The sequence below is a fragment of the Palaemon carinicauda genome, chromosome 3 (assembly GCF_036898095.1).
Source record: "Palaemon carinicauda isolate YSFRI2023 chromosome 3, ASM3689809v2, whole genome shotgun sequence".
Lineage (NCBI taxonomy): Eukaryota > Metazoa > Arthropoda > Malacostraca > Decapoda > Palaemonidae > Palaemon > Palaemon carinicauda.
In genome coordinates, this window is record NC_090727.1 from 128619043 (window position 1) to 128763221 (window position 144179).

At 40.2% G+C, this 144179-nt stretch overlaps 3 protein-coding genes across 4 annotated transcripts in view; 1 reads left to right on the forward strand and 2 right to left on the reverse strand.

Annotated features, from left to right (window-relative positions):
* Positions 1 to 12508: 12508 nt before the first annotated feature.
* On the reverse strand, positions 12509 to 19765 carry LOC137638495 (peptidyl-prolyl cis-trans isomerase sig-7). The gene is made up of 4 exons (XM_068370590.1): positions 19563 to 19765; positions 17538 to 17654; positions 17068 to 17188; positions 12509 to 15363 (listed from the first exon to the last, which is right to left on the reverse strand). Exons 1-4 carry the CDS (start codon positions 19630 to 19632, stop codon positions 13599 to 13601), a joined length of 2073 nt encoding a protein of 690 aa, XP_068226691.1. The 5' UTR covers positions 19633 to 19765; the 3' UTR covers positions 12509 to 13598.
* A 5348-nt stretch (positions 19766 to 25113) lies between these two features.
* Positions 25114 to 119771, forward strand: Neurl4 (neuralized E3 ubiquitin protein ligase 4). The gene is made up of 26 exons (XM_068370591.1): positions 25114 to 25357; positions 51420 to 51521; positions 53132 to 53245; positions 53404 to 53542; positions 54929 to 55722; positions 65418 to 65618; positions 66133 to 66273; positions 69611 to 69707; positions 70772 to 70874; positions 71542 to 71718; positions 72489 to 72579; positions 73295 to 73512; positions 78568 to 78761; positions 79440 to 79688; positions 93362 to 93519; positions 104727 to 104864; positions 105889 to 106203; positions 107183 to 107761; positions 108077 to 108235; positions 108788 to 108976; positions 109874 to 110365; positions 110559 to 110652; positions 112647 to 112730; positions 113841 to 113999; positions 114821 to 114947; positions 117563 to 119771. The coding sequence occupies exons 1-26, from the start codon at positions 25202 to 25204 to the stop codon at positions 117804 to 117806; spliced, it is 5514 nt and encodes a 1837-aa protein (XP_068226692.1). The 5' UTR covers positions 25114 to 25201; the 3' UTR covers positions 117807 to 119771.
* A 14373-nt stretch (positions 119772 to 134144) lies between these two features.
* Positions 134145 to 144179, reverse strand: part of Pdi (protein disulfide isomerase) — a 12083-nt gene continuing 2048 nt past the window's right edge. Inside the window, exons 2-6 of one of the 2 annotated variants that reach the window (XM_068370593.1) lie at positions 138852 to 139630; positions 138306 to 138482; positions 136358 to 136603; positions 135512 to 135586; positions 134145 to 135104 (exon numbers count right to left, since the gene is read on the reverse strand). In XM_068370593.1, coding sequence (XP_068226694.1) covers positions 135051 to 135104; positions 135512 to 135586; positions 136358 to 136603; positions 138306 to 138482; positions 138852 to 139630 — 1331 coding nt within the window. In that variant the 3' untranslated portion in view covers positions 134145 to 135050. Of the gene's footprint in view, positions 135105 to 135511; positions 135587 to 135896; positions 135993 to 136357; positions 136604 to 138305; positions 138483 to 138851; positions 139631 to 144179 lie in introns of both variants that reach the window. The other variant, XM_068370592.1, reaches the window with a different exon arrangement.

Below are 144179 nucleotides of genomic sequence, written 5' to 3' on the forward strand. Positions count from 1 at the left end.
ACAAGATCATTCTAACCAATCAGCGATCAGGAAAATTTTCCGAGCTAAAAGGGGCACCGCTGGGAGTCGGTGCAAATCTGCCTCGATAAAAGAAATGGACTATAGTTGTTTTCTTTTTGTTTTAAATCGAGGATCACTCAAATGGGAAGACCCGTCATCAATTTGGAAGCCATGGACACATTTCAAATCATGTCACAGAGATAGAACATGATCAGAACTTTGGTCAAGTTTAATGCTTTTATAACATGTATATAATATATATATATACTGTATATATATATTGTTAGATAGATAACTATATAAAACATATTCTGTATATATCCTGAATTGCTCATAAGGTGATCGTAAGTCTCATATAGATAACAACCACCCGAGCATCGTCGATAGCGATGATGATGATGTTGCGTGTTACAAGATGAAACCGATGATGTTTATGTTGCCATGCTTTTTCTACTCGTGTTTACCGTCCAAACGTAACAACTCCCCAAAGTATTTTGTTCTTCAAGATTGTTCAACAAAGTATTTTGTTCAAGATTGTTCCCCAAAGTATTTTGTTCTTCAAGATTGTTCCCCAAAGTATTTTGTTCTTCAAGATTGTTCCCCAAAGTATTTTGTTCTTCAAGATTGTTCCCCAAAGTATTTTGTTCTTCAAGATTGTTCCCCAAAGTATTTTGTTCTTCAAGATTGTTCCCCAAAGTATTTTGTTTTTCAAGATTGTTCCCCAAAGTATTTTGTTCTTAAAGATTGTTCCCCAAAGTATTTTGTTTTTCAAGATTGTTCCCCAAAGTATTTTGTTCTTCAAGATTGTTCCCCAAAGTATTTTGTTCTTCAAGATTGTTCCCCAAAGTATTTTGTTTTTCAAGATTGTTCCCCAAAGTATTTTGTTTTTCAAGATTGTTCCCCAAAGTATTTTGTTTTTCAAGATTGTTCCCCAAAGTATTTTGTTCTTCAAGATTGTTCCCCAAAGTATTTTGTTCTTCAAGATTGTTCCCCAAAGTATTTTGTTCTTCAAGATTGTTCCATCAGCTGTAATTTTGATTTTTGTGTTAATTTTGCTGAAAGGATGCTATTGTGCATAACCTTTTAGTGTGTGGGCCCCCCCCCCTTTTTTTTTTTTTTATTAATCCCTTGGTGTTTTTACATCCACTGTAAATTTTTAGGGATTTCTTCAGTTCCCAAAGTATATGGTATTTTGAACATCAATTATAGTACCATAGATCCAAAGAGAAGCAAATCAGCTAATCTCATAAACGATTAATAAACAGTAGAGTATTCAAATAGAAAGATTTGTTGTTAGAGCCATCTAATTATTCTACATGAATAAGATGTTATTACCTTCTTGAGTATTCAGTAAATTTATTTGTTGCTAGCTTGATAAAGGCATCTCACCTTCTCTCGAGGTGTGATGTTTAAGAATTGATAGCACTCATACGACCTTCTGCCATCATTGAATGATTAAATCTTGGTTTTTTTTAATCTAGAAAAAGGTGCTTAGTTGTTACCGTATACTATTGATGATGACGTTTGCTTATTTGTAGATGAGGAAATAGAGGTAGCTTGCTCTCCATAGGCTTTTTATTGGGTACTAGTGGCGAGCTGTGCAAACAACGAACCAGAAAGCTCTTTTTTTTCCTTGCTTATAGATGAGCTTAAATCTATTAAATCTATTGACACTTAAGTACAACTATTTCTCGTTCAAACTTTTTCTGTAGGAGTACAGCACAGTATTTAGCCTTGGGCGGATGAATCCTTCATGCTCACGTTCAATGTAGGAAGTTTTTGAAGGAAGTGTAGTCGATAAAAATGGGATATAAATCTCAACTCTTGGTTTCTGTGACTTTGCGGAAACTTGTGCTACATGTTAAAAATATTGCTCAGCTTTTACATCAAAGCCTTTATTTTATTTTTAGCTTTGACATTTAATTACAGAGGATTTCAAGTTAATGGTACCAGAAATGAAAAATGCTGTGATTACTGCTACTAGGGAAGAGTTTCAAACTACTAGGCCCACGTCAAGCACGGTGTCTAATCTAGGGATTAGGCTTGCTTTAATAGGTTTTTACTTTTCATACTACCGTAGTTTATGGAAGAAACTTGCATCCGTAGCCAGAAACCTGCATCTGTAGTCAGTGGACTTGAGTGACACTTATTTATTCTATGTTCATCCTTTTGCCAACACATTCCATTACTTTAGGAATTTTCTGGCTAAAGAAGGCTACCTACCAATGCTATTAGTGGTGTGTAGTTGTTGTTTTAGGGAACACTTTTTGTTGTTGTTATTGTAGTTTCTATGAAGACATGTTGGGATCTGGATGTTTATATATTAAATTAGTGTTTCTTACTGCCTTTTACTCAATGTCAAGAAAGCCTAGGTACACAAAATCAGATGTTTGTAATGTGCATTATTACCATAGGCTCTTGTTCGGGGTCAGGCTTTGTCGGCTTGTAACATATACGAGGAATTGGGAATTTATTTCTCTGTACCAGGATTTAAAAGTAACATTGTATTTTGAAATTTTTCTATACAAATCTGGTCAACATTATCTGTTTTAATTAGTAAAAGATTGGATTGTTTACTTTGCGTTTATTGGAAAGTAGAGTTCAACCATGATATACCGGGTATTTGAAGGTTATTATTGAATCTAAGGTCAGTTTGTATTTGTACTTAAACTGCCCATGAAATATCTCATAGGTGTTGCTTTCAAGATGGATCCCTCTTGTCCCATACTGTAATTAATGCATGAAACAGAGGGAAAATAGACAGTATTACATTATTTTACATGGTGTTAATAAACAGAGATGCTTGTGAAGGTGTTGGAAGAACAAGCAACCAAGGAAATGTGATAATCGAGAGGCATAGAGTTTTTTTTTTTTTTTGGAAGGGTTAGTGGTGAGGTTTAAGTCTTGAGCCCTGTCCACACGATCGAGCATGCCCGACGGGCAAACAGTGATACCAGACCACAATAGGGAGTGAGAATGAGGGTTGATGACATCAGAATCGGGAAAACCACAGGCAGGGATCTGGCAACAAACAGTGCTGCCAGATCCCTGTCTGTGGTTGTTCCGCTTCTGACGTCATTAACCCTCATTCTCACTCCCTATTGTGGTCTGGTATCACTGTTTGCCTGTCAAGCATGCTTGATCGTGTGGACAGGGCTTTAGAACTGTTGATGAGAGCATTGTTCTGTCACTTGATCCCTCCAATAATTTTTATTTATTGTACTTATGATCTCAAGATTGACGACGAAGGTGCATATGTTAAGGTGGGATAAAGTTTATTGTTGTTGGTACTTTATTTATTCATTTACAATTACAATTAGTGCTGTTGGATGTTGATGGATGTAATATATTTTATAACTACTTTTGATCATTAGTATGTGTCATATGTAAATGTTTTTTGTCACTTTCCATTTTGAAATAAAACCCACAAAATACTATATCTTTGGTATATTAAAAGCAGAGTAACTCGGAGAATGTTGAATGGTATTGTTGAAGTATTTTATCAGCTTTCTAAAAAATTATTGTATAACTTACCCTTGTATTTGTAGAAATTACATTTTGAGGATATGTTTGCATTGGTCACATATGTTGTCTTTCTCTTATGTAAATAGGTATTAGTGCCAAAAGTTTTAGTTTATCTATTTTGCTTCATATGACCACCAAAAACTTACTGATGTTGATAATCACCAATGCCGATCAATGGCTCAGTGTCAGTCATCTTGAAAAGATTGAGTAGTTGTTTATGTGACATTAACCCTTTTACCCCCAGGCTATTTGGAAATTTCCAACCCTTAACCCCCAAGGGGTTATTTTTTTCCCGACACATTTTGGTGTATATTTTTTTTTAGATTGTTCTAACAGCCTTAATTTTTGTCAGAGAGGTCAGGTTGGTCTCATTCTCTTGGAAAATGCCTGAATTTTCTCAAAAAATTATCAAAAACATGAAAAATAAAATTTTTATAGCATTTTTTTGCAAGGACGTACTGGTACGTCCATGGGGGTAAAGGGATGGCTTTTGTGTAACGTACCAGTACGTCATTTTGGGGGTAAAAGGGTTAAGTTATAAGTAAGGCAGGTTTTACTTTCAAGATGTAAAAGGAAATATTAATCATCATGACAATTTTACTTTGTGATAGGCTGCTTACGAGTATACGGGAGTGGTGATTATCATGCACCAGATAGTTTTTTTTAAACGTCTTATCCTTTTTCTAATTCTGAAATTTTAAATAACTTCCCCTTTTTGACTACAGCTCAGTTTAGTTATCAGTATGGATTCCTCAGACCAGCCATGTGAAATGTTTACGGCTAAAAAGAAAACTTATTTGGTGACACTGAGGTGTGAAACAGTATGATTCACATGTATGACTTGTCTGAATTTGGTTGCACTTTATCAAATATATTTTTATGCCATGAAGTATTAAATTTAGCATGTACTTTAATGGGTTTTATGAAATGTTAAAAGTGATCTACAATGAAACAGGGTTTATTTTATAAAATTTGCATTGCTCTTTGGTTGGGGTAAATACATTACTAAAAATGTATATGACCACAGTAAGTCTGGTTTTGACTGGAGTGGATATCATCTATGCCTTAAAAATATAGTCTACGGGGATATTTAGTGAAACGTGAGGCAAGAGAGCTGCACATTTTTATAATTAGTAGTTTAAGCTTGAACACTTAAGCAGTGTTATATGCTTCAAGGAGTGAAATGATCACCAATCCTAGAATTATTTGATAAATTTACACCAAGACGTAAACACTTGCAGTTTTGTTGCGGAGAAATGTGGTGAGAATCCTTCTTTGTCTTTAGATTTATTATTTCTGAAGGTTTCCAGTTTCTCTTCCAAATAGATTTTGAAGCAAACCTTTGACATGAAATTCTCTTGAAAAATAGATTCTATACTCGAGTTAAATTTCTCGACTACATAAAGAAAGTCAAAACTTTTGATATGTAAATTTTTACAGAAGCTTAAGGGTGCGTCAACATGACCGGACAGTGCCCGCCAGTCAAACGTAATGAATGTAGATGATGTAAGAAGCAAAAAATTGATGGGCAAACTACCTTACTGTCGTGTTTGTAGTTTGGGCACGGAACAAAGTCACTAGCAGAAACACTATACTCAATATATTTTAACGAGGCGCATTTGCACCGTCTCACATTGGTGCCCTATTAGCTCAGAAAAGTTTCCTGATCGCTGATTGGTTAGAATTATCTTGTCCAACCATTCAGCGATCAAGAAACTTTTCTGAGCTAAAAGGGCACCCCTGCGAATCTGCAAATATGCCTCACTAAAAAAATTGACATATAGTGGTATACCTGTGTATTGACATAGGTTTTCAACCTTGTCCTCTGAAAACCTTCCTCGGAGAATGAGTAGAGAGACCATGAGGCCAAGCTAGGTCTGGTAGCACTATTACCAGATCCATGCCTTTAGTTTTTGCACTTCTGACATAATTGCCATTCATTGTAGTCTGGTAACTACAGTAAATGTTTGCCCAAGGGGGCATTGTCTGATCATGAGATGCAACCCAAAAAAAATTTTTTGAAAATTTTTTTTACTGTATATTGTAATTTACTAAATGTGACACTATTCTAAATAAAATTTAGTTTTAAAAAGACCCTTAAAACCATGACATTGAATTTAGAAATAAATCCCTTAATGTCAGTTATATGTAATAATTGAAGTAGATAACATTTTGTGTTTTGTGCATCCTTCATGTACGTGACAAATTAGACATTGAATTATTTTTTCACAGTTAATAATTACAGTATCAAGAAAATAATTATTCCAATTTGATGGTTTGCTTCATTATCTATGCTAATTAATTAAAAGTGACTGTTGATGGTATAGAAGCTGGGGAGAAATGAATAGTGGCAGATTTAGTTGGTGTTAATAGAGAAGGATTAGCATTCATCTCCTAAACAAAATGTTTCTGCACATGCTCAAAACCTGTTTATAACTATCTCTTCTCTTTATCGTAAATAGCAGGTTTTTTTTATGATAATGCCTTATTTGTTCATAAGTAAATGTGATATTATTGCATTTATTTATGGTATTAGTCAGCAGCATAAACGTGTGACTACTGAACCTCTGGAATCTAGTGAATTGAAGTCCAAAACTTTTTTGTGCACCATTGAAATGTTAACCTTGATTTTACCCTCTTAACTCTTTAATCCTTTCTCTAATTCTATTTGACATATTCCATCCACAAAATAAATGGTATGCATCCGAGGACGTGGTATGCTTAACCTTAATATGAAATTTAGCATATGCTATGTGTTATTATTATTATTATTATTATTATTACTATCCAAGCTACAACCCTAGTTGGAAAAGCAAGATGCTATAAGCCCAGGGACTCCAACAGGGAAAAATAGCCCAGTGAGGAAAGGAAATAAGTTAATAAATAAATGAAGAGAACCAATTAACAATAAATCATTCTAAAAAAAGTAACGTCAAAACAGACATGTCATAAATCCAGGTAATGAAAGGATCTCTGGTATACAGTGTTTGATATGGAAGGTAAAGGCAGCCCCTTTGCAACTCGTGTATAAAACTTTATGAATGCGTCCCCGCCACAACTATGTATGGGAAGCCTGTTTTCATTATAACATGGGTAATGAAAAGTTGGCTAAAAGCACTGTAATAAGGTTTGAAGATTTTTTTTTTCAATCTTCCTTGAATCTGGTTCCATGCCGTTCATCAGACACATCAGCTTCAAGTAGTTCATCAAAGCACACATGTTACAGTACTGTATAGCATGCTAAGATGTGGTGGTGTCTGCAATGTAAATATTTTCATAGTTGCTGTCAAAGTTATACCAGTTTTTCATAAGCAAGATCGAGCAACTAGGACATGAAGTTCAAAATACCTTTTTTTTTTCTAAAAGTAATTCTAAATAAAAAAGTTGAGAGCTTCCTCCAGAACAATCGTATACTACAAGCCACAATCTAGTGACAAACATTTCCAATTGCCATTTCTTAAAACATTTAACAAGGTGGTAGTAGCTGGCAGGTGGAGGGTACCCCACCAGACAGGCAACTAAGAACTCTGACCGTAAACCCAGGAAGTGTAACTTGAATTTACTGTAGGTTTGCCTACTTGGAAAATATCCAACTATTTAAATCCTCCCAACCTCATAAAATTCTAGGTCCTTACTAGGTGATTGGTAGATCGTCCAGGCAAAACCCATATCCGTGTTGTGGATATGGTTTAAATGTACTGTAAATCTATATTATTATTATTACTATCCAAGCTACAACCCTAGTTGGAAAAGCAAGATGCTATAAGCCCAGGGGCTCCAACAGGGAAAAATAGCCCAGTGAGGAAAGGAAATAAGGAAATAAATAAATGAAGAGAACAAATTAACAATAAATCATTCTAAAAACAGTAACAACGTCAAAACAGACATGTCATATATAAACTATTAACAGCATCAAAAACAAATATGTCATAAATAAACTATAAAAAGACTCATGTCCGCCTGGTCAACAAAAAAGCATTTGCTCCAACTTTGAACTTTTGAAGTTCTACTGATTCAACCACCCGATTAGGAAGATCATTCCACAACTTGGTAACAGCTGGAATAAAACTTCTAGAGTACTGCGTAGTATTGAGTCTCGTGATGGAGAAGGCCTGGCTATTAGAATTAACTGCCTGCCTAGTATTACGAACAGGATAGAATTGTCCAGGGAGATCTGAATGTAAAGGATGGTCAGAGTTATGAAAAATCTTATGCAACATGCATAATGAACTAATTGAACGACGGTGCCAGAGATTAATATCTAGATCAGGAATAAGAAATTTAATAGACCGTAAGTTTCTGTCCAACAAATTAAGATGAGAATCAGCAGCTGAAGACCAAACAGGAGAACAATACTCAAAACAAGGTAGAATGAAAGAATTAAAACACTTCTTCAGAATAGATTGATCACCGAAAATCTTGAAAGACTTTCTCAATAAGCCTATTTTTTGTGCAATTGAAGAAGACACAGACCTTATATGTTTCTCAAAAGTAAATTTACTGTCGAGAATCACACCTAAAATTTTGAAAGAGTCATACATATTTAAAGAAACATTATCAATACTGAGATCCGGATGTTGAGGAACCACCGTCCTTGACCTACTTACAATCATACTTTGAGTTTTGTTAGGATTCAACTTCATACCCCATAATTTGCACCATGCACTAATTCTAGCTAAATCTCTATTAAGGGATTCACCAACCCTAGATCTACATTCAGGGGATGGAATTGATGCAAAGAGAGTAGCATCATCTGCATATGCAACAAGCTTGTTTTCTAGGCCAAACCACATGTCATGTGTATATAGTATGAAAAGTAATGGGCCAAGAACACTACCCTGTGGAACACCGGATATCACATTCCTATAATCACTATGGTGCCCATCAACAACAACTCTTTGAGATCTATTACGTAAAAAATCAATAATAATGCTAAGAAACAACCCACCCACTCCCAACTGTTTCAGTTTGAAAACAAGGGCCTCATGATTAACACGGTCAAAGGCAGCACTAAAATCAAGGCCAATCATACGAACTTCCTGACCACAATCAAGGGATTTCTGTACAGCATTGGAGATTGTAAGAAGGGCATCACATGCTCCAAGGCCTTTACGAAAACCAAATTGCAAACTAGGGAATAGATGATTACCTTCAGCAAACCTATTAAGACGTTTTGCCAGAAGACGTTCAAAAACTTTAGATAATATGGGAGTTATGGAAATTGGGCGATAATCAGTGGGACTTGAGCTACCACAAACACATTTACATAGAGGAGTAACATTACCAATATATACAAGAAATGGGTTCGCATACTTGTGTCCATCTCGGCCCTCCTCATCTGGGAAGTTGGGGATATAATTCTAAGAAAAATCATAAAGAAAATTTGCTCTGTTGTGGAATTTACCTGCAACCAGCATCTGGTCCAGTACATGACAGCATTGAGTGTTGCACACAAAGGAAGAGGGAAATAGCCAGACATGCTTACCCCTCATTTGTTAGTACTGGGCACTGAAGGTTGTTTTGGCATTTCCAAGCTCCTGCCCTCAAGACTTGCACCACTGACCAAGTTTTTCCTGAATACTAGGATAAATCAAATACCTCTGACTTCGTCTTTTGTTCCATCACTGGTTGCAGAAAGAGAATGGTTGATAGTCTTATCAAAGACGGAAAGAAATGTTCCCGGATATCTTCTTGTGCTGAGAAAGTGTCTGTTGCTCAGTCTTAAGTTCTGAGTCCTAAGGACAGAGAAATAAGTCGTCCTGATCTCCATTGGTCGCTTCTGGTAAGGAAGACATAGAGAAGGGGTTTAAGTCGTGAATGGCTGGGTTCATGGTCCTGGCTATGAACTCCGGAACAAAGGTGAAGGAGACCACCTTCCATCCTTCTGTATGACTGAGACACACGAGATGTCATGCAACTCGCCTAAATGATTCGCCAAGGCTAAAAAGAAGCATCTTGAAGGTCAGATCCCTATCTGATGCCTTTCTCAAGGGCTCGTACAGGGCCTGCTTGAGAGACCTAACAACTCTTAGAAGAAAGACAGTTCAAAACTCATGATTAATTCCCATGAAGAGAATAGATCTAAGGCCTTCGGTCAGAAAACATGGCTTATGGCTTAGCGATAGCCTTAAACTTTGGAGACTGGAAGGAATTGGTCGTAGTTGGGTCAGCGATGTCCTGGGACTCCTTTCACAACAGATGCTGTAACGCTCACCTCATTAGAATCTTTCTTAGTGTATTTGCGTAATGTACCATGAACAGAAACGGCACAATACCCTGCAGAAAGGGACAACTGCTCGAAAGTCGAACTCTTCATAGGTCAAGGTCTGACTAATTCTCGTACTCTTAGAGGCTGGTGAAGCATTAGATATTTAAGCTTCAAAGGGGAAAAAGGGAGAGTGGCACAAAGCAGTGAGTTGCATGCAAGCCTATTGCTGGGGAGTGAAGAGCTTTGCCGACGATCGCACGTATGCGATGTTGCGTCTCAATGTTCGTACAGGTATTCAGTGCAATACAATACTGTACTGTGGAGTCGCCTACTTAAGACTCGTCACATTAGCACGGAAGGTCTCGGCGTGTGGAAAGGGCTCACGTTGAGGAATGGTCTCAGCACGTGGGAAGATCTCATGCCGTAGACTGGTCTTGGTGAGTGGAAGGATCTCTGTGCATTGGAAGATTCTCAACCTAAAACATGAAGAAGAAGGACGTGATAGGTGTCCTGTGTCTCGAACATCACAATCACAGGAAGAGTAAGAGCAAGGAGTCCAATTGTGTGCTGTATGAGTACTTGTAGCCCTTGCATGTGAAAGCCAGTCTTGTAGTAACCAATTAGCTGGATGGAAGGAGGTGGTCCCACATGCTTCTTGTCCCCCTTACCATGAGTCATTGATGATTCTGGGACCGGTAATGACAATACTAATATAGCAGGAGAGGACTCGATGATGGTCATCATGTCAACTGCCACCTCTACAGGTGGATAAGCAGACAAGGAAGGCGCAGTAAGGAAAGTCCTTGAAACCCTTGCATCAGCTAACGCCTTCAGAATCTTCTCTGCAGATGGTATGCCAGGGAAGGCCGCAACTGCAGTAGGTACAAATCTTTGCACACATCGGTCAATAAAAGAAAGGGTGAACTTCAAGGGAGAAGTAAAAGTTTATTTTTGCTAGGGGAAAACTATTTTTGCCTACATGGAACTAGACTCCAACTGCAAGCCAGTGTCTTCTCTCTGCTTCTGAATTCCCCAAGACGGCAGAGAAAATCAAGAAGCAAAAGGTTCTTTGGCAATATCCTGGACGTTGCAAAGTCTGAGGCTGACGAATACCACTTAGCCTCTTTCTTGCATCGCAGGCCACAACTTGCACTGGTCACAATGCAATGACTATGAATAGTAATAACTCTTGCAAAATGTACAATAACGAGGATAAACAGAGAGCTTGCTCATAAATCTGCCATACTTAGTCAGGTTTACCAGGACAAACCTGCATTTTAACTCGTGGAATTTCCTTACTATCATGCACACAATCTGAGAGAGAAAGAACATGAAAACAGCCAGTTTATGTGGCAACAAAGAAGTGTGTAACGAGATGTAGCCAAAATAAAAGTGAGTGCTCGGTTGCCTGTCCACCAGCCAGCAACTGTACTGTACTATCACCTCGTTAAAAGTTTTAACTGCTGTTTTTTAGCTTTTGAAATTATACTCACAATAAATGACAATCATTTGAATTCCTGTAGGAACAATTCCAAATTCAGACAAATCAAGTAAGTCTTCGAAAAAATGCTAACGAAGAATAACTTCAGTTTGAAAATTTCAAGAAATAATTAGAGAACATAACTTACCTCAAGGATGTAATGCACACGTTTCGTAACACATTTTTGGTAGCTCCCGTAACTAAGCTCCTCAATTCATGATACTGATTTACCATCTCACTTCCACCTATTTTTTCCTCCTTAAGAGCCGTTACATTTTACATCTCGTTACAGTTTCTCCTCCAATCATGAGAGGATGAATCTTGTCTTTGAATCACTTGGCGGTCTATTGGCTCCCAGTCTCGACAACATACTTCAATCATTTGTCACATTCAATGTTAGACTAGCTTCCACAACAGTGGTAGTTGATAAAAAATTACTCTGGGCAATTCAATATCCACGTTTCAACTACTGTACGGTAGTTTATTTTAATCTTGACGAATTCATCTCAATCAGATGTAGTCTACCTGCTTCATTCATCTTTCTACCTAAGAAGAAATTCAGCTGCTTTTAAAAAATTAGTTTGGATTTCTTGCAAAAACACTTACAGTATACAGTATTTCAAAATAAATGTTCTTCTAAAGCATTGAAATTCTACCTTCCTTTAATAAATGCATTCTCATTTTCTGTCATCTTTTTAATTCCTAGCCCAACTGTGTACTGTACCAAGCTACTAATACATACATACATATACCAAGGCACTTCCCCCAATTTTGGGGGTAGCTGACATCAACAAATGAAACAAAACAAAAAGGGGACTTCTACTCTCTACGTTCCTCCCAGCCTGACAAGGGACTCAACCGAGTTCAGCTGGTACTGCTAGGGTGCCACAGCCCACCCTCCCCCGTTATCCACCACAGATGAAGCTTCATATTGGACTAATATTGGGGTAAAAAATTAAGTTTCACCTTTGCACTCTCATAACTTCATCTTCATACTTACTCCTTCAGAACTGATATTAAAAACACTTTGATGCAATGTTTGGTGATGAGAGGCTAAAAGATAAGAGAGTGAATGAGTAAAGATGACTGAGAATTATATAACTTGAGTAGGGTCAATTCTCCCCTGGTTAAGAGACTTAACCTTACAAATTTTCTCCATATACTGGTCTTCCATATTGAGTTATAATGAACATGTCTTATATCAATGAAAGATTGTCAGCAATGATTTGTACCTAAAACAAACTATTACATTAAATAAGAATGACGTTGATTTCTCTCCAGAAAGTAAAAAGATCTTGATTCAATATTTTACTGTAATTAATCAAATTACAAAATAATATTTTATAGCTTTACTTATCAAATATCCTGTTTGGGTGAAGTGATTTATAAAATAAAAATCGTTCTTGCTTTGTCGTGACAAGAAAATTTGACAACGGAAAAATACACTTACATCTATGTACCATATGGCAACAAGCTCTTCTCAATAATGAATTATTGTACATCATTCTGCTTCTAAAAAGGATTCTTAAGCCCTGTCCACTAGATCGTGCATGCCCAACGGGCAAACAGTGATACCAGACCACAATAGTAAGAATAAAGGTTAATGACGTCAGAAGCGGGAAAACCACAGACAGGGATCTGGCATCAAACAGTGTTGCCAGATTCCTGCCTTTAGTTTTCTCACTTCTGACATCATCAAACCTTATTTTCACTAAATATTTTGGCCTGATATCACTGTTTGCCCGTCCGGCATGCTCGATCGTGTGGACAGGGCTTTAGGTGCAGTCAGGAGGGGAGTTAGAAAAGTTACAAGCTGAGAGAATTATTGCAAACAATTTGATTTCTTTCTGAGGTGAACATAATTCAATGTAGGTACAATGTGTTTCTAGCCTAAGAGAGGCAGGGAAAATTAACATTTGATTAAAGAATTTCAACCACTTGCCATGGCTGGTACCAAAATTCATAAGAAAATTCTTTTATACCATTGATTTTAACAAGTTATTGTGATGATGCAGTAATTATCAAAGAGATGAACCAAACAGAATTAAAAATAATACGCGTTCACAAAACAAGTCTTATCAGGGGCGCTTTAAATAACGTATAATGTCACTTCAAGTACAATTTCAGATACCGAGTACGGTATGTTATCTCTCACTCCACAAGGACCTTGAAGCCAACGGCAGTGCAGAAATGAAATCTGAGGTAAGGTACTCCACGGGAACACTGAAACATGTTTCAATAAATCACAAGGCTTATCAACAAGTCCCTTGGTTTTGGATATTCATTATCTATTAATGAAACTTGTCCATGTCTGGAACAGACTACAGCTACATGTTTGATGAACATGAGAATTGTATTGCTCCCAACAACCTTTCACTACTGGAGTTAATCCGAACTGTCCGATGAACCTGCCTCCTTTTTTTTCTTTTTCTTCTTCTTCTTACTCTTCTTTTTCTTCTTTGAATCGGACTCTGAATCCGAAACATCCGAGTCCTTCTTCTTATTCTTTTTACTTTTCTTGCTTTTCTTTTTGACTTCCACATCAGAACCAGAATCCTCTGAATCTGAACTAACTTTCTTTTTCTTCTTTTTCTTCCTCCTCTTTTTCTTATCTTTTTCCTCTTCTTCACCCTCACTCTCACTTGCACTATCAAATCTCTTTTGTTTCTTCTTTTTCTTTTTGAGAGATTTCTTTAAATGTTTCAGGAGCTTTTCTCGAGCTTCGCTGTCACTCGGCAGATCGTCACTCTTATCGCTTTCGGAATGCCTTCTCTTGTGGCCATCCTCTCTCGCAGAAGCTCCCCCCTCCTGCAGATCAGTTGCACTCCTACTTTGGTTGCTTTCTCCCTCGAATCTGTCCTCTTTCTCGAGTCTCCTATTCTCAACATTTCTCTCACTCTGTTCATCATTCCTCGACTCCTTTTCACCCCGTTTATGCTCGTGTCTATCCGTATACCTCTCGGCCTTATCGTCGAAATACTTGGCATCGCTCTCGTTTTTCCTTCCCTCGTGCCTTTCTGCACTTCTGTCATTCCTCCCTTCATCGTATCTTCCGTCCTTTCTTGATTCGTGTTTCCCCTTACTTTTGCTACTCCTTTCATCATCTCTGTCATTCCTCCTCCCATCATGCCTCCTGCCAAACCTGTCATTCCTTTCTTCTCTGTCCTCCTGCACAAACGGTCTCCCACCTTCATATCTCTCCCTATCTCTATTTTCTCTATAATTCCTATTTACACCCCCATTCCTACCCCACTGGTGAAATCTTCTATCCCTGTCTCCCCAAGGTTTATTATTCCCCCTATTATATTGCCGGGGTCCTCCGTTCGAAGAACGAAAATCTTTCCCTCTCCCACCCCTCCCTTGAAAATTTCGGTTTCTATCATTCTGCCTGTCATACTCTTTGCCTGGATCATACATCTGTCCTCTTCTATTATCAACTTTCCTACCACTATCGTCAAAGAACTCTACACCCCTCCCTTTCCCTCGCCATTTGATCTTGGATACAGACTGACTGAAGTCAACGTGTATCCTACGATCATCAATCAGGACATTGTCCATCTTGAAGTAAGCATCTTCGCATGATTTCGCCTCGGCAAACTCAATGAATGCATATTGAAGTGAATTATCGGTTACCCTGTCTCGAATGACCTCGCACGTGTTTATTTTACCGAATCGACTGAAAATAATTTCCAGATCATCTGACGTCGTGACAGGATTCAGCTTACAGACAAAAAGAACATTTTCTGGGGGAGCCATATCGGAATCCGGCAAGTCGCCAACCATTTCTAAGATGGTCGCCCGAGCTTTCGCTTCCCTTTCCGCAATCTCCTCCTGTATTTCGTCCATGCTCTTACCCTCCGTGTCATCAATGTTCTCATCGGCAGCGATATAATCCGATTCTAACATATCCCTGGTGGGTTTTGGAGACTCGTCCGGATAATCCAAGCTGTCGGGGTCGGGATAGGGGTCGTTCAAAATGACCGTGTGAGATATACGGATGTCCTGGTAAGGTCGATTGTTGTTGTCCGTGAGAGTTTGATTCAACTTGCTGATAACTTCGAGTCCTTCGACCACTTGACCAAAGACCAGGTGCTCGCCGTCGAGGGAGTCCAAATTCTCTCCCAGTGTGATGAAAAATTGGGAACCGAACCTGCAGAGATAATAGTTATCAGGCTTGACGAGAAAAAATACAGTATTATTATTATTATTACTAGCCAAGCTACAACCCTAGTTGGAAAAGCAAGATGCTATAAGCCCAAGGGCTCCAACAGGGAAAGGTAGCCCAGTGAGGAAAGGAAATAAGGAAATAAATAAATGATGAAAATAAATTAACAATATATCATTCTAAAAACAGTAACAGCGTCAAAACAGATATGTACTATATAAACTATTAACGTCAAAAACAGATATGTCATATATAAACTATAAAAAGACTCATGTTAGCCTGGTTAACATAAAGTTTCAATTATATTATTATTTACGAAAAGTTTCTCAATTTCAATGTAAAAACACACTCTAGACATGACAGCACTTTCTATTTAATCTACTTTTAAACATGTACAGTATTTCATTGTTTTCAATGACGCTGTTTGATGTTGTTACTGTTTTTAGAATGATATATTGTTAATTTATTCTCATCATTTATTTATTTTCTTATTTCCTTTCCTCACTGGGCTATTTTTCCCTGTTGGAGCCCTTGGGCTTATAGCATCTTGCTTTTCCAATTAGGGTTGTAGCTTGGCTAGTAATAATAATAATAAAAGAATAGGAAAATATACTTATAATATAAAGGGCTCTCTATCATATCAACATCATATACTGTATTCTCTTGGAGAAATCAAATAATTCAACCTGCAAAAATATTTCCCAAAATCTGAAAAAAAATTCATGTAAATTACTCAAATTTTACACTGTGATACAGTGTGATCCTTTTATTTGGAGTATTGAACTTTAATGTCCTAATACTAAGAGCATTTTGCATTTGTTATCTATTGAACAAAACCAAAGTTTATTTGTAGGACTAGTGACAGAACCATCATCCATTCTGAGCTAAAGTTTGACAGTGAAGATAATGTACATAAAAACTTTCAATTCATGCTTTGATTTCATCCTTTAATTTCACTTTCCTATAGACACTGATAGCAACAATAATAATAATTATAACATTAATGAATATAATCTCTAAATAACACATTCTAAATGTTAGCATGGATTATTATATGCGAGAGTCCATGTAACAAATCTCAAAGAAAGATTCTCCCAACTTCCTCCATCAGAATTTCTTAGAATATTATTCCATAATTTTAAGTCAATACAAAATACAGTGCAAGAATTTGTAAGAACACTACTCAATGTTGTAGGTATTTGCTAATCTTGCTTTTCAACGTCAATGACCTTAGATGTCAGGATGCCAGATAACTCATAATCAATCAATCAATCTATTAGTTCAAACAGTACTGTATATCAAAGAACTTGAATTATCTGTTCTTAAAATATTTTATTTTTACTTGTTTCCTTTCCTCACTGGGCTATTTTTCCTGTTGGTGCCCCCTGAACTTATAGCAGCCTGCTTTTCCAACTAGGGTTATAGCTTAGCAAATAATAATAATAATATCTAAAGTATTAGATAACTTGGATATGATGAATTGAAAGAAAAGAAAATGTAAAACTCCTTTATAATTAAATTTTGACTGAAATTTCTTCTACCGTTACAAACAACCAATTAAAACATCAAGTTTGAATTGCTGTCAGACCAACATTTAATAAAAGAGACGATGGTTCTTGAACACTTTGGTATACAGTAATGGAAATTGAAATAGAAAAATCATCAAAATGAGAAACCACTGATACTTACAAATGGCTTCCACAGGAGACCATGGATACTGTTCCAAGTTTAGAATGCTTCATGATCGGCAGCTTCTCTCCTTCGTAAAATCGTGCTTGTTCTCCGTACATGTTTTGGAATACCGAGCCACCTGCAAAAAACTTTCTAGTTATCTTAAGCTCTACGTAACCTGTACTATTTATTTCAAAGCATGAAAACCAAAATTGGAAATAAACTGATACAAGAAACTCAATGTTTTTAACCCATAAAGTCATGAAAAATATACTTAGTTTATCACAAAAACTACTATACAGTACTTTATGCTTTAAAAGTACATGAATATTGGAGAAGATTCATTTAAATAATTATCATAATGAATACAGAAAATGTCATCATCTCAGTCTATTACAACTATACTTGCACTCTTTTACGTTTTGAAAACAGGAAATAATATTTGACCTTGTCTACAAAACGACATGTTTTACAAAGACTTTTCTCACCTCCCCGTCCATTGGAAGTTGGATCTCCAGTCTGGGCAATGAAGTTCCTTTCTACACTGAACAGCAGATTAAGGTTGTAATACTTCATCTTGCAGAGCTTCAAGAAGTTCATACAAGCTAGAAACAAACAAATATTCATTAGGTCACTTAGGTTGACTGAATAACTTCAAATAATTTCAGATCTTCACTTCTAACAATACAAGCAACAGTTGCACATGATCTGTAATCTAATCCCCAAGTTTCAGTCCTCAATAATCATTAAAAATAACAGTCCAAAGACCACAGTACTTCTATGAACAAAGCATATGTATCACAGTAAAAATAATTTTCAAATTATTCTAACCACGAATCTCAACTGTGGGTTCTGGAGCCTTTGAATAGTAATGCCAAAATCATTTAGTAACTTCCCACTTGATACTAGGACTCAATATACGGTCTTTGTAAGAGAAATTGAGGTTATTCTTATTTCTTAAATACTCCTATAATGTAGATTTGCTAATAAATATGAATTAAGCCTCTGCTGTACAGTTTTTAAAATGCATCTGCTTGTATCTGAGTATAACAACTATATATGCTGGTTTCCCAGGGCACCATCTATGAAGTCCGACCAGATGAAAAGACTTGATATAATCAACTAAATGTGTAAAACACAAGGAAAAAAAGTGGGACAAAAATATGGGGTTCATGTATTATAGAGAAATATTTGAATACCTTAGATAGTGATTAAGTATTGGTTTGCCGCACACCTGAAATGTTTCGATGCAAACAAGCTCTTGAGTATAACTTTACCCGTGCATCGCACAGATATTTTTAGGGTATACTTAATGTGAACAGAGTCCTGCTTTTTCAATGTCTGTCCCGTTTTTTCAAAGTTAACAAAATGTCAGGCGTTTATAACTTTTTCCCCACTTTGTTTACATTTGTCTAAATTTTTGTGCTACAAAAACAAAACTGTCCCCATTTTAATGGAATAGTGCTAATATTTTGTATAATTTTTCCATTTCACTAAATGGCAACTTCTATCATCTGCTACAATACCCAAATGAAGTGAACTAAAAGAATATTATACAATAAGTGTATAATGTAAAGTGCAGTCCTTTGCTGCTGCTGATGTTGGTAGAATAAAAATACGATGGAAATATGTATATACACTAAGTATATATATATATATATATATATATATATATATATATATATATATATATATATATATATATATATATATGAAATGTCCTGCTTTCACAGGAAAAAATCTGGGGTGTACGTATGATAGGGGCCACCTGCATATATGATTACGGATAACTTATGGCAGTGTAAGGGGGGGGGGGTGCAGGGGGGCATCAGGCTTCCCCCGGTAGGTAATTAGGTAAGGACATGGCTTGTAGGTTAAGTTAGGGGGGAAAGTTGAGATTAGTTGACATTCATTTGTAATCCACAAGGGAGGAACTGGCCGCTCATTAGGTACACTACGAGAATAAAATCAGCATCCAAGATCTGTTCAGGGAAGGATGAAGCATCATAGGGGAACGAAGATCCCAAATTGGTAAGAGGACAGCGACTTGAGTAAGGTTTGGGAGAATGGGAGTGTACGTAATGACGGGATAAGTCTTTGAGAACACCCTCTGATTCTTGCAATTTAAGCTTGCCAGCTTGATTTTATTCTACTTGCTTGGGACTGAAGACTTTCTTGTTCTAAAAGGGCTTCGATAGTGTGGATTTGATACTAAATGAATAATATGCAGTGTGAAATGTTGAATGCTTTCGAACGAATATGATAAAATGCCTACGGAGGTCATATAGAGAGTAGGGTTCCCCTGCTGTATGGGACCAGAAAAACATCCCTTAAAGTAACCTGCTGATTCTACAGCTTCCAATTAAAGATAACTACATCGTGTTTCATATCATTATATTAAAACAAAAGCATTGGACACTATAATTAGCAAATGAAATTGACTACCAAGTGAAGACTGCCGGTACGGTTAGGATAGTCGAACTTTAGTTAAAAAGACTACTACTAAGACTTACTCTTCGGCCTCTCGTCTGTGAATAGATCTATCGTGAGATCTCCTATCGTTGTTTCCACCACCACAGACATCTTGGCTCCTTTTGTACTCGTCTAGATGATAAAATCACTGATATTAAGTCATGTTTCCTTTTCGAAAAGTTCGTCTTTGCATAAACATAGTTTCGTCGTCTGAGCAGATTCTGAAACGTAAACAATTGTTCGAGTTCCATCTGCCTCGCGAGCCAAATATTTACTATTGGAAGCGTTCTATATCTATAGTTTATGTTGCTATGGATGTTTATGTGTGTTGTAATACATAGATTATTATTCATTAGAATAAAATATAATATTTTTTATTTTAAAATATTATAAATATTTTGTATTATATTTAAATCTAATCAAATCTTATCTATTTATCTTATTATGCGCATGTGAAAAATTTGTGTAAATTCCGGCGACGTTGAGACATTGTGGTATCGTTTCATACAGTATAATGAAAGAATGAATTTAACCAAATTTGTATTGGAATCCTCATTTTGACTAGGGTTACCTTAACGTTGTTAAGGGTTAAAGGGTTTACGTATCGCCATATCATGATCAGCACAGCTGTACTTGCCCCGGACACGCATACTAGGTTGGTTTGCTATGAGTGATCAGACCAAAATCTCCCACAATCACTTATTCGCAGCTGGCCAGCATGGTGATGAACACTGGCTAAATCCCAGATATGAATAAGGACATGTCTTAGGCCTTTATCCTGCAGTGGATTAGAAACGGGTGTATTTGTTGTTATTACTGTATTAGAATCAGCACAAGAGATAGATAGAAAAGTTTTCAAACAAGACCAAGGAAAATTATGTGTAGTTTTAGAATTGCTGTACTTCCCGTATAGACATCTTCAAATGTTCTGACATAAGATTAATCGACTCCATGTCTTTTAAGTGTTTTCATTACTGCTGAAGTTTTAACAGAATCAAAAGAGTTTTCTTTATTCTATAAACTCCATACATAGTGGTTTGTCCTACTTTGTTGATTTTTCCATTAACTGCTTAATTACATGGATATAGTTAGTTGTTGAATACCAACTCCTGTCTTGTCTGCTCTCTCATTTGGTTAACGTCTATCTTTCTATTCGACATAATATGATCTTTGTAATTATATTATATATAATCGAGAGTAAACTTATCGGGTGGTAAAATTTCAGGTCTGTTGTGTCTCCCCCTTTTTTTGTGAATTGGTATAGTTTTCCAAGCTGTAGGTATAGAACATTCTTGAATTTTTTTTTTTTAAGTTCAGCGATTTTTACTACTATGAAATCTCCTCCATCTATTATTATATCAATTATTAGATCATCTTTTCCTGATGCTTTACCTGTTTTCATGTCTTTTAATACTTTCTTTACCTCTCCTACTGTGACTTTTGATACCGCCTCGGGTGTTTCATTATTTCTATTTGTAAATGCATTACTTATACCAGTATCGTATAGCACTCTATAGAAATCTGCATATTTTATCTTTCCATCTCTTTTGTTGATACAGTATTACCATTTCCATCCTTTAAAGCAAATATCTGTTCCGTGTCTACTTATTGTCAATTTGATGCTTCTTCCTTTCTCCAGTGTTTCCTCAATTTTGGTCCTATTGTGTTTACGAATGTCTTGGCTTTTTATTTAGTTTATTGTTTTGGATAATTCTACAAATTATATTTATTTTCTCTTGGATTTAACCATCATTTCCAATATTTTCTTTATTAGGTTTTCCTCTTTTCTGATAGTTTTCCTTGATCATGTTCAGGAACTTTTTCGCAGATCTGTTGCGTTGATTCCAATACAATTTTTTTTTCAATTACTATCCATTTCTTCTTTACTTACTTCCATTTCATTATGTAGCTGGGAGCACCTATTTTGTATTGCTGTACTAAACTTATTAGATTTATTTTTCTTATTACATGAAGTGTTTATTTTCATTCTTTTAATTAGTCTTTCTCTTTCTTTCATTAGATCTAAAGAAAGTTTGCTTCTTACCATCCTATGGTTGCTTGACCATATATATATATATATATATATATATATATATATATATATATATATATATATATATATATATATATATATATATATATGTGTGTGTATTACTAGTTAAGCTACAACCCTAAAGGGTTTAAAGGCCGCTGATGTATGGCAGAGGCAAGGGACAGTGACATCAAAAAGCCTTTGATAGTGTGCACCAGCCAATTTTGTGGAGGCCTGCATTTTTATGGAATTCCTCTTAAATGTGTAAATTTGATTAAGTCTGTTCATGAGCATAACAAGTGCAAAGTTAATGTTAATGGAGTTTTATCAAATGAATTTCCAGTGAACAGCGGAGTACCCCAAGGGAGTGTGTTGTCACCTATGTTGTTTATCCTCCTCGTGGATTTTGTAATGAGTAGAACAGTCAGAGATGATGGAGAAGGATTGGACTGGATTGGTGATATGAATTTAGTAGACCCAGAGTATGCTGATGATGCTGTCCTTGTTAGCAGAACACCACAGGATTTGCAATGCTTGCTTACCAGAATGCTTGAAATATCACAAGAGGTTGGGGTGAAGATAAATAGAAGAAAGACGGAGATGATGAGAACGGTGTATGCAATGGAAGATGAAATATCATTGGAAGAAGGAAGGATTAATGATGAAGAATCATTTAAGTATTTAGGAACTATTATCTTCAATATGGGCTCTTTAGAATTTGAGTTTAGTGAAAGATTGAAAATAGGAAATCAGACAATGGCTAGGTTAAGTGAAATTTGGAAATCAAATCGCCTGAAATTACATATAATAATCAGTTTAGTGAGATTGGTGTTACTCTATGGACATGAGTCAGGATTTGAAAATTAAACAATCTCCAATAGATTTAGTAGATTTGAGAACACAGCCTTCAGAAGGGTATTGGGAGTTGAATGGCAGGACAGGATTAGAAATGAAACTATAGGTGAGATTACTCAAGTGCCATATGTGGATGAGATCATGATGAGGAGTAGATGGAGATGGTTTGGGCATGTTCTTCGCACTCCACAAGAGAGATTAGTTTATGAAACGTTCAGCTGGGCTCCACGAGGCACTAGAAGAGTTGGAAGACCCAGGCCTACATGGCTGAGGACTATGAAGCGCGAAGTAGGAGATGGTGAATGGAGAAGTATTAAATTAAAAGCTCAAGATTGAGACGACTGGCGAAATCTAACCAAGGCTCTTTGCGTCAATAGGCTTTGGAGGAGATTATTATTATTATCATTATTATATAAACATATATATATATATGTATATATATATATATATATGTATATATATATATATATATATATATATATATATATATATATATATATATATGTATAATATATATATGTATGTATATATATATATATATATATATATATATATATATATATATATATATATACATATATATATATATATATATATATATATATATATATATATATATATATATATATATATATATATATATATATATATGCATGCGCATATGTTTGTATATAAATTCAAGTTAAACAAATATATACTCCACTTAAATTAACATAATAAAGATAATATATAGATTAAAGAAAATAATATGAATAGGCTGTAAAGTTGCACAGAGCCCGTGTCTGTCCAAAAGATCCAGGTAATCTACATGAAAATATAACCTGTCAGTGGGTACACCAAATCTTTGCACCTGCTCAAGTACTGTGTCCACGTTTTAGAGTCGTGGGGGTGAGCAAAGAGATACCAGGCACCAGGAATAAGTCAAGGACGGCTGATGTTGCCATGATTGAAGCAGGGCAGCACTATGGTCCCACTTATATCATAGTAGAAAATGCATGCCCGCAGTCACGTAGTTTATTAAAACCAATTTTTTAAAACATTCATGAAGGTTAAGTTAATCTTTTTTTATTTGTAATTAGTTTCTTACTATTTTTAACATAATATTGCTTGGGAAAAATAATTGATATGGGTATTGTTTTTATTTTTTTATATACTCGAGATGTAGATGGGGTCGTCTGCTGCAACACTTTCATTGTTACTGTATGGCTGTCATTGACTGACATTTATTTTGAAAAAGGCGGGGCTGAAAAGCTGTTGCAATTGTTTTATTTAGTCAAAACGTACTTTTATAATATAAAGCCTTTAAATCGATGTTACTTTTACTAATTAAGAATCAATGATTTTATGAAAATAATGACAGAACAAAGATAAATTACTTATACAATGTATAGATAACTCCTATGAAATTATTAATTGAATTTAAAAATTTTTCAGAAACATGCAATCCTTAAAAGGCATTTAATGAGCATTTTAGAAATTAATTATGAAAATTTTTGTTTGCAAACAAATTAAAATCTTGTCAAACGCACCAAGTTGTTTTGCAGATTCACGACCCAAACTCTCTTGAACATCGAAATCTGGAAATGAACCATTGTTCGAACCAAGATTTTTTGACATAATGTATAGATAGATATGATTAATATGGTATTTTAATTGAGATTATAATTATTTATATTATGAAATTAAATTATATAACATAGAGATAGTATGTTTTCGGTATTAAATAAATTTAATGACATAAAATCGATGGTGCTTCACCGACTCAAAACCGCGTCTCGGTTCGTGTTCGAGCCGCACATCAATTTCCAACAGGGTTGCCATGTCATGATTAAAAATGCAGAATTTAAAAAGCTCCAAATAGAAATTTTGGAATATTTGCAATGCAAAAGTTTAAGAACAGACTCAATAAGATAATTGCTAAATGGCTATGTATAAAATAGCAGTTGCGAAGAGAAAAAGGTGCCAAATAAAACTAAAATATCGCTAATCTGGCAACCCTGATTTCCAAGACAGTCTGTTCAGGGTTGCCATTCGTACGATAATTATCATACATATACGATTATTTTGGGTCCGGTACGATGTACGATACATACCTTAGGTATAAACAATGTAGGTGTGTGTGGGTTTAATTAAACAATTAAACTCAAATATTTTGAAATAAGTCAATCATAAACTCCTTAATAATTATATTGAAACTGTGTACTTTTACTTTACGTTACTTTACTTTTAGAGGTTTATTTCTCGCCCTCCATCAAACACTAAAGGTCTGTTCAGGCGGGCCTTGGTGTATGAAAAAAATAATTCCTTTCCAGTTAATATTTTGCTCTGTATCAATATCATGGCCTTTCACTGTCTTGGGTTAGAGTTCTCTTGCTTGAGGGTACATTCGAGCACACTCTCCTATCTTATTTCTCTTCCTCTTGTTTTGTTAAAGTTTTTATAGTTTATATAGGAGATATTTATTGTTGTTACTCTTCTTAGAATATTTTATTTTCCTTTTTTCCTTTCCGCACTGAGCTATTTTCCCTGTTGGAGCCCCTGGGCTTATAGCATACTGCTTTTCCAACTAGGGTTGTAGCTTAGTAAGCAATAATAATAATAATAATCAGTTATTTCGCTAGCATTTGTATTCAGGCTTAATTTTGGTTGAAAAACGACAATTTTAAGGCTCGTGTACGATAATCCAGTCGAAATAATCTGGCAACCCTGTTTACAAGACAGTCTGTTCCCTGAGAAGTGTACACACAGACGAGGAATAACACCAAACAATTTCTTCTTTTTATTTTCACCGCCATGTTCCACCCTCGGTGTGGGGGCTGCGTCCATTTTTGCAATGGGAACAAAACGGCAGCTCGGGCCAACCCCACACAGGAGTTCAACAGGGGACTCATATTTAGCTTGGAGCCCATAAAAGACAATGAAATGTTCGAAGTTAAGATTGATAAAAAGGTGACTTTGTTTATGTTATTGTTTTTGTTTTTGTTGTCGTGTGGTCGAGAATTGATTTCGTGCAATAGATAGGGATATTAATATTGTTTATATTGTTTCTGGTTGTATTTTTGTAGCATCGGTTTATTGGATATTTTAGGTCTTATTGGGTCGTGCAGGTCACAGGTTTGTTTAGGCCTGCAGGCTGAGGAAGGTCATAACACCAACCTGCCAACTGCTTATTGGCAGGCAGAGAAATATAACCTAGTAAATAAAATGTTGAAGGCAATTAAATTGATTAGTCTGGTCTAAGCAGGCCTATGGGAAATACAGGCTAGACTACAGGCTTAAATATGGGGGTGTTGCAGTGTCACTGTCTTGCTGTGGCAATGCATAATTTTATTGGAATTTCATATGAAGTAATCTGACTCCTTAGCAAGCAAATATAAGCTAATATTTGCTCGACTAATCACTAGGGTTACCGTAAGACACTTCATTTCCCATTAGAGTCTTTCCCAGGAGCCTTTGTATATCAGCGGCCAGTTCCTCACGCGTTCATTAAAAATGGACATCATGTAACCTAAACTTTCCCCCCTAACCTAACCTACAAGCCGTGTGCTTACCTACTTACCCAACGGGAAACTAATAATACATACAGGTGGCCGCTATCATACATACACCCCCTTTCCTGTAGACAAAATTTTTGGCTAAAGAGAATTGATTACGAAGTGTTTTTGGTAGCGTTCGATTTCCGTTTTCAGCCTCATATGCGGGACATTGTTGAACATTCAGTAATTATTCTTTGGCTGAATGTCTATTAGAATTTTGATAGTAATTTTATAAGTGATTTTGACAGATTTGTCATTCGTTAACAGCAGAAATGTCACCCATCTTAATAACCTTGTTGTTTTCCTGGAATGCATATTAACCTAACTTGGCGAACCACATGCTACACAGGGTAATGTAACCTAGGTAAAAATCTACTTTTTTCTATAGAAAAAGGTCCGTTCTCTTCGAAAATGACACTTTTCCTGTCACAAATGAATAGCCGAAAAAACATGAGGGGAGTTATATTCTAGTAAATGAGTTACCCAAATATTTCTCTTGGAACTAAATTTTATTATAGTCTAAATCCTATTATAAATTATCAGAACTTTAATTTAGGTTTAAATTAACTTTGATTTCCAAACCTTCTCACTGCCTAATGTGCTGTTCTTCCCTATTGCTTCAAAATATACCATTATGATAGAAAAATATTATATCTAATCATCATCATTATCATCATCTCCTACGCCTATTGACGCAAAGGGCCTCTGTTAGATTTCGCCAGTCGTCTCATAGACTGACTAAATCCATAGAGGATTCATTGGCTAGATTCATCAAAGGATAGCCAGTACCTGAGATGCGCAGTGCCTATCTAACTAAGGCAACTGACCCCTGCCAGTCCTTATTAATTCCAATAAGATTATCCGCCAGGCGTCGGTAGTAAAACCCGAAGTGGCATTTTTTCAATATTAAACTTAGCCGGTGATTATATAAGCTGCAGCTCTGCTGCCCGACAGAAAAACTCTACGTTCAAAATACGCCAGCGATCGCTATGCAGGTAGGGGGTGTACATCAACAGCGCCATCTGTCGAGCAGGTACTCAGTACTCAATGTAAACACAGAACTCAATTTTCTCTCTGTCGTGCCACCGGCAAGACCTACTAAATTCGCTGTTGCTTACTGGATTGGTTTTCACATATTTGGTGAAGTACACATTTCTAGTTTTGAGCTTTCGCTTTGCAGACGTTATCTTCAATACATCCTTGCATTCTTTTATTGATTTTGGATTATTTGTTGACGACTTTGGATAGATTTTGAATTCCCCTTTGACTACTTCAAAATGGCTGACCCTTCTCAAGTCCCTAAGTTTAGGAAATGTAATGCCAGGGACTGTTCAAGGCGTCTTCCGAAGGCCTCTATCGATCCTCACACCGTTTGTTCCAATTGTCGGGATAAGGCCTGTCAATTGGAAGATCGATGTGAGGAATGCGTTGGGCTTTCGGAATTCGATTTCATCGAATTCCAGAAATACACACGTAGGCTAGAGAGAGAGAGAGTCAGGAGAAGTTCATCTCGCTCCGTTGATATTTCCTCTCCTCATGCTCCACAACCTATTCCTTCCCCTGTAGTGGTTGCTCCTGATCCCCCTTCTAGCACTCAACAACCTTCGATGGCAGATATGATGCGTGCCATCCAGGCTCTGGGTGAGAGAGTCGAGTCATTGGCGAGTGACCGTAACCAACTCATGGCAGACGTCAAGGAGTTGAAGTGTAAGAGTGCTGTGGGTAGTGACAAAGTGAGTGATAGTGTTGTGGAAAGTGTTATAGATAGTGTTGCGCTTGAGGGTTCGTCTGTTCGTGCCTGTCATCCTCCCAGTCCAGGACCTCTTGCAAGCTCCCAAGCCCAGGGGAGAAGCAATGTCGTACGACCAAAGGGTTCGAGAGGCTTTAATCAGCGAACAGACGTTCCCTCCGTGGTTTCGGGCGTATCTAACCAAGATCGCCCCACCCACACGAAGACGAGAGAGCCCGTTTATTCCTCGTCTGCGGAAGAGGTTTCTCGAAAGAAACCATGGACCAAGGTCTCGCGGCCTCTTAAGCGTAAGTTGGTCCCTTCCGCGCAAGTCCAACGGCCCAGTTTTAGCCACTGGGTCAGTTCGGACTCGCTGCAGTCTTCAGATGACTGCACACCTCCTAAAAGAGGCAAAGAGGTACCGCATCAGGCAGTAACACCGTCTGTTGCCGCACCTACTACTGTAGACCCTAAGTGGTCGTTGCTGCAGTCCATGCAGACACAGTTAACGTCTTTGATGCAGGACTTTCGTGCGGAGAAGGTTGACGCTGCACCAACCTCTAGCCTACAACCACCCACGGTTGTGCGTCCAGTGGACGCTGAGGCTACCTTCTCCCGCACTCCAGCTGTGAGAGTCCCGCCACCCATGCGTTCCAGTGTACCCTGCCAGCCGCATGTTGACGTTCAGCGACGCACGGAACCTTCCGTTGACGTTCGCGAGTTACAACAACAACCTAAGTTGTTTTGTTTTGACGCGGTGCGTCAACCTCCGCAACCCAGTGTGGTTACCACTACTCGCCCACAGCAGACTAGACAGTCAGGAGTAGACGCTTTGCGCCCCCGCGCTGCTATGGTTGTTGCCAGTTCACAGATTGGGCAACAGTTCCATGACGTTGCGTCCGGTTCAGTCACGCATGCACCCGTGCTGCCGGACTCAGCTGACCAGCCGATTCCTACTCCTTTGCCGCTTCCTCCTCAGTTTTCAGATGATGGACTCTCTGATGACGACGACGCTGCACACATTGACGACCCGCATACGGACATCGACGAACCCAAGACCACGCAACCCTCCTTGGACTTTAGGAAAGTTCTTGCACTGTTCAGGGAGATGTATCCTGATCAGTTTATTTCTGCGGCCCCACGCTCTCCTCCATCTGAGTTCGCTTTAGGCACGCAGTCATCCGCGCCTGCCTTTACGAAGCTCGTCCTCGCCCGCTCGTCTAAGAGAGCTTTACGGGTGTTGGGAGAATGGATGCAGTCCAAAAAACACCTTGGGAAGACAGCATTTATGTTTCCCCCTGCGAGACTCTCTTCCAGATCGAGCGTCTGGTATGCCACGGGAGAAGTTCTCGGCTTGGGAGTTCCTGCCTCTGCCCAGGGCGACTTCTCAAGTCTAGTAGACTCTCCCCGCAGGCTAGCCATGAGACGCTCTAAGATTTGTTGGTCTCCTTCAGACTTAGACCATCTGTTAAAAGGAGTGTTCAGAGCCTTCGAGGTTTTTAACTTTTTGGATTGGTGTTTGGGAGCGTTGAGCAGGAAGACCTCCCCTTCTGACAAGGAAACTTCCATGGTCATTATGTCCTGCATGGACAAGGCCATACGTGACGGATCCAGTGAGCTTGCGGCTTCGTTCGTTTCCGGGGTCCTCAAGAAACGGGAAAACCTTTGCTCGTTCCTGTCAGCTGGAGTAACACAGTGTCAGAGATCGGAACTTCTTTTTGCTCCTCTCTCAAAGTGCCTCTTCCCAGAGGAATTGATAAAGGAGATTGCTACCTCCTTGATTCAGAAGGACACCCATGACCTGGTTGCGTCTTCTGCCCGCAAAGCCACCCCTTTGCCTACCGTATCTAGACCCAGGATGGACACTCCAGCGTCCAGATTCATTCCGCCCTTTCGTGGTAGAGCCTCCAGCAGAGGAGGTGCTCGTGCCGAAGGGAGACGCGGGAAGAAGAAAGGTACCAAGTCCTTTAAAGGCAGAGTCTGACTGCCACCTTCTTCAGACAGCAGTGGGAGCCAGACTCAAGAACTTCTGGCAGATCTGGGAGAAAAGGGGCGCAGATATACAATCTGTGAAGTTGCTAAGAGATGGGTACAAGATCCCGTTTGTCCGCAAACCCCCTCTAGCAACGTCTCCCATCGATCTCTCTCCCAGGTACAAAGAGGAAGACAAGAGGCTAGCCTTGAAGCAGGAGGTGTCTCTCTTGCTACAAAAGGGAGTGGTAGTCAAAGTCCGGGACCATCAATCCCCGGGCTTCTACAACCGTCTCTTCTTAGTGGTAAAGAAGACAGGAGGGTGGAGACCGGTGCTAGACGTCAGTGCTCTGAATGTCTTTGTCACAAAGCAGACGTTCGCCATGGAGACCACAAAGTCAGTTCTAGCAGCGGTCAGAAAGGAAGACTGGATGGTCTCTTTAGACCTAAGGGACGCATACTTTCACGTCCCCATCCACCCAGAATCTCAACCTTTGCTGAGATTCGTTTACGACAAGGTTGTCTACCAATTTCGAGCCCTGTGCTTTGCCCTAAGCACGGCTCCTCTTGTTTTTACGAGGCTGATGAGGAATATTGCCAAATTCCTGCATTTAGCGGATATCAGAGCCTCCCTCTATTTGGACGACTGGCTTCTAAGAGCGTCTTCCAGTCGTCGCTGTCTGGAGAATCTAAAGTGGACTCTAGATCTGATCAAGGAATTGGGTCTCCTGGTCAATATGGAAAAGTCCCAACTGGTCCCATCCCAAATTATAGTTTACTTAGGGATGGAGATTCACAGTCAAGCTTTTCGGGCTTTTCCGTCGGCCCCCAGAACAAGTCAAGCTCAGGTATGCATCCAGAACATGGTAAAGAAGAAACGTTGTTCAGTCAGACAGTGGATGAGTCTGATAGGGACGCTATCATCCCTGGAATAGTTCGTTTCGTTAGGGAGACTACACCTCCGTCCCCTGCAATTTCATCTAGCTGTTTACTGGGAAAAGGACAAGACGCTAGAAGTGGTCTCGATCCCCATTTCCGAGAAGATGAAGTCAACACTGACTTGGTGGAAGGACAGTATCAACCTCAGAGAGGGTCTGCCCCTGGCTGTTCAGACCCCCAACCACATTCTCTTCTCGGACGCATCGGACACGGGCTGGGGTGCGACACTAGACGGTCGGGAATGCTCGGGAACGTGGAACTCGAATCAAAGAGCGTTACACATAAACTGCAAGGAGCTACTGGCAGTTCATCTGGCCTTGAAAAGCTTCAAGTCCCTCCTTCAAGGCAAGGTGGTGGAGGTGAACTCGGACAACACCACGGCCTTGGCGTACATCTCCAAGCAAGGAGGGACCCATTCTATGACGTTGTACGAGATCGCAAGGGACCTCCTCACCTGGTCAAGAGATCTAAACCTCTCTCTAGTAACGAGGTTCATACAAGGCAATATGAATGTCATGGCGGATTGCCTCAGTCGGAAGGGTCAAATCATCCCAACAGAATGGACCCTTCACAAGGATGTGTGCAAGAGACTATGGGCCACATGGGGCCAACCTACCATAGATCTCTTCGCAACTTCAAGGACCAAGAGGCTCCCAATATATTGCTCACCGATCCCGGACCCAGCAGCAGTTCATATAGATGCCTTTCTGCTGGATTGGTCCCATCTAGACCTTTATGCATTCCCCCCGTTCAAGATTGTCAACAAGGTACTGCAGAAGTTCGCCTCTCACGAAGGGACAAGGTTGACGTTGGTTGCTCCCCTCTGGCCCGCGAGAGAATGGTTCACCGAGGTACTTCAATGGCTGGTGGACGTGCCCAGAACTCTTCCTCTAAGAGTGGACCTTCTACGTCAGCCACACGTAAAGAAGGTACACCCAGACCTCCACGCTCTTCGTCTGACTGCCTTCAGACTATCGAAAGACTCTCGAGAGCTAGAGGCTTTTCGAAGGAGGCAGCCAGGGCGATTGCTAGAGCAAGGAGGACATCTACTCTTAGAGTCTACCAGTCGAAGTGGGAAGTCTTCCGAAACTGGTGCAAGTCGGTATCAGTATCCTCAACCAGTACCTCTGTAACCCAAATAGCTGACTTCCTATTATACCTGAGGAAGGAAAGATCTCTTTTAGCTCCCACGATCAAAGGTTACAGAAGCATGCTGGCAGCAGTCTTCCGTCACAGAGGCTTAGATCTTTCTAACAACAAAGATCTACAGGACCTCCTTAAGTCTTTTGAGACCTCGAAGGAGCGTCGTTTGGCTACACCGGGTTGGAATTTAGACGTGGTACTAAGATTCCTTATGTCAGAAAGGTTCGAGCCACTACAATCAGCCTCCTTTAAAGATCTCACTTTAAAGACTCTTTTCCTCGTTTGCCTAGCAACAGCTAAAAGAGTCAGTGAGATACACGCCTTCAGCAGGAACATCGGATTTTCATCTGAAACGGCTACATGTTCTTTACAGCTTGGTTTTCTAGCCAAAAACGAGCTACCTTCTCGTCCTTGGCCGAAATCGTTCGATATTCCAAGCCTTTCAAATTTGGTTGGAAATGAACTAGAAAGAGTCTTATGCCCTGTTAGAGCTCTTAAGTTCTATTTAAGACGAACTAAACCTTTACGAGGACAGTCAGAAGCTTTATGGTGTGCTATTAAGAAACCTTCTTTACCTATGTCAAAGAATGCAGTTTCCTATTATATCAGACTGTTGATACGAGAAGCTCATTCCCATCTGAATGAGGAAGACCATGCTTTGCTGAAGGTAAGGACACATGAAGTTAGAGCTGTCGCAACTTCAGTGGCCTTTAAACAAAATAGATCTCTGCAGAGTATAATGGACGCAACCTATTGGAGAAGCAAGTCAGTGTTCGCGTCTTTTTATCTTAAAGATGTCCAGTCTCTTTACGAGAACTGCTACACCCTGGGGCCATTCGTAGCAGCGAGTGCAGTAGTGGGTGAGGGCTCAACCACTACATTCCCCTAATTCCATAACCTTTTTAATCTTTCTCTTGAAATGTTTTTTATTGTTGTTTTTTGGGTTGTCCGGAAGGCTAAGAAGCCTTTCGCATCCTGGTTGATTTGGCGGGTGGTCAAATTCTTTTCTTGAGAAGCGCCTAGATTAGAGGTTTTGATGAGGTCCTTTAGTATGGGTTGCAACCCTTGATACTTCAGCTCCTAGGAGTCGCTCAGCATCCTAAGAGGATCGCGAGGCTCAGTAAGGAAGACGTACTTAAAAAAGGCAGAGTAATTGTTCATGTCGACTTCCTTACCAGGTACTTATTTATTTTATGTTTGTTATTTTGAATAACTGCTAAAATGAAATACAAAATACTTAGCTCATAATAATGTAAACAATTAATGCTGGTCTCTACCCACCCCCCTTGGTGTGAATCAGCTTATATAATCACCGGCTAAGTTTAATATTGAAAAATATTATTTTTATTACTAAAATAAATTTTTGAATATACTTACCCGGTGATTATATATTAAAGGACCCTCCCTTCCTCCCCAATAGAGACCCAGTGGACCGAGGAGAAAATTGAGTTCTGTGTTTACATTGAGTACTGAGTACCTGCTCGACAGATGGCGCTGTTGATGTACACCCCCTACCTGCATAGCGATCGCTGGCGTATTTTGAACGTAGAGTTTTTCTGTCGGGCAGCAGAGCTGCAGCTTATATAATCACCGGGTAAGTATATTCAAAAATTTATTTTAGTAATAAAAATAACATTTTTCTATCGCCTTAAACCCAATCTCTAGAGGCTTTTAAATTTTTTTCAAGTATTTGTTCAGTAATATGTAATTCATGATATATCAGCCAAACTTGGTCGTCCCCTGTAATTGTAGTTAATTTTTCACAAAGCGTAACGTCATCTATGTAAAAAGGCAAACAATCATATCAGTGGAAATGTATGTAAAACTACCTCTTGCTTATTTTAGTACTTGTAATACTTAGTAATAAGAAAAACGGCAACAAATTATGAGTGAATACAACTTCGAAGAGCTGTCGGGAATATCCTGACATCAGAGTTGGACAAGATGTGTCATAATTTTTCAATATTAAACTTAGCCGGTGATCATATAGCTGTCAGCTCTGCTGCCCGACAGAAAAACCTAAGGACAAAATACGCCAGCGATCGCTATACAGGTGGGGGTGTACATCAACAGCGCCATCTGTCGAGCAGGTACTCAAGTACTCCATGTCAACACAGAACCAATTTTCTCTCTGTCGTGCCACTGGCAAGACCTACTAAAATACGCTGTTACTAACTGGATTTGTTTTCACATCTATTTGGTGAAGTACACTATTCTAGTTTTGAACTTTCGCTATGCAGGGGTTTTATCTTCATCTCAAAACTTGAACTCGTTTTGGATAGATTTAATTATGGTGACTAAGAGAGTATGGACTCTCTTTCACTTTTAAATGGCCGACCCTTCCCTCAGACGGAAGTGTGTTTAGGTTTTTAGTAATTTTGCTTAACACGTTATAGATCTATATATTTTATATCTCTCCGCCTTTATTATGCCTCTTCGATTAACTTTCCATTTATTATAAACATATAATAAGAAATTTTTATGTTTTGTTTATTTGCGACCTTTCCTGATAGTAGGCGGTCCTAACTTGGAACCGAAGTTAATCAACGTTGAGCCCGTTATATCGTATTTAGCCTTTAAAGAATTTAAAACTTTTTAAATTTAATGTTTTATGAAAGAATTTATTTGATAGTCTTCGTACTGTTTTCAAAGATGAACTAACGTTTAGTTTTTTTAGACTACGCAGTTGTTGACGTTCAGGACGTTCAACATGCGCTCTATCGTTACCATAGAGAGAGAGTGTATCACGGTTTCACTTTGCAGTAAGAGTAAATCGATTCTGACGTTTCGTTCATTCTTTCTTAACTTAAATGGTTTAAATTCTAAATTAAAGGAACTTTTTATTTGGAAAACCTTTCAGTTTTTTCCTTTAGCCATATAACATGTTTTTTTGACGATATATAATTGGGCTCTTCTCTCAGGTGCGAAATCAAGAGAGAAAGAGAGAGAGATAGAGACGGAGGGAGAGAGAGGAGAAAAAACGTTCCGTTCAAGCGGGTAACGTTGTTCTCGCGTTACTCTCCTCCCTAGTCGCTGTACGGGGAAGAAGGTAAAACGTTTCTAGGGTTTTATTCTTGTCCCCAGGCTATGTGCGGTGAGAGATTGTAAACGTAGTTTAATTGAACTAGTGTTTAGTCTCTTTCCCAGCCACTGAATTCTTTATCCTTATATGTTTTCTGTTTTTGCTAGTATTAATGAGCTGCATTATACGACTGTTTTCGCAATTACTACCCTTTAATGAAGGGTAGAATTGCGTGTTTCAGGTAGAAATCAGTAAAAGTTTCGATTTCAGTGAAATAAGTGCAAAACAGAAAATCGAAGTGATAAAGTGATTTGCGCAAAGTGTTACAGTGTTGCGTCCGAGGGTTCGTCTGTTCGTGCCTGTCGTTCACCTAGTCCGGGACCTCTTGCAAGCTCCCAAGCCCAGGGGAGAAGTAATGTCGAACGATTTATGGGTTCGTCAGGCCTTGATCAACGAACAGACGTTTCCCTCCGTGGTTTCGGGCGTATCTACCCAAGATCGCCCCACCCACACAAAGACGAGAGAGCCCATTTACTTCTCGTCTGCGGAAGAGGTTTCTCGTAAGAAACCATGGACCAAGGTCTCGCAGCTTATTAAGTGCAAGTCGGTCCCTTCCGCGCAAGTCCAACGGCCCAGTTGTAGCCATTGGGTCAGTTCGGACTCGCTGCAGTCTTCCGACGACTGCTCACCTCCTTAGAGAGGCAAAGCGGTACCGCAACAGGCAGTAACTCCGTCTGTTGCCGCACCAGCTGTTGTAGACCCTGAGTGGTCTTTGCTGCAGTCTATGCAGACTCAGTTAGCTGCTGTTATGCAGGAGTATCGTGCGGAGAAGGTTGACGCTGCACCCGTTAGCCTACAACCTACCACGGTTGTGCGCCCAGCAGACGCTGAGGCTGCCTGCTCCCACACTCCAGCTGTGAGAGCTCCTCCACCCATGCGCAGTCGACCCTGCCAGACGCATGCTGACGTTCACAGACGCATGGAACCCTCCGTTGATGTTCGTGTGCTACCACAACAACAGGAGGGTGGAGTTAAGCTGCCGTGTTTTGACGCGGTGCGTCAACCTCCGCATTCTGGAGTTGTTTTGACTGCTCAGTATAGACAGTCAAAGTAGTCTCGAGTGAACACTGTATGTCCTCACGCTCCCGTTGTGGTTGACAGTTCACAGTCTATCAAGCAGTTACATGACGTTGCCTTCTGGTCTGCTACTAATGCACCAGTGCTGTATGTCCTCACGCACCTGTTGTGGTTGACAGTTCAGTTTTTGACAGTTCACAGACTGTCAAGCAGTTACATGACGTTGCCTTCTGGTCTGCTACTAATGCACTAGTGCTGTATGTCCTCACGCACCTGTTGTGGTTGACAGTTCAGTTTTTGACAGTTCACAGACTGTCAAGCAGTTACATAACGTTGCCTTCTGGTCTGCTGCTAATGCACCAGTGAGACCCTCACTGAGATAACCTAGCTTTTCTCGGACAAGGTTCCTGTAGATGAGAAAGTGCTGTTCTCCCTCCTACTGATATTCCTTTGAGGACTCTGTCTTTTGGAGAGGAACCTTAAGCTGCTTAGCCTCCTATGGACTTTAATTAAATCATGATGATTTTTTAAGGATCTTCGTCCGGATCTTGTAACTGCTGCTCCTCGTTCGCCTAACGTCAGAACTTACACTAGGCCTAGCTACTTCGAAGCCGTTGTTGTTAAGCTAGTGCTCTCTCGCTCTCCTAGAGAGCGTTACGTTGGCTAGGCGACTGGTTTTTGCACCAGGAGGAGTTTTAGGGATACAGCCTTTGATTTCCCTTCTTTTAAACTGGCTTATAGAGCGAGAGTCTGATAGGACACGAGAGAAGTTCTCGGCTTGGGAGTTCATGCCTCTGCCCAGATAGACTTCTCAATTCTGGTAGACTCGCCCTGGCGCCTAGCCAGGAGACACTCCAAGTTGTTTACAGGTCAACTTCTCAACTTTTGCGAGCCTTTGAAGTTTGGCTGTACTATTATGTCACACATAACAAGGCTTCCAGGGATGGTAAATGGTTCCGCCTCAGTCGCTAACCCCGTCTGTTGCCACAACTGCTCCCGTAGACCCTAAATAGGCTTTGCTGCAAGACATGCAGTCCAAGCTTGTGTCCTTGATAGAGGACTTTAATACGGAGAAGAACCTTCTGGCCAACAACCTTCCAACCGGTGGGTTGTGCGCCCTGTTGACGCTGAGGTATCCTACTCGCGTCTGCCAGTTGAGGTGGTTCCTCCACCGATGCGACCCAGTGTGGGTTGCCAGTCGCACGTTGACGTTAAGCGACGCTCGGAGGTGGTTGTTGACGTTCAGTGTCACTAGGAAGACGTTCAACAACCAGCAGAGGTGACTTGTTGTGACGCAGTGCGTCAACCTCAGCAACCCGGTAGGGTGTTGACTGCACAACCCAGACAGTCTTGACAGTTTCGGGTTGACGCTGTACTTCCTCGCGCACCCATGGTTGTTGACAGTTCACAGACTGTGCAGCAGTGCCATGATATTGCGTCCGGCTCCGTCACGCATCCACCAGTGCGACCGGATTCAGCGAGTCAGACGTTGCCCACTCCGTTGCCGTTTCCTCATCAGTTTCGGATGAGGAACCCTCTGATGAGGACGTTGCTGAACAAGACGATCAGCCCCCAGCCCTGCTATCCATCCAGAAGATGCTGAAGAAGGAACGCTGCCCAGTCAGGCTGTGGATGAGTCTGGTAGGGACACTGTCATCCGTGGATCAATTTGTGTCACTAGGAAGACTACACCTCCGTCCTCTTCTTTACCATCTAGATTTTCACTGGAAAAAGGACAAGACGCTAGAAGCGGTCTCGATCCCGGTTTCCGGAAAGTTATTAAAGTCTTGTCTGACTTGGTGAAAGGACTATATTAACCTTAGAGAGGGTCTTCCCCTGACTGTTCAGACTACCAACCACGTTCTCTTCTCGGACTCATCGGACGTAGGCTGGGGTGCGACATTAGACGGTAGGGAATGCTCGGGATTATGGAACTCGAGTCAAAGGACAATGCATTTCAACTGCAAGGAGCTACTGGCAGTACGTCTGACCTGGAAAAGCTTCAGGTCTCTCCTTCAAGGCAAAGTGGTGTAAGTGAACTCGGACAACACCACGGCTTTGGCGTACATCTCCAAGCAAGGAGGGACCTACTCTCTGACATTGTACGAGATCGCAAGGGACCTCCTCACCTGGTCAAAAGGTCTAGACATTTCAATAGTAACGAGGTTCATCCAAGGCAACTTGAATGTCATGGCAGATTGTCTCAGTCGGAAGGGACAAATAATTCCAATAGAATGGACCCTCCACAAGGATGTATGCAAGAGACTTTGGGCCACCTGGGGCCAGCCAACCATAGATCTCTTCGCAACCTCGATGACCAAGAGGCTCCCAATATTTTGCTCTCCAATCCCGGACCCAGCAGCAGTTCATATAGATGCCTTTCTACTAGATTGGTCACATCTAGATCTATATGCATTCCCTCCGTTCAAGATTGTCAACAAGGTACTGCAGAAGTTCGCCTCTCACGAAGGGACAAGGTTGACGCTAGTTGCTTCCCTCTGGCCCGCGAGATAATGGCTCACCGAGGTACTTTGATGGCTAGTAGACGTTCCCAGAACACTTCCCCTAAGGGTGGACCTTCTACGTCAGCCACGCGTAAAGAAGGTACACCAAGGCCTCCACGCTCTTCGTCTGACTGCCTTCAGACTATCGAAAGACACTCGAGAGCTAGAGACTTTTCGAAGGAGGCAGCCAGAGCGATTGCTAGAGCAAGGAGAACATCCACCCTTAGAGTCTACCAATCGAAGGGGGAAATCTTCCGAAACTGGTGCAAGTCAGTATCCGTATCCTCGACCAGTACCTCTGTAACTCAAATAGCTGACTTTCTCTTATATCTGAGGAAAGAACGATCTCTTTCAGCTCCCACTATCAAGGGTTACAGAAGCATGTTGGCATCAGTCTTCCGTCACAGAGGCTTAGATCTTTCCAACAATAAAGATCTACAGGACCTCCTTAAGTCTTTTGAGACCACGAAGGAGCGTCGTTTGGTTACACCTGGTTGGAATTTAGACGTGGTACTAAGATTCCTTATGTCAGACAGGTTCGAACCGCAACAATCAGCCTCCCTGAAAGATCTCACCTTTAAGACTCTTTTCCTGATATGCTTAGCCACAGCTAAAAGAGTCAGTGAGATTCATGCCTTCAGCAAGAACATCGGATTCTCATCCGAAACGGCTACATGTTCTACAACTTGGTTTTCTAGCCAAACACGAGCTGCCTTCTCGGCCTTGACCAATATCGTTCGATATTCCAAACTTATCGCATGGTTGGAAATGAACTAGAAAGAGTCTTATGTCCTGTAAGAGCTCTTGAGTTCTATTTAAAAACCTTTACGAGGCCCGTCTGAAGCTTTATGGTGTTCAGTTAAGAATCCATCTTTGCCTATGTTAAAGAATGCTTTATCCTATTTTATCAGACTGTTATTACGAGAGGCTCATTCCCATCTGAATGAGGAAGACCAAGCTTTGCTGAAGGTAAGGACACACGAAGTTAGAGCTGTCGCAACTTCAGTGGCCTTTAAACAAAATAGATCTCTGCAAAGTATAATCGACGCAACCTATTGGAAAAGCAAATCAGTGTTCGCGTCTTTTTATCTTAAGAATGTCCAGTCTCTTTACGAGAACTGCTACACTCTGGGACCATTCGTAGCAACGAGTGCAGTAGTGGGTGAGGGCTCAACCACTACAATTCCTTAATTCCATAACCTTTTTAATCTTTCTCTACAAATGTTTTATTTTTGTTTTTGGGTTGTCCGGAAGGCTAAGAAGCCTTTCGCATCCTACTTGATTTGGCGGGTGGTCAAAGTCATTTCTTGAGAAGCGCCTAGATTAGAGGTTTTGATGAGGTCCTTTAGTATGGGTTGCAACCCTTGATACTTCAGCTCCTAGGAGTCGCTCAGCATCCTATGAGGATCGCGAGGCTCAGGAAGACGTACTTAAAAAGGCAGAGTAATTGTTCAAGTCGTCTTCCTTACCAGGTACTTATTGATTTTATGTTCGTTATTTTGAATAACTGCTAAAATGGAATACAAAATACTTAGCTCTTAATGTAATACATAATGCTGGTCTCTACCCACCCCCCTGGGTGTGAATCAGCTATATGATCACCGGCTAAGTTTAATATTGAAAAATGTTATTTTCATTAGTAAAATAAATTTTTGAATATACTTACCCGGTGATCATAAATTAAAGGACCCTCCCTTCCTCCCCAATAGAGACCCAGTGGGCAGAGGAGAAAATTGGTTCTGTGTTGACATGGAGTACTTTAGTACCTGCTCGACAGATGGCGCTGTTGATGTACACCCCCACCTGTATAGCGATCGCTGGCGTATTTTGTCCTTAGGTTTTTCTGTCGGGCAGCAGAGCTGACAGCTATATGATCACCGGGTAAGTATATTCAAAAATTTATTTTACTAATGAAAATAACATTTTTATATAAAAAATATTTTGGTGAATTATATTATATTCTGTTGAATTTGTCATTGAGTTTACTAAAATATTCATTGGTCTGGAGAAGAATTGATTTAAAATCTCAAGATACAGACGACTGGCGAAATCTAACCGAGGCCCTTTGCATCTATAAACGTAGGAGATGATGATGATGTTATTTGTGCTGTATATCATCATTGGTTTAGAAGCAAATAATTTGTTATTCTGCCATCTCTCTTAGGGGAAACAAACAGGGATACAACCTAACCTAAGGTGCCTTGTTGCTACTTGCGGAGTTTTTGTGGGGGTCCGGTGCTATGCCCTAGGATGCAGTGTAAAATTACATAGGTAACCATTATTAATTTTGCAGAAAATTAGAGGGATGCGTGGTGTGTTTTAGGTGTTTTTTTTATGATGTTGACAGTGACAAGTGTTGAAAATCCTTATTTTTCAAGGTACTGACAGGTACCGACACTGAATTCATTCCTGTTAGGTACATTGCCATGTAAGGTTTGACCGTGTATGCATACCCTTAACCTGATGAAGGAATTGAAATCGTATTGTATTAGTTATAACGTACCGGGTACATATTTATTTTTGTGTTCAAAGTTATTACCCCTCCACTGTTATGGTCTTAGTCTATAATTTCTGGTCTTCATGCTTAATGTGTGAAGGTAGTTGGTTGGCCAGGGCACTGGCCACCCATTGAGATACTACCACCAGTGAGTTGTGGCATTTTTTGACTGGTCAGACAGTACTACATTGGATCCTTCTCTCTGGTTGTGGTTCATTTTCCCTTTGTCTACACATACACCGAATAGTCTGGCCTATTCTTTCCATATTCTCCTTTGATCTCATACATCTGATGACACTGAGATTACCAAACAATTCTTTTTCACCCAAAGGGGTTAACTACCGCACTGTAATTGTTCAGTGGCCACTTTCCTCTTGCTAAGGGTAGAAGAGACTCCATAGCTATGGTAAGCAGCTCTTCTAGGAGAAAGACACTCCAAAATCAAATCAATGTTCTCTAGTCTTGGGTAGTGCTATAGCCTCTGTACTATGGTCTTCCACCTCCTTGGGTTAGAGTTCTCTTGCTTGAAGGTACACTCGGGCATACTATTCCATGTGATTTCTCGTCCTCTTTTCTTAAAGTTTATATAGTTTTTATTTTAATGTTGTTACTCTTCTTAAAATATTTTATTCCTCTTGTCCATTCTTCAATTCTTCACTGGGCTATTTTTCCTGTTGGAGCCCATGGGCTTATAGTATCCTGCTTTTTCAACTAGGGTTGTAGCTTAGCAAATAATAATAATAATAATAATACTAAATGCGCAACCATGCAAATTCATTAATACTAAATGCGCAACCATGCAAATTCATTAATGAATTTTCTGAAAAACCAGGTAGTAGATCATATTAGATTACAGTAATACCGTGGTTTATGAGTAAATCGGTATAAGAGCGTAAAAACTCAAATTGGTTTAATGGTTTATCGTGAATGGCAGAGGCAAGGTATAGTGACATTGCCTTATCAAGCAGGATAATGCCCTAGAGGCTGACGTATGATCAGCGCCCAAGCTTCCTCTCCACCCAAGTTAGGGCCAAGGAGGGCCAGGCAATGGCTGATGATGACTCAGCAGATACACCTATAGGAATATAAATAATATAGCAGGAGATATGATAATTGAAAAAGCCAAGCTTTTGTATGCAGCCCTTCGAAAATTGAGCCAGGTACGTCAGCAGACCAAGAAAAAGGAACGTTCAAAGTGGGCCGTTGCTGGTTTGAGAACTTCAAATGAAGAGGCATCCATAGCATTGTGCGACATAGTGAGGCTACAAGACAATGTGAATACTGTGGGGGCATTTGTCGTACAATAGAAAAGTCCATTGATTCTGAGTATAACATGCCACAGCAAGTGTTCAATTGTGACGAGACTGCTCTCTTCTGGAAGATGTGTTACTGCATAAGATAGGCCATTTCTGGTCACAAGCCATTCTGGGGTAATGCCAGCTGGGTTTACAAGAGTAAACCTCTCCTGGTGTATCATTTTGAGAGTCTACAAGCCTTTAAAAAGTAAGCAATACAGAAGTAACTGAATGTCATTTGAAGGTCAAAGGACAAGGCTTGGGTGACCCGCATATTTTTTGTGGGAGGGGTTCATGAAGTTTTTGGTCCTGAGGTCAAAAAGTACCTTATGGACAAGAAATTCCCATTCCAAGCTTTGTTACTTATAGACAAAGCTCCTGGCCATCCTCCAGCTATAGAAGATGACCTAATGTACAAGTTTCCATCATGCAGCCATAGAAGATGACCGAATGGACGTGTTAAAATTTATCAAGATCAGGTTCCTGCCATCCACCACCACACAGTTAGGTGATCTCTAATTTAATGAACTTACACCAATGCAATATTTAATTGATGTTTCGATATCACCAAAGGTACCAACCACCTTCCGAGAGTTTTGTTGGCATTTTATTGTAATGCTATGTAGGACTGGTCACAAGGATTGGCTCCAAAGTGAGAGGTATAAAGTAAGACGAAAGTTATCGAGTTGGACGGTCAAATGGTTATTCTCAAAAAAATGGAGGAAGAGGAAAAGGAAGAATAAATGCTGCGAAGACTTCTGTTGGTGGGTCTTTTTAATGGATTTAATTTTCCTGATGCCACAGTAATTGAGGAATTTCCCCTTAACTTTTTTTTGAATCTTGGTCCTAGACACTTGTGGCAAACTAAATTCCCAGAACTTCCAATAAAGATTTACAGGTTGCTCATGAATATCAAAGGCAAGGAACAATGTCACAGAGACCAACCTGATATACATGTCATTAGCATCTTAGCCCACTCTCCACACAAGTTAGGACCAGGAATGGCAAGGCAATTGCTGCAAATGATTCGACACCCCCAAACCCTTCATCCCTATTCACAAGGGTGGTGAGGTTGGAAACATTAGGAACTATCTGACTAGAGGAGGGCTTGAACTCCCATCTCACAGATTGTGGGACGAGAATGTTACCAATAGTCTACCAGTGTACAGTGATATTATTATTATTATTATTATTATTATTGAGTTAAAAGTAATGGCTGCATCAGCAGAGTTTATTTTCTTATCCAATTTTTCTACTTTCCGGATAATTCTCTTCTCTAGAGAATTCTCTTCTCTAGAATATACTTGAGAAGTCTTCCCGATTTTGTCATTCACCTGGCTGATGAATTTTTAAAGTCTGCTGGCTGATTGCAGCGCTCTAGAGAAGAGAATTATCCGGAAAATAGAAAAATTGGATAAGAAAATAAACTCTGCCGATGCAGCCATTACTTTTAACTCAACCTGCCTAAAAGAGGGTCTCCTACCTCGATATTATTATTATTATTATTATTTTTTCAATATTAATCTTACCCGATAATCATGTAGCTGTCAACTCTGTTGCCCGACAGAAATCTACGGTCGGGATATGCCAGCGATCGCTATTCAGGTGGGGGTGTACACAACAGCGCCATCTGTGGTCAGGTACTCTAGTACTTCTTGTCAACACCACCTCAATTTTTCCTCTGTCGTGCCTCCGGCTAGACCTACATGGATACGCTGTTGATTCTGGAGTTATTGCTCACGATTTGGTGATGTATTTGCTCTAGAGTTTAGCCTTCGCTATTCAGGAAGCTATATCATTAGCTTAGCAAGTTTTTGGAATTAATTTGATTTAATTTTTGATTTAATTTTGGTACGAAGAGAGTATGAACTCTCTTTCACTTTTAAATGGCCGACCCTTCCCTTAGACGGAAGTGTTGGTGTCGAAGAGAGTATAGACTCTCTTAATTTTGCTTAACAAAGTTATAGAATTATTTTATATCTCTCCGCCTTTTATAGGCCTCTTTGATTAACTTCCTTTTATTATAAACTTATTTAAATTAATTTTTATATTTGTTTATATTCGACCTTTCCTAATAGTAGGCGGTCTTTTCTTGGTACCGAAGTTAATTAACTTTGAGCCCGTCATTTCGTTTTTACCTGTTAACATATTATGCTATTTTAATGTTTTTGAAAGAATTTCTTTGATCGTCTTGTACTGTTTTCAAAGTTGAACTAACGTTTTGTTTTGTCTCTGCAGTTGTTGACGTTCAGAACGTTCAACTTGCGCTCTATCGTTACGATAGAGAGAGAGTCTATCACGGTGTCACGTTGCAGTAAGAGTAAACCGATTCTAGCGTTTTGTTCATTCTTTCTTAGCTTAAATGGTTCTATTCTAATAAGGAACTTTTTATTTGGGAAACCTTTCAGTTTTTTTCCTTTAACAATAATATGTTTTAACGATATATATAATTGGGCTCTTCTCTCAGATGCTAAGTCAAGAGAGAGAGAGAGAGAGATAGAGACGGAGGGAGAGAGAGGAGGATAAACGTTTCGTTCAAGCGGGTAACGTTGTTATCGTTTTTGTTCTTCTCCCTAGTCTCTTTAGGGGAAGAAGGTAAACGTTTCTAGAGTTTTATTCTTGTTCTCAGACTTTATGCGGTGAGAGATTTTAAACGTAGTTTATTTGATCTAGTGTTTAATCTCTTTTCCAGCCACTGAATTATTTATCTTTCATTATGTTTTTCTGTTACATTGTAATATTGTTTTCACAATTACTAACTTTTAATGAAGGATAGAATTGCGTGTTTCAGGTACAAACCACTTAAAGTTTCGAGTTCAGTGAAATAAGTGCAAACAGAAAATCAAAAGTGATAGTGATAAGCGCAAAGTTTTACAGTGTTGCGTTCGAGGGTTCGTCTGTTCGTGCCAGTTGTTCGCCTAGTCTGGGACCTCTTACAAGCTCCCAAGCCCAGGGGAGAAGTAATGTCGAAGGACTTATGGGTTCAGCAGGCCTTGATCGACGAACAGACGTTTCCCTCCGTGGTTTCGGGTGTAACCTACTCACGTAGCCGCCGTGATCACCCCACCCACACAAAGACGAGAGAGCCCATTTATTCCTCGTCTGCGGAAGAGGTTTCTCGCAGAAACCATGGACCAATCTTGCAGCTTTTAAGTGCAAGTCGGTCCCTTCCGCGCAAGTCCAACTCCTAGGTGGTGCTATTAGCACTGAGTCAGTTCGGACTTGCTGCAGTACGACAACTGCACACCTCCCAGAGAGGCAAGGTGGTATCGCAACAGACAGTAACTCCGTCTGTTGCCGCACCAGCTGTTTTAGACCCTCAGTTTCAACGGACAGTAGCTCCGTTTGTTGTTGTCTTTCTTAAACTCTAGTGGTCTTTGCTGCTGACAATGCAGTCTCAGCTTGCGGTGTTGATGCAGGAGTTTCAGGCAGAGAAGGTTAACACACCTCCTCCTGCGAGCGCTCCTCCACCTCTACGCAGTCCAGCCTGCCAGACGTATGTTGTTGAGGTTCCTCAAGCTACCTCCATGCGTGAGCTGCCGCATTGGGAGTTGCCAGATACCAGCTCTGTGCAGCAACCTCCACTTTCCTTGAGGCAGGAGCCTCTTGCCACGCGGCAACCTCCTCAACACTTGAGGCAGGAGCCTTATGCTTTGCAGCAACCTCCTCTACCCTTGAGGTAGGAGCCTAATGCGTTGCGACTACCTCCTCCATCCTCGAGGCAGCTACCTCTTGCGGTGCGACAACCTCCACCATCCTCGAGGCAGCAACCTCAACTCCACCTCTGCGCAGTCCACCCTGCCAGACGTATGAAGTTGAGGTTCCTCAACCTACCTCCACGCGTGAGCTGCCGCATTGGGAGTTGCCAGATACCAGCGCTATGCACCAACCTCTCGCGTTGCGGCAACCTCCACCATCCTTGAGGCAGCAACCTCAACTCTTGCGCAGTGGCGATTCTAGGACTCTGAAAGTGGGGGGGCCACTTCAGGGCCAATATAATTTTTGGGGGGGGCATTTATTGTTGGTGGCTAGGTGGCACTCTGAAGACAATATTATGTCATTAATGAAATAACAAATGACAATAATAACACCTCATTACTTTCATAACTTGCATTTGTTAAACATATACATGTATGCCTACACAAACATTATGATAATGGAGGTTATTCGTATTACTTAAAAAAAATATATATGTATTTCTTGCGATATATTTTTAACAAAATCGCAAAAATATGGCAAAAATATCTTCAAAACAAAAATGAATCATGATTTATGAATGTAATGTAAATTTTATGTTGATATTAAAACCCCATGCAAGCATGCATGAAGTAATGCAGTGTTGCCAACAGGGCGAGTTTCCCTTTCCTGAGGTGAAGTACCTCAACGCATGCGGCATAAGCCTCATCCCTTGCAGCTTGAGCCTCATCCCATGCAGCATGAGTCTCATACCATGCAGCATGAGCCTCATCCCATGCAGCATGAGCCTCATCCCATGCAGCATAAGCCGCACGTCATGCAACATGCTCTGCTTACCTTACAGCATGCTCTACATACAGCATGCTCTACATACAGCATGCTCTGCATACAGCATGCTCTGCATACCTTACCGCATGCTTCTCAGTCACACATCTTTGGTTGTTGCCAACTCACTAGACTGTCAAGCAGTTTCATAACGTTGCCTTCTAGTCTGCTGCTTTTGCACCAGTGAAACCCTCACTGAGAGAACTTAGCTTTTCTCGGATATGGTTCCTGTAGATGAGAAAGTGCTATTCTCCCTCCTTCTGATTTTCCCTTGAGGACTCTGTCATTTGGGGAGGAGCCTTTAGCTGCTTAGCCTCCTATGGACTTTTATTTAAGCATAGCATGCTTCCAGGGAGGGTAATGGTTCCACTTCAGTCGCTAACCCCGTCTGTTACCACACCTGCTCCCATAGACCTTGAGCTGTGTTGCAAGACATGCAGTCCAAGCTTAGTCCTTGTTAGAGGATTTTTTGTTTACGGAGTCAGTGTGTCACTGGGAAGACGTTCAACAACCAGCAGAAGTGACTTGTTGTGACGCAGTGCGGCAACCTCAGCAACCCGATAAGGAGTTGTCTGTACGACCCAGACAGTCTAGACAGCTTCGGGTTGTCACTGTACTTCCTCGCTTCCCCATGGTTGACAGTTCACAGACTGTGCAGCAGTACTATGATCTTGTGTCCGGCTCCGTCAGACGACTAGCTTTTAAGAGCTCCCACAAGTCGTCGCTGTCTGGAGATTCTCAGATGGACTATGGATCTGACCAAGGAACTGGGCCTCCTGGTCAATTTTGAGGAGTCCCAGCTCGTCCCATCCCAGACCATTGTCTCCTTGGGTATGGATATTCAGAGTCGAGCTTTTTGGGCTTTTCCGTCGACCCCAAAGATATACTAAGCCCTAGATTGCATCCAGAGCATGCTGAGAAGGAACCGATGCTCAGTCAGGTGGTGGATGAGTCTAACAGGGACACTTTCATCGCTGGCCCTGTTCATCGAGTTAGGGAGACCCCACCTCCCCCCCTTCAGTATCATCTAGCGGCTCACTGGATAAAGGACATGACGCTAGAGACGATCTCAGTTCCTGTTTCCGAAGAGAGGAGGTCTACTCTCACGTGGTGAAAGAACAGCTTTCTTCTCAAGGAAGTCTACCTTTGGCTGTTCAGAAACCCGACCGCCGTCTCTTCTCTGACGCATCAGACACGGGCTGGGGTGCGACTTTGGACGGACAGGAATGCTCGGGAACATGGAATCAGGAGCTAAGGACACTTCACATCTATTGCAAGGAGCTGTTGGCGGTTCATCTGGCCTTGATAAACTTCAAGTCCCTCCAGCTTAACAAGGTGGTGGAGGTGGACTCTGACAACACCACAGCCTTGGCTTACATCTCCAAGCAGGGAGGGACTCATTCGTGGAAGTTGTTCTAGATCGCAAGGGACCTCCTCATCTGGTTAAAAGATCGAAAGCTCACGCTGGTAACGAGGTTCATTCAGGGCGATATGAATGTCATGGCAGATCGCCTTAGCCGGAAGGGTCAGGTCATCCCCACAGAGTGAACCCTTCACAAGAATGTTGGCAGCAGACTTTGGGCCCTGTGGGGTCAGCCAACCATAGATCTGTTCGCTACCTCGATAACCTAGAGACTCCTATTGTATTGTTCTCCAATTCCAGACCCAACAGCAGTTCACGTGGATGCTTTTCTGCTGGATTGGTCCCATCTCGACCTGTATGCATTCCCGCCGTTCAAGATTGTCAACAGGGTACTTCAGAAGTTCGCCTCTCGCAAAGGGACACGGCTGACGTTGGTTGGCTCCGCTCTGGCCCGCGAGAGAATGGTTCATAGAGGTACTGCAATGGCTGGTCGACATTCCCAGGACTCTTCCTCTGGGAGTGGACCTTCTACGTCTACCTCACGTAAAGAAGGTACATCCAAACCTCCACGCTCTTCGTCTGACTGCCTTCAGACTTTCGAAAGACTCTCAAGAGCTAGGGGCTTTTCGAAGGAGGCAGCCAGAGCGATTGCCAGAGCAAGGAGGACATCCACTCTCAGAGTCTATCAGTCTAAAGGGGAAGTCTTCCGAAGCTGGTACAAGGCCAATGCAGTTTCCTCATCCAGTACCACTGTAACCCAGATTGCTGACTTCCTGTTAAATCTAAGGAACGTAAGATCCCTTTCAGCTCCTACGATTAAGGGTTACAGAAGTATGTTGGCAGCGGTTTTCCGCCACAGAGGCTTGGATCTTTCCACCAACAAAGATCTACAGGACCCCCTTAGGTCTTTTAAGACCTCAAAGGAACGTCGGTTGTCCACTCCAGGCTGGAATCTAGACGTGGTCCTAAGGTTCCTTATGTCATCAAGATTTGAACCTCTCCAATCAGCCTCTTTTAAGGACCTCACATTAAAAACTCTTTTCCTCGTGTGCTTGACAACAGCTAAAAGAGTAAGTGAGATCCACGCCTTCAGCAGGAACATAGTTTTCACATCTGAAACGGCTACATGTTCCTTGCAGCTCGGTTTTTTGCTAAAACGAGCTTCCTTCACGTCCTTGGCCTAAGTCGTTCGAGATCCCAAGCCTGTCCAACTTGGTGGGGGACGAACTGGAGAGAGTACTTTGCCCAGTTAGAGCTCTTAGGTACTATCTAAAAAGGTCATAACCTTTACGAGGACAATCAGAAGCCTTATGGTGTGCTATCAAGAAGCCTTCTCTTCCAAGGTCTAAGAACTCAGTTTCTTACCTATTCAGGCTCCTGATTAGGGAAGCACATTCTCATCTGAAGGAAGAAGACCTTGCTTTGCTGAAGGTAAGGACACATGAAGTGAGAGCTATGGCTACTTCAGTGGCCCTCAAACAGAACCGTTCTCTGCAGAGTGTTATGGATGCAACCTATTGGAGAAGCAAATCAGTGTTCGCATCATTCTATCTCAAAGATGTCCAGTCTCTTTACGAGAACTGCTACACCCTGGGACCATTCGTAGCAACGAATGCAGTAGTAGGCGGGGGCTCAGCCACTACATTCCCATAATCCCATAACCTTTTTAACCTTTCTCTTGAATACTTTTTATGGGTTGTACGGTCGGCTAAGAAGCCTTCCACATCCTTGTTGATTTGGCGGGTGGTCAATTCTTTCTTGAGAAGCGCCGAGGTTAAAGGTTGTGATGAGGTCCTTTAGTATGGGTTGCAGCCCTTTATACTTCAGCACCTAAGAGTCGTTCAGCATCCTAAGAGGACCGCTACGCTCAGTAAGGAAGACGTACTTAATAAAGGCAGAGTAATGGTTTAAGTCGTCTTCCTTACCAGGTACTTATTTATTTTATGTTATTTTTGAATAACTAATAAAATAAAATACGGGATACTTAGCTTCTTGATTAACATGTACACTGGTTTTCACCCACCACCCTGGGTGTGAATCAGCTACATGATTATTGGGTAAGATTAATATTGAAAAATGTTATTTTCATTAGTAAAATAAATTTTTGAATATACTTACCCGATAATCATGATTTAATTGACCCACCCTTCCTCCCCATAGAGAACCAGTGGACCGAGGAAAAAATTGAGGTGGTGTTGACAAGAAGTACTAGAGTACCTGACCACAGATGGTGCTGTTGTGTACACCCCCACCTGAATAGCGATCGCTGGCGTATCCCGACCGTAGATTTCTGTCGGGCAACAGAGTTGACAGCTACATGATTATCGGGTAAGTATATTCAAAAATTTATTTTACTAATGAAAATAACATATTATTATTATTGTTATTACAAGCCAAGCTATAACCCTAATTGGAAAAGCAAGATGCTATAAGCCCAAGGGTTCCAACAGGGAAAAGTAGCCCAGGGATGAAAGGAAATAAATAAGCTACAAGAGAAGTAATAAATAATCAAAATAAAATATTTCAAGAACAATAACATTATATCTTTTATATATAAACTGTAAAAACTTTAAAACAAACAAGAGCAAGAGAAATAAGATAGAAGTGTGTGTCCGAGTGTGCCCTCAGGCAAGAGATAGCCCAGAGATTGAACTTGATTAGTTCTAGAATGCCATTCAAACACCAGTTTGCTTGAATACAGAAGGAATATTTCCCTCGGGAATGAATGCAAATGGGTTTAATCTGTTCCAGATTCCAGAAATCACTCATTCAAAACAATTTTGTGGAAAATTTACACTAAAATGCATGAAATTATAGAAAGGAAACAAGAAACTTAACCCTTTTACCCCCAAAGGACGTACTGGTACGTTTCACAAAACTCATCCCTTTACCCCCATGGACGTACCGGTACGTCCTCGCAAAAAAATGCTATACAAATTTTTTTTTTCATATTTTTGATAATTTTTTGAGAAACTTCAGCCATTTTCCAAGAGAATGAGACCAACCTGACCTCTCTATGACGAAAATTAAGGCTGGTAGAGCAATTTAAAAAAAATATACTGCAAAATGTGCTTGAAAAAATATAACCCCTGGGGGTTAATGGTTGGAAAGTTCCAAATAGCCTGGGGGTAAAAGGGTTAATAAATACAGTAGAAGAACAAATGTACAAAACCGTACATGCTAAAGAATGTGTTATTATTTTCAAGTCTTTGTGCTAGCCATTGTATCTATATAATATTGAACATTGTATCTTTAATTACATGTATTGATATTAGTTATTATTTATACTTGTAGATTTACGAATGATGGACATCATGACTTGTCACCTACTCGCAAGGTAAAACTGGATGTAGCGATAGATTTTATTTTGGCAAAGAGAGACAAATCTCATATTCCAGTGTTTTACTTTTCCAGCTAAATACTTGGAGTGGCAGCATCGAAATTGGCGTGACGGTATGCAACCCAGACGTCATCGACATCCCAATCACAGCTACAGACCTGAGGGGTGGAACATGGGTATGTCTTTTTGTGGCTTTTCCCTTTTTTACAGTTAGATGTGCAATGACTTCTCACCACTCCATTCTATCTTACACTTTCTGCTAGAATTCTTCCATGTACGTACATATACCAAAGGCACTTCCCCCAATTTTGGGGGGTAGCCGACATCAACAATGAAACAAAACGAAAAGGGGACCTCTACTCTCTACGTTCCTTCAGCCTAACCAGGGACTCAACCGAGTTCAGCTGGTACTGCTAGGGTGCCACAGCCCAACCTCCCACATTATCCAGGTTGGGCTGTGGCACCCTAGCAGTACCAGCTGAACTCGGTTGAGTCCCTGGTTAGGCTGAAGGAACGTAGAGAGTAGAGGTCCCCTTTTTGTTTTGTTTCATTGTTGATGTCGGCTACCCCCCAAAATTGGGGGAAGTGCCTTTGGTATATGTAGTACAGGTTTTCAGCAATGCCTTTATGTTGTGATAGTGTGATAGCCTACCACTTTTTCAACCTAATCCTGAGCTTTATTAGTCTGGTTTGACTGCTGTCATCCACCTATTGTACGTGTCCAAACCATGTTCTCGTATTCGTGGTTACAGCAATTTTAGTAAAGACTGCATAATTCTAACTAACTCTGGTGAAAATTAACAACTTTCAAGAAGTCAACAGGAATAGTTATAACTGCGTCGCAAGCACCAGGCTCTTTACAAAGCCAATGTGTAAATGTGAAAGATCTTTCATTTCATTGTTGATTCAGTGATGCTTGACTAAAGTTTTGTAAAGTATCCTAAACACTGTAAACATTACAGAATTAAAAATGAAATGAGGATGCTCTTGTGAAACATTAGGTGGACAAGATTAGGATTCTTTACTGTATTCCATAATTCTGTAAGTGTGTCGCAGAATGTTAAATTAATGGTTTTGTTTTCACATTAACGAGGACACTTTAGTAGTAAGAATGTTCAATCTTTCTTGCATGAGACCCATCTGAATATAAGTACATGGCATTGACAGAAAAGGATTTCTACTTGTATCAGTTGGTAATTATACCAGAAACTGCGAGATATGAGACCTTTTAAAATCTAAACTTGTTTGACTGATTTGACAAAGAAGTTTAGTAAAATGTACACTTAACCCTTTTACCTCCAAAGGACGTACTGGTACGTTTCACAAAACTCATCCCTTTACCCCCATGGATGTACCGGTACGTCCTTGCAAAAAACTGCCATTTACATTTTTTTTTGCATATTTTTGATAATTTATTTGAGAAACTTCAGGCATTTCCCAAGAGAATGAGACCAACCAGACCTTTCTATGACAAAAATTAAGGCTGTTAGAGCAATTTAAAAAAAATATACTGCAAAATGTGCTTGAAAAAAAAATAACCCCTGGGGGTTAAGGGTTGGAAAGTTCCAAATAGCCCTGGGGGTAAAAGGGTTAATAGCCTCTTATGTGTGAAATCAGTTTATATATTTTTATCAGTTAATGAATCTATTGGTATAGGAGCAGAGAAAGAAAACTCATACCTTGTTCAGAGTGACTCGGATATTCAATTGTATTTGGCTGTTACATGTCATTGTGCTGTGTAATAAACTTTGTAGAGAAATGATAAAATAGCATATTTTCCTTCCAGATTATGTTAGGGCAAGGAGTGTTGCGCGATGGACGTTCGTTGCACGAGGCTTACGGGTGCGACCTCGACAAGCTGGTAGAGGGAGATAGAGTTGGTGTCATGAGGACATCACAGGTATAAATGGCATTTGTTCTATTTATTATTTGAGTTTTGGGATTAGTTACATGGCATGATAGTGTACATTTTTACTACGCACTATGTATGAAAAATAAATGTACGTACTTAAAATTGAAAGCAATCACTCTTAACAAGGTGTACTATATTCATTTTAGGGCGACCTCAAGTTTTACGTCAATGGAGATTGCCAAGGTGTTGCGGCCGGCAACCTACCCCAGATCCTGTACGCGGTTGTAGACATGTATGGGAAGTGTGCACAAGTGACACTTACGGCGCCCTCAACACCTGATTCTAGTGAGTACTTTTATGCCAAGAAGTGTATAATGATGTCCCATATAATTTGACTGACGCTTCATTATCAAACTTGATGACATATGATAATGTAGTGCATTCAACTCAAATCCATTTATGATTATACCCAGAATAACTGAGAAATATAGGTAAAGAAGATTGTAATGTGCAGAAGTTAGTTGCATAACTTGGGATAAGTATTTTATTTGCTGCTTTCATTAGCATTATTACTACTGTATATTACCGCGGAGGTAGCAGCAGTAGGGGACTCAGCAGTATGAAGCTTCATCTGTGGTGGAAAATGTGGGAGGTTGGGCTGTGGCACCCTAGCAGTATCAGCTGAACTCGGCTGAGTCCCTGGTTGGGCTGGAGGAACATAGAGAGTAGAGGTCCCCTTTTTTGTTTTGTTTCTTGTTGATGTCAGCTACCCCCCAAAATTGGGGGAAGTGCCTTGGTATATGGATGGATATTGCAGATGCGTACACAGTACAATACATTGTCATGGAACTTGTTCTGAAGAACCTCCAACTAGTAAGCTCTCACAATAAAGATTCCTATCATTTTTAATTAAAAAAAGTGAGTAAAATGAAAATGAGGAGATGATTACCAAAGCCAAAGCAGCAAACTAAATTATAAATAGATGGAGAAGTGCAGTTTTACTTCGTACATTGTTTCATTGTCCATATGTTAGTTTTTTCTAGGTATTGTTTATGGGGAATGAAGTAGTTGAGGTCATTTGTGTTAAGTTTCTCTTTATGAAGATTCTACTAAAGAGTTTCCCAGTAGTAGGTTAGGTGTAAAGAGAGTTGTGCATTTATTTTATCGAGTGCTATTTCAGAATTTTCTATAGACGCTCGTTTGGTCACTGGCTGTCATTGTTCTTCCATATCTACAAACATTTAGTTGAAATGATCTTTCATCCTGTCTGATTACGTTTCCTAACCTTCTCCAATTTACAAATATGAGTCAATGCTAAATATTCTTTCAGTTTTGTGCTTTCAAATGCATTGGTTTTTGTTATTTTAATTTCATTTGATAACATTTGTATATTTTCTAGAATATATGGGTTCCTCTTTCCTTTTATTTGTCGTACAGTATATTCCTCTCAGCCATTAACCCTTTCACCCCCAATGGACGTACCGGTACGTTCTTGCAAAACACTGTTATCTAAATGTTTCTGCATATTTTTGGTAACTTTATGAGAAACTTCAGGCATTTTCCAAAAGAATGAGTCTAACCTGACTTCTCTATGACAAAAATTAAGGTTGTTAGAGCAATTTAAAAAAAAGATAGAGCAAAATTTGCTTGAAAGTTCAGCATACCTTGGGGGTAAAAGGGTTAATTTTCTCTTCACACACATTGGAGTAACATTCTTCATTCCTTTTCTAGATACTCTAGATGAAGATTCCATCAGCGAAGTGTCATCGATGAGAGATTCCAACATATTAGATTCTCAGCCCGACCTGAACCACCTCAACCCTCAAGCCGACCTCAACCATCTTAATTCGATCCTGGAACAGGCTGCTGCGGGCGCCCCTCTCGTCACGTGCAGTGCGCTGAACAATCACGTGGCCAACATAAGTATTGCAAATAGTTTGATGTCCAACAGCGACAGCAATGTCTTGCACGATGAGAGAGACGGGAGGGAGAGTAGTTGTGATGTCAGTGAATCGAACAATAATCCTTCTCCTACGAGAACTTCGGATGCTGTGAACACGGCTGTGCCAACCGTACCAAACAACTGTTGTACCAACAACGCGCAGACGTTAACAAACAACACGCAGACGTTAACAAACAACACGCAGACGTTAACAAATAATTGTAATAACATTCCCTCTAGTAACGGTTCTCTCTCGGGTTACATGTGCGGCGGTGCGGTCGGTGGAATCGGTAGCAATAATGTAAACAGCAACGCAGCACCCAACAACAACAATAGTGGAGGGGTGGGTAGTGGAAATGGTGTGGGGGGTAATAGTCAAAACCTCAACAACAATCCGAGCAATGCGGACAACATGATCAATTATTCTTCCGCGCAAGACCGTCTCAGGTTTCACGATAAGTGCGGCACTCTCGTGAAGCTCTCCAATAGCTCGAGGACTGCGGAAAGACGGCGTCCTCTCGACGAGTTCAACAACGGCGTTGTTATGAGTTGCAGAGCATTGAGAGAAAATGAGCTATTTGAGGTAGGTGGATTACTTTGGTATTTTCTAATACTCTATGATTATTGTTATCTTATTATCTTAACCCTTTTACCCCCAAAGAACGTACTGGTACGTTTCACAAAAGCCATCCCTTTACCCCCATGGACGTACCGGTACGTCCTTGCAAAAAAATGCTATAAAAATTATTTTTTTTTAATATTAATCTTACCCGATGATCATGTAGCTGTCAACTCTGTTGCCCGACAGAAATCTAAGGTCGGGATACGCCAGCGATCGCTATACAGGTGGGGGTGTACACAACAGCGCCATCTGTGAGCAGGTACTCAAGTACTTCTTGTCAACAAAAACTCAATTTTTCCTCTGTCGTGCCTCCGGCAAGACCTACTAATACGCCGTCCCTAACTGGATTTGTTTTCACAACTTTTTGGTGAAGTACACTATTCCAGTTTTGAGCTTTCGCTATGCAGGGGTTTTTATCTTCATTTCAAAACTTGAACTCATTTTGGATAGATTTTATTATGGTGACGAAGAGAGTATGGACTCTCTTTCACTTTTAAATGGCCGACCCTTCCCTTAGACGGAAGTGTTGGTGTCGAAGAGAGTATAGACTCACTCTCACTTTTTATGACCCACCCTTCCCTTAGACGGAAGTGTGTTTAGGTTTTTGGTAATTTTGCTTAACAAAGTTATAGATTTATTTTATATCTCTCCGCCATTTATAGGCCTCTTCGATTAACTTTCCATTTATTATAAACTTATAAAAATTAATTTTTATGTTTGTTTATATGCGACCTTTCCTAATAGTAGGCGGTCCTTACTTGGAACCGAAGTTAATTAACATTGAGCCCGTCATATCGTTTTTCCTGTTAAGAATTTATGCTATTTTAATTTTAATGTTTTTGAAAGAATTTCTTTGATAGTCTCGTACTTTTTCAAAGTTGAACTAACGTTTTGTTTAGTCTCCGCAGTTGTTGACGTTCAGAACGTTCAACTTGCGCTCTATCGTTACGATAGAGAGAGAGTATTTCACGGTTTCACGTTGCAGTAAGAGTAAACCGATTCTAGCGTTTCGTTCATTCTTTCTTAGCTTAAATGGTTTTAATTCTAATAAAGGAACTTTTTTTTTTTGGGAAACCTTTCAGTTTTTTTCCTTTAACAAATAATATGTTTTAACGATATATAATTGGGCTCATCTCTCAGGTTCTAAGTCAAGAGAGAGAGAGAGAGAGATAGAGACGGAGGGAGAGAGAGGAGGATAAACGTTTCGTTCAAGCGGGTAACGTTGTTCTCGTTATTTGCTCTTCTCCCTAGTCGCTATAGGGGAAGAAAGTAAAACGTTTCTAGAGTTTTATTCTTGTTCCCAGGCTTTATGTGGTGAGAGATTTTAAACGTAGTTTATTTCATCTAGTGTTTAGTCTCTTTTCCAGCCACTGAATTCTTTATCTTTCATTATGTTTTTCTGTTACATTGTAATACTGTTTTCGCAATTACTACCTTTTAATGAAGGATAGGATTGCGTGTTTCAGGTACAAACCACTTAAAGTTTCGAGTTCAGTGAAATAAGTGCAAACAGAAAATCAAAAGTGATAAAGTGATATGCGCAAAGTGTTACAGTGTTGCGTTCGAGGGTTCGTTTGTTCGTGCCAGTTGTTCACCTAGTCCGATACCTCTTACAAGCTCCCAAGCCCAGGGGAGAAGTAATGTCGAAGGACTTATGGGTTCCACAGGTCTTGATCGACGAACAAACGTTTCCCTCCGTGGTTTCGGGTGTATCTACACACGTTGCCGACGTGATCACCCCACCCACACAAAGACGAGAGAGCCCATTTATTCCTTGTCTGCGGAAGAGGTTTCTCGCAGAAACCATGGACCAAATCTTGCAGCTTTTAAGTGCAAGTCGGTCCCTTCCGCGCAAGTCCAACGGCCTAGGTGTAGCCACTGGGTCAGTTCGGACTCGCTGCAGTACGACAACTGCACACCTCCCAAGAGAGGCAATGTGGTTCCGCAACAGGCAGTAACTCCGTCTGTTGCCGCACCAGCTGTTTTAGACCCTCAGTCACAACGGACGGTAGCTCCGTTTGTTGTTGTCTTTCATAGACCCTAGTGGTCCATGCTGCAGACTATACAGTCTCAGCTTGCTCCTTCATGCAGGAGTATCGTGCTGGAAGGTTGACAATGCACCTGTTAACCTACAACCCGCCGAGGTTGTGCGCTCAGCAGATACTGCGGCTGCCTGCTCCCACCCTCCACCTGTGAGAGCTCCACCACCGATGCGCAGTCCACCCTGCCAGACGCATGTTCTTGCTGCACCATCTGCTAACATGCGTGAGCTACCGCATCAGCAGTGGGAAGGTTCTGTAGAGCTGCCGGGTTCCAGCACTATGCGGCATTCTCCGCAGCCCATGCAGCATGCTCTGCATACCTTACAGCATGCTCCGCATACCATGCAGCATGAGCCGCATACCTTACAGCATGCTCAGCATACCATACCGCATGCTCCTCAACCCACCGCAGCCCCTCCCACGCACCAGCACTCTGCTTTTGTTGTTGCCAGCTCCCACACTCCGACTGCGGAGAAGGTTGACTATGCACCCCTTGGCCTACAGCCTGCCACGGTTGTGCGCCCGGCATGACTGCCTGCTCCCTCACTCTTGTTGTGAGAGCTCCTCCACCCATGCGCAGTCGACTCTGCCAGACGCATGCTGACTCCCACAGACACACGGAGCACTCCGTTGCCGTGCGTGAGCTACCACAAGCTGCCGTGTTTTGACACGGTGTGTCAGCCTCCGCAACACTCTGTGGTTACCGCCACTCGCCCGCAGCAAACTTGTCAGTCAGGAGTTGAGGCTTCCCCACACAGCTTTGGTTGTTGCCAACTCACAGACTGTCAAACAGTTACATGACGTTGCCTTTTGGTGTGCTACTAATACACCAGTGCTGTATGTCCTCACGCACCTGTTGGGGTTGACAGTTCAGTTTTTGACAGTTCACAGACTGTCAAGCAGTTTCATAACGTTGCCTTCTGGTCTGCTGCTTATGCACCAGTGAAACCCTCACTGAGATAACCTAGCTTTTCTCGGACATGGTTCCTGTAGATGAGAAAGTGCTGTTCTCCCTCCTTCTGATATTCCCTTGAGGACTCTGTCATTTGGAGAGGAGCCTTAAGCTGCTTAGCCTCCTATGGACTTTAATTAAAGCATAACATGCTTCCAGGGAGGGTAAATGGTTCCACTTCAGTCGCTAACCCCGTCTGTTGCCACACCTGCTCCCATAGACCTTGGGCTTTGTTGCAAGACATGCAGTCCAAGCTTAGTCCTTGATAGAGGATTTTTTACGGAGAAGAACCTTCTTGCCAACAACCTTCCTACCGGTTGGTTGTTCGCCCTGTTGACGCTGAGGTATCCTACTCACGTCCGCCAGTTGAGATGGTTCCTCCACCGGTGCGACCCAGTGTCGATTGCCAGTCGCACGTTGACGTTAAGCGACTCTCGGAGGTGGTTGTGGACGTTCAGTGTGTCACTGGGAAGACGTTCAACAACCTGCAGAGGTGACTTGTTGTGACGCAGTGCGGCAACCTCAGCAACCCGTTAAGGGGTTGTCTGCACAACCCAGACAGTCTAGACAGTTTCGGGTTGTCGCTGTACTTCCTCGCTTCCCCATGGTTGACAGTTCACAGACTGTGCAGCAGTACCATGATCTTGTGTTCGGCTCCGTCACGCATCCACCAGTGCGACCGGATTCAGCGAGTCAGACGTTGCCCACTCCGTTGCCGTTTCCTCATCAGTTTCGGATGAGGAACCCTCTGATGAGGACATGGCTGAACAAGACGATCAACCCCCAGCCCTGCTATCCATCCAGAAAATGCTGAAGAAGGAACACGGCCCTGTCAGGCTGTGGATGAGTCTGGTTAGGACACTGTCATCCGTGGTTCAATTGGTGTCACTTGGAAGACTACACCTCCGTCCTCTTCGGTTTCATCTAGCTCTTCACTGGAAAGGGACAAGACGCTAGAAGCGGTCTCGATCCCGGTTTCCGGAAGATAAGTCTGGTCTGACTTGATGAAAGGACTTTATCAACCTTTAATAGGGTTTTCCCCTGACTGTTCAGACTCCCAACCACGTTCTCTTCTCAGACGCATCGGACGTAGGCTGGGGTGCGACCTTAGGCGGTAGGGAATGCTCGGGATTATGGAACTCGAGTCAAAGGACAATGCATTTCACCTGCAAGAAGCTTCTGGCAGTACGTCTGACCTGGAAAAGCTTCAGGTCTCTCCTTCAAGGCAAAGTAGTGGAGGTGAACACGGACAACTCCCTGCTTTGATGTACATCTCCTAGCAAGGAGGGACCTACTCTCTGACATGGTACGAGTTCGCAAGTGACCTCCTCTCCTGTTCAACAGGTCTAGACTTTTCGCTAGTAACAAGTTTCTTCCAAGGCAACTTGAATGTCTTAGCAGATTGTCTCAGTAGGAAGGGACAATAATTCCAACATATTGGACCCTCCACAAGGATGTATGCAAGAGACTTTGGGTCACCTGGGGCCAGCCAACCATAGATCTCTTCGCAACCTCGATGTCCAAGAGGCTCTCTATACTTTGCTCACCTATCCCGGACCCAGCAGTAGTTCTTTTAGATGCCTTTATACTAGATTGGTCTCATCTAGATCTATATGCATTCCCTCCGTTCTAGATTGTCAACAAGGTACTGCAGAAGTTCGCCTCTCACGAAGGGACAAAGTTGACACTAGTTGCTTCCCTCTGGCCCGCGAGAGAATAACTTACCGAGGTACTTCGATGGCTAGTTGACGTACCCAGAACTCTTCCCCTAAGGGTGGACCTGCTATGTCTGCCACGCGTAAGAAGGTACTCCAAGGCCTCCACACTCTTCGTCTCACTGCCTTCAGAGTATCGAAAGACCCTCGAGCTCTAGAGGTTTTTCGAAGGAGGCAACCAGAGCGATTGCTAGAGCAAGGAGAACATCCACCCTTAGAGTCTACCAATCGAAGTGGGAAATCTTCCGAAACTGGTGCAAGTCAGTATCCGTATCCTCGACCAGTACCTCTGTAACTCAAATAGCTGACTTCCTCTTATATCTGAGGAAAGAGCGATCTCTTTCAGCTCCCACTATCAAGGATTACAGAAGCATGTTGGCATCAGTCTTCCGTCACAGAGGCTTAGATCTTTCCAACAATAAAGATCTACAGGACCTCCTTAAGTCTTTTGAGACCACGAAGGAGCGTCGTTTGGTTACACCTGGTTGGAATTTAGACGTGGTTCTAAGATTCCTTATGTTAGACAGGTTCGAACCACTTCAATCAGCCTCCCTGAAAGATCTCACCTTTAAGACTCTTTTCCTGAGATGCTTAACCACAGCTAAAAGAGTCAGTGAGATTCATGCCTTCAGCAAGAACATCGGATTCTCATCCGAAACGGCTACATGTTCTACATCTTGGTTTTCTAGCCAAACACGACCTGCCTTCTCGGCCTTGACCAATATCGTTCGATATTCCAAACTTATCGTATGGTTGGAAATGAACTAGAAAGAGTATTATGTCCTGTAAGAGCTCTTAAGTTCTACTTTAAAACCTTTGCGAGGCCCGTCTGAAGCTTTATGGTGTTCAGTTAAGAATTCATCTTTGTCTATGTCAGAGAATTCTTTATCCTATTTTTATCAGACTGTTAATACGAGAAGCTCATTCCCTTCTGAATGAGGAAGACCAAGCTTGGCTGAAGGTAAGGACACACGAAGTTAGAACTGTCACAACTTCCGTGACCTTTAACCAAAATAGATCTCTGCAAAATATATTCGACGCAACCTATTGGAAAAGCAAATCAGTGTTCGCGTCTTTTATCTTAAGAATGTCCAGTCTCTTTACGAGAACTGCTACACTCTGGGACCATTCGTAGCAACGAGTGCAGTAGTGGTGGGGGCTCCACCACTACAATTCCCTAATTCCAGAAGCTTTTTAATCTTTCTCTTGAAATATTTTTGGGTTGTCCGGAAGGCTAAGAAGCCTTTCGCATCCTACTTGATTTGGCGGGTGGTCAAAATCATTTCTTGAGAAGCGCCTACTGTAGATTAGAGGTTTTGATGAGGACCTTTAGTATGGGTTGCAACCCTTCATACTTCAGCTCCTAGGAGTCGCTCAGCATCCTATGAGGATCGCGAGGCTCAGTAAGGAAGACGTACTTAAAAAAGGCAGAGTAATTGTTCAAGTCGTCTTCCTTACCAGGTACTTATTTATTTTATGCTTGTTATTTTGAATAACTGCTAAAATGAAATACGGGATACTTAGCTTCTAATGTTAACATGTATGCTGGTCTCCACCCACCACCCTGGGTGTGAATCAGCTACATGATCATCGGGTAAGATTAATATTGAAAAATGTTTTTTTCCTTAGTAAAATAAATTTTTGAATACTTACCCGATGATCATGAATTTAAGGACCCTCCCTTCCTCCCCATAGAGAACCAGTGGACCGAGGAGAAAATTGAGTTCTTGTTGACAAGAAGTACTTGAGTACCTGCTCACAGATGGCGCTGTTGTGTACACCCCCACCTGTATAGCGATCGCTGGCGTATCCCGACCTTAGATTTCTGTCGGGCAACAGAGTTGACAGCTACATGATCATCGGGTAAGTATATTCAAAAATTCATTTTACTAAGGAAAATAACATTTTCATATTTTTGATAATTTTTTGAAAAATTTCAGGCATATTCCAAGAGAATGAGACCAACCTGACCTCTCTATGACAAAAATTAAGGCTGTTAGAGCAATTTAAAAAAATATACTGCAAAATGTGCTGGGAAAAAATAACCCCCTGGGGGTTAAGGGTTGGAAATTTCCAAATAGCCTGGGGGTTAAAGGGTTAACTTTATAGTAGCTACAGTACCCTGCATCAAGAATCCTTAAATAGAATAAAATAATAATCTAGATAAAGGTTAAAGTTTTTGATGTGTGTGATGTTTCAATTCACTATAACACTATAGTGAAAAAATTGAACAATTACTTGTTCAAGAATTAATATATGATGCTAATAGTTACTAAGATAATTATCAAAAATATTTAGAAGACATAAAGTAAAATGTAATGTTATAGTATATTTGTATATATTCACAAGAATGAAAACGATTGTCTTCTATTTAGTAGTATTACTGACTTTAGGTAAAGATTGTTCCATTAAACTTGGTAATTAAGAGGTAAGTTGATATGTAAGTTAGTAAGTTAGGGTAATACCGATTCACTTGTCAGAAACAAAGAACTTTTTCCTGTCTGCTGTTCTGTGTTGACTTCTTACTATTTTATGACTTTTGCTGGGCCAATACAGTAATTATTCTTGCACAGAAGGATGTAGATGAGAGGGCGCTAGCATCGGGCGTCGGTAGAGTGGCGCAGGTAAGGTAGCTAGGGCCTCTGTTACGGCCCTTCCCTTTGATGCAGAAATTATCTAAATGGAAGACAGCCTGTGAATAGTGGTTTTCACACGCCCCTGCTTTATACACGACGCCCACTGGGTGTTCGCGCGAGGGTAGTAACCTCTGCATTCCATACTTTAAATTTGTCTGGTATATTTGGAAGTATTTATATCAGAAAAGTGTAAAGAAGGACTCTTTCCACCGGGCATCACAGGTATCTCCCCAGAAATAGATTTTTCCTTTGTCAAAATCCCTTTATTTTTACAGGTAATGGGTAATTGATCAACTGAAAAGTCTGGGAAAATAGTGCATGTCTACTTCATATTTTTTGTAACTTGACAGTATTGCTCTTTTTTTCAGTGTATGTTTTTATTTGTAAACATTGTGCTGGCTGATCTCCTTTGCTTAGGAAATACTATGGGAAGAAGCTTAATAAAGCCAAAAAGACTTTGCTTTTAGAACATTATGGAAAGAAGCCTAGGAAAGCCACAAAACATTGGGAGGTTACTCTTTTGAGTGGCTGTTCTCCTTTGACTCGGTTTAGGGATGGTTTTACAAGCAGAGTAGATCGTCTAAGCACAAAAATCCTCTCTTATAACAGTCTAGGTGCACGTGCAGAGGTCTCTTTAAGGGTGTCTGTCTCACACGCCTACAATGGTGTCTTCTGACCCTGGAGTGATGACAGAGTCCTTGTAGTAAAAAAGGATGATATGGTCTGCTCTGGCATTTCTGTTGATTCTTTGTTCTTGTTGTTTTTGTTGTTTTTGGTCCACTTAGCTTTGCTTATGGGGTCTACGGTATTCCTATTCCCACTGCTCTTGTAGCTATCATCATCGGGTAGAAGATCTCATGGTTTCTTCTCCCACCACATCTTTTGCTTGCCTTGGTCTTGTCCTTTGACGTTGCAGGAGAAAATGGCATTGTCCCTGCCACGCTTTCTCTTGCCTTGTTCCTGTCCTAGGATATTGCAGGAGAGAATGGCCTCTTCTTCCTGGTGTGAGAAGAGGTGGTGGTCCCACAAGGCGTTAAGTGAGGACTTCTCAGCTAATAGACTGCTATATACTCACAGGGAGATGAGTATACCATCGTAGTTGGATGAGCCCTCTTAGTCCCAGTAGTCTTTGGACTAAAGGGCAATGACATCTCATTATTGTTGTCCATCAGTGTGACCTCAGGTCTCTTAGAGTAGGATCTAGCATTTTGAGCACCATAGAGACTTCATAGACACAAGCCTCTCTCTGAAGTGTTATTTTGCTATCCTTAGCTTTAGCAAAACATGATGGTGAGCTATATGCTTCTTGTGTCAAGTCTGGTATATGGAGAACAGAGTATGGCTCCTATTGTTGTTTGTTCCCCTTACTCAATTACCAACTTTTGATGAACTACATAGTTACTAAAGTTTCAATGTGTGTTTTCCATCTTGTATCAGAAATATTCTCAAGTGAAAGCCTCTGGTTTGTATGTATTAGAAAAATGTGAAAAATGTTAATTGCTATACTGTATATTTAGAAAAGGTATTTGATAAATGTCATAAGACCCGAACGGGTGATAACTATAGTATGGAAGATGACTGAAACTTCCATCTTATTTGTAAATATGACGATATAGAAGTTAATATTAGTTACCAACTAGAAGGGCACTCAGTAGAGCGCAGACCTCTGCCACGATAGTTTATTTCTTGATGTTGACCTTGACCTTTGACCTAGGACTTTCAAAATTGAATAACTTCCATGTATCAACCTAACAATTAATCCCTGAATGTTTCACTACTCAAATGAGTAAAATTGTGGTCAGTAAGTTGGTCACACAAACAAACAAACAGACAAACAACGGCAAAAAAACAACCTCTTCTCTAACTCCGTTGGCTGAGGTAATGATTTTTAAAAAAATTCTTGGCTAGTTGGAATTAGACTTTATGTACAGTTACTTTAACTTGAACAGTTCCTTCATTACATGCTTTATTTGAATAAGAGTCTTTAGAACTATATGCTGAAATTTTGTGAAGTTATGTATAGTGTATGTTCAAATCTATAAAGATCATAAACTTACCTGACTTCACTATGTGTGTTTTGTCCTCAATATTTCATAGAAGCTTCATCTGTGGTGGATAATGTGGGAGGGTGGGCTGTGGCACCCTAGCAGTGCCAGCTGAACTCGGTTGAGTCCCTGGTTAGGCTGGAGGAACGTAGAGAGTAGAGGTCCCCTTTTTTGTTTTGTTTCATTTGTTGATGTCGGCTACCCCCCAAAATTGGGGGAAGTGCCTTGGTATATGTATGTATGTATAACTGGTTTACCATTTTCAGATTCGCATAGATCGCCTCGTAGACAAATGGTCCGGTAGTATAGAAGTGGGCATTACAACCCACAATCCGGGCATGCTGGATTTCCCGGCCACCATGACAAACATGAGGTCGGGCACGACGATGATGAGCGGCACTGGTATTCTCACCAACGGCAAAGGAATACACCGGGAGTATGGGCAGTTTAACTTGGATGAATTGAAGGTAGGTTAGGAGTTATATTTTTGGAACCTATAAGAATCGATGGACCTGTTAGGTTTTCCGGGTCTGTTCTTTTCTTTGAATTTAGATTTGGTTTAATAATGGATAAAAGTATTAGTTTATTTTATTTACATGAAGGAACACAAATAAATAAATAAAAACAGAGTAGAGTTAACTACTGTATGTCTCAATGCATTTCGTATAATTCCTGAAAACTGGTGTTTGATTTTATTTGTATGATGTATATCATTCTTTCAATAACTGCAGTGTTACGTATAAAAGTACAGTATAGGAAATAGTTTTATTTGCTAAATTGACAAATATGCTTCCATTTCCTTTAAAACAAATGATTTATGAATATTATGGGCCAAATATAAAAAAAAGCTTCTCTTACACTATGCATACAAAATTTAATTAACTCTTCCATTGTATAGAATAAGAAATAATCATAGGAAATCAATTATCTATAAATTTATTGGTAATTATCAACATGAATTTATTTCAAATTTTTCATTAGGAGGGCGATCGCATAGGAATGATGATTAAGACGGGAGGAGAGTTGCATTACTACATAAATGGACTGGATCAAGGAATTGCTGCTACGACTGTTTTGTCTCCTGTGTGGGCAGTAGTAGATCTTTATGGAATGACTGTCAAGGTAAGTTTGTGCTTTCACCCTAGTTAGAAATGATGGGTGCTATAAGCCCAAGGGCTCTACCAGGAAAAATAGCCCAGTGACGAAAGGAAATAAGGAAATAGAATAGTGTGCCGCCTGAATGTACCGTTAAGCAGGAATACAATAACCCAAGACTGTATTATTATTAAAAGGAGGAGATTAATCAGCCCAGTGAGTCGAACTCGACTCTTACACCGCTGGCAGTGGACGACCATGGTGCAGAGGCTCTGACACTACCCAAGGCTAGACTGCATTAGTTTATTTTGGAGTATCCTTCTAAAAGAGCAGCCTACCATAGCTAAAGGGTCTCTTCTACCCTTACCAAGTGGAAAGTAACCACTGAACAAGTGCAGTAGGGTATTTAACCCCTTTATGAAGGCGAATTGTTCAGTTAGCTTAGTGTAGTCAGGTGTATGAGGAAAGATAGGATTGTGTAAAGACTAGGTCAGACTATTAGGTGTATGTGTAGGCATAGGAAAAATGCGTCTTAATCAGAGAGGGATCCACTGTAATAATATCTAGTCTGTTAAAGGACTCTCTAGCCGTGGTATTTCAGCGGGTGGCTGTTGCCTTGTATATTTTATAGAAAGCTTCTCATTTAACAGAAAATGCTGGGTGACAATGATAAATAAGGATTCTTCCAACAAAGAGACTTACCTAGAAACCTCCTCTCAACCGACCAGAGTTTTGTGTAGTTTACCCTACTTCTGTTTTCTGTAATGGTAGCCCTAGGCGGAAGGATATGTGCCCTGAGGGCAGTCTCGAGGCAGGCCTCATGTTAGCTTGGGTCTTGACCTTCAGTAAGTTCTCTGGTCGCGTCGTGATATCATCTCGACGCTCTCCGTATCTCGGTGCGACCCTTTGTGTCCCCGAATCTGGCCGGTCATAGGACTCTCTAGCCGTGGTATTTCAGGGGGTGGCTGTTGCCTTGTATATTTTATAGAAAGCTTCTCATTTAACAGAAAATGCTAGATGACAATGATAAATAGGGATTTGTCGCGGCAGCTCAGTTCCACCTTACGTAGTTAGTTACGTGATGATTCTTATCTTAACAATATTGTTCTCTTTAGGGTAAAATAGTGATAAAAGCTTTTGAAAGTAGTCTGGTGCTTGACATTGATAAAAGATTAGATAAGAATCTTGATACATAATCCCAGATCAGTTAATTGTATTTTGTGACAAGTCCCGGTAGTTGTATTTGCAAGTACAAGAGTAATGCAGATATGTAAGAAGGTCTTGGTACTCCTAACTGAAATTTTTTAGGTGAGGTAACAGTGGTAATAGTTTATGCTGAATACTTCATTACTATATTAACCCTTTTACCCCCAAAGGATGTACTAGTACGTTTCACAAAACTCATCCCTTTACCCCCATGGACGTACCGGTACGTCCTTGCAAAAATATGCCATAAATTTTTTTTTTTTCATATTTTTGATAATTTTTTTGAGAAACATTAGGCATTTTCCAAGAGAATGAGACCAACCTGACCTCTCTATGACAAAAATTAAGGCTGTTAGAGCAATTTTAAAAAAATATACTGCAAAATTTGTTGGGGAAAAAATAATCCCTTGGGGGTTAAGGGTTGGAAATTTCCAAAGAGCCTGGGGGTAAAAGGGTTAATAAAAATGTGTCATTGGCTTTTGAGTAAAGTTTATTATTTTTGGTAATTGGGTGTAATGAACCATCTGTTTTGAGGTGAATGGGATTTCGTATATTTTCAGATCAATATATTTTGTCTTGAAAGCACTCACTTTATTCTGGTACTTGATCTCTTGGGTGTTACACAATGGTGCTTAGTGATTGAATGTTTATGGGCTTAATCTGTATAGTTTGATGATTCAGTGTTTATTGTTTAATTGTTTAATGACCAGACAATGATGAGATTGACAGTTGAAAGCCATTTATCAAAGGGATTAACCAGTGATGAGGTGTAGGACAAAGGTAGATGGAGAAAGCTGACCAGAAACATCGACCGTACATAGAAGTGGGAAAAGATGTAGACAAAGAAGAAGAAGAAGAAGATACCAGAGAGAGGCATTGAGGAGAAGGGATTGGAGGAAGATATATTCCAATTTAAATGTGGAAAACAGAAGTGGAAAGAGAATTCTAAAGCTTGCCGTGAAATGATAAAAATTCTAACCAGACCGTACAATTGGAGGATTTCAGATTTTGATGGAGATATGGCAAAATTGGTATCAACTGTTTGTTGAAGAGGAACCATCTTGATTTTAATGTTGATTATATATGAGTTTTGTCAGTAGTAAGCAGAATTTTCCTGTTGGATAAAGATTAAAACAAAACCACTAAGTTTAAAGTTTTCTTATCTTCACCATAGGTTAAAGGTGAAAGGGATGTTTAAAGGAATAGGGTCTGAAAGGTAATCCACTAAAGTTACCCACCAAATATGGTAGGCGTACGTTTTAAACTTTTGACGTGCTTTCCTCAAGTGCTGACATTAAATAACTATGGTTGTTCATATAATGATTTAAAATGGAATTAGTATAGATTTTTTTTATTGTTACTGGTTGATCACATTGTCATTAGTATCCTGACTAATAGTAATGTTATATATGATTATTGTAAATAAATAGAATAATTAAAATGATATTATCTAGCCAGTTAAAGTGAAATACCTCTAAAAGGAAAACACTATTGAAAATAAAAGTATTTAAAAAATTACCAGTTCATAACTAGGAAATAGAAAATAAGTTATTTTGAGTGGGAAATGATAGCACCAGTTATGTTTTGTAGAAGAGAAATTAAAATTGGATTCTTAAGTTAATGATGGATATATAGATTTTGTTTTTGATGTCAGATGGCGCTGGTGTCGGGCGTCGCTGGGGTGGTTCAGGCTGGTATGGTTAGAGCCGCTGTGTCGGCTACCCAAACATATTGACGAAGGAATTCTCTAAATGGAAGATGACCTGTGAATAGTGGTTTTCACACGCCCTATCTTTATACACGACGCCCTTAGGGGTGCTCACGCAAGGGTAGTAACCTCTGCATTCCATGCTTTAACTTTTTCTGGTATATTAGGAAGTTATTTATATCAGAAAAGTGACAAGAAGGACCTTTTCACCGGGCGACACAGGTCTCTCCCCAGAAATAGATTTTTCCTTCGTCAAAATCCCTTATTGTTTTTGGTTAGGTAGTAGATACTGTATGTTAATGTTAGTAATTGATAGGGCACTCAGTTCTAGCTAACATCAAGTACTATATTCTTCAATGTTCAGCCTGTTTATGGAGTATTTTATTCTTAGGGTTGGAAGTATAAACATTTTTGATTACTACAGCAGATTTTCTTTCAATTCCTTTGTAGGTAACGATTGTGGATCGTGATGAGAGAGAAGAACAGAATTTAATAACGAGGAGAAATACCCAGATGGGCGAATCACAGCCACTTCTTTCTGATACAGGTGAGTGAATTTACAACTGCTGCTGTTTTTCTTCTTTTTATGTGAAGATGAGGAATTATGAAACTTAATGCCCTTTTGATGTCCAGCGTAGCCAAGAAGGATGAAAGGGAAAGTAACTTTTGAGGGAAAAAGTTAGGGATGATGTAGCTATTTATTGAGATATGTCACATCCTGTAACAGATGAGAGTTTAAAGGCCGCTCATGAATGGCAAAGGCAAGGGACAGTGATATTGCCCTGTCAAGTAGTACAATGCCATAGAGACTGACTATATTACATTTGATCAGCAAACAAGCTAACTCTCCACTCAAGCTAGGACCAAGGAGGGCCAGGCAATGGCTGCTGATAACTCAGTAGATAGACCTATAGGCTCCCCCAAACCCCCCCATCCTTAGCTCACAAGGATGGTGAGGTTGCAGTGACCAAAGTAACTAATGAGTTTGAGCAGGACTCAAACCTCAGTCAGGCAATCACCAGGCTGGGATGGTTCCACCAGGCCACCACAACTTAGAGTTGGAATATTAAAGCAGGAGACAATTGAAAGAGTTGGACATCAAAGTGGGAAGAGAGCAGAGGTATATAGATGGCAGGCAGGAACCAAGACCTTGCAATGAAATTAAAGTACTTTCTGTTATGCATTGTGCAAGGCCGTCGGTAGTTTGATTGCTGTTGCACATTGGTATTGAATGGTTTCCCAGGTTCCACTTCTAGTCTGTATGGTAAAGATTCCTTAAACTCATAAATCCGTCATCTGGAAAGAAAGATGAATTAGGTTTGGTTTTGAACACTTGCATATACATACATACATATACCAAGGCACTTCCCCCAATTTTGGGGGGTAGCCGACATCAACAAATGAAATAAAAACAAAAAAGGGACCTCTACTCTCTACGTTCATCCCAGCCTTAGACTACAGGGAAATTTTATTGTTGCAGACAAAATACAAATCTTAACTAGTTCACAGAAAATTCTGGATTTATGTTCTTTATAGTAAATTTGCAATGGTATTTTGTATCTTTATGTTCTTTCAGTTTTCTTAAGTTTCTTTCATTATTTTTCTTGATAGGCTTGGTGTCGGACGACGAAGTGAACGAAGACCTTTTCTTTCATCCTGACTGCGGGACCTATGCTGAAGTCATTAATAATGGACGAACTGCTCACCGTCCAAAGTGAGACATTTATATGCTTTTTTTATGCCAATTTTTATAGTTGGATAGTGGAGCATGCATCCAAAGGTATTTCATGTACTCCAAGCTTATATTGGACACACAATGATATTCTTATACATTCTGTGTTGTCATAGTCCATTGTATAATTCTATTTCAAGCAAAGTACATAGCTGTAAAGATGGTAATCTTTGGATTGATACATTAACTTTCTCATGTGGTAATGAAATGCATGTAGAAATACAGTTTATTTATTATGATCTTACAATATTCAAACATTCATTAAATTAAAAGGTTGCTGATTTCTGCCACTATACTGGTTGAGAAATGTCATATACAATACAAAAAGTAATGTTTATGAATATATATCTCATTTCTGTCTGACTTTCTATAACTATTCCTAAGATGTATTTGCCTGTACTTATTACATCAGCGTACGGGTACTTAATGTAAGTACATGCGAGTTTGACTTGAGTAGTTACGGGAGATGGAAGCAGGCATTAATTAATGGTGGTATATATCAATACTGTAGCCTTTATTTGATGTATGATTTAGTTATACATTTCAATATCCTGTACCATTTCTGCATAGAGTTGCTTGAGGAGGTCAGAGTGCAAGTTACTGAGACGTTTATAATACTGTAATGCATTTTTGTATTCATTTTTAACAGCGCCTCAGAAGATTTTAACAACGGAGTTGTTTTAACCCGACGACATCTGAAAGCCAATGAAATGTTCGAAGTTCGGCTGGACAAGTGCGTTGATAAGTGGGCGGGGTCATTGGAAATAGGTGTGACCACTCATCCTCCAACTGACCTCGAATACCCATCAACGATGACCAATGTCAGGTGAGTAAATCCTTTATAGTCTTCATTATTTTAACTCTTTTTTTACCCCCAAGGTTATTTGGAACTTTCCAACCCTTAACCCCCAGGCGTTTTCCATTTTCAAGCACGTTTCGCAATATTTTTTTTTTTAGATCACGCTGACAGCCTTAATTTTCGTCATAGAGAGGTCAGGTTGGTCTCATTATTTTGGAAAATGCGTGAAGTTTCTCATCCAGTTATCAAAAATATGCAAAAAAAAATGCAAACAGCAGCTTTTTGCAATAACGTACCAGTACGTCCATGGGGGTTAAGGGATGAGTTTTGTGAAACGTACCAGTACGTCCTTTTACCCCCATGCTCTTTGGAAATTTCCAACCCTTAACCCCCAGGGGGTTATTTTTACCCATCACATTTTGCAGTACATATTTTTTAAATTGCTCTAACAGCCTTTAATTTTTGTCATAGAGAGGTCAGGTTGGTCTCATTCTCTTGGAAAATGCCTGAATTTTTTCAAAAAATTAATCAAAAATATAAAAAAAAATTTTATAGCATTTTTTTGCAAGGACGTACCGGTACGTCCATGGGGGTTAAGGGATGAGTTTTGTGAAACGTACCAGTACGTCCTTTGGGGGTAGAAGGGTTATTAATGTGTTTTGTAATGCAAAAGTCAGTAATAGAGCGCACTATCTATTCCAAACTTTAAGTAGACAAGAACAAATTGGAAAGGACCCAATAACTCTAGCAGTAGTACCTCAATAATTCTGGTAATATCCTATGCATATTTCTTACAGATCAGGTACGTGGATGATGACTGGAAATGGCGTTATGCACAATGGAACGACCATCATAGACGATTATGGTCTTAATTTGGATCGACTTAAGGTAATCAGTACAATGTTGATTTTATTTGTTGTTGAAAATTTTTAGGTTTTTAATTGCTAAATAGATAACAAAACTTTTTTTTCAGATAGTATTTTTCTCATACTCTGTATTAAGAAAAAGTTCCCATTTATGAAAGTTTTTTTTCTCATACTCTGTATTAAGAAAAAGTTCCCATTTATGAAAGGTTTTTTCTCATACTCTATATTAAGAAAAAGTTCCCATTTATGAAAGGTTTTATAAAACTAAACACATTTCAGAAAGCTGAAAGATGAATTCCTGGTTGGAAAGAGAAACGACCAAAGCATTAATCCTAACTCGTGTAAACTCCTCTGAAATTTATATCTAATATCAAATCTATCTTAAGAAAGGTATGCTGTACTTCCAGGTCAGTCCTGTAGGCTTTGTAAATTGTAATCGGCTCATCCCTCTACTGTAAATGTTTTTTGTGAATTGTGGTTTTCACACGCCCCTGCTGTATACACGACACCCACAAGGTGCTCGCGCGAGGGTAGTAACCTCTGCATTCCATGCTTTTATCTTTCTCTGGTATATTTGGAAGATTTATATCAGAAAAGTGTAAAGAAGGACCTTTTCACCGGGCGTCACAGGTCTCTCCCCAGGTATAGATTTTTCCTTTGTCAAAATCCCTTTAAAGTGGGGAGTTCCATGGTTTATGTTTAAAAATTGGAGCCTCATGAGAAGTATTTTGTTACAGGTTGGTGATCGTGTTGGTGTATTGCGAAAGGACAATGGTGCTCTGTATTTCTTTGTGAACGGAGTGGAACAAGGACTCGCCGCTAATAATGTCCCAGAGCATGTTTTCGGAGTGGTCGATCTGTACGGCCAGGCGGCGCAAGCCTCCATTGTACAACACAATGAACACTATTCCTCAGAAGTCTTGCCGTCGAGTCTTTCAAGTTCAACCATCTACAGGTTGGTATCTTGCAGCTTAGCAAGTAGTCATAATAACAATGCCAATAACAATAACAATGCTCTTTTTCCGGGGTCTGATTTGCTTATAAATGTGTCCGGTACTATTCCATCGTATACTAAAAGTTTGTTTCTCTCCACGAATTTTAATTACTCTCCAAGTCTGGATGCATAAAATCCAGGGTATTTCTGGCTATTCATGTAAGAGGGCTAAGAAAATTGATTATCAATTAATATAATCATTATACTTTACTGTATAAACATACCATGTTGCAAAATACTGCTTTTCAGCAATTTTCTGTAAGAGACTAAAACATTGTATGATTCAAATCGAATAAATTATATGTTAGTATTAGCATAAAAAGATAACTTTATAATTTGTTAAATTATAAAGGTATCTAAAGGTTGAAATATATAAATAGTGATACTTTTGTAGAGGAGGTTTTTTGAGGCCATACTACAGAATTTGTAAGACAAGCATTCTATTATTTGTACTTGTGGATAAAGAACTCGGGGTTCTCGCGATGATATTTGAGCATTATTGAATAAACAAAGCCTTAATTATTTCTAACAATGCTACTAGTTTACTGCGTTATGATATTGAAAGGGAAGTGTTACTTTACTGTTAATAAAACCCGCTTCTTAAACATACAATATTAGTAGCAACGCAAATACTCTAGGTTCTGCTGTTGAGATTTATATGTTACTCTGACGTTTAACGTCTTTTTAGGCTACTGTATTTGGTTTTGTTAGGTGTTTTACTGGACTGTGAGGAGTTGTTTAATAGTAACAATTATTTTTTAATTACTTTACTGGATAAAGAACCTCTGATTCGCTAGTATACATATCCTTATACAGTGCCTTTGATTTGCTTTATTATAAACATCCTGTGTTTCCAAAGCTCAGAAGACTACTAAAAAGTGTCTCAAATATTAGATATTTAAAAGATTGACCCTTGTTAGGCTGGAGGAACAGAGAGAGTAGAGGTCCCCTTTTTTGTTTTGTTTCATTTGTTAATGTCGGCCACCCCCCAAAATTGGGGGAAGTGCCTTGGTATATGTATGTATGCATAATTAAATAAAGTATCTTAACTCTGAAGTATGCAGGTCTGTGTGTGTTGGTCTTCTCTTAGCTTGTATGTGCTCTATAGGCTTACCTTACATGGCACTAGAGTAAGATTGTCATTCTATGCACAGGAAGGGTTTTGATAGTATTTTGATTAAGAATGTAAGACCTGTGATCAGAAGACTGGTAGAGGAAGGACAGTGTGGGTTTTGATATAAAAGAGGGTGCATGGATGAAGTGTGAAAGTTGTAAAAGTTGAAAGTAAAATGGTATAGGTAAATGTGGCATACTTGTGCTTGGGAAAAGCTTATGATAGTACTAACAGAGAGACAATTTGTCATTTGTTGAGAATGTGTAGGTGGTGGGTTGTTGAGAGCTATTTAAAGTTTTTGCAGTGAAAGTGAAGCATGTTTTATATTAAATAGGCAAGAGTGTGTATAGTTTGGTCTGGAATTTCATGACGAATGGAGAAAGTGAAAAGAAACTGCACAAACTGGTGAAAACAATTTGATAGTATTTGCAAGAGGGGAAAGTGATAGTAAATGTAAAAGCTGGAGAAAGGTAATGAAGTTAAATGAAAGGAAATAGATGGAGTAATGAATGTTAGTTTGGATGTTGGAAAATGATTGTGTCTGATGTATTTAAGTATCTAGGAGTTGACATAACAGCTGAATTATGGTAAATTGAGATGAGACATGAATCAAGGATGAATATATACAAAAGATTAAGGAGAGACTTGAATTACCAATGGGAATGTATGAAAGGTTTTTTGATAAATCTCCTTAATGGAACCGAGGTGCTGTATAAATGTCGAATTCATATGTAAGGGAGTTGGAGCCCTTTAGTTGAACTGCTTGTTCAAGAAGTGCAAGAATTTTTACAAGGTAAGGTTAAATGTTGTTGCATTTAGCAGTGTTCTGTGTACTGCTGAGGAGTTTTCTATATGGCTAATGTTTTGGATACTTTTTGGTACTGGGCTCATCCACAAGTCGGTAATTGATGGATAAATGTTGCAATGACTTTTTTTCTGTGAAACCACCTCTTTTAGAGGAATTGGCTTAATAGTAGAATTTTTGTTATGAAAAACACTTATAGATACCTCCGCCAATGAATTTGGAAGCAGGTTATGTTTTACCTCCTGTTTGTTTGTTTGTGTGTGTTTGTGAACAGCTTTCTGACCATAATTTTAATCGTAGAGTAATGAAACCTGCAGGGATTAACTGTTATACAAAAAGTGGGAAATTATTAAAATATAGAAGGTCAAGGTCAAAGGTTAAAGTCATGGTCAGCAAAACATCCAATTCACGTAATCAATCATAAGTTTGGACTTTGTTGTCAGAGAGACTTCTAACTTGGTTCATATTTGAGTGTATGAAAATACACGCTAATTGATACATGTTAAGGTCAAAAGTCAAGGTCAGGGTCAGGCAAAAGATCGAGAAATAAGTTGCCGCGAAGGAGGTCTTTGCTTTACTGACTGCCCCTCTAGTTCATCCTTTAAACTTTTTTGTTTAGTCACACACACATTCACACATTCAAGTGATGCAAGCGCTTGCACTAATAAGTATAAAAATATGAATGTAATCTCCCTCCAAAGAAAAGAATGAATAATTTCCACATCAATATGGATGAGGATGTCATCATCCCCCCTCAGCCTTTGTACTCGAGGTCAGAAATCCATCGAATGCCACCACCCCTTTCCAGTGAGTTACCAACTAGGCATTTTTCCTAGTCTCTGACAGACAATTTTAACGTTTGGCATTTACCTTAACTCCTTAAAAATCTCACCAATGTGATTTCATTGAAAATGTATTCCGGGTGACAAAGAGATTAAAAAATTGTAGATACTGCTAAGGATTTTTTATACATCAAAACTAGGTTTAGCTTTTATTTTCCATTAGTTGTGATTAAAAATTTTTAGATACTGCTAAGGATGTGATTTTTATATATCAAAACTAGGTTTAGCTTTTATTTTCCATTAGTTGTGAAATATTTTTTATTACCATGATGGAAAGAGAAATGATAACGGTAAAAACAGTCGTATTGGAAATATACATAAATGATTATAAGTTCAAACAAATAACAGTGATGATTAAGACAAGTAGATCAAAATATTATGAATAAATTGAAAAACAATGATAGATAATACCGAACACCATTGTATAAATGAAATGAATAAATCTGTGTGTCATATAACAGTGATTAAATTCCGTATAGTTTATTATATAATCTTGAAGCTATCTGAGATTTTCATGTACCTTTTATCAATGGTAAATTTATAGTTGGAGTGACCGGGGGCAAGTTTAAGCTAACGGATCCATACGCAATGGAAAATCTAATTTTTCATCCTTTCAGAAGCCCCGTAGGAGCTATAGTCCTTTTCTTTTAGCGGGGCATATTTGCACAGACTCCCATCGGTGCCCTTTTAGCGCGGAAAATTTTCCTGATCGCTGATTGGTTGGACAAGATAATTCTAACCAATCAGCGATCAGGAAACTTTTCCGGGCTAAAAGGGCACCGCTGTGAGTCGGTGCAAATCTGCCTCGCTAAAAGAAATGGACTATAGGTATTGAGGTTATAACTAATATTAGTACTCTTCTGTAAATGTGTTAGGTTTAAAAGATGTCCCAGACTATCATTCTGGAAAGTATATAAAATTACTTTTAATAGAAAGAATTATAAGGCAGAGAAGTCCTCTTTCTACTTTGAGAACTTATTGTCCTACCTACTGTAGCTCATTACTTCAGTATGACATACATGCTTTTAAAACTCTTTTGGAGTTCCATTTTTGTCAAAGTATAGCCTCTTCTAATACGTGTAATAAAAGTCTTTGTCTTTTATATGAAACACAAAAATATGTTGAAGATTTCGTTAGGGTCTTACCATCATATCTTGGTGATTAGATATGTAAGGGACATTGGGCCAATAAAATGTAGCTCTTTCTGTTACATTAACCCTTTTACCCCCAAAGGACGCACTGGTACATTTCACAAAACTCATCCCTTTACCCCCATGGACGTACCGGTACGTCCTTGCAAAAAACTGCTATTTACATTTTTTTTGCATATTTTTGATAATTTTTTGAGAAACTTCAGGCATTTTCCAAGAGAATGAGACCAACCTGACCTCTCTATGACGAAAATTAAGGCTGTTAGAGCAATTTAAAAAAAATATATACTGCAAAATGTGCTTGAAAAAAAATAGCCCCTGGCGGTTAAGGGTTGGAAAGTTCCAAATAGCCTGGGGGTAAAAGGGTTAACATGGTCTTAGGAATTGCAAATATTTTGTTAATTTGCTTATCCATGCATTAAGTGAATAAAATATTTGCTATTTCTATTATCACAATTATTTCACAGTATAGAATTAAGTTTCAGAAGATAACCTGAAGTCTCTGGAGGTATTAGATTTTTTTTAATGTAAATGCAACTGAGAAATCCTGCTTCTAACCCATTTACCCCCAGGCTATTTGGAAATTTCCAACCCTTAACCCCCAGGGGGTTATTTTTTTCCCAGCACATTTTGCATTATACATTTTTTAAATTGCTCTAACAGCCTTAATTTTTGTCATAGAGAGGTCAGGTTGGTCTCATTCTCTTGGAAAATGCCTGAATTTTCTCAAAAAATTATCAAAAATATGAAAAAAAAAAAATTTTATAGCATTTTTTTGCGAGGACGTACCGGTACGTCCATGGGGGTAAAGGGATGGCTTTTGTGAAACGTACCAGTACGTCCTTTTGGGGGTAAAAGGGTTAATAACTTTTGGAGATATTTTTATCCAAACACATTTGATGGACTGAAAAATTACTTAGAAAAGATATTTGGCTTTGAATTGTATTTTATGTGAAACATCTTGACTCTTTCTCAATAAGGCCTGTGTCAAATAAATTTTGTAGATATTTTTATCCAAACACATTTGATGGACCGAAAAATTGCATAGAAAAGATATTTGGCTTTGAATTGTATTTTATGTGAAACATCTCGACTCTTTCTCAGTGACTTGAGATTCCATCATCTCCATGGGAAGAATGCCAGAATCTTAAATGGAGGACTGACTGCACAGAGACCCAATGCTCACGGGGAATTCAACGATGCCATCGTCATTAGCAACAGGCAGTTGCACGAAGGGGAAATGTTTGAAGTTATGATCGATAAAATGGTTGACAGGTGGTCAGGATCATTGGAGGCTGGTAAGTGCGGTTGCCTGGTATCACCGTTACGTTAATGTATGCACTTTTTTAATTTCAGTCTTTGAGTGTGTACTTAGAAAAGTAGTAGTGTCTGGGAATAGGCTAGTCATGATTCATACCAGATTATTTTCCCTCAAAAAAAAGAGATGAGTGATTATTGAAATATATGATCCAAAGATGAGGACTGTTGGTGTCCCGGTAAGTGGTTTTCGTTGGAGGTTTTCTGGATGCAATTTCATTATGAAATTCCCATATTGTAAATTGTTTGGTGTGGGAAGGAGGGAAGATTGGCAATTTGAAACTACTAAGTTCTGCCTATGATATGAGAAATGTAGTGTCCCTGTTTGCTGTGAGTAGGTAAAGTTATATTTATAAATGTTAGTTTTCACATTGACTGGATGGGTACGTGATTACCGTCATCCTCATTTTGCTTGTGATTTCCTGTAGTGTCATTAAACATGTTGTTCTGGCCCACTTCTGTTTTGAGCACACACTGCCTGAAGATCCAATGCATTTTGGACCTTCCTGTCAGTCTTTGTTTTGTGTCTTTTGTATCTTTTATCATGATGAATCACTGTTTGTCTCCCAATTGCATCACATGTTCAAACCATCCTAGATGATGTTATTTTGAATTACAGTATTCTGGATTATTTTGATTTTTCCCATTCATCTTCACAGGAGTGACGGCTATCCCACCGGAGGAGCTAGACTTTCCGAGCACAATGACCGACATCGATTATGACACTTGGATGCTCAGTGGTTCGTCGGTGATGCGCGACGGTGCCACCATCATGAACAACTATCGATGTGACCTCGACTCTCTTGCCGTAGGGACGCGCGTTGGGATGATGAGACACTCGGACGGTTCTCTCCACTACTACGTCAACGGAGAGGATCAGGGAACAGCGTGTGAAAATCTTCCTCCAGGTAACGCGACCCTTCTTCCTAACATCTGTATTGTCTTTGAATTTAAAGAGAAATTTTGACTAGTGGTCAGAAATGCTGTCCAGTTTGAATATGTCTTCATTCTAAAAGGTTTTGGAGGAGAGAACTCGGTGGTCACGTCGATTTGTTGATGTTGATCGACGATTATCGGTACAGTGTTAGGGTTATGGGGAAATAGGAAAGTAGCTTTGATTTATTGTTTAGTTTAATATTTTGTCCACATAAGTTGATAAAGATGAAAGTTAAGTGACATTAATCATCATGTTTGAAGAAGGGCCAATGTTATAGTTTCATGTATATACAGTATTTGTTTTAAAATCCACATACCTCATAATTAGAAAATGAAAGGCTGCTGATGTTAGGGAGTTTTGAATATATTGTCGTACTACCTAGAATATGTTCAAGTAGTGGTAGTGAGCTACTCATTAATGGGTATCATCAATCATATTGCTAAATGCAGGAGTAATAGTTTTGTCTTTGAAATTAGAAGATGACAAAATTCTGTTAGGAAAGTTACGGAATGTTTAATGATCTTTCGCTCATTTAGAAACTGCTTGTGCAATACTGTTTAAGTCGTAGGAGTTGGGGTCCCACGAGAGTTTTAAAGTGATAATTCTTTGAGACTGGTTTGGTTTGGAAATTATTTTAAAAGAAATTTCCTGTACAATGTATATTTGGCGAGAAAGGTAAAGTGAATTATACAGTATTATAATTATAACGGTAGAATTACACAGTTCCTCTAAGGACTCTGGTTAGATATTTCCGGGCTATTTCTTCACAGTTCAAAAACTTTGCAATGTTTTTATTAACAGTGAATGTAAGAATTTTAATCATGAAATTGTGTAAAATATTTTATGATGATCCTGTACCTTAATGCTAGTTTTCCTGCTAACATCAATTTAGTTATGAGATACAGTTTCTAGATAGATGACTCTCTTTTAAGCCATATAGCTTTTAATGTAAAAAATAAGTTATCTTTATAGAATGTGACTGACTTGAACTATATAGCTCTTAATATAAAAAAGAACAACCAGAAAACTATGAATAGAAATGTCAGCGTCCATTTCCATTACTATACCGTGCTTTGATATAAGAATGTAAAGAATATTGTACTATCTTTCCCCTTAGATCAGAGCCATAGCAAAGAAATTGAAAGCTTAGCTGATTATTTGAGTGTTTTCATTTTACTGTGGAATGGACGTTTACAATTTTTATAAGCCATTTAGAAATTTAGGTACTGATATAGTGTTTCAATTTTCCTTTTTGAAATTTAGGGTGGGGTTGGGGTGAATATCAGAAAGTCAGAATTATATCTGTTCGGCTGGTACCCTAGCAGTACCAGCCGAACTCGGTTGAGTCCCTTGTCAGGCTGGGTGGAACGTAGAGAGGAGAGGTCCCCCTTTTTTTGTTTCATTTGTTTGATGTCGGCTACCCCCCAAATTTGGGGGAAGTCCCCTGGTATATGTATGTATGTATATCTGCTCAAAAAAGTCTGATACTTTTATATGGGGTTTAAAACTTGAAGAAGAATCTTGTATAAAACTTTTTCTCGTCAGTGTCTAGAATTTAATAGTTTCTGGTCCATAGTTTTGGTTTTTTAATAGGCAGAACATCATTCACTGACCACTTCACTAACAGGAATGATGCAGTAGCATTTATTTTATTAACTACAGTTGTATTAGGGTCATATTGTATTTTCCAAATCGAATTACCTACAACTCCATTTACCTCTTGTTTGAAGACATTATGTACAGCAAAGTGCTAATGAAAATATTAGACATGTATGTTGCAGTACATTTTTATATAGATTAGTAGTGTTTTATATCAGGAAGAAATAGAGCCGCCTGATATTGTGAATAGATTGAACTTTGTGGTGGTGTTAATGATTATCATTTGTTTTAAGTTTTGTTTGAGTCCCTTGGTTTTCATGATGTGACTTTGGTCTTAAATATTAACAGCCCTTAGATAAGTTGGGATTTCTAAATGCAATTTATTTTTTAATTAAATTTAGTCGCTTGAATGTTGCCTTGAATTAAACTGTTTTGTTATTATTATAAGAAGTTTTTTTTTTAGGTTTACTGTCTCTTGATTTGCCTTTTTTTTAGTTTTCCTTTGGTGAGTATAGTGTTTAAAAAAATTGCCATCAGCCTGTTGAATGCTGGAATTTTGTTCTTACAGAATTGATTTATAAGATCAATAATACCTTGTTACTAGAATATTTTGAAAATTTAAACATTTTAGAAAAATGTTTTCTTCTTGAAAAATACCTCATGTGAGAACTTATCATTTATGAATGTCTTCATGTAAATTTTTAGGAGAAGGGCAACTGTCCATTTTTGTCTTTTATAATAAGCATGAAATAGGATTTGATTCATAATTGTAATGATCACTTCAAAATTAGAATAGATTAATAATAAACATACTGTACTTACTAATGTTTATCAGCATTTGAAAGAATTATTTTCTCTGCTCTAAATAACTTAAATAAGTGTCTAATTCAATACGAGTATGAGTTAATGTCAGTTATCTCATTTGGAATTAAATATCACCAAAAAAAATCTTTGTAAAGCAATATGCTGATCATTACCATTTAGAAACATGCTAGTTTTCTTGATGGACAAACCAAATATTAACGTAAGAATTGCGTGCCTCTGAATAGGATGTCCTGGTGTTGTAAAAAGGAAAGACAAAGCCTGGAAAAATAGTTTAAATACTATTGAAAGATTGTCGTACAAATGTAACAACTCAAGAAGTTGGAAGTGTCAATTTTAAATATTTAACTTAGCCGGTGAATATATAATAGCTGCAACTCTGTTGCTCGACAGACACATACATAAAAAATTCGCGAGCGATCGCTATGCAGGTTGCGGGTGTGCCCACCAGCGCCAACTGTCGGCCAGATACCACTCTCGGATGTAAACAAAACCTTCAATTTTCATCTCTGTCGACGTGTCGACAAGACGTACTTTTATTCGCTGTTGAACCTGGAGTTTTTCCCATCATATTTGGTGAAGTACTTTAATTTGGTTTGAGCTTTCGCAGTACAGGTGTTTTTTTCTTCAAATAAATCCTTGAACTCGTTTTTGGATAGATTTAATTTTTGATGACAAAGAGAGTATGGACTTTCTTTGACTTTTAAATGGCCGACCCTTCCCTTACACGGAAGTGTGTTTAGGCTTTTAGCAATTATCTTATCACGTTATAAATTAATTATAGATTTTCCTCTATATATTTTATATCTCACCGCCTTTATTAGGCCTCTTCGATTAACTTTCCATTTATAATAAACATAAAAATAAATTTTAATGATTTGTTTATATGCGACCTTTCCTGAGAGTAGGCGGTCCTAACTTGGAAACCGAAGTTAAACAACGTTGAGCCCTTTCAATCGTAAATAGCTTTTAAAGAGCTAATGATTTAAAACTTTTTAAATTAATATTTTTTAATAGATATTTTATGAAAGATTTTCTTTGAATAGTCTTCGTACTGTTTCAAAGATGAACTAATGTTTAGTTTATTTATGCTACGCAGTTTGCGCTCTATCGTTACGATAGAGAGAGAGAGAGAGTATCATGGTTTCACTTTGCAGAAAGAGTAAATCGATTCTGACGTTTTGTTCATTCTTCTTTCAAAGCTTAAATGTTTTAAATTCTATTTTAAAGGAACTTTTTAATTGAAAAACCTTTCAGTTTTTTTCCTTTGGTCAAATAACATGTTTTTTTGACGAAATGTAAGTGGGCTCTTCTCTTAGGTGCGAAATCAAGAGAGAGAGAGAGAGAAAGATAGAGACGGAGGGAGAGAGAGAAGAGAAAACGTTCCGTTCAAGCGGGTAACGTTGTTCTCGAGTTACTCTCGTCCCTAGTCTCTGTACGAGGAGAAAGGATAAAACGTTTTTAGTTTTTTATTCTCGTCCCCAGGGAATGTACGGTGAGAGATTGAAAACGTAGTTTTGAATGAACTAGTGTTTAGTCTCTTCCCCAGCCACTGAATTTTTTATCTTTAAATATGTTTACTGTTTTTTGCTGGTATTAATGTGCTTGCATTATACGACTGATTTCGCAATTACTACCTTTTGATGAGGGTAGAATTGCGTGCTTCAGGTAGAAATCAGTAAAAGTTTCGATTTCATTGAAATAAGTGCAAAACAGAAAATCGTAGTGATAAAGTGATATTGCGCAAAGTGTTACCAGTGTTGCGACCGAGGGTTCGTCTGTTCGTGCCTGTCGTTCGCCTAGTCCGGGACCTCTTGCAAGCTCCCAAGCCCAGGGGAGAAGTAATGTCGTACGACTTATGGGTTCGAGAGGCCTTGATCAGCGAACAGACGTTCCCTCTATGGTATCGGGTGTATCTTACCAAGATCACCCCTACCATAAGGCGAGAGAGACGATTTTCTCCTCGTCATCCGAAGGCTTTTCGCATAAGAAACCTGAAACAAGGTTTCGAGGCCCTTAAGCGAAAGTCAGTCCTTTCAGGACAGGTCCAGCATTCTGGTTGTAACCATTAGGACAGCTCTGACCCTATGCAGTCATCGGAAGACTGCTCGCCGCCTAACAAAAGCGTAACACAGACTCCGAGAGTCTTTTTGTTGGCAAGGTTTTGCGGTCACAGACGTTACCCTCGTCTCTTACCGCAACCATTTCCGTTGATCCTAAATGGGTTGTACGGCAAGACATGCAGAATAAGCTTGCCTCCCTTATGGAAGACTATTCTGCCGATAAGTCCGTTGAGCCCAGCCGTTTATCTCATCGAGATCCTGGCTTTCAGCCACCCTAACGTTCCTTTGTGCGTCCTGTTGACGTTGGCGTAGCTAAGTCACGTCAGTCAGGTTGTTTAGAACCACACTCGATGCGGTCTCGTGTGGATTTTCAGCCACATTTGGACGTTAGGCCACTTGCTGATGCTCCTGTTGACGTTCAGGACGTTCGCTAACAATCGGAGTTGACTTGTTTTGACGCTGAGCGTCAACCTCCGCATTCTAGAGTTGTTTTGGCTGCTCAGTCTAGGCGGTCAAAGCAGTCTCGAGTGGACGCTGTGCGTCCTCACGCACCTGTTGTTGTTGACAGTTCACAGACTGTCAAGCAGTTACATGACGTTGCGTCCTGGTCTCTCGCACCTGTTGTTGTTGACAGTTCACAGACTGTCAAGCAGTTACATGACGTTGCGTCCTGGTCCGCTACTAATGCACCAGTGCGTGTGGACTCTGCTTGTAAAGCATTGCCACCACGGTAGGTCTCTCCCTTGCTTGAGACTCAGCTTTTATCGGACAAGGTTCCTTCAGATGAGGAAGTTGCTGTTCCCCCTCCTACTGATATTCCCTTGAGGACTCTGTCAGACGGAGAGGAGCCTAAAGCTGCTTAGCCCTCTATGGACTTTAAATAAATCATGCTGATTTTTAAGGATCTTTGTCCGGATCTTTTTGTAACTGCTGCTCCTCGTTCGCCTAAACGTCAGAGCTTACACTAGGCCTAGCTACTTCGAAGCCGTTGTTTTATAAGCTAGTGCTCTCTCGCTCTCCTAGAGAGCTTTACGTTTGCTAGGCGACTGGTTTATCACCAGGAGGAGTTTGGGGGATACAGCCTTTGCTTTCCCTTCTTTTAAACTGGCTTATAGAGCGAGAGTCTGATATGACATGAGAGAAGTTCTCGGCTTGGGAGTTCCTGCCTCTGCCCAGATAGACTTCTCAAACCTCATAGACTCTCCCTGGCGCCTGGCCATGAGACGCTCCAAGATTTTACAGGTCAACTTCACAGCGGTTTTCGAGCCTTTGAAGTTTTGCTGTACAATTATGTCATGCATAAACAAGGCTTTCAGGGATGGCTCCAATGATCTGACAGCCACGTTCTCTGCAGGAACAAGTCCCTCAGGGATGGCTCCATGATTTGGCAGCCATGTTCACTGCAGGAGTACGTAAGAGGCAAGTGCGCTCAATGTGTTCATTGTCAAGACAAACTTCACGATGAAGTCTTCCAGGCTGTCTTGACAGCATTTATGGAAGGCGACTGGATGGTCTCTCTCGACCTTCAGGAGGCATACTTCCACATTCCTATACACCCGGATTCCCAACCGTTTCTGAGGATTGTTTACAGGAATGTGGGGTACCATTTTCGAGCTATCGGGGATCCGAGCCTCCCTGTACTTGGACGACTGGCTTCTCAGAGCATCGTCCAGCCTTCACTGTCTGCAGGATCTACATTGGACGTTGAGTCTGGCCAGGGAGTTGGGACTTGTGGTCAACCTAAAAGTCCCAACTGATCCCATCCCAGATTATTCTATTTTTGGGGATGGAGATTCGCAGTCAAGCCCTGCTCGAAGTCTAACTAATGCTGAAAAGAAAACGTTTATTCAGTCAGGAGTTGGAACAGTCTCGTAGGGACTCTCTCATCCCTGGAGCAGTTTGTCTCACTAGGGAGACTACCCCTTCTGCCTCTCCGGTTCCATCTAGCCTCTCACTGGAACTAGGACAAGACATTAGAGACGGTATCATTCCCAGTCTCCGAACCAATAAAGGCATGCCTGAAATGGTGGAACAGCAATATCAGTCTGAGAGAGGGACTATCCCTAGCAGTCAAGAACCCAAACCACGTGTTGTCCTCAGACGCGTCGGGTTTGGGTTGGGTGCGACCCTGGACGGTCGGGAATGCGCTGGTCTGTGGACCTCAAGTCAGAAGAGCATGCACATCAACGGCAAGGAGCTATTAGCAGTCCACTTGGCCTTGATGATATTAGGAAGCGTCTTCGAAACTAAGTGGTAGAGGTCAACTCAGACAACACCACAACTTTGGCGTACATCTCCAAGCAAGGAGGCACACACTCCTTCACGCTGCTCGAGATTGCAAGGGACCTTCTCTTATGGTCTAGAATTCGAGGTATCTCCCTGTTGACGAGATTCATCCAGGGGGACTTGAACGTCTTGGCAGACTGTCTCAGTCCTAGGGGTCAGGTGATACCCACGGAATGGACCCTCCACAAGGACGTGGGCAAGAGTCTTTGGGCTTCTTGGTGTCAACCAACCATAGACCTCTTTGCCTCCTCGTTGACCAAAAGGTTACCAATCTTTTGCTCTCCAGTCCTAGATACAGAAGCAATCTACATAGACGCGTTTCTACTGGATTGGTCTTTTATGGACTTATAGGCATTCCCACCATTCAAGATAGTCAACAAGGTACTGCAGAAGTTCGCCTCTCACGGAGGGACAAGGTTGACGTTGGTTGCTACCCTCTGGCCCGCGAGAGAGTGATTCACCGAGGTACTTCAATGGCTGGTAGACTTTCCAAGAAGTCTTCCTCTAAGGGTAGATCTGTTACGTCAGCCCCACGTAAAGAATGTCCATCAAAGCCTCCCCGCTCTTCGTCTGACTTCCTTCACACTATCGAAAGACTCTCAAGAGCTAGAGTTTTTTCGAAGGAGGCAGTCAGTGCGATTGCAAGAGCTAGGAGAGCTTCTACCATTAGAGTATACCAGTCGAAGTGGAAAGTCTTTCGAGACTGGTGCAAGTCAGCATCTGTGTCCTCGTCCAGTACCTCTGTAGCCCAAATCGCAGATTTTCTTTGAAAGGTTCGCTCCCTTTCAGCTCCCACGATTAAGGGCTACAGGAGCATGTTGGCTTCGGTCTTTCGACATAGAGGCTTAGATCTTTCCAACAATAAAGATCTCCAAGATCTCCTTAAGTCTTTCGAGACCTCTAAGGAACGTCGTTTGGCAACTCCTGGATGGAACTTAGACGTGGTCCTAAGGTTCCTCATGTCAGACAGGTTTGAGCCATTACATTCAGCCTCCCTGAAGGATCTCACCCTCAAGACACTTTTCCTAGTGTGCTTGGCTTCGGCTAAAAGGGTCAGTGAACTTCATGCCTTCAGTAAGAACATCGGCTTTTCTACAGAAAAAAGCCACTTGTTCACTTCAACTTGGTTTCCTGGCCAAAAATGAACTGCCTTCTCGTCCTTGGCCTAAATCTTTTGATATTCCTTGCTTATCAAAGATCGTAGGCAACGAACTGGAAAGAGTATTATGTCCTGTTAGAGCTCTTAAGTTCGATTTAGCTCGTACTAAGTCATTACGAGGGAAATCTGAGGCATTATGGTGCTCAGTTAAGAAACCTTCATTGCCTATGTCAAAGAATTCTTTGTCATATTTTATCAGATTTTTTTAATACGAGAAGCTCATTCTCACTTGAATGAGAAAGACCGATGTTTGCTTAAGGTTAAGACGCACGAAGTTAGAGATATAGCAACCTCCGTGGCCTTCAAGCAAAATAAATCTCTGCAAAGTATTATGGACGCGACTTTTTGGAGAAACAAGTCAGTGTTCGCGTCATTTTACTTAAAAGATGTCCAGACTCTTTACGAGGACTGCTACACACTGGGTCCATTCGTTGCAGCGAGTGCAGTAGTGGGTGAGGGTTCTACCACTACACTTCCCTAATTCCAATATCCTTTTAATCTGTCTCTTGAAATGTTTTTAATATTGTTTTATGGGTTGTTCGGAAGGCTAAGAAGCCTTTCGCATCCTGATTGATTTGGCGGGTGGTCAAAGTCATTTCTTGAGAGCGCCCAGATTAGGGGTTTGATGAGGTCCTGTTGTATGGGTTGCAGCCCTTGATACTTCAGCTCCTGGGAGTCTGTCAGCATCCTAAGAGGATCGCTGGGCTCCATGAGGAAGACAGACTTACAAGGCAGAGTAATCGTCTAAGTCAACTTCCTCACCAGGTACCTATTTATTTTGGTTTTGTTATATTGATAACTGCCAAAATGAAAAAACTCTTAGCTTATACGCTGTAAACATAATTAACTCTGGTCTCTACCCACCTCCTTGGGTGTGAATCAGCTATTATATATTCACCGGCTAAGTTAAATATTTAAAAATGATATTTTAACTATAAAATAAATTTTTGAATATACTTACCCGGTGAATATATAAATTAAATGACCCTCCCTTCCTCCCCAATAGAGACGCAGTGGGATGAGAAGAAATTGAAGGTTTTGTTTACATCCGAGAGTGGTATCTGGCCGACAGTTGGCGCTGGTGGGCACACCCGCAACCTGCATAGCGATCGCTCACGAGTTTTTTATGTATGTGTCTGTCGAGCAACAGAGTTGCAGCTATTATATATTCACCGGGTAAGTATATTCAAAAATTTATTTTATAATTAAAATATCATTTTTCAAAGCTTGGTCATTGAATTTTTAGGAAGAAATTTCATTATATTTGGCAGCTGTAGATTTTTAAATTCTTAATGAGAGTTTTGTCACCCACACTACTTAAAACGACGTAAGTTAAACCCTCTCATCGAACATGCGCTGTTACTGCTTGTTTAATGATTGGTCGTTTATTTAATTTTTTACTTTTGTATCTTTTTGATTTTGAAATTATCCTAATTTCTAAATTTTATTAAGTAAAAGAAAATGCATGTCTTGTATATCTTGAATTTTTATTTCTGTTTCTAATTCTTGTTTGTTAGTAAGTCTCCAGTTTTAAGTCATCTATGCAGCAAATTCTCCAACTGACCTTCCAAAACTGTCTGGTGTCATCAGGAAATCAAAATTGGGGTGATGTGTGGTTCTGGCATAAATTTTCTTCTAAGGAAGTGTTAGGCCAACACTTCAAAGGGGCTACGAGCTCGGTGGTTGTGTTAAAATTTGTAGAAATTATGACGATACCTTAGCTTTTATTGGTATAAAAATGAGGGTGGAATTTTATTAGAAATGGCAATGTTTTGAAGAGCTAATTTGAAGAATTTAACGAGGTTTTTTATATTGCAAGTACGTACAGTAGTGTATTTTTTTGTGATTAGATCTAGTATTGGATTTCGTTTATTTGCAATGTATTATTATTGCTAGCTATGAGTGAAAACAGTTTATATAGCATGACTTTCTTCAATGTATAAGAAATTAACAATCTTGGTCTTTGTGCTAGATGAGTTTATGCACTGTATCATTTTCATATTCACATAATATTATCCACTTGATCGGAATAAAAAAACACTTTTGCACGTGTCATGATGTGTTCAGTGATAGCTGATTAATTTTATTAATTCACTTCTTAGCATATTTTCCCATTTTCTTATGGGAGGAACGTAGAGAGTAGAGGTCCCCTTTTTGTTTTGTTTCATTTGTTGATGTCGGCTACCCCCCAAAATTGGGGGAAGTGCCTTAGTATATGTATGTATGTGATGCAATGTTGGATATTGATTTTTTCAGAGTTGATGAATGTTAGAGTGAATTTACATGATGCCCAAGTTAATTCAATAGATGGTTTAATATTTTTCCAGTCTCCCAGATAGAAAGATTAGCTAATCCGAAAAGAATTCGTAGTTAACTGTTGAAAGTATTTTCTAATGTTATCCGTTTTGCTTTCAAAATAAAAAGAAATAATTGCTGATGTCACACAAGAAATATACTAGGGTCAACGTAGGAATATTTTGATGCAGAAGTACTGTATACAGTTATGGTGGGAATAAATCTGGCTTTTGTAAAATACCTGCATTCATACCATTGGATCTTAGTTTGTTTAATGATGAGGCTCTGATTCGCTCTTTCACCTACGAATAAAAATGATTCCAGTAATTAAATTTAAAGTGCTGGTGGGTTAATAAGAAAAACCTTTTTGCCTGATTATGGTTTCTTAATTGCATTTGGATGTTGAATGATGTTTCTACGTTGTTGATAAGATAAAAATCGTTTCATAATGTGTACTTTGATTTCACTTTATATGATTACTGCAATATACAACTCATTGTAAAACTTATCCTTGCTATTTTTGTTGCGAATTATTTTGCATTTTACTCATGAATTTTTTTTTCTAACTTGAAATAAATCTGATATTTATATAAAGTATTATATAATTTAGATGTTTTCTTGTGTGCACGATATCATTTTCTAATGCTTTACTACACTTGACTGTCAGGGAGGTAGCCTTAGAAGCCAATTGTGCTCAGAACCACAATAAAATAGATTACATTTTGGGTCATGTGTAACGAGAAGAACCTTGATTGTGCCTCATGACAGTTGGAAAGTCTTTCCTGGAATGGAATCTTGCTGTGATTAAGGACAGAGGTCATTTCATATATTCTCAGGAGTATTATCATTGAAATAATATAAAAAATAATGCTGAATAGCTTCTTTTACAGTGATGATTATTCTGGAGACAAGTATGCTTTTTATGAAAATATGTGATAAAGGGATTTTGTCCTAACGTTCACGGGTGCTAACAAGGAATGATAGGAGAAGGATAGGTAGTGGGGGGGGGTAGTAGCTGTAGTGAACGACACCTCGTAGTAAAGGGGGATTTTGAGGAGGGAGAAGTCTTATTGGAGAGGGATCTCTGGTAGTGGTATCACTCGCCCCAGTTTTAATACCGACACCCTTTAGGGGTGAGCGAGCTGGATATATTCCTAGCATTCCATGCAACTTTTTTCTCTGGTATATTTAGCAGTATTTATACCTTTGAAATGGTGCTTTAAGGAGCATTTCACGGAGTGACACAGGTTGAGCCCAGAAATGATAGTTACAGAAGGAGATAGGTGATTTTGAGCTGGTATAGAGGCCATTACAGCGAGGGTAAAACGAGATTGCAAAACTCCCATGTAATCCATTCTCCCTTAGAGTTACTTTCTTCTCTTTCCCAAATTCTTATTAATCCTTTAGTCAAAACATCTCCCCTATATAATAAAGAGCAAGTGTCTGGCTATATATATATGAATTTATATATATCTTTATGGTCACACCCACTCATCTCTCCCCATTCCTCGCATAGAGGTAGAGGGCTATTTTTCCCTATTGGAGCCCTTGGGCTTATAGCATCTTGCTTTTCCAATTAGGGTTGTAGCTTGGCTAGTAATGATAATAATAATAACAGAAAAAGAAACAAGTACGAAAATAATAAACTGTGCTGTTGGTAAATACGGATGAAGAGATGAGAGTAGTTAGAATAAACCATTCAAAGGATAAAGAATGATCGGCCTCTTTCTTCCTTTCACCTTACCCCCAGCTTCTAGTGTTAAAAAGGGTTAGCAAAATGTATAGGACTAGTATGAGAATTTCACAGCAAATAATCTGGTAAATAACCATAGATATATTTTAAGGTCTGGGTGTCAAATACCAATATTGTAATAGGGTCTACCTTTACAGTACTGTACATATTTTAGTTTAAGAAGTGCTCAGAAATTTTATTAATATCCATCAAGTTCATTTAGTCTTTTTAGTATCTTAGTTATAAAACTTATTCCTAGAAAGATTCACAAGGATATATACTTTTGGTTCAGAAGTAGAAGTTTTCTGCGGAAAGCTTAGCTTACCTATCTTGTAAATATTTCAATCAGTTCATCAAGCAATTTAACAGTTGAAAGGTTTGCTTTTATCTGTAAATCATAAATCTTGGAAAATATAACAACATAGCTACTAACTCTCCTCTTTCTTACATCATGGGTGGCGAAGACAACATAATTCGGTCACTGAATGATTTTAAAACATCAAAATTTTATCATTTAACCCTTTTACCCCCACGCTCTTTGGAAATTTCGAACCCTTAACCACCAAGGGGTTATTTTTTTCCCATGCCCATTTTGCAGTATATTTTTTTTAAAATTGCTCTAACAGCCTTAATTTTTGTCATAGAGAGGTCAGGTTGGTCTCATTCTCTTGGAAAATGCCTGATTTTTTTCAAAAAATTATCAAAAATATGAAAAAAAAAATTTTTAAAGCATTTTTTTGCAAGGACGTACTGGTACGTCCATGGGGGTAAAGGGATGGCTTTTGTGAAACGTACCAGTACGTCCTTTGGGGGTAAAAGGGTTAATATAAAGTTATTATTTCACAGTTGAAGAGTAATCATCACGTTTATTGTGTACGTTGATTCATAGCTTGCAATTCTTCAGGAGTTTTTGGGTAGATGAGCTAGGTGCATAATTAACTATCAAAAATAACTTTAATTATATATAATTAAAAAACAAACATGACAAATTGACCTCTGTCCTTGATTAGATTTACTTACTGTAATTCATCTCCTTGTCATTATGGCCTGAATCTTTGCCACTTTGGAGATCTTTCGTCCCTATTTGTCCCTCACTAAGGAGTTTATTTAAATTGTTTCACGCCGACAATAGAAGACGAAGGTATGTAGGATGTAGCTGTGTCATTAGTCTTGTATTTTCATGATTCTATATTCACTTTTTGTATTCATCTTGTGCTAAAGTTTTTTGTATTTTTTACCACAATAAGGAAATTTTTTTTATTATTTTTTTGTGAAAAAAAAAGTGTGTTGATAGGGAATTGCTGAAGAGCAAGTTGTTCCTTTGTTATAAGGTTGCTTTCAAAGAACTCTCATATCCAAAAGAAAAGTAGGAGCAGGGACAGCTTTTCTTTCGCATGGCTCAAGACAGTAAACTCAAATGCCACATTACTGTCAAGCTGTTTTTGCTTCTATTTTTTTCAGAATTTGAAACAGGAGTTTTTTGATCGCATATCTTGATCTGTAACATGACTTCAGTCTAGAAACTGTTCCTATCATCAAGTGTCAAAATCTTTCTTCGCATTAAAAACCTTTGTTGATTAAATACAATTCAAAATTTTTAAATTTCCGAGATGAGTCTCGTACGTTTCTCTGAGTCATGCCGCAGCTTTGTTTCGTAGGTTGCGTTACTGATGGTCATTTATTTCCAGGTTTGTGGCCGGTGGTGGATCTGTACGGCCAGTGCGCTCAAGTGACAATCGTCCACAACCCGATCCGACACGACCAATCGCTCATCTCTGTGTCACAGTACCTCGACATGTCTCATCTTTCTCTTCCAGCAGCTGGACAGACAAGTGTAGGATCTGAAGTAAGTGTAATTCATTCTGTCAGTTGGAATTATTGCTTGCAAAATGTCTAATGAAAACATGCGTCTTAATTTTAGTGCAAAAATTACTTCTGTCACCATAAGTTTTAAAACGAAACCTGTTTCACAAGTTCATCATTTGTTAGTCATCGCTCATTCTTTTCATGAATTCTATAAAGACACTCCATAATTAGCTAGCTGACCGGCCTCCAGTCTAGGTGTACTCCTATTGATCCTGGGCTCTAGGAAGGAAGGAGCTTTGCTCTTTCATCCATCTAATTTGTAATCTAGAGCACTGTAATCCTAGTCAGGTTTTTATATATAAACATTCTCGTTTTTGGAATGTTTTAGTTTGTTTTTATCTTTAACTGTTTTGGTTATGCTATCTCCATAATTGTCATTCAAAAGAGAGCTATCGACCCTTCAATTGAAATTTTTGTCTGACGGAGATGTTTTTGTCACCCTGTTCAGCCATTTATAAATAGCAATTCTCTTAAAAAAAAAGTATCATAAATAGAGTTGAGTTTCTGGTCATACGTGCAGAAATTTTTGTCTCTGACGGAGATATTTTTGTCACCCTGTTCAGCCATTATAAATAGCAATTCTCTTAAATAAAAGTATCATAAATAGAGTTGAGTTTCTGGTCATATGTGCAGGAAAATTCTGCTTTACAAGGATTCCTTAATCTCCTTTTGACCAGTCATACTTTAGTGATACTAGAAGGAGCTAATCTTCAATGCCCAACATAGGTATTTCTGGGTCGACCTGTGACGGCCGGCGAAAAAGTCCTTCTTTGTACTTTTTCTGATATAAATCTTCCAAATATACCAGAGAAAATTAAAAGCATGGAATGCAGAGGTTACAACCCTCGCGCGAGCACCTTGTTGGTGTCGTATATCTAACAAGGGCGTTTGTAAAACACTATTCACAGGCTGTCTTCCATTTAGATAATCCCTTCATCAAAGGGGGAGGGCCGTGACAGGCCCTAGAGAATACAGTTGGGTTACCCTACCGACACCTACCACTCGCGCTCACCAGGTCATCCTTCTGTTTTGGACTTGCCCGCTAAGTTGATAAGTGTTTTGCCCAGTGTTTTTCGAAGTGATTGTCGTTAATTCAACATGACTGACGTTGATACTTCACCCTTACCAATGTTAAGTACCATAGTTTGTTTTGGCAGCTTTTGTCAGTACCGGGCATTTGTTCTGTTTCCAATATGGTGGTTTTTAGTTTTGGAAGCGATTGTCCTGCCGAGGTATCGGCAGCCATTTTGGGTTATGTTCGCTTCGGTAAATATTCTAGATTTTTCCTTCGTCAAAATCCCTTTACTAAGTCTGTTTAGGGTACTTATTAAAATTAAAACTATACATCTTTTATGATATACAGTATATCATGTAAAATGAAACAAAAACAAAAAAGGGGACCTCTACTCTCTACGTTCCTCTCGGTTGAGTCCCTTGTTAGGCTGGGAGGAACGTAGAGAGTAGAGGTCCCCTTTTTTGTTTTTGTTTCATTTGTTGATGTCGGCTACCCCCCAAAATTAGGGGAAGTGCCTTGGTATATGTATGTATGTATCATGTAAAGATGACATGATGCTGACATTATCCTAATTGATAATGGCTCTTCTAATCCATTGTGTATGCCAGGCATATTAGAGTTGATGTTTATAGGGAGTCGGTTCGTTAGGGCTCTAGCCACCCGTTGAGATACTACCACTAGAGTGACCAGACAGCACTACATTGGATCCCTCTCTCTGGATATGACTCCCTTTTCCTTTGCCTAAACATGCACCGAATAGTCTGGTTTATTCTTTCCACATTCTCCTGTCCTCATACACCTGACAACAGATTACCAAACACTTCTTCGCTCAAGGGGTTAACTACTGCCCTGTAATTGTTCAGTGGCTTCTTAAGTCTTGGTAAGGGTAGAAGAGACTCTTTTGCTCTGGTAACCAGCTCTTCTAGAAGGACAATCCAAAATAAAAATCAATGTTTTCTAGTCTTGGGTAGTGCCATAGCCTCTGTACCATGGTCTTTTACTGTCTCGCGTTATAGTTTTCTTGCTTGAGGGTACACTCGGCGCACTATTCTATTTAATTTCTCTTCCTCTTGTTTTTTGAAGATTCTATAGTTTATTTAAGAAAGTTCTAGTTTAATGTTGTTACTATTCTTAAAAGGTTTTAATTTGATTGTTCATTACTTTTGTAGTTTTTATTTCCTTGTTTCCTTTCCTCACTGGGCTAATCTTCCCTGTTGGGGCCCTTGGGCTTATATCATCTTGCTTTTCCAACTAGGGTTGTATCTTAGCTTGTAATATAATAATAATAATAATAATAATAATAATAATAATAATAATAATTCATACATACACCAAGGCATTTCCCCCAATTTTTTGGGGGTAGCCGACATCAAACAAATGAAAAAAAAAAAGGGGACCTCTCCTCTCTACGTTCCTCCCAGCCTAACAAGGGACTCAACCAAGTTCGGCTGGTACTGCTAGGGTGCCACAGCCCACCCTCCCCCGTTATCCACCACAAAGGAAGCTTCATAATGCTAAATCCCTTACTGCTGCTACCTCCGCGGTCAACCAAGGTACCGGAGTAAGCAGCAGGGCCTACCGGAACTGCGTCACAATCGCTCGCCATTCATTCCTATTTCTAGCACGCTCTCTTGCCTCTCTCACATCTATCCTCCTATCACCCAGAGCTTCTTTCACTCCATCCATCCACCCAAACCTTGGCCTTCCTCTTGTACTTATCCCATCAACTCTTGCATTAATCACCTTCTTTAGCAGACAACCATTTTCTATTCTCTCAACATGGCCAAACCACCTCAACACATTCATATCCATTCTAGCTGCTAACTCATTTCTTACACCCGTTCTCACCCTCACTACTTCGTTCCTAACCCTATCTCCTCGAGATACACCAGCCATACTCCTTAGACACTTCATCTCAAACACATAATAATAATAATAATAATAATAATAATAATAATAATAATAATAATAATAATTTAATGTGAATTTGTTCCGTAACCGAAATACAAACCACGCTATTTACAAAGGGTTATTACTTTTAGCGTAGCTGAAATGGCGAGCCATTAGAATTTAACGAGGGTGTATTACCCCCGCGCTAGTTAGCGGGGGGGTAGGGGAGTGGTAGCTAGCTACCCCTCCTCCCCCTCACACACAGGTGAATACCCACTTTCACTTTTGGCTCGGACTGTGACAGACGTCTCTCTGTCTTGGTCCTCGCTTGGCAGCCATTGTCTGTTTTGTCTTTACTTATTCGCTTACTTTTCTTTTACTCAATATATATGTAAACATGTTTTCATGTTTGTATATATATTTGAGTATAGAAATAAGTAAGTTTCCTTTTCAGATGTGTGTGTGTAGTGTACGATATCTACGTGGAGGCCTCGGCAGTTAGGCCACCACGGCCTAATTTTATGGGTTGCGATCGAGTTTGACTTCGGTCTTTCTCTCTCTCTCTCTCTTGAGGTCGTTCACCCTTTTACTATGTTTTACTACGCCCTTGTAGCTTCCTTCCCGTGTGGGTGGGGTTGCTACGCCGTACATTTTGTCTCAATTAGTTTATGAATCTAATTGTAGTTGTTAATTTTTCAGCTTGTAGAACGATTCCTTTCGGGGTTTTCTTTTTTTTTTTTTCTTTAGTGTTCATTCATTTTTAAATTACATAATTACATAGTTACATAATTATAATTGTTATAATTCTGTTTTGGTTACAGCTCTCCTTCCGCGAGTGTAAGTGGTTGTGAGGGCACGTGCCTGTTGTGTAATTCTTGTTCCTTTTCCTCGGGATTCCTCTTCGGAGCCTTCCCGGGGGAATGAATGTGTACTAATATTATTTGTTTTTTTTTTACAGTTACCGATCTAGTTCGTTTCTGTAATATAGCAACGGTGTGAGCTGTCTGGTTGAGTCCTGGGGATTCGGCTGTTGCTGCCTCCCCCCTTGTATTGTCGTCAGGGGCGTGTCTCCTTCTACTGGTAGTACTCCCGTGTCGACGGACAGCTCTCCAGTTCATTTTAGAACAGTCAGGAGGCTTGCCTCCTTGGGCGGATAACTTTCCTTCCGAGGGAAGTTTTTTCCTGTCCAGGCTTGAGCTTTTCCTCTTATGGGGGGTTCTTCTCTTGCCTTTTTTTCGTGCGACTATGCTCTTGGTGCTGAGCGGTCGCACCTGCAGTTTCGCTCAAGGGGCTGGGCAACTGCAGGAGCTCCTCTTCGGAGGATTGCCCCTTTTAGGTCACTGGCTGACCAGTCTCTTCCACGAAGTGTTTCTCTTTCGTTCGCGAGAGAGTACACTCATAGAGACTCCTCTTCGGAGGTTTCTTCTGTTGCTGTTGCTGTTGGCCTCCCTCGCCGTAAGGCCCTCCGTCCGCCTCGTCGTAAGGGCCTCTCATCTCCCTATAAGGGTGCTTGAGGCGCCTTTTTGAATCTCCGTTTGCAGCCTACAACTTCTTTTTCTCGATCTTCCGTCTTGGTGCAGATGGACAGCAGTCTAATCTCGTCTTCCGACGGGCAACGGTCTTCCCGACGGACAACGGTCTTCCCGACGGACAGCGGTCTTCCGACGGACATCAGTCTCCCGGCGGACAACGATCCCTTCGGAGCAAAGGGTTGCCCCCACGGGGGTTCTTCCCTTGCGTGTCAGGGTTTCCCTGCGCGCCCTTCTGTTCGTCAGCGCTCTCCTGTTCGTCAGCGCTTTCAAGATGATCTTCCCTGCGGTTCCTGTTACGTGCCCTGTGCGCCCACGTTCGCCCTCGCGATCTAGAACTTCGGTTCAGGTCGGGGTCAAGGACTCTTCTTTACGCAGGCTTCCACGCGTAGCCTTCTGCTCGTCAGCGATCATCAGCTCGTCAGCGATCATCAGCTCGTCAGCGATCATCAGCTCGCCAGCGATCGTCAGCTCGTCAGCGATCATCAGCTCGCCAGCGATCTCCGGATCGCCCACGTGTGTTACAGCTGGCACGCCAACGTTCTCCAACACTTCTGAAGGAACATGGTTCGCCAGCTACTAGCTCAACTGCGGATGCTGATCGCCATCGCGCGACCCTCAACTGCAGATGCTGATCGCCATCGCGCGACCCTCAACTGCGGATGCTGATCGCCATCGCGCGACCCTCAACTGCGGATGCTGATCGCCATCGCGCGACCCTCAACTGCAGATGCTGATCGCCATCGCGCGACCCTCAACTGCGGATGCTGATCGCCATCGCGTGACCCTCAACTGCGGATGCTGATCGCCATCGCGCGACCCTCAACTGCGGATGCTGATCGCCATCGCGCGACCCTCAACTGCGCGCCATCGCACAACCCTGAACGATTGCCCGCTTACGCATGCTGCTCCTCATCGCACCACCCTGAACGATCGCCCTCCTGCAGATGCTGATCACCATCGCACCCTTTCACGCGATCATTCACCTGCGCATGCTGCTCGCCATCGCACAACCCTGAACGATTGCCCGCTTACGCATGCTGCTCCTCATCGCACAACCCTGAACGATCGCCCTCTTGCGGATGCTGATCACCATCGCACCCTTTCACGCGATCATTCACCTGCGCATGCTGCTTGCCATCGCACAACCCTGAACGATTGCCCGCTTACGCATGCTGCTCCTCATCGCACCACCCTGAACGATCGCCCTCCTGCAGATGCTGATCACCATCGCACCCTTTCACGCGATCATTCACCTACACATGCTGCTCGCCATCGCACAACCCTGCACGATTGCCCGCTTACGCATGCTGCTCCTCATCGCACAACCCTGAACGCTCGCCCTCTTGCGGATGCTGATCACCATCGCACCCTATCACGCGATCATTCACCTACACATGCTGCTCGCCATCGCTTACCGCCAGCGATCTTCTTCACCTACGCGGCAGCACGATCCCTCGCCGTCACGCCCATTCGCCCGCGCGATCGCTCGCCTGCGCGCCCGCGCGATCGCTCGCCTGCGCGCCCGCGCGATCGCTCGCCTGCGCGCCCGCGCGACCGCTCGCCTGCGCGCCCGCGCGACCGCTCGCCTGCGCGCCCGCGCGACCGCTCGCCTGCGCGCCCGCGCGACCACTCGCCTGTGCGCCCGCGCGACCATTCGCCTTTGCGCGACCGTTCGCCCTCGCGCGACCATAGTTCGCGGCGAATTCCACAGCCGGTGGTAGCAGCAGGGACGCCTGCTCCTAGGCGGCACTCGGGATCACCTCCATCCAAGCACAGGTTGGTAGTGCAGGACGAAGACAGGTCAGTACAGCATTCTTCCCACCTTCTTTTCAGGCAGGAACCGTCGTGTCCTCTCCAAAGGATCGCCCGATCCCTTTCACCTTAGCGAGGATTTCGGACTCTGTGTCCTTGGAGCAGCAGACATGGTTTGATCCGCTGGCACGGGCGTTAATGAGGGTTATGAAACCAGCACTCACCGGCCAGGGTAACAAACCAGCGGCTGTCTCTCCTACGCTGAAGAGAAAGAGAGGAGTGGACTTCGTGGTGACTTCCCCCAGGGCGAAGTTGGTTCCCAAGAGGTCGGTCTCGAGGGTCCCCACTCCTGCACGAGTACTCTCTCCTTCTCCCGCCCTGGAAGGATTTTTGGCGGGGGGGCTTTCCGTTGAAGATTTCTCCATCGGACAAGGGGTGACTGCTTACCTCTTCCTCTGGGAGCTTACCAGGTTCTTTCCCTCCTCGGTTACGGCCCGAGGTTTGGTTCAAGGAAGCTACAGGAAGATCAAGGGTACTTTCCTCCTCTCGAGCTCAGGCACCTTGGCCTTTCGTCGTTAAGTATCTACTTGCGGACAAGCTCGATGTTGTACCATCTGGACGCACTGACTGAAGGCTTCCTTCGGGTGTCTCATCTGTGGAGGTCAACGACCTCAGACACCCTTCCATCCTTGAGAAGAGTTTTGTCTTTGCCCAAGGACAGAGACTTAAACATCTGCTGTGCGGAGTAAATCGACTTCCGGTTTCACTCCTCCAAGGCGCTTTCTTCCAGACTCTGCAGGGCTCCAGCTCCCTTTTCTTTCAACCACGTCGGCCTAAGTTATCGGCTACGACAACTGGGACAAGGTGTCCAATTGCAGTTTCCTCCTGTCAGGAACAGATGGCACGGGAGACTTCCCCGGGGGAGGGCATAGTCCTAAAAGGAGTTCACGAACTCTAGGATTGCAGGTTTTTTCGCTGGGAGGATGCTTAAGGTTACTCATCCGAATGACAGCTTCCCGATGCCCATTCCCGCACAATCTCTGTGAGTAGCCAAGGATATCGCGCCTGCCGTCTCTGTCAGCGAATTCAGTGTCTCTGAACCTCTATGCCATAGCATCAGCAGAGTTGCCCGGTTGGGCAGAATGATCCATACCTTAGGCGAAGGTCTTCCTTAGGATCATCGACGGCTTCACCCCCGGCCCCCTCAGTCGATCCTTTCTTGTAAGGAAGGATCTGAGAGGGGATGTCCATAGTCGACCTCTCAGCCCTGATCAAGTTTGTCGAACAAACTTCGGCCAGCGTAGACCAGCAGAATCGATCAGACTGGTAACGAGGCGACAGGACTCCTTTAACCCTGGATCGGAAGGACGGGTACTTTCAGTTTCCATTCCATCCATCTTCCAGGGTGCTCGTCGAATTCAGCCTAAACTGCAAGTATTCCTGCTTATGATGCAGTGTGGCTATCCCGCCGTGGCATAGCAGGTGTGTTTCCCCAGAGAACTCTCCCTGCCTTCCTTTTGGCCGCTCAGGTGCAGACTTTCGCCTCCTCTGCTGTTTGGAGGGCTGGTCAACTCCGGTAGGCTCGGGTTTCGACCTTCTTCAGCGCCGGGAAAAGCTTCCGAATGCTGACCATGAGTGTGGGCTCATGGTATTTTGCTTGGAGCCTTCTCTTCCTCTGCCTCAACATCTGGAGTATCTGGCCATGATATTGAGTCAACCGCCTTACCACGTTGGAAACCCCGCTTCTCGTCCGTCCAGCGAGGTTAAGCAACGTCGGTACTTGGATGGGTGACCACCTGGGGACGCCAGATTCTGTTACCACATCCTCCGAGCCTTCCTTTCGGTTGACTGTGGCAAGACTGAGGAGAGTCGCAGTACCTGTTCTCAGTCAAGCAGAGTTTTCAGCCCTACCTTGGAACGTTTCCTAGTTCTTCTTTCCTCATTGACCCGTTTATAGTCCGAACGGTCGCCTCAGGATAAGTTCCATGTGGGGCGATCCAAGTTCCGGTGGCTTCAGGCAATGTTTAACCGGACTCCCTGGCCCTATGGGACCAGCGGAACTATTAAACCTGCAATGGGTGTTGACCTATGGAGCCTCTTGATGGTAGTGGATATTCTCGTCCTTTCCCCACATTCTTGATGCGGTTCTCGGACTCGTCAAAGGAAAGGGGGGGGGGGGGGGGGGCATGTTCCGGTCCAGGCCTATGGTCAAGACCTGAAGGATACCTCTCCATCATTCAGGCAGGCTTAAGGGCCTTAGTCTGGCCCCTCTTCAGATCCTACCGCTCCTGCCAAGTCGCCCCGTTGCGTGTCGACTTCATGCTAACCAGCAGGGGACGCATTTTCACACCTTCACATCTTGCAGTAGAGATACCGGGATGATTGAGATTCTCTCAATTCCACCATCGGCTCTCTCATTCCAGGCAGGGGAATGTTTCTCTCAGACTATCCGAGCAGAGCCTCATAGAGAGAGTGTACCTAAGGGTCTTTGACCTTGGGTAACCAGCAAGTGCTGGTCTGGGGGACCTGATCGCGACAGCTTGGAACCTCAAGCTTCCGCTAGTTTTCCCCCCAGTCTCAGACCCCGAGACTCTGGCAAGATGCATTCCGGTGATGGTGGGACAACTTCGACGCCTGCGTCTTCCCTCCTTTTTGTCTGCGGACAATGGGTCTCAACAAAACCAGGTTGTCTGTCAACCTTTCAATGGGAGAGCTCCACTGGGACTATGCGCAGAACGGTTTCTGGACCCTCTGCTTCCCCTGACGGAACTCCCGGGAGAGCTTCTCCCACGGCGCAGACTACTCAAGCAACCACACTGCGACATCTCTCCCGAACCGGGGCGTCGCTTCGGCTTCATGCCTGGAGACACTACGCTTCCTCCTCTAGAAGAGACAACCCGCTACAGTCGCGGTACGGAGGTCGCGTCATCTGCGATAGTCATCCACAGGGGTCTCCCAGGCAAAGTGAAGAGTCTAAGGTGGTTGGTGCCGTGGGAGATATACCTCTTCCCGTGAGGCCTCTTCTCCAGCAATAACGGTCTTATTGCCTTTCGGCGGGAGGAAACTCCTTTCCGCTCTTGGCAATGAAGCCTGTCGCTCAGCCTTTCCCTGACCTTCAGGCTTAAAGGAATAACTTTTTCCTGCCCGCTGGATCTATCCTCGCTCATGCGAAGCTACGATCGTCCCTGCCCTAGTCGGAGGAAGACCTCCGACTTGGAGCATGGCTCGGACTTTTAGTCCTTTAAGAGATCTTCTCAAGACCCTTTTACGACAGGCCTCGGATTGTATTCCGCCTTGGGTCTTCTGCTCACTCTGGCCACGGCCAGTGTGTAAGCAATCTTCTTGGTCTCTTACTACTCCCCCCCTTTCTAAGGAAGAGGAGAAGGCAACATTCAGGCTCGCTCCTGAGTTGTTGGCTAGACTCAGAATCTGAGGGTCCCGACCCTTCGGTCCGATTCATTCAAGATTTTGAGTCTCCATTCTGTGTCTGATGTCCCAAGACCTTCTCTTTCTTGCCAGTACAGGAATCGAGAGGTTAGCGCTGGGAACAGCTGCAGTTTGGCCTCAGTTGCAGCCGATTTGGGAACACAAGGAGGACATGGGGGGAGAGTCACCAGTATACCTCTTCAGCCCGGACTCAAGGACATTCATCTCGACCTGTCTTCAGACCCTCCCCCGTCACGTCGCCCTACAGCACGATGTTGGATACATCGCAACGTCCCTCGCCTTCGAGTAATACTACTCTGTGACGCAGGTGCTACAAGCTGGAGTCTGGAAGCGTCTGATGACCTTCGCAGCCCGCTTCCTGCAGGGCGTGACCCACAGGAGTCTCGATACGTTTTCTATCGCTCTGTGGTGGCTACACAACAGCTGGTCTAACCTCAGGCTCCTTTTTGGACAGGTAGCAGAAGGTTGAGGGCATTGTTATCAGGTTTTAGTCTGCATGAACGAAAGAAGTATGTCTGGCCCTTACTTCTTTCTTCATCATCCCCTCTACGGGGAAGCAGCATCCTGGTCTCTGCATAGCTGACCTCGAACCTCTGCAGGTAAACCATGCTTCCTTGTGTTCCGAGTATTGAGTCAATACTGTCGCGTCCCCCATACCCTGACGAGGTGGTATTGGGAACGTCCTAACCCAGAGTTCCTTCTGGAACTCCAGGTCAACTGCCTAGGACGGGTCACACTTCTTCCTTCACACACAAGCTTACGTAGGCCACATGGTTCCTTGCGGTGCAAGGAACTTGTGAGGTGCAGGGACTCCTTTTCTCGAGTGCGACTCACTCGGATTCTGAGTCCCCGGGTAAAGCCAAAGCCAGTATGGCTGGGGACTTTCCACCCTTCCTAAGGGATAAGTCACCCTTTGTAAATAGCGTGGTTTGTATTTCGGTTACGGAACAAATGACAAATTCGAAGATAATTTGTATTTTTCCTAACCATACAAACCTTAGCTATTTACACATATTTGCCCGCCAGCCCTGTCCCCCAAGACAAGTCCTACCTCTAAGTGAAAGTGAGTATTCACCTGTGTGTGAGGGGGAGGAGGGGTAGCTAGCTACCACTCCCCTACCCCCCCGCTAACTAGCGCGGGGGTAATACACCCTCGTTAAATTCTAATGGCTCGCCATTTCAGCTACGCTAAAAGTAATAACCCTTTGTAAATAGCTAAGGTTTGTATGGTTAGGAAAAATACAAATTATCTTCGAATTTGTCATATTTTCACTCCTGGATAAATTGTTTCAAATTTCATATGAAAATCATATATACTGATTGCCTGGAAAATAGCATATCTTTCCTTCCTGGAACACCAGATCCACTGGATGAATCTGTAGTTGTGGCTACCCGATATTTTATCCCAATACAGTGTATGAATGATGTGTCCAGGTTTTGACATATATGAATTTGTACAAATATACAAAAGGTTGTATTAAAAGAAAAAAATATAATTTTCTGTCTTTTGCACATAACATAACAGTACTGTATATATTGATTTTATTCTAGGTTTTACATCGGTTTTCAAAATGTTGTGGAGCCAACATTGCCCTCAGTAGCAACAACACGATAGCCACTCGCGTCCGTCACTTTAATCATGGCCTTGTCTTTACATCTCACCCCTTGGATGCAGAGGAACTCTTTGAGGTAAGGAGTTTGCTTTTAAAGCGGCAATAAGCCGGGTTGTTTCTTCTTCAGGCTATGGAATTATTACTAGCCACTAACTTCAGTTTGAATTTTACTACATAATATTGTTGATAAGATTTTAGTTATCCAATGTACTTTGTATATTGATGTTACAATGCTCTTATGAACTGATTTTGATATCTTATATATTTTACTGAATATTTAAGTCTAGTACATTATTTCTTATGTCCATATGGGTAAAAAGGTAAACTTATTTTTTTAAAATTTTTTTTCTAACTAGAAATAGCCTATATCGCTCGTTTGCGACGTCGTCGTCATAACTCAAAAATGGCTATTTTTCAGGAGAGCCATTTTAATTTATTAAAACACACTCATATTATGTTATGTCGTTAGGACATTTAGCGCCTCTAGCGATCAATTCACTAGCTACAATTATGACACTTTTGTCAGAAAAATCAGCAATTGAAGATGAATATGTCTATATGGATAACTCAAAAATAAATTTTTTTGAGTTATGACGTTGTCGCAAGCGAGCGACATTAGAATATTAACAAATCAGAAGTGGCTGTGTATTTCTCTTTCCCATTCCGATTCCTAATGCTGGGTTCAAGTGTTTTATCCTGTTTCGGAGTACTGAAGACTTTCTGGTATAATTATTAACCCTTTTACCCCCAATGGACGTACTGGTACGTTTCACAAAACTCATCCCTTTACCCCCATGGACGTACCAGTACGTCCTTGTAAAAAACGGCTAATTACATTTTTTTTGCATATTATTGATAACTTTTTGAGAAACTTCAGGCATTTTCCAAAAGAATGAGACAAACCTGACCTCTCTATGACAAAAATTAAGGCTGTTAGAGCAATTTAAAAAAAATATATATTGCAAAATGTGCTTGAAAAAGAAAATACCTGGGGGTTAAGGGTATGAAAGTTCCAAATAGCTTGGGGGAAAAAGGGTTAATGAGTAAGCTACACACTTTTTTCAATGATTTGTAACAATAACTCCCTTTTTTCCTTTCAGGTCCGAATAGAGAAAGTAGCCGTCGGTTACTGTGGTTCCCTTGGCATTGGTTTGACTTCTCTTCCCATTGGAAACTCTTATCCTTCTGTTAGCATTCCTGCGTCACTATCTGGAATAGAGTCGGCGGACACGTGGTGGATCAGCGGCTCAGACGTGCGAAGAAATGGGTCTTCGATTTTGAAGCTCAACTTCTGCCCCAATTTGGGAAGGCTCGTGGTTGGAGACCGTGTTGGGATCAAGAGGTCAGGTGATGGTGCTATGAGGCTATATATTAACGGAGAAGATTTTGGCATCGCTGCTACAAATGTAACAAAGGTAAGTGCTTTGTTTATTTTATTCATAAAGATTTATATTTATTAACTTCAGAAGGGGAAGGTATTGGGTCTGTAATCCATACATACATATTCCAAGGCACTTCCCCCAATTTTGGGAGGTAGCCGACATCAACAAATGAAACAAAACAAAAAGTGGACCTCTACTCTCTACGTTCCTCCCAGCCTGACAAGGGACTCAACTGAGTTCAGCTGGTACTGCTAGGGTGCCACAGCCCACCCTCCCCTGTTATCCACCACAGATGAAGCTTCATAATGCTGAATCCCCTACTGCTGCTACCTCCGCGGTCATCTAAGGCACCGGAGGAAGCAGCAGGGCCTACCGGAACTGCGTCACAATCGCTCGCCATTCATTCCTATTTCTAGCACGCTCTCTTGCCTCTCTCACATCTATTCTCCTATCACCCAGAGCTTTCTTCACTCCATCCATCCACCCAAACCTTGGCCTTCCTCTTGTACTTCTCCCATCAACTCTTGCATTCATCACCTTCTTTAGCAGACAGCCATAGATCCATAGATCTACAAATTAATTCTTTCAGTACATTAGCACTTGGAAATCAATAATTGTAGCATAAGTCACTCTGGAGGTTTGTTGTACAGTATCATTAAGATACATTATGTTCTATCCAGCTCTAATGGTTGAAACCTACAGCTCATAAATGAAAATTAACAATGTATAGCAACACTGAATCATTACTAATACATGAGTATATGAGTATCCAATGTATAGTGACACACTTAGAATCATTACTCATACATGAAAGTATCCAATGTATAGTGACACGCTTAGAATCATTACTCATACATAAGTTTCCAATGTATAGTGACAAATAGTGACGATCTTTGAATCATTACACATACAGTACATGAAAATTTCCAATGAATAGTGACACACTTAGAATCATTACCCATATATGAGTTTCCGATGTGTAATGAGACACCTTGATTCATTCTACTTCCAGCGAGTGTTTGGTGTCGTCGACCTATTTGGATTCACCGAGTCGGTGGGAACAACAAGTGTGTCACGCCAAGCAAGTTCGCCTATCATGGACTCGACTATCGTAGCTGCAGCAACTAACAATAACAATGCAGTATCTCAGGACTCCCTTGAACTCTCCCAGCCAGATTCTCGTCCCCCGCCTGGACAACACTCCCTAACCTCAGGTTTCCACCCTTCATCGTCCGCTCACATTCCACACGTAGAAGTCCGCCCATCTGCCGATTTAAAGGCCTTGTCGACGAGCGATCAGAACCGGCAAGAGAGTGGACAGAACTCTCGGCACGCCCAGAACGCGGAAACGAGAGCCAGTGGCCTCAGCCAGAGTCAAGGTGCAGCTGTAGAAACTTCAGCCGAGAGTAGAAATCAGCAACAGTCTCTCCTACTTTGCACCAATAAAGAAACGGTGTTAATCCAATTCCATGAGAAAACGGGTAAGAATATTCAGCTGTCTTCGGATAGATTGTCTGCAAAGCGTTCGGAGAGTTACAACCAAGGAATTGTTATGTCATCCAAGCCATTGCCTAGGAATGTCGTCTTCCAGGTTAGTTTTTATCAAGAGTTATCTAATTGATCAAAACAATCAATTAGACAGTGTTATTCACTACTGATACACTGGAATATCTGGAGGTTCATTTTATTATAATAGATTATTGCTTATTTATTGTAATAGGATAGTTCATTTTAAACTAGAAGGCTAACAAAAGATTCTCATGGAGAATTTCTCTCTCTCTCTCTCATTTTGAGTCTAGAAATGAGGCTGAATGGTTTTAATAGAATACATAATGCACTTTATGATTTTGATGAAATTACTCTTTTCGCAGTCAGTATTTCTTAATGAATAACACAAAATTTTCAGGTTCGTTTAGGAGCGCTTAATTCTCGCTGGTCGAGCTCCCTCATGATTGGGGTCACAGCTCAGTCGCCAGACAAGCTCCACCTCCCAAATACAGCCTTTGCGTTAAAAAGAAACACATGGGTCGTTTGTGGCGACTCCGTTTTTTATAATGGAGTTAAGGTAAGCCATTGCTGTCACCGTCTAACAAGAATATAAATCTTAAGGTATTTTTTTTTTTCTTAATTAAGCTGCTATGGAGCCACAAGGCATTTCACTTGTACTGTGGTAATATTATGTTAAATATATGTACTTGCTGTTAAATGCCATCACCCTGCATTGTGTAAACGAGAAATTTGGGTTTTATAATGTCCTTATGTTACTCTTACTAAAGATCAGAATGAAGAAAGAGAAACAGATTCATGTTTTTATGCCCAAGTGCAAACTGGGGATATAAGTCTGGTCAACACAGCAGATTATAATAAAATAAACTAGGTTAGCTTGAAAAATAATTACTGCCTAATACTCTCTCACTAGAGTATGTTTAATAACCCACACAGACACTTAATGATATGATATTAACCCCAGAAAGGTTGCCCAATTTGGTCCAATGAATTTTGTACAGGAGTAAGAGTTACAAATGAAATGATCATGTTAGAGGAGGAAGAATTCTTAACATTTCCTCACTCCCTCATTTATTGATAGCAGGTTATAAGTTGTCTCATCCATTTTCAGATTAAGGGGCGTTATGGGCCAGACTTAGATAGTCTTGCCGGCGGCACGGGAGGTCATGTCGTAGGGGTCATGGTTGATAACGAGTCCCGGCTTCACCTGCTGGTAAACGGAGTCGATCAGGGTGTTGCTGCTAAAGAGATTCCCCCCAATCCTTTTGTGGTTCTCGACTTGTATGGCCAGTGTCAAGAGGTAAGCTATCTTAAGTTTACTGTGTGCATTTAGGGTGGAGGTGTTTCATCTTGTTTAAAGTGTTAAGATTGTTGTTCTGAAAAATAATTTAGTCTTGGAGATATAAATCCCGGGTTACAGTACACTTTGGTCGAGCAGATTTCATGGTTTGGTGGGTGCTGCTTTTAATGTGGAAATTAGTCATTCTTAATTTTCATCTTAAGAGTGGTAGATTTAGAGTTTACCTGCTTATATCAAGTCTCTTGTACAAGTCTTTATGAATTCTTAGTAAATATATCCAGGACTATAATCCTTTCTTTCTCTTACTATAGCCCCCTATTTAATTACTTTCATGGTAATGGACACTATATAGGATAGGGATATGTTTGTAATTAGTCTCATTGTTTACAGTAATATTAAGGTTTTTTGTATTAATATTAATAGCACAAAAATCTTCATTTCAACTTTCCTACATAGTATTATGCTTCTATGACTATGTGAAATGTGATAATTTTTGTATGCAATGTAAATGATAAGATGATAAGGAAAAAGTATCAAGAAGTCTCAGGAGACTGGTGTGTGAGGGCTGTGGTTTTTGTGTGGTGAAGTGGAGGAGAAGGTTGTTTGATAACACAAGCTATGATGTTTGGCAAATCTTTAGTAATGATATGTTTAATGGTTCTAAATAAGTCTTGTCAGACTGCATAAACAAATAGATTAGCATCATCTTTTCCAGAATTGACTTTTATTTTATTACATTTAATGGGAAACATTTTCTGTATTTATATATTTTTGCAATTATCTTATTTTGAAAATGGATGGGATTTGGTTTATGAAATAGAAAAGAAGTATAGATTTGAATGTTATCTCAAAGATCAGAATTGTGACTGTGAAAACATTTGGTTATTAACATTTCAGGTGGTTATAACAAATACCCTCAGCAACTTAGAAGTAGCAAACGCGACGACCGCAAGCAATCCGAACACAACTAGTCACGCCAGTATGACAACCACCACGACGACGACGACCACCATGACAACCACGCCCATCAGCAACAGCATCTCGATCACCACGAGCACAAATACCGTCCCCTCCACAAACACCGTCACCTCCACGACGCAGATAGGCAATGAACAGAACAAGAAGAATCTCCTCAAGACTCAACATCATCACCATCATCACCACCACCACCATCATCACACTCACAACATACAGCAGCAACAGCAGCAACCTCCTTCACAGCCACCCTCGCAGCCACCGCAGCAACAGCAGCCGAGCAGCGTTGTCGCTTCTCATAACCAGGATAACACGAGCAGCAACATTTCGAATAACGACTCGGTCAGGCAACCGGGGTCCAACATAACGACGGAGCACATCACTCATCCCCATCCTCCGAAAGATAAAGAGAAGGTTAGTAACAGACTGGTTTTCTTCCACATTATATTATGTCAACAGACTTCAACCTCTCTTGATTACAGTACACAGGTGATAAAAGTCCGAGTAAGATAGTCTAAATTCATCTCTTTGTCCGGTTGAGCTCACCAAAATTGTGTGGCGCTATGTCAATCTCATATGATTGTTTATCTCCACCTCCTCTTTTCAGGGTATTACTCGAGCGTTGCCGGATAGTAGTATAGTGAAAAACTGCGAATACCAAAATATGTGCCATCGATTCAAGTCATCTTTAGCCTTGCCAGGTGAGTGTAGAATCCCTTGCGTAGGGTTTGGAATGCAAACTGCACCCAGCATTCAAGGTAACATATCACAAACTCCAAAAGTGAAGCAGAGATTCTGCCTGGTTTTTCAACATATTCCTAGATTACCATCATCAACTACAGTATTATATATAAATTATGATAAGATGATTTCTAAAACTAATTAAAGGTTTTGTACTGAACACTCAACTTGGCTATTTCTTTGTGAGTTATGTTCTAAAATGAAGGGTTCAGTTGAAAGAATGATAACCGGCTACATTAAATTGTTAGGATTCTTATAAAGCTTTTTAGTTGTTGCTAAATGCTTTTTTATATAATAGTGATGTAAAGGCCTTTTTATTCATGAATAGGAATATGTAGTTTGTGTTAAAATGGTCTTTTATCAACAATTTAGTAGAAACATGTAGTAAAGTAACTAGGTTTATTCATTTACATTCATCTCTACACATACGAACCTCTCTTCCTTTAAAGACTAAAGGTCTTCAGTGCAACTGGAAGAGCCGTTGAATTCATTAATGAGGTAGTTATTTCATCCACAGCTCCAATACGTACAAACGTACATTTGCATCGTTTTCAATTCTGCCTCATCTTTTTTTATTTCTTTATTGTATGAATGGTTGCTGTCTCACAGGATGTAGATACAGGAGAGGGGGTTCCCAGCCCCCTTGTCCCGTCCCTTTTAATCGCCTCTTACGACACGCAGGGACAACGTTGGCGCTATTCTAATTTTTATATGCCCCCGCGACCACAGGGGAACGTAGAGAGTAGAGGTCCCCTTTTTTGTTTTGTTTCATTGTTGATGTCGGCTACCCCCCAAAGTTGGGGGAAGTGCCTTGGTATATGTATGTATGCATGAATGGTTGGCTGTTGGCTTCCCATCAATTATGGAAGTAATGTAAGTAGTTTGTATTTTCCGTAGCTATTCAAACCTGAGTCCTGTAAAGTTAAACTTTTCACCACTATCACCCCCTCTCAGTCCTGAGCTGAAGGTCAAAATGGAAGAGACATTGACAGGAAAGTGCGCGGGCTGCTCTCACACGCTTATTTACCCTCAACTACCTCGTTAACTAATTTAAAAGCCATGCCAGCTCCGCTAAAGACATTGCAAATCCCTGTTGTGAATGACTCTGGCTTTAAAATTGATTGTTTTTATTGCTGTTTATATAATGGATTCAAACTTCATATATCAAAAGAAAACTCTTAGTATACTGTAGGGTTTTAATTGAGAAAATAGATTGAATGGAAAAATTTTGTGTGCATTTTGTAACTTCTGGATATATATTAGTTTTCACAATTTTCCCTTTTAGTAGTATGATGTATGTCATTATAGCATGAGAGAATCTCAGTAAATAAATTTTCAGTAATACAGTATCATACACTTTGTTCAAGAACTACTCTTTTCTCTAATTATTAAATAATTTTTAAAAATTTAACCTGTCTGCTAGCATGTAAGGTTTTATACAATGTTTTTTTAAGAATAAAATCAATATTCCAAAAAAAGGCCGAACAGCAACAAGACAAAATTTTCATACAGGGATTTTATATACTGTACTTCAGAATTATGAATTGCTTACCTGAAGAGAATGTAGCCTTGAGCGTTAGTGTCATCCAGTATTGTAAGATTTACTCACTCGCCCCAGTTTTAATACCGACACCCTTTAGGGGTGAGCGAGTTGGGTATATACCTGGCATTCCATGCAACTTTTTTCTCTGGTATATTTAGTAGTATTTATACCTTTGAAATGGTGCTTTAAGGAGCATTTCATGGAGCGACACAGATTGAGCCCAGAAATAGATTTTTCCTTCGTCATAATCCCTTTTATGACTTTAAACATTGTTTTTACTGTATATCAAATTGGGATTCTCTTCAAAGGCTGCAAATGTGAGAAGATTCTTATCTTCCTTATTTAAAGGAATTTTTGTTTATTTACCAACACTACAATGAAGATACATCTAAAGTTGCTTTAATCTTACAGAGGGGTACTTCAACAGCGAAGGTAATCTCTGCTACTGCGAAACCTGCCATAAGATACGAGGCGACGAACTGTATTATACAAAAGGTAGGAATTGAGTGTAAAACTTTTGAACTTTTTGATGGTTTTTTGTTAATTCAATTACTATCCGATCTGAATGTTTCAAAGTCTAATTTTATTACAATAAACCTTTCACACCACTTGTATGCAAGTTAAGTTTTGTAGTTTACTGGCATAGTTAACCCTTTTACCCCAGGCTCTTTGGAAATTTCAAACCCTTAACCCCCAAGGGGTTATTTTTTCGCCAGCTCATTTTGCAGTACAGTATATATTTTTTAAATTGCTCTAACAGCCTTAATTTTTGTCATAGAGAGGTCAGGTTGGTCTCATTCTCTTGGAAAATGCCTGAATTTTCTCAAAAAATTATTAAAAATATGAAAAAAAAAAATTTATAGCATTTTTTTGCAAGGACGTACCGGTACGTCCATGGGGGTAAAGGGATGGCTTTTGTGAAACGTACCAGTACGTCCTTTGGGGGTAAAAGGGTTAAAGTTTATACTTTATAAATCAAATAACGCAAAGGTAGCATTTCCCAACTGATAATTTTCATTGTCAAATTGTAACTGGTCATTTTATACTATTATTATTATTACTATCCAAGCTACAACCCTAGTTGGAAAAGCAAGATGCTGTAAGCCCAGGGGCTCCAATAGGGAAAAATAGCCCAGTGAGGAAAGGAAATAAGGAAATAAATAAATGAAGAGAATAAATTAGCAATAAATCATTCTAAAAAATGCAACAACGTCAAAACAGATATGTCATAATATATATAAACTATTAACAACGTCAAAAAAAAATATGTCATATATAAACTATAAAAAGACTCATGTCTGCCTGGTCAACAAAAAAGCATTGTAATGATAGTTATAAAATTAGTCAGTTGTCTAAATTTGGTATTAAGAGAACATTTTTAATTTACATTTTGAAATTACATGCTTCAATTTCCATCTAAATACAGCAGATAGTTTCATGCTTTACTAGCAATGAACATTCTTTTTAATGACAACAAACTTATGATTGATCATTACACCATAAGGTTGTTCTTGTATATGTGTTCCATACTTGAAGCATGAATACATATGTACAGCGTAGTCCTTGCATGTTAGTTTGCCCTGAATTTGTGACTTATAATTCCAGGTAACCCACCCAAACACTATGCACAACCATTTGGCTGGTGTCGTTTTGGTCTGGTGAGCGGTGTTGGCGATAACAATGAATCCTGGCACATGGCTTACCACGGGACGAGACCTGGTGCGATTAGACGGATGCTCGACAAGGGTGAACTATTGTTTATTGGTGAGAGCCTCTCGATAGTTTATCATATTTGAGATTGAAATTTGCATGATATTGCATTTGGTTTAAAGGTTTAAAGCTCGCTCATGAAAGGCAGAGGCAATGGACAGTGACATTGCCGTTTCAAGCAGGACAATGCCCTAGAGACTGACCATATGGACAGTGACATTGCCGTATCAAGCAGCACAATGCCCTAGAGACTGACCATATGGACAGTGACATTGCCGTATCAAGCAGGGCAATGCCTTAGAGACTGACCATATGGACAGTGACATTGCCGTATCAAGCAGGGCAATGCCCCAGAGACTGACCATATGGACAGTGACATTGCCGTATCAAGCAGGACAATGCCCTAGAGACTGACCATGTATACATATGATCAGCACCCAAGCCCCCTCTCCACCCAAGCTAGGACCAAGGAGGGCCATGCAATGGCTGCTGATGACTCAGCAGATAGACTTATAGGCTCCCTCAACCCCCCCCCTTCCCCACCCCCATCCTTAGCTCACAAGGATGGTGAGGTTGCAGCGACCAAAGGAACTAACGAGTTTGAGCGGGACTCGAACCCCAGTCTGGCAATCACCAGGCAAGGACGCTACCATCCGGCCACCACAAACCTGCAGATTAGTGTTTTGATTATTTTGCAAGGGAATTAACTTAAGAACAGTACTGTAATTTCAAGAAAGTGGGGAATATACTCTGAACACCGGTTGTGAAAAAGAAAAGATTTCTGTGGAGGTAAATTAATTCTACTGCTGTGTAAATTAGATATGTTTATTTACCTATTTTATGTGTCATAGATTAACCACTTCCTTATTTTGCAGGAGAGCTTGGGGTAAGCTCAACGTTAGCGGGACGCCGCAGTAAAGACGATGACAGCGATGGGTCTCAGCTCTGTTTCTCTCCTGCTATCACCTACGCTTCTTCAGACCAGTTTACGCCTTCTGTCACGTAAGTGTTTAGATTAAGATGAACCCATTAAGTAGAGGGGCACTCAGTAGAGCGCAGACCTCTGTCGCGGCAGCTTATTTCTGGACCTTTAGCTTGACCTGGACCTTCCAAAATTAAAAAATTTCCAGCTTTTTACATAACAGTTAATCCCTGCAAGTTTCATTACTCTACAATTAAATTGTAGCCAGGAAGCTGTTCACAAACAAACATACAAACGAGCAAAAACATAACCAACCTCCTTCCAGCTTCGTTGGTGGAGGTAATTACAATTCTCCATACTCAGGCTACGGAGAGGAACGCTTCATGCTTTTAGAGACTCGAAGGACTTACAATGCTTATAGGTCTTCCATCGTTCCTAAAGCTCCTAAAGCCCCTAAAGCCCGTCTTCCATTCCTAAGGTGTTCACACAAGTACTTACCTGAGTATTTATGATTGGACTGCTCAGACTGACCTCTTCGTAATCTATCCAAGACGAGATAGAAACTACTCTTTGCCATATTACGATCTCACGCCTATTGTGTTTGGGAAAGAGTTTAATCTTACGCCCAAGCATAGGTCGAATGTCTGGGAATGATTTTCAACAAACAATTCTTCCTTGTACTTATATCAGCAAACTGAGAGAGATAGCTGACCTGTTCCTGATCAATAGGAATCTATTCTGCATAAGTCTTGAGGACAGGTAGAATGACCAGATCTTATACCTCTTTCTTGTTCTTCTCTCTCCTGAGGGGACACAGCAACTGGCCAGACATCTGATGATAGTGAGTTACATGACAGAACGTCTTTCTTGCAGACTACATCTGCCAAGATGCAACCACTCCATCCTTCTGGCAAGGGGGAGTATCGATTAGCGTTTTACCAAACCCTTCTCAAAACGTCCCTGGTTAACACTGCCGATGCCATCTCCCTATTAAAGAAATGAGTTATCTGGGTCCAAGTACTAGCTTTCTTTTAAACCAGTACTGTCCAAGGCTCTTAACAGCTTCTGTATCCCTTCATTAGGTGTTAGGAGGTTATTTATGTCACTTTCTTCGCTTCCATACAGGATAAAGGAAGGATGACGTGATCAGCAGAGAAAAAGGAACCCTTCAATTTGGTTCAAGGGGACTTCACCAGTGAATGAATATATGTAATTTATAGGACAAAAGATTGGTATAGACACAGGAACAATTATATAGAAATTGAGTTTCTTCTATATTCATAAATTGACCATATTTTAGCTTAATAACTGGGCTTGTTTTCACGTCGCGACCAGAAACTTACTGAGGAGCGCGACCTGAGCAAGCATGCTCTCCGACCCCGGGTCGCCTCAGGGCGAGTATCACTCCGCCTGAGGTTAGCCCTCATAGAAAACGGGAATTGGGTAAACTACTCAAAATTCTGGTCGGTTGGGAAGAGTTCCCAGATACTCCTAAGAAAGTAGTCCGAGGTAAGTACTGTTAGGAAAAATACAAATTACTTAAAATTTGTGATATTTTAGCTTTATAACTGGGCTTGTTTTCAATACAAAATATTAATATTTGAAAAGTACCATCCTTTTTATTTTTCTTAGCTATACAAACCTGAGTTGATTTGAATTTAATTTCCTCGTGTTAACCACCTTCCTTAGTCCTAGGTCTTAGAGAGAGATGGCTATTCAGAAACAGGCAGGTGGGCAGGACTGCCTCCTCGTGCCAACTGTCGTTAACCAACTACCTCATTAACAATTCGATTGTCATGCAAGCGCCACTGAAGAACTATCCATATTTTAAAGGACGAGTTTATATAGCTAAGAAAAATACATGTTCTATTGTATTTTTAAGATTTTTTGTTTTCATATTTAAAGTAAGTACAATTATCTGCTAAAATGTGGGGCCATTTATAAAAGTAAATGAAAGTCTTATTCTTTATATTTATAATTAATTTAGACACTTTGATATTTCTACAAAGTCTGTCATCAGCTATTGACTAATTTACCACATGAAAAGGTAAAGAAATGAAATAGGCAGCAAATCTATAATTAATCCCTAGATGGCTGAGAGTCCACTTTATATATCACCTCAAGCTTCTTGTTTTTAATACTTCATAAAGTTGAATATCTCCTGGGATACAAGCAACCCACCTGGGTGTTGATGTGTTTTTGCAATGTATTTGTACTTTTATTGAATTTAGAGATTGCCTCCAAAAGTTGATAAAATGAGTCTCACAAGAGTGAAGATCATTGAGAGAACTCGCTTCATATCTAAACTGATACAGTGAAAACCAAATGCTAGAACATTTATGATAATGATAAAAGATTTACCATATGAATAATAGCATTTCATAATCAAGAAAATACTTGAATTTTTACAACTATAGCCCAATGCAGATAGTAAGAAAGGATTTTTACACCGTTATTTTTGTCCCCCCACTAACTCTGCCAGCTGCTTCATTACTGTTAAGTATTTGTTTATTATCTTCTCACTTAAAAATCCAACTACTACAACTTTACCATTTACTAATGAAACATCTTATTTTAGGAGCAAATCCTTCAAGCCAGCCATAAATGAATATAGAAATGTTACTTAGTGGCTAGGTTAAACTTTCATCCTTAGCAAAGATGAAAGCTATGTTTATCAATGTTTCTTTCTGAACAGGTACGTTGACCCTTGCACTCGTAAAAGGGTGCAGGCGCAGGTCGTGCTCCAGGTAGCTGTGAAACCGGGATCCTACAAGGTAGGTTCCCCTTCCGTGGCGTGGACGCCTAACCACCACGAAACGTCGAATAGCCATACGAATCCTGATCCTCATCTACAACCCGACACTATAGAGTGGGTCACCAAGGAGCGAGGAGCAACCCAACTTTTGGCACTCTTAATTCGAATGGAAGAAGAGAAGTAGATAAAAAGCTCAAAATGATGTGCACTATTTTTATATTTATTTTGTAAATGAGAGTCAAGCTTCCATGGGGCATCTTTGTCCTGTAAAGAAAAATTTATTTGTTTTCCCATTGATACAATTTTTTTATTGTGTAATTTAGAATCGTTAAATGATTTTATTTCTCCTCCTCTCTCTCTCTCTAAAGATTAATTTAGTAGGTAGATCGTACATATAAGTTAGCGAACGTAAAAAAAAAATCTGACGGTTTGAAATAGGCATCTCCGGATGTCGTACTTTTCTTCTCACTCATAAACATTGTACTGTAAATATAATCACTTCTGCCTCCCTCCATTACCCAATACAATAGTAGTGAGTCAGAGAATAAAGTCATTCAAGTTGGCAGCACACTTTTTGTCGGTGTTTAAGGAATAACGTAAAAAATAAGCAGTAATGAGGCTTTTTCATTACGTAATATTATAGCCTTAATAAAGTCAGGGCATTTATTGGAGAATTAAGTGTTCAACTTGCTGTTGACCAGAAGTGTTCTGCTATATCAGAAGCCTGTTATTTCTAGAGAAGTGATATTGTTATGTGATTCCAGCAAATGAATGCATAATGGAGTCTAGAGTGATTGCAATTTTTTTTTTTTTATGGTTAAATCTGGTTTGGATCACTATGAATAAAGGATTGCGTAGGTGTTCGTGTACGTAGGGGTTCAGTTTTGAGCATTCTTCGTGTTAAGGGACGCGTTTTGGTAGATTTCTTGAAAGCTATCGAGAAAATAGGCGTAAAATTAAGTTGAGGCGGCTTGGTTTTTTCTAACAACCCACTGTGTTTACGTAAGAAAGATGATGTTTATATTTGGGTTGAATCCAACTGTGATGTAAGTATTATCATAATTTGAATCAGCACTTACAGTACGGAACAACTGTGGAACATCTCGATGCTTGGATACACACAGGTGTGTACCTAGTATTTTAATATTTAAGGTTTCAAAGTCAGATCTCCAATTGCTAGATTAATTATGTAGGAAAGAGAGTTTATCATGAGTATTGTGATATGCATACATGCTGAGTGATAAGAAGACACTTCTTTATTGATTGATCAGCCCTACTTAAGGAATGGAATGTGTTCTTTGAGACCACTTCAATCGATCATTATCAAAGGCACAACTATAATCACATCTTGATTCTATTTATGTGGCTGCTATTATTCTCTTGTGTGTGGGACTCCTTCAAGGTTACACAAATCATACTTAACTGCAGTACTTTATAATATACTTAATGATATTTTCTTATGTGAAGGCCATTTAATCTATGTAAAGATACTTTCTTAACCACTTATAAATTTTTCCCATCGCAAGTCAGAGAACTTCCCAGTTCACAACTCCCAAATTGTAAAGAAAAATATTTCCCAAATAGGTTGGATAACCCCAATTTTTTATATGCCAGTCTCATGAAAATAGATTGGTACATGTTACTAATGATCTCATTTTGTGAAAATTATATTTACAGGATTACTCTTAAATGTTCATCACATTTTCATCTCTCGAAATGTTTTTCGTTGAACGAACAATTGCATACAGGGTTGGGAGGCACGTTCCACATACAGCGTTTATATGTCAAGAGTGTTAGAGCATTTTTTTTTTCTTTTTTACAATAGTGTAGTTGTGCTATTAGCATGCGTACCACACTCTTGAATACCTGCAATTAAGGTTTCGTAAGCTTGACCTTTAAAGATTGCAAGTGTCTCAGTTTATCCCTTTCACCCCCAAAGGACGTACCGGTACGTTCTTGCAAAACACTGTTAATTACATATTTTTACATATTTTTGATAATTTTACGAGAAACTTCAGGCATTTTCCAAAAGAATGAGACCAACCTGAGCTTTCTAGGACAAAAATTAAGCTTGTTAGAGCAATTTTAAAAAATTATTTAGCAAAATGTGCTCGAAATTTAACCTTATGGTGGGGGTAAAAGGGTTAAAGATTGCAAGTGTCTCAGTTTATAAACAGTAGAGATCATTATATACCAGGTTAAACCAAAAAGAGACTAACCAGATTAAACCATAAAAAAAATAACCAACCGATAAGGTTGACGACGACACGGCACTGTTGTTGTTTTGATGGCCGTAAAGAAGATGCAAAGGGTAGTCACCTTGTAACAGGGGAATTTAGAGGTTACCATGACACTCACTGCATGTTGTTGTTCTTGTTATGAGCTTTGAATGGGCAACAATATTATTCCCTTATACACTATGCAATGAAATGTGAACACTATATAGCTTTTATAATGTGAAATCCAATGGATTGCATTTCTTACTACAGAACTCCCAAGCATTGTTGCTTTCACCTAAACCTGTCCAATATCTTTATATTAGTCACTAGGTAAGTATGTAGCCTCTTAGAAGAATTTCACGAGAACAGGTGTTTTCGAAAATTATATCATTCCTGTTGGTTTAGGTTAATTTGAAGTCTTTAACAGGTTATGTCTTTTTCTTTGCGATTCAGCCTCGTACACTACCTACTTCAGATGTGCTGAGTCATTCCAGCCTAACCTTACCTTGCATAGCCAAGCTTAGCAGCGTGTTAACTAGTTTAACTTATGGTTTTGCCGAACCCTTTTCTATTACTACTGCATATTCCAAGTTAAAGATATATCGTATGTAGTAAAAGGTATGGTAGCCTCGTGCAATTGTAGTACTAACCCTCATATGAAGACTTGTAGGCCATTAGAATGTACCGGCCGATATTAGACGGTACAATCTGTATTACATCAAAACTAGCTACTATAGATATAAGTCTTTCTGTTCTCGTTAGAGTACAGTATTACTCAGTGTAAGTCAGTCTCTAGGGCCTGAGAATGATAATTGCAACCACAGATTCTTTGAAAACGGAGTATGTGAAATGCATTGCCTCCTCTTCTAAGTGTTTACAGGTTGCTTCATATTTCACGATGATGTCCAGCTGGTTCGTCGGAGGAGTTTTCCTAGGTTTTTTGTTTTTATATAGTAACGGAAAGCTTTTGGAAAGGGGGCCTCTGAGACTGAGTTTCATCGATAGGAAGTGATGCTCAAGTTCTGTGGCAAGTGACTTGAAGCACCATGAAGTTGATTCTGTGCCAAGATTAGTTAGATTAACTTTTTTTATTTCTTGTTAGTTTTATCCTTGAGTACGCGAAGCCCCTTTTGTACGGATAGTCATGTACATCGTATGCTTTCAACACCTTTTATGCCACCTTCTTTTGTTAGATTTTTGTGTCTTATTATTTGGCATTATAAACGTAAAAGAATTCCTGTCGAATTCTTTCTGAATTTAGAAATTTTTTTCTTCAAAGCTGTGGTATGTTGCTAGTTTTGAAGCAGTATTCTTTACATATTTTGAAGCATCATATTCATCCACAAGTTTATATATATATATATATATATATATATATATATATATATATATATATATATATATATATATATATATATATATATATTTATATATGTATATACAATATATATATATATATAATATATATATTTATATATGTATATATAATATATATATTTATATATGTATATATAATATATATATTTATATATGTATATATATATATATATATATATATATATATATATATATATATGTATATATATATATATATATATATATATATATATATATATATATATATATATATATATATATATATATATATATGTATATATATATGTATATATATATGTATATATATATGTATATATATATGTATATATATATATATGTATATATATATATATATATAATATATATATATATATGTATATATATATATATATATATATATATATATATATATATATATATATATATATATATATATATGTATATATATATGTATATGTATATATATATGTATATATATATATGTATATATGTATATATAATGTATATATATATGTATATATAATGTATATATATATATATGTATATATATATATGTATATATATATATATATATGTATATATATATATATATATATATATATATATATATATATATATATATATATATGTATATATGTATATATGTATATATGTATATATGTATATATATATATATGTATATATGTATATATATATATATATATATATATGTATATATATATGTATATATATATGTATATATATATATGTATATATATATATATATATATATATATTATATATATATATATATATATATATATATATATATATTTATTGATGAATATTGAATTACAGTGCAGTATTCTTAAAAACCTTAATTTTGGTATACTAAAATTATCTTTTTGAAGCCGAAGCTGGTGACTCCAAGAGGTATCAATAAATAAGTACAAAATACCATAATTCTGGCATAATTTTTTATTATTTTTTGGCAGAATTTACATTTTTAAGAAAATTTCTAGTTACTAGATGGCCTGTAGAGATGTGAACTGTTCAGTGGAAAATACTGTCCATACTAGATGCCATATGAGAGGTAAGGCTTGGAGCGAATGGCCCTTGGCAAAGTTGTAGGAGCCGTTTCTTAATTAGAACCAGTTTTTAGGTTGGATAACTAATATTTAGTGAGCTATGTGGGTTTGAAATGTCAAAATCTATATATGAAGGGAAGGGTATATTAAATTATGTGAATTTTAAATATTAGGTACTGTTCTGGGTTTCTAACAGGTAGAGAATGAATTCATTTACCAAAGAGGTACGTTGGAAACTAATTTGTCTCGTAAGAAAGTAACAATTTCATTTAGTTTTAGAGGTTGGACATATTTGCTACATTTTATTGGAAAATTCCAGTATAATCTGCATCAGAGCTCGCGCAAGTCGTTATCTTTTCTTTGTTAGAGAATGCAATCTTAACGTTCCTTGGCAATTATGCTAAAACCTCTTTAAGATAATGTTCAGTCAACATAGATACTGTTCAGTCATAGAACCTATTAATAGAAATTATGGAGAGTTAGAAATGTAAGATGAAAGTGGCCACATGCAGAAGTAAAGTTCCTTTTTGTTACATTTCTGCAATTGAACAATTTGAAAATCTTGATTATAAAGATAAGGACCCTGTTCATTCATATCCTTTCCTATATGCACTTTAATAATAAGGTTAGTGAGATACAGGTAGAATGCATTTGGACCCCGACACATTTAAATTGCATAATCTTATCGAGTTGTAAGTCGTATACAATGCTACGAAGCATTCCATCATTTGATGTTACAGTTCCTAAAACTACAGTTTGCAGAGCATATAATAAATTAGTTAACAGGACCATTGAGCCACGATTTGGCTTTCTGAAGTGGAAAATGGAGCAAGGCATAGTTGAACAAGTTCGATAGCTGGGTAGGAAAACATGAGAGTCAATGATAAAAGGGTTAAAGATAGAAGTAAGAACTTTGGGACCTAGGGAGGGCTCGTTCTAAATTGTGGTGGCAGATGGTGGTGCACTCGAAAATGTTCCATTTTAGGATGTTATTCTTTTGTTGGACAAGGTCATTCTGTGACTGTATTACATACGGTATATACAGGACTTCTGTTGAGGTTCAATGCTTTTGTTTCGTTTTTCTTTGTTGGTTTCTTTTTAACAGTTTAGTAATTTCCCCCTTCCAATTTAAGGCCTGATACTAATCTCAATCTGGTCAGTTGTCTCAGTATTGTATATTGGTTGTATATATGTGTAAGCATTATGTATTTATGTAAGTAGCTCTATGTTTTTTTTTCTTCATGTGAAAACACTCTAGTCTTTGTTGAAATTTTTGAAGTTTTTAGTTTCCTTGTGAATTTGTGACATATTATTATGGTGTTTGGAATACAATGGTCGTTATATGTTGGAAGAACAATGAGTGACACAGTTTGAGACGAACTTAATAGACTTTGGCTGAAATAAGTTAGTATTACACGATAAAGATATATTGTTACTTGACCAGCAGGATCAAGTGAATGTTCTGTGGTTATTCATGAAACAGGATGTGAGGTTATGAATCAAAATCAAGAAATGTGGAGATGAGAGGTTGTATTAGAGTATAATTTCTGTATTACATGCCGATAGGTGCAAGGTGATGAGATAGACATATTTTGGTTGGGTATTTGGGCGTCATGCTAGTGTCGAATAAAATGTTTTATAATCATTTAAGGTTAAATTTATGAATTGAAATTAAATATTTGACATTTCAAGCAAATGTGCTATCAACAGAATCTCAAATCTAAAGTGCAGTCTACAGTAATGTGCAACTTGTGGAAATTTTCAGTAGATTTGATATCTGCTGGGTACTCGAATGATATTTGATATGAAGTTCATGATTGTTTTATTGAAAAATTTTCATTGTCCTTTATTTTAGGTGAGTCCGCAAATTCAACCAATTTTGACAAGTAACTCAAATTGTAATTTGATTAAACTAATTCAGTTTGGCTTGAATTATTTAAATTAAAATACATTATTTTATAGTACTTACAACTTCCAAATCAGTTACTCTATCAGAATCACACAATGTTTTTCAGTGCGGCACAGGTCTCTCGCCCAGAATTAGATTTTTCCTTCGTCAAAATCCTTTTTCAGTGCCAGTTCTTGTTAGGAAATTGTAATATTTATTGTTTATTTAGAAATAGTAGTTATAAAACAATCATGTCTTTAGTATCAAGATCATCTTCAGAGTTTTTGTTTAGCAGCTATGTGAACAAATTATATATTCCAACCCAATACTATCTTTTGGCAAAACAATTGGAAACACAGAATGAAGTATAATAATATTAGAAGCAAGATTTACTATGTACAGTTCAGTACTAAAAGTACCAGAAAAACTTAAAAACAGTTCCAGGTGCTAGCGAGGAAATTTATCATTACATTATACGATTTATGCAAAGTATATACTGTAGATTCCAATATTGGAGGGTTATTTTTGCTTGTACATATAGTTACTTTGCATCGTCATTGGTAGAATAAGCGTAAATTTTCTTTTATTTGCCATTAATTCTAGTGTTAAAGGTCAGGGTTTCCCCCCCCCTTAAAGTTCCTTCCCCTCACATTCATAAGCTATGCTGGAATCTTTATCTTTCAAGCTAAGTTAATGCTATGCAGTGATTTTGTACTTCATTCCTTTAGTTTAAGTATTGAGAAAAACTTTTTTAACATTCTTCCAGGGAGATGTGTCAGTATTGTATCAATCAATCACTGTCTTAATTAGAAAATTGCCTGATATAATGTATAGACCCAATACTGACATTGCAGATTATAGCCTTGAAGTAGGATTCAGTTTTGTAGTAAGTTAACCCTTTCACCCCCAAAGGACGTATCGGTACGTTCTTGCAAAACACTTAATTACATATTTTTACAAATTTTTGATAATTTTACGAGAAACTTCAGGCATTTTGCCAAAAGAATGAGACCAACCTGACCTTTCTAGGACAAAAATTAAGCTTGTTAGAGCAATTTAAAAAAATTATTTAGCAAAATGTGCTCGAAATTTAACCTTATGGTGGGGGTAAAAGGGTTAAAAAGATGAATGTTAGGTTCGGACTGGTGACTCGACGTTAAAATGGACCTGGATGGAGTACTACGTATTAAGAGATTTATTTAGGCAACTTTGTTGAATTTTTATATTTTTTTTAACGTAACCCCCGTTGTAGATTAGCTCCAAGAGGTCACGAGATCAATAGGTTTATGCATGATACTACATGATTTAATAAGTTAATCACCACTATGAATCAAGGTAGTATGAATCTCTGCATAATGATTGTAAAACAATAATAAAACTGGGAATGGTAATAGATTTTCAGTAACCTATAACTTTACCTTGATGTTGTTCCAGGTGATGTCGATTGATTTGACATAGAATGAGAAAGCTTAAGATGTGTAAGGGTGCATCTATAAGAATATTTAGAGTCATGGGTAAGTTACAACCTTGAATGATGATGGATATTTAATACTTTTGTCACTTACCTGCACATATTTAATTTATTTATCATTTGTAGGAAAACTGCTGCGAGTTGAAATACCAGAATCCTAAAAGCTTAAGGCCTACAAAATGAAAGCTGCTAATTAGGGGAAATATAAAAACTAAGTAAACTGAAGAGGAGATGAGAGGATAAAAACACCCATGCAGCATTCTTGGTTTCTCCAAAGCCACATCAACCTTGGATAAGTGAAAAAGTCCCTTTCACCCATCCTCTCTGCATATGACGGTTGGCTGAATCCCGTCACAAAAAGTCTACATACATACAGTAGCATACTGCCCCTTGTGGATCTGGTTTACACAGATTGGCTCTCTGATGGGAAAGGAAAATCAGCGTCCCATCAGACACCAGCAGCCCTTGGAACTTTGTCAAATCATCTGTAGAAACACAAGAGGAAACATTATCAACAAGCAAAGGTACAGCCACAACTTTCATATATGGAGAGAAGCCCTGCCCATGGACAATGCCTGTGGTGAAAGATATCCCTTCTGCTGGAAGCTGCTTGTATGTCAATCTGCATATTTGATAGGTTTGTACGTAGGGGGAGAGTCTGAATATTCTGTAGCATAGTTTCTGGACACCAAGAAGCAGCTCTGTTAAGAGACTAGGAGTGCAACCTTTCTGGTCAAGAAACCATTGTCTCTAGCACCTTGGGTATAACTTCGAATCAAGTAGGTCCTTTGAAGGAAGAGATTCTAGGGTACAGCCTCATGCCTTCTCTGGGGAAAACCTCAAGTGCATGCTTGGTTACTTGATGTAGGTAATTTTGCTCTAGTGAATTTAATCTTCCGAAAATGGCCATCCACTTCATGGTGTAGAGGCTTTTGACAGTGCACTGTCAGATCTAGCCGCATCCTCTTGTAAACTGATTAGTTTCTAAATAAGGTGACTTAAGTCAACACTACCTCAATGCTGCTCTGGAACTATAGACAGCAGCAAGCATCTCGGGCACACTCCCAGCACGGAAACAACCAAGGTCTAATTCAAACCTTTGCCTCTGAACAATGCAGCTACATCCAGTAAAGCTAACTCCACTTTTCACACTGGGAAATCTAATGCATGTCCGAGACCTGCCACAACAAATATTTGTTGTCACACTATACGAACACAACTGCACCTAAGGAGTCGGGATAGGCTAGTAACTTGTTACTTAAACCTTCTCTATATGAAAGGAGTGCTAGAAAGACATGCTGCCATTTGAGGGAGTCACGGTCAGTAACACTTTGTCCCCGTCTAGCCGTCTACTAAGCAAATGAGAGTACTGTAGTACAGATAGACTTTCAGATACCTCAATCAACTAAGATTGTAATTTCCTGCAAGGGCAATAGATAATGCTTGCCTTCTTTGGTAGTGCATCCTTCATAGCTTTATTTTTTCTTAAGGTCCACGCTATCCTGAGAAGTTGAAAGCAAAGAAGTCAACAGGGAGAGAATTATGTACATCACTTCCCTGTGTAATCACAACTTAGGTGATGCTTTGCTTTCTTTAATCACCTTGCTTTCTTCTACATTAAAGAATTCACGCAACAGGTACTGCTTCAGAATGAGGCGCTACAGAGGTAAATAACCATAGGAGCTTGTCCAGCTTGAGAATAAAGCTCCACAGAAGTAAAAAACTACAGAAGCTCTCGGCAAAGGAAGGATTTCCTGGTGGTGGAGAGCACGGGTAGCAGCTCTCCTTGCAAAGAAGGGGTAGGTTGGGAAAGGAAATTATCTTCAACAGCCTTAAACTATCCCATTTGACACGAAGTGGCTGATCAATCACAGTCCTACCCAATTCTTCAGTGGGCAAAAAGAACTCGTACGAATCTCGGAAGGGTTCAACGTTGGTGTATAGCCCTTTAAGACTTGTAAATAGGACACTCACCGATATCCGACATAAAACTTTTCACGCATGTAATCAACCAATCATGGCTATCTTTTACAACAAAGGCATAAATAATGAATCTAATGAGAAAATCGACAGGTTTATCCATTATTAAGATACTACAGAGTATCTAATCAGACGAGACTTACATGGAGAAGACTCAAAGCACATGGATTAGGACTAGGTCTACGGAGGTATAGAAAGTTTTGTGCTTGAAGAAACTACCTTAAACAAATACGAACTTTTTGTAAAGCTTTATTGGGGAGATAATCCCTGAAAGTAATAGGGTTTATGTACTAGGTGTAAATGTACAATTTAAAAAATTGCTTTGATTACATTGCCTTGTAAGATGGGTGGATATCTGTCAATATTCAAGGACAAAGCAAGTCTGCCACATTTGAAGAAGAAACATCTTTTATTTCATGTTTGTTCCAACAGGGAGTACTTACCTCGAACTACTTTCTTAGGAGTATCTGGGATCTCCTTCCTATCCGACCAAGAATTTTGCGTAGTTCCCCTGATCTCCGTTTCCCTTGTTGGGTCGCACCGTGGTGGATGGATACTCGCCCTGGGTCAGCTCACGAGAGTGTGCTGCTAGGTTTGACTACTCAGTAAGCATCTGGTTGCGGTGTAGATAACATCTCGCCACTCTCTCTCTTCATCCTGTCCGACCCGCCTTTGTGTTACCACGTGTTTCCTTTGTGCTTCCCCATCCCTTTGCGCCTTACCATTCACATCCTTTCACGGTATTTATGGTGTTTCAGTGCTTTCCTTTTGGAATCCCAGCATCGCTGTCCCGGGCCTAAGACCGGTAAGCCTTTGACGTCTCCTTCAGCCCCGTCGGAGAGAGGTTCTCCTTCCCCTACCCAGAGTAGGGGACGAGGTAAGTCTGTTGCGGGGAAACGGCCCATTGCCATTCCCCATGAGTCTGATGTTGATGATTTAGGGTGTATTGTGCCTACGCAGACGTGTGGGGGGGTCTGCTAGTGGGGCGGGAGTGTGTGCTGTAGACAAGGTTCTGGTGCCCGCAGGACCCGTCCCGAATGAAGACCCGGTGTGGGGAAGTCAGGAACGGCTCCTTCCCCCCCATTGTGGCAGTGTCTTACAGGTTCAGCGGTGCCCGAGGGTGTTATGGACAAGGAGAGGCAGCCCAGAGGATCTTCAGACCCCGACTCCATTGTAGGGACGGCACCAAGGACGTCCTTCAGACCACCCATGTGTCAGGAGGAGGAATTCTCGGGCTGGTTCGCTTCTTGGAAGGCTCTACACACACCCCCGCCGCCCTCATCTACGCTCCCGTCGCCCTTCAGGCAGCCCGTCACGCCGGTTGCACATCTACAAGACCCTTCATTGTTGACAGGAGATTCATCGATATCCTCTTCCTCTTCTCCCTCCTCAGATACTTCTTCGTCCTAAGACTCGTTTTCGTCGGAAGGCTTCGACGCCCGAGAGACGAGAAGGAAGCGGAAGAGGTCTAAAAGAAGGAAGTCCAGCTCTTTTGTAGGCCCTTCCAGGAGGAAGGCAAAGGTCTCGAGGAAGAAGAGCAAGAAGAGAAATTCCTCCAAGAGGAAATGGGTTAAAGTGGCTTTCCCCCTAGCGGGTCGAATAGGACTTACTACTCCAGTGCCGGCCCCGGTGGCCGCTGGAGCCGCCCCCGCGCCCTTGTACAGTGTCTCTTCGGCTCCGTCTGCTCGTCAGATGCAGCAGTTGGCGCACACAAACGTTACCTTGCCGTTGCCCGGCAAGTCATTGGCTCCATCCGTCCAGCGGAGGCAGCCGCTGGCTTGACCCGGCAGCACGGCATCCATACCCGGTACCACGACAGCTCCATTCAGGCTTCGTGGTCAACCGCTGGTATACCAGGGTACTCACACCCCACGGATTTCCCCGGAAGGGGGTAGACCCATGACGGCTACCTCCGTCCCGGTGTGAGCCAGCTGCTCCATCGTCCCGGCCAGCCCCATCCAATCATCGGAGGGGGCCGCTGACACACTCATGACGGCTACCTCTGTCCTGCCGGCTCCATCCGTGATGGAGCCAGCAGCGCCATCGTTCCGGCCAGCCCCATCCAAGCATCGGAGGCGGCCGCTGACATATCAGGGTACTTACACCCCACGGATTTCTGTGATGGAGGCAAAGTGGCATTCCCCCTAGCGGGTCGAACAGGACTCTTGCCGCTCCAGTGCCTGCCTCAGTGGCCGCTGGAGAGGCCCCCGCATCTTTGCCCAGTGTCTCTTCGGCTAAGTCTGCCCGTCAGATGCAGACGTTGGCACACGTAATCTTTACCTTGGCTTTGCCTGGCAAGTCACCGGCTCCATCCGTCCAGCTTAGGCAGCCGCTGGCTTGGCCTGGCAGCATGGCATCCATACCCGTTGCCACGCAAGCCCCAGCCGAGTATCGGAGGCAGCCGCTGGCATATCAGGCTACTTACACCCCACAGATTTCTCCGGGAGGGGGTAGACCCGTGACGGGTACCACCGTACCAGCGGCTGGCTGCTCCATCGGACCAGCCAGAACTGAAGGATACAGCCGCCCCCACGGATCCATCCGTGCTCGAGGATGCAGCCGACACGGAGGATCAAGTGGTAGAGGGTATGTTAAGTTATTAGACACAGCCGAGTGTTCCCTCGGCGAAGTATCCTCCTATAGACAAGTCTTGGCTCTGATCCGTCACCACCACAGATTAGAAGAGCATAAACTGTCATCAGAGCAGGATTGGCTTTCAGGTTTGGGGAGGATGGTGGATAACCCCGGTCAGCGGAAACCATCCTTGGCCCTAGCGCGGGACGTGGCACTAGGCATGGAGCTCGTCGATAAATACGTTGAGGGGACATTAGAACTCCTTAAGAGCCCAAGGGTCCTTCAAGCTCCTGCCGGGACTGAGGACCCAGACGGGCGTCATGCAGGTCCCCGCTCGGAAGAAGCCTTTACAACGTTAAACCAAGGCAGTGCAGATGACAGATCCCTCACTGCACCGGTGGTTTTCTCTCAAGCAGTGGCCTCCATGATGGAGGACACCTCGCGAGACAGTCAATGTGACCGCCTGGCTGGACTAGTGGGCGTGCCCCCTGGCAGGGTTCCAGCTATCTCTCAACCTGTCAGTACCAGGGAATCAGGCCCTTCTACAAGAACTCATTCGCTTGGGAGGGAAGGCGATGAAGTCCCTTACCTTCCAGTCAGCAAACTGGGTGTTAAGGAGGAGGGACAAGGTCCTTTCAGGATCTCCCGTAGACTTCCTGAACGGGAAACAAAGTTTCGGAGGAATGCGCTGGTGTGGGGTGAGACCGTGTTCCCCTTGCAGGCAGTAGCGGAAACTATGGAGCGAGTGGGCAAAATTAAGGACTCAGGAGGCCAGGCTGTCAGTGGCAAGACGTCCTCCCCATAGGAGACCATCAGCGGACGTGGCCAACCCACCTACGGCACCACTTCCTGGCAGCATCCCCGCAGGAGCAGTGCCCCAGCCCAGTCCTCCTTTAGTCAAAATACGCCGGCTCAAGGAGTGCTAGCAACCTGAGGGAAGGGGATTTCATGATGTCCCTGGATCATCAAGGACGACCTTTTCAGATCCCCGTGCATCCCTCCTGCAAGAAGTTCCTCAGAGTGAAGTGGGGATTCCAGTCTGCAGTTCAGGACTGTCAACGGCTCCTCAGGTGTTCACAAGGGTGGTCACCGTAGTATCAGCCTGGGCCCACAAGCAGGGCATCAGGCTGATCCAGTACCTAGACGACTGGTTGCTGCTTTCAGCCTCAGAGACAGTCTTACAGGAGCAAGGAGCGAAGCTATTGCAGTTCTGCAGGGAACTAGGGATCACCATCAACTTGGGAAAGTCCCAGTTAGAACCCACCACCAGGATAACGTACCTAGGGATCGTCCTGTACTCCCAATTAGGAGGGCATTCCCCTCTCAAGAGAGGCTGAGCAACCTGGATCAAGTTATTCGACCATTCCTGACAGGTGCGCTAATGAGAGCCAAGGACTAGCAGAGGCTCATGGGCCACCTGGTCTCGTGGGAGAAGTTGGTTCCTCAGGGGAGCCTCTAAGCTGAGACCAGTCCAATGGAAACTGAAGGACCGTTGGCCACCGGGAGCCCCTCCTCAAGAACTAGTCAAGATGTCTCTGGACTCCAGGAACATGTTCCTCTGGTGATCCGACAGGGCGAACATCCTTGAGGGGTTACCATTCGCGTCCGTTCCTCCAGAGGTGTTGCTCTTCACAGACTTATCAAAGGAGGGGTGGGTAGCCCATCTACTTGGGGAAACAGCAGAGGGGAAGTGGTCCCCGGAGGAGAAGACCCTTCACATAAACATGCTTGAGCTACTAGCAGGCCAAAAGCCCCTCGCAAGTTTCGCCCATCGTCTCCGGGGAAACACGGTAGCACTCTGATGCGACAACGCCACCGTGGTGGCATACATAAAGCTGCAAGGAGGATTGAGATCAAGGGGGTTGTGCAACCTCACGTCTCAAATACTGGAATGGGCCGAAAAGGAACGCATCATCCTCACAGCCAGGTTCATTTCGGGAAAAGAAATGTTCTAGCCGACGACCTCGGCAGAACAGGGCAAGTAATGGGGTCGGAGTGGTCCCTACACCCACAGGTAGCTCAGGTCCTCCAGAGGTGGAGCTCAGCGGTGATAGATCTTTTCGCCATGGGGTCAACGCACAGTTCCCTGTGTTCTGTTCCCTGGTGCCAGACCCAGCAGCAGAGTTCGAAGACTACTCCCAACGCTCATGGGACAGATTTGACGTATATGCCTTGCCTCCCTTTGGGATTCTCAGGCAGGTTCTCAACAGGATCAGGCAGCCAAGAGATACAATGTTGATTTTGGTAACGCCCTGGTGGCTGGAGAGAGAGTGGTTCGCAGACCTACAAGACCTGGCTATCCTTCCTCCGTGGCCTCTGTTGGTAAGAGAAGATCGGCTACACAGCCCCACTTCCAAAGGTTTCACGAAAACCCCCAGTGCCTTCAGCTACACGCGTGGAGGTTATCGGGCGTCTACTAAGGAAGGAAGTATACTCGAAGAGGAGATCATTGAGGATGTAAGGTTATATTAGGAAATCCTCGGTCAGGGTTTACCAGGCCAAGTGGGCCACATTTGTGAAGTATGTGGTTCAGAACCTGAGGCCCCTGGATGCATCGGTCCACAGGATTGCAGGCTTCCTTACTCCCCCCATGTGAGAGATGGATGTTGTAGAAGACCATGTCCGGATTATGCTTAAAGGCGACTTCAATCAAGTAGGCTTTTGCGTGCTTCCCCCGACTCTCCTACCCTGGACCTAGCCTCCTATCTAGGTCCCGTATCACGTACAGGTATGGCGGGTCGTCCGGCCTGTAAGTCCACCCCCCCCATCCTAAAGTGTAAGTCTAAGAAAGTAGTTCGAGGTAAGTACACTGTGTTGGAACAAATTACAAATTTCAAGTAATTTGTATTTTTCCCAACAGTACTTACCTCGAACTACTTTCAGGTTATTGCCCGCCTATCCTGGCCCAGGTGCCTTACAGGAATTTGAATGGTATTTTCACATATGCTTACTGACTAGTCAGACCTAGCAGCACTCTCTCGTGAGCTGACCCAGGGTTGCCTCAGGGCGAGTATCAATCCACCACAGGGCGACCCAACAAGGGAAACCGAGATAGGGGAACTAATCAAAATTCTTGGTCGGATAGGGAGGAGATCCCAGATACTCTTAAGAAAGTAGTTCGAGGTAAGTACTGTTAGGAAAAATAATTCCTTAAAATTTGTCATTTTAATCCATCTTCAAAGTTTTCTAAATGAGAAGAGCAAACCTCTGTTCCACATTAACCAGACTTATTCTGGTTAGGCTAAGAACCATGGGAAAAATGTGGAGTTTCTTTAAAAACAACCAATAGGCTGGGGCATCCAAAGAAATAGTGGTGTATGATTAAAGTATTATTTCTTTGAAAATCTTGAAATTTTAGAATATGGACCATAGGATGCGATGTACTAGCAGAGTTGGCCTGGAGTAGAGTATTTCACCTATAAGTTATGGGTGTCAAATGGCAATTTTAAACGTTTATGCACAAAGAAAATTTATGACAAAATACTTGACCCTGGAAGGCTACTCAATAACCAGATTCAACTTGAGATCTTGTTAGTGATCCGAATACCTCCACTTACAACACTTATGAACTGTGCCAGATGCCTTTGTCACACTTAAATGAGGGATATAAAACCCAATTGATTAACTGCAGGTTACACTTTGGGACTATGTCTGGGGCCTCACCTCTACATGAGGGAGTAGGAAGTAGTGTAAGTAGGGAGCAAACAGACAGTAGTAGGATGTCCTCAGTCCACTAGCAGCCATTTCCAGACATTAACGTAATAAATTCATAAGCTTTGAGGTATAGTCAGCAACAACCTAACAGTTACATATATTAAATCTTGGCACAATTGAAGGCAATGCCAAAAAAACCACAATTCAACTAAGCTACGCCCTTACAGTAATCGCAAACTGAATTTACCAAGTCCAAAAATATGGACTAAAAGGTACAAGGAAAAAAACTAGCTTTATTTTAATTATTTTTATTGGAAAAGTCATGTATTAGATCTCATACAATGTATAAGGATCCTCTCTTCAGACACTCAAACGACACACAGCGACGGGAAGCATTGTGCTAGTACTGGGAGAACAGTCCGCGGAAGACAACAGTAGAGCTTTAAGGGCCAACAGTTTTCAAATACTAAGGGATTCAATGTACTTACTTCCAAGGGTTTATTTTACACTGATTTGTCCCATAAAAGATTTCAACACTAGGAAACGCACACCTTAAGCAATAATACCGTCCTCCCCAGACTAGATGGATATCTGTGCACAACTATTTCAACAAAGCCGAGTCACAATGGCACTTCCACTTACGATCGGATGATTGGTAGTAATCACTGGGATTTATATGAAATGAAAAGGCATGCACAGTGTATAATCCACCTCTGAAAACTGAGGGGAGTCACCGCCGCAACCAATTATATAACAATTTGAAAGATTTACACTTGCGTTCCATCATTTGCACCGTAACCATTTAAACCTTTTTTTTTAAATGCCCCCCAATGAAAAAATAAATCTCAAAAGGTGAAGGAATGTCTGCTGCTTTCAACAAGTATAAAATTAATTGTCTTTACAGAATACTTTGGACTAACATCACATTTCCACAGCATACAAACAATTATATTAATAAAAAATAAGTGAAAAATTTTTTGGGATAACAGAACTCCCCAATAATCCCTCCCATCCTTAAAAAACGTTCCCGACAGCAGCACCGAGTTGCGAAAGATTTGAAGTAAAACAAAACTCCGATGGAAAAATAGTCAAATATCTTTCACTTTCACAACCCGAGAAACTTAAATAACCATAAATAATATTCCAGAAAATAAAAAACGCTGCTGCTGCCAGATGTCCTCACTAGTTTGACAACTGCTTAAAGCTCATCCTTGGCGGGGACATCTCCTTCCTCGTCGACCTCCTCATCGTCCTGTAAAGCCATTAAATGTGTTACAAAGTATCCCAGTCTTTCTCAAACAATATCCACATTATTTGATTAATAAAATATTACAAATATGACTAGTGCAACACCGCCTATGTAATGCATGCAAAGCAAGTTTAATGTTTGAACTAAATGTTTAGTGCTCAAACTAATTAATCACTAAGAGTACAGCAATAAATAAATCGCTACATCAATCGAGAAAGCATCAAGACCAGAATACAGTTTATTGAAATTAAAAGTACATACCATTTTCTTGAAAATCTCATGCATAACTTCTCTTCTTTTGACAGAATAATATAAGATTCTATTCTTGAGAAATGTCAAATAAGTCCACGTAGGACTCAACTTTGCTAAAGAGTAGACGAGACATGCATAAAATTAAGGAGAATATGTACCTGTTCATCAGCACTTTTGCCCTCAAGGAAATCAGTGAGGGCCTCCAAAGTCCTTGCGCCATTGTAATCTACCACCTAGGAAGAGGAAACCCAAATGTGAAAGGGATCATGTTTACTGAGTGCGAACAGAAAAAGTCTTACTAACAGTTTCGCGTTAACCCAAAACACAGGCGTTCGATTGAGGAAAAATTTAGTTAGGAAGCAAAATTAAAGAAAACTTCCTTTCCGGAAGATTAAGAAAGATCCAAATGAAATTTGCAACCACTGTTTAAGGTTTAACGGCAAAACTGTCCATAAGTGCAGAACTAGTTTGAGAGCGATTTAGCAGGGGCTGCAGCACTAGCGGTGTTTCATGCATCTGGTAAATACCAGATTGCTCTCATACCTCGTCGTCTTCGGGGGCAGCTTGTCCATACACACCGCCTGTTTCCAAGAATTTGGACATTCCCTCCAATGTGCGCTCTCCATTATATTCAACGGCCTAATAAAATTACGGTTAAAGAAGGGGGTACTTCAAGGTTTTCAACATTCAAAACTTTACATTCAAGAAATCTTAAAAATTTGAATTTAATCTTTCAAATACAAAGATTGAAAATTTTCAACAATAAATAACTTGAATATTTATATTTCTGAATACTTTTCAAAATACTTACTTCGTTAGTTTTTAATCTTTCAAATACAAAGATTGAAAATTTTCAACAATAAATAACTTTAATATTTACATTCTGAATACTATTCAAAATACTTACTAAGTTAGTTTTTAATCTTTCAAATACAAAGACGGAAAATTTTCAACAATAAATAACTTAAAATATTTATATTCCGAATACTTTTCAAAATACTTACTTCGTTAGTTTCTTTCTTGTACAACTTAAGGGTTGGGAATGACTGGATCTTAGTATGCTCCAACTCGTTGGCTGTAGCATCCATTTTACCGATTAATATAGAATCGTGCTCTTTGAATTTCTCTCCCAACTGATCGAAAATGGGGGCCAACTGTTTGCAGTGGCCACACCAGGGAGCATAGAACTCGACTAGCACGTCCTTGGATTTGTCGAATACAACTTCATCAAAGTTGGAAGATACCAGCACCTGCAATTTTAGTATAAAATTAGAAATTTGCCAGTTAGAACAAGAACCAAGAATATAGCCTTTTTCTCTAAGGCATGAGTACCCTAGGTAATCTAAGATCCCCCTAACACTTTTATTTACCCTTTTACCCCCAGGCTAATTGGAACTTTCCAACCCTTAACCCCCAGGGGTTATATTTTTCAAGCACAATTTGCAGTATATTTTTTTTTTAATTGCTCTAACAGCCTTAATTTTGGTCAGAGAGGTCAGGTTGGTCTCATTCTCTTGGAAAATACCTGAAGTTTCTCAAAAAATTATCGAAAATATGCAAAAAGAAAAATTTAAATAGCAGTTTTTTGCAAGAACGTACCGGTGCGTCCATGGGGGTAAAGGGGTGAGTTTTGTGAAACTTACCAGTACGTCCTTTGGGGGTAAAAGGTTTAACTTTAGACGGCTCACCAGGCAGATGAATTTAATCCACTGAACACTAATGGAAAACCACAACCTAAAAAATGGTCACCTGGTGCACTGATTATGTCTGTAAACTTAGAAAGTAATAACAAATATAATATAAAAGCTAACATTCATACACTTTCTGCCACCATTCTAAATTAGTGGCCATTAGAATAAATAAATGAGAAAAGTTCCTGTAAATATCTACACTCACCCATAACCATGTATAAATACTTCTAATTAACAAAAGAAAATATAATGTTGAAAGTCCCAGTAAATGCTGTACGAAGTTTAAATTATTTTCACGAAGTCTTGCTGCGTAAGGGTCCCCAAAAAATTATGCAACAATATCACTAATTTACATCTTTTTGCAAACACTAGCCAAAAATACTTTCCAAAAAAGGTAACTAAGTGCACTACGGCCTACCTGCTTTTGTTTTTTACACTTCCCATGTGACCAGTTTCCCACATTCCAAAAAATGCATTGCACAGATTGCATAGATAAATAATTCTCTTGACCTCTGCTGTAAACAGGTCGACTTAAACTGTAAATCCCCAAAATAACCTTATCTGCTATACAATTTGCATTGAAGTTAACCAATGAACAGCAATGGCTTTCCTGCTGTACAAAGTGTAACTACTCTGACAAGTTACTTTTTGAGGTGCATGATGAGGAAAGTCCAGACTAAGTAAATATGTTCTGTATATCGAGAAACAACCTATCCCCTACTAAAAACCAATTGAGCCGTTGACAAGACAAAGCCTGTTAACATTAAAGTAAATTATCTTAAAGTAAGGCATTAGTTGGAATAAAGAAATAAGGACAACCTCTATATACAATATTTGTAAAAGTAATATAGAACGTAAAAAGGAGCAATAAATTTAGGCTCATGAAATAAAATTTTAAACCTTTTCCTCAATTACTTCCTAAATTACTTAGTACAACAAACAGTTTTGTGCAGCATACTGTGCACCATTGTGTTGGCTCTTATTACTTGCTAAGCTACAACCCTAGTTGGAAAAGCAGAATGTTATAAGGCCATGGGCTCAAAAAGGAAAATAGCCCATTAAGGAAAGGAAAAAAGTTACAAGAGAATTAACTAAAATAACATCTTGAAGATATGTTTACCAAACCTTTAAAAGAATTCATTGAGAAAACCCAAAAAACTTTAACCATCTTTATGGGTGTATATTAAGAGCACGACTACCAACTTCAACATGTTAATTACTCCTCATTACAAAAATTTTTAAGACTGAAAAAAGGCCTAACCTTCACTGGTTCCTTGTCCCAATCCTCTGGGACGTCTTGAGAAAGGAGGTGCTGTTTAAGCTTGCCATCCAAAAAGCTTTGGACAAAGCTGGTCAGGCCAGATTCACTCAAGTCATAAGTGTCAGGCTTATACTTGGCCATATCTTCTTCGAGCTTGATAATACGAAGGCCTGGTACCTGAAAAATAATAAGGAAATTAGTACTGCATTGCTTTAACACAGATGAACATCCTAAAAACTGTCTAATCTTACAAGACAATTCTTGTAAGCCACAAAAAATTAATGAATTAAAAGCATTAAGATTTTTAATTATTTAAAATTCATACCCTATCTATAAAAATGCATATCGCAGTTACTTTCAGAATTAAATCCATACTTCATATATCTTAGCCCTCTTGCTGAGCAATTCTTTTTGTACCCTACTTTTTGCCTACTCCCAAAAGAAATAATTCCATACTTTAAATATCTTAACCCTCTTGGTATACCATTTTTTTAGAATCCTCCAAAACTAGCAATACTCCCAACAAAAGGGAAAAAAAAAACGCACCTCTTCCTTCTTCATGCCGAAGAATTCCAATATGCGAGAGTGATCTTCCTCATCGGTGTTAATGGTAACAAAGAGAACCTGCCCCTTGAAACCCTTAGCAGCAGCCATGGCAGCTTCCATGTGTGTGTCATAGTGTCCAGCCTCCTTTGAAAGGAAGATCAACAGGTGGGATTTGATTTCTCCTCCAAAGATCTTTGAGGCAGTTTCATGATTGAAGTCCACAACCAAAGGCAGAGAGTTGGCTGTCACAAACTGAGTCACTCCATCCTCGGTAATCTCTCCCTCGTAAACGTTCTTTCCCTCGTCGAAGTTCTTGAAGAGGATGATGCTTTCGTCCGATGCTTCGTAATCGGTGAACAAGACATCTTCGCTTGTGATTCCGAAGGGATGGTCGTCGGTGGCGGAGGCAGCAGCCAAGAACTGCTTGGCTCCAGGAGAGTTCTGGTCCTTGAAGAACCCAACAACAACAACGGGGTTATCTTCAATGAAGGCTTTAGCTTCATCAACTGTAGCCAGAGCTTTGGCTGGTGGGCCGGTCTTCTTGAGGAGCCAGTTCACGATGTCATCGGCTTGACGTCCACCGCCATAGTCGATGGGCTTGCCGTTGCGGAAGAACTTCAGAGTGGGGTAACCTCTTACACCGTGTTCTTCGGATAATTCGGTTTCCTCTGTAGCATCAACCTTGGCAAGTTTAATGTCAGAGCCCTTCTCTACAAGTTTTGCGGCAGCCTTAACGTACTCTGGAGCCAGAGCCTTACAGTGTCCACACCAAGGTGCATCTGGTGAGAAAAATTACATGAAAACAGCTATATGCATATAAAAATAAAAAAAAGGTTGTATATGTTAAGTATGAAATTCCTAAATTATATCCATATTCCCCTAAATATTAACAATCTACTCCTGTAGCTTCCTCTTGACAAAAACTACTAAATTACACAGTGTACATTACTATTCTATATACACATCGTATTCAGAAGCTGTGAAAATATTTCAATGCTCAAGATTTGGAAATTGCCGCATCTGTTATTCTATTAAACACAGACCAAGATGAACTATTACAAAGCCATAGAATATTCGATAAACAACAGAGCAAAGACCCCCTTACTATAATGGCACCGTTATGTAAATTGTGGATGGTTATATTCCCTGCATAACAATAGCATCAGCATTGTACCTTCCAGAATTCTTTGTTCATTCAAATGTTACTACTGAATTTCCAGTGGAAAGACCCTTTGTTCCAATAGTATTTAACATGAAAAAAACACTAATGCACTTCTAAACACTCGTGCTTATACAGTGCATACTAACTTCTAGTAAAAAATTAAACTTTAAAGCCTTTACCCCACCTAATAATTGAAAAAGTTACTTTATACAGTAATCCATAAACATACATTAACACTGTTTACAATGTACTACAAATCTGATGAGTGAAATGAGTGTTCATAAATAACAAATTAGAGCGAGAGAGAGAGAGAGATTGCCCTTAAAATCCTATCTGTCTCAAATCTCCAATAACACCTGACTAGGGATGTGAAGGGAGGGGGAGAACGTGGACCCAGCAGAGATCCACACCGGCACAGCATGGAGGTCATTAACCCCTCCCTCCCCCCCACACTCAAGTCCTTTCACCCACACCTGCCTAACTGTACTCACTGACTAAAAGGTGGAGGCTCCTACCTGCTCACTAGCTTAAGGTGACTACACTACTATAGAATTGAATCATATGACTTGCATTCAAGGTTAAGTAGAAAAATTATATACTGTAATAAAGATTTCACAAATACACTACAGTATTTACAATTCTTACTGGGAGGATAAAAAATATTAAATGCAGTTATCTTTTGAGAACTTATTGACAACTAAAACAACTATATTGTACTTTGTAGAGCAAATTCTCAGGACATTGAACTGAAGACCAGACTGCTACACAGTACTGGAAACCCATTTTATATCAACCCCCCTCCCAAACTTCCTGTAGCTTGCTAACTTGTAAAGAACCATTTTAAGAGCAAACTAAGTAACCATCAAAATCCTTGGGCCACCAACGAACTAAGATCACCAAAATCCTTGGGACATCAACTTAGAAGACGACAGTTACTTTTACAAAGCAATTTTTGAATGTACCACATCAATATCATCAAAATCCTTGGGCCACCAACGAACTGAAGATAACACCAAATTCCTTGGGACATCAACTTAGAAGAAGACAGTTACTTTTACAAAGCAATTATTCAATGTACTAAATCAAATTCTTAGTTTCTAAACATTACTGAATTGAAAATAGGACTTCAGTATCTACCAATCAAAAAGACTGTACTCGTCAAACATTTGCTTTTATTTGCAAAATGCACTCGCTAATAGCATAACTTCCACTAAATTTCGAGGTAGAACATTCAAAATTAGCCGTTTGTGAAACACTGCATGTACAGGTTTTAAAGAATTTCCCTTGGAATTTAGAAAAACCTACAGTTAATACCTATCCATCTTGTCCACAAACAAGAACTACAGCGTGGTACAGTCTATTTTTACTTCGTTAACCCACACGGCAGGATGAATCATACATGTACTGTACATATTTAGAGCAACTTGTGATGGTACAATTTTGAAATATCTAATAGGTTGGTATACAGAATTGTCAATACTTATTGCATGACAAACCACAAGCTAACCCAGTAACTGGCACATGACCCGAGATTAATACGAGGATAAAGTAAGAAAGTTTAATAAAGCACTTGTTTGGTAATCTTAAAAATCTGCTGTTCAAGACCTAACAGGAACTTATCAAATTTTTTATTTTTCAAGAGGAAACTGTAGTGAAGATTATGTTAAAATAAACATTCCTACACTACTATAGTTGAGATTTTTAACTGTACATCAAAATAAAATCTTTCCTACACATGGCAATAAAAAGAATTCTTACCCAAAGCATTAGATATTGTATAATTTTTACAGTACTTAATACGTTAGAAACAAAAGCCTAACTTCCCCCCTCTCCTTTATGGAGTATTATTAAACCTGAATAGCCTACATTCTCTTGAATAACCGTAACCTATACCAGATAGGTTATAATAAAAAATTCTATAAGATTAATTCCTTATTCGACAATTGGAAGACTCAGTGGTCACCAACTAAAAAAAATGAGCGCCTATTCCATATGTATAAAGTGCAGCACATTCAAATCCTCTTAATCTTACAGGACCAAATCATCAAATCTAGTTCATGAGATCCTACTGTTAATAGAGTTTGCTTCAGAAATTCCAGTACACTTCACTGTTCGCCAAGGTGACGTCTGACAGCTGTACATGGTAGTAGATAATGCTGTGTTTGGCTAAAGAGAAACATTGGCAAGGCTATCTATAAAAAAATTATTTTAAACGCGATCAGAAGCATTTTAATTAATTGCACGGAGTACTGTTGAATAATTTCTATACAGCACTTGATTTACAAAAACATGCATTCAATTTACATGCTTACAAACTCTGGCACTGTTTTACAAGGCAGCATTGCCAACAGTTATCCTATGCCAAACACACCATTACCCTTTGCAATGTACAGCTGTCAGACTTCTTTCTCGCTTCCCTAAAGCGTACCTGAATTTTTTAAGCAAACAGAACCAAGAAGAAATTACCATGCAGCACATTCAAACCAGCCTATGGAGCATTCTTGTGGCGTATCAACTTCTTTCCATTTACATTTAATATTGACAAAGGGCTACCGCTTCTCTCAAAGTTTATGGGAATGTTATCACTAAATTTCTCAAGTCTTCTGGATTTTTTTTCAAATTACTTCTACTGTTAACACTATTTTGACACTGATCGTGGTGTGTTTCCCATAGAGAGCTCAAACCAATTACAAGACCAGACAGTTTCAAAGGTAAAACGCCTATTTATCAGTACTTCTCTAGAATAAGCCACACTTGGCATTACTGTGTTGTTAAGCATGGTCATGTTCATTCAGTCAGCAAGAGAACAGAAGAAAAAAGCTTGATCAGTTGAGACAAAGCATTCTAACCTAACCTAGTACATTAGTAGGTGCAAGTAGATGAGTTTGAGAGGAGGATGGGAAAATGCAACAGGCAAAAAAAAACTGGGCACTTAATGTCTACAACACTATACAAAGTGCACCGACCCCTACAGAATTAGCAGAAGTGAAGGGGAGGAAAATAGCTCTCAAAAACCCCAACGACCAATCTGTACTAGTGTCACAAAAGAAATTCAAACCTAATCTTGCACATGTCCTATCTTTTGAGGAGGCTTCTGTTCTATCATGGCAATTTTTATAAATGCAGCTATTTATTGGGAGAAGAAAAATACTAAAGTGGCTATTAAAAAAATTTTAATCTTTATTATACTATACTTCTCAGGACAAGTCAACGTGCACCGCTACAATTGCGTAAATTGAATATCTAAAAATACTACTAGTATGAAATCCAAATATATAAAGTTTACAAAAGAGAAATAATGAAAGTAATTGAACCAGAAAATTTCAACAGTAAACCCCCTTCAACATACCATAAAGGTATTTGACGGTTATTCCGTGTTGACAAAATTATGATTTGGCTTCAAGTCTTAACTAGAGATTAATATTAGGACTTTGGAAATAATCCAAGATCTCTCTAGAAACTTTAAAACCCCAAATTGTCAGCAAAAATTTTCAAATACAGTATTCTAATTAAAAATTCCGGTATCTGTTTACAAGAGTACATTCTATTTACTCCACAATTATGCAGTCCTGCAGCTCTGATTCTTGTACAGTAATTTGGAGGTTCTTTAAATGCTGGGAAAGCAAAAAGTAGCAAGATATGTTGAGCAATGGGGGCGGGGGAGAGGGTGTAGGAGGTACTAAACTACCTGGAACTGACATGACAAACAAAGTAGTTTGTGACGTCAGCATACATTTGGTATGTATTCAAAATATAAACTAGATTAAAAATTGATTAATTACTTGTGTCACTTTGTGAAATGTATATTTCATTTGGCAAATAATTGATGATAAATCTTTGTTTTATAAAGAAGCTATTTTGAGTACAGTACGACTAATTTTCACAGATGACGTCTTGCTATACTAACGCCATCTATTGACCTCTAAGGATGCCTGCCAATTTCTCGCCAATGAAAACATACGCTGCAAAAATAGTCATTCTCAAAGTTTCTTTAAAAAAATGGATAAGATTTATTGCCAAGTATTTACCAAATAAAAAATTCAATCCACAAATAGTGACACTTGAGTAATTACTCCATTTTCAATTTATTATATATGAATATGTACCAAATGTACGCTGACGTCACAATTCTCTTTGATGGACTATGTTGATGTCAGTTCCAGGTT

Bases quoted from the DNA above. Each gene is read 5' to 3' on its own strand.
- LOC137638495 (XM_068370590.1), bottom strand. From the start codon at position 19,632: ATGTCTGTGGTGGTGGAAACAACGATAGGAGATCTCACGATAGATCTA. The intron at 17,655-19,562 runs GTAAGTCTTAGT...GTTTGTTTCTAG, and splicing joins CACAGACGAGAGGCCGAAGA to CTTGTATGAACTTCTTGAAG. The intron at 15,364-17,067 runs GTAAGTATCAGT...TTATCTCTGCAG, and splicing joins GTCTCCTGTGGAAGCCATTT to GTTCGGTTCCCAATTTTTCA.
- Neurl4 (XM_068370591.1), top strand. From the start codon at position 25,202: ATGTTCCACCCTCGGTGTGGGGGCTGCGTCCATTTTTGCAATGGGAAC. The intron at 110,653-112,646 runs GTGAGTGTAGAA...TTAATCTTACAG, and splicing joins GTCATCTTTAGCCTTGCCAG to AGGGGTACTTCAACAGCGAA. The intron at 114,000-114,820 runs GTGAGAGCCTCT...CTTATTTTGCAG, and splicing joins GGGTGAACTATTGTTTATTG to GAGAGCTTGGGGTAAGCTCA.